Source organism: Corythoichthys intestinalis, chromosome 21 (genome assembly GCF_030265065.1).
Source record: "Corythoichthys intestinalis isolate RoL2023-P3 chromosome 21, ASM3026506v1, whole genome shotgun sequence".
NCBI lineage: Eukaryota > Metazoa > Chordata > Actinopteri > Syngnathiformes > Syngnathidae > Corythoichthys > Corythoichthys intestinalis.
The window spans coordinates 15,821,238-15,962,501 of record NC_080415.1 but is presented as its reverse complement, the minus strand read 5'-3'; the positions used below and the strand labels follow the sequence as shown (position 1 = coordinate 15,962,501).

General features: G+C 39.7%; 2 protein-coding genes across 14 annotated transcripts; one reads left to right on the top strand and one right to left on the bottom strand.

Moving 5' to 3' along the window:
* The first annotated feature begins 8,376 nt into the window (after nucleotides 1-8,376).
* On the top strand, nucleotides 8,377-52,793 carry LOC130909799 (neurotrypsin-like). The gene is made up of 14 exons (XM_057826657.1): nucleotides 8,377-8,633; nucleotides 21,687-21,729; nucleotides 30,217-30,459; nucleotides 35,460-35,598; nucleotides 35,682-35,860; nucleotides 35,936-36,083; nucleotides 37,989-38,167; nucleotides 41,696-41,837; nucleotides 43,014-43,234; nucleotides 43,312-43,453; nucleotides 43,545-43,835; nucleotides 44,774-44,896; nucleotides 47,839-48,104; nucleotides 49,795-52,793. The coding sequence occupies exons 1-14, from the start codon at nucleotides 8,556-8,558 to the stop codon at nucleotides 50,163-50,165; spliced, it is 2,565 nt and encodes an 854-aa protein (XP_057682640.1). The 5' UTR covers nucleotides 8,377-8,555; the 3' UTR covers nucleotides 50,166-52,793.
* A 19,077-nt stretch (nucleotides 52,794-71,870) lies between these two features.
* LOC130909155 (calcium/calmodulin-dependent protein kinase type II subunit gamma) lies at nucleotides 71,871-139,407 on the bottom strand. 13 transcript variants are annotated; one of them, XM_057825284.1, is made up of 23 exons: nucleotides 139,159-139,407; nucleotides 130,653-130,747; nucleotides 118,446-118,505; nucleotides 112,729-112,783; nucleotides 112,546-112,611; nucleotides 111,507-111,579; nucleotides 110,307-110,409; nucleotides 105,450-105,533; nucleotides 103,677-103,771; nucleotides 103,184-103,306; nucleotides 102,956-103,039; nucleotides 99,704-99,746; nucleotides 98,936-98,998; nucleotides 91,452-91,492; nucleotides 90,866-90,949; nucleotides 87,550-87,594; nucleotides 87,414-87,459; nucleotides 87,162-87,242; nucleotides 82,912-83,055; nucleotides 81,014-81,089; nucleotides 80,843-80,937; nucleotides 77,693-77,929; nucleotides 71,871-72,674 (listed from the first exon to the last, which is right to left on the bottom strand). In XM_057825284.1, the coding sequence occupies exons 1-22, from the start codon at nucleotides 139,221-139,223 to the stop codon at nucleotides 77,697-77,699; spliced, it is 1,854 nt and encodes a 617-aa protein (XP_057681267.1). In that variant the 5' UTR covers nucleotides 139,224-139,407; the 3' UTR covers nucleotides 71,871-72,674; nucleotides 77,693-77,696. The 13 variants fall into 13 exon arrangements, with proteins under 13 accessions (XP_057681267.1, XP_057681271.1, XP_057681268.1 ...); XM_057825288.1 differs by lacking the exon at nucleotides 90,866-90,949; XM_057825285.1 differs by lacking the exon at nucleotides 98,936-98,998.
* Between the last annotated feature and the right edge of the window lie 1,857 nt (nucleotides 139,408-141,264).

The following is a 141,264-nucleotide window of genomic DNA, read 5'->3' as shown; positions in this document are numbered from 1 at the left end:
TGTTCGGTGCATCTTTAGAGTGCACTAAGGCAATTTGTCCACAGGAGGACGCTGCTTCAACAATAAACAAAATGTGTACAGTACACAGTGATAGTAGGTGACTCTACTCGCAATACAGCACTGTATTTTACTTTTCCGGATGCTACAGCCCCATTAAAGAAAGATTGAATAATTATTATTTTCCCTCAAACTAATTCATCAACTACATAATCCTAAGATGATGACATGAAATTTCATTTATTTTATTTTACAACCAGTGAATGAAAACATGTCTGTTTGATTTTATGCTAATGTTCAAGATAATGCTAGAACGAATACAACAATAATACAATACAATACAATACAATGCAATACAATAAATAAAATAATAATTTGTAGGATATGTTTGTACTATGAAATTGCAATTTAGAATTTGGTGTAAGGAGGTCAAATGTCACAGCGTTAAGGAATTGTGGGATAAATTGATAACGGATTAGCCTATTTAACTCAAATTTGCTGGGCAGATGATATGATAGGAAGAGAAGGGGTCAACGATCAAAGGTCGCAAATATGGTGGGGCTTTTGGCTGCTTAGGTCTGCTATCTCAGAGTGCACCTAAAGTATATGGTGGAAAACACAGACAAGAATGAAAAAGCAGTTTCTGCTCTTGCACTCCTCTTTAAAAGAAACTGCTGTATTTTAAGCCAAAACAACTGTTGTGTTTGATAGAATAATATGTCTATATGCTGCCATAGCAGATTCATGGCACATTAAGCCCCCAAACTATTTTTCATTTGTCCGTTTTACTCTGAAAACTCCCGTTTACAGACATTGCACAACCGCTTTTGTGTCGACCCAGCCATAACATGAAACATTCATAACATGAAATTATATTTATTATTCAAAATGTCTGCCATTTTTAGCTCAGAATCATTAATTGGTGTCTAATACTTAGTTTAAAAAAAAAAACGACTTTAAAAAAATATTCACTCACATACAGTATTTTAGACTTTTAAACAAAATTACGTCACAATGAAAAAAATGGTGTCTGTAAAAAAAGTCACGGATATCTACCTCATAACTATCGCTTAATTGTATTTTTTTTTGTTACTGTCGCATTTTCCCTGATATGTTAGATGATAATCGATCCAAACAAAGAAAAATTGGGGAAAAAAAAGTTTAAAAGGGTAAATATTTGAAAAAGAACATCTCGACCACTCCTTGTTGTCTGCGATTTCTGCATCGCAACCCTTGTTATATTACCATGTTTCACCCATAAAATTTCCCCCCCCCAAAAAACAGCTGTGTCTTGACACTCAGTGATACATGCTACATGGAGTTGTTAGATCAAAACAAGGTAAGTACACGATAATATCTCGTTAAATTCATGGTGTCTGTAATTCTGCTCTCACGTGCTCTCGCCTCCAGATAGGGTTTTGCTGTTTAAAAAACATTAAAAAAACAAAAGCCTTCCTGTTCAAAATTTTTCTTCCTCCTGGAAATTGAGATTTTAAGATATTCAATGATGTATCACACATGCATATCGGACAATTTTGAAATTTGGCCAAATTGGGTGTCTCAGAGCGGAACTTGAAGTTGAACTTGAGTTTTTTCCGCCATATACTTTTTTTTTTTTTTTAATCTCCAAATAAAACAAATAAATACAAGTATTTATTGATGTTTTTTATCCATTTATTTGTTCTTTTATTTGTATGTTCTATTTTAATTGATTTTTAAAAAACTGTTTCTTGCTGATTTTAATGTCACTTTTGTGTATACTTTTACAGTATTTGTGTTTTTATTTATTTTTGTTTTCAAATTGTATTTTGCTGGTTTTAAAGACATGTAAAGCACTTTCAATTACCTTGCGTTGAATTGTGCTACACAAATAAATTTGCCTTGCCCTGGCTAATTAAACTAGTTGACTGAAAGTCAACTCAAGTCAATTTAAAGGACTTGTTTTAAGAGAGACATTAACCCTTCCATACAATATTTATTAATGTACCCTTCCGGGGCACTCATTGCTTGTCACCTCTTCTTCCATCTGTGCTTTCCAACACATGAGAGAAGATACAACAGAGAGGAGAGTGAACATTCACTGTGGGGAGTCACAAAAGAACATCTCTGATCCGCAAAGGTTTTTAGTTTGGATTTGTTTTAAAGGATAATCAGCAAAGTCATCGCCAAACCCGATTTATTTGATGTGTGAGTGAATGTCATCTGAAGCCTGTTCAAGAGAGAGGAAGTCAGATAACCGCAAGGGAAGGAAATTGAAACATCACAGAGCACGGAGGGAGGCCTTGTGTGAAGGTGTCACAATGTGTGTTAACTGTAACCCGCCATACACCCACATACACAGCACACACTTCTCACAGACATTCAAGATAATGTCAGAATGTGCCGCGTCGTCGTGTCGGTTGCTGTGGCAACGCAGCATCAGGGACGGGGAGCATGTAATGGGATTGGCGATAAAAAGGCTCCTGGCGACAACTTTAGCACTAATACATCATTGTGTGTGCAATAATCTAGTTTTTTAAAAATACATCTATATTGTTTTCCGGTCGATATTTTACAGGCTCAGTCTGAGGGGAGGCTGGCTTGTTTCCATGGCAACCGGCCTCTTTTTTGGAGGGGCTTTGACGTAAAACAAAGAGACATAAAAGCAGATGCGAACAAACCTACTATGTACCGACTGTACTTTGTATATTTTTACTCCTCAACGGTGCAAAATCACTAGTCACATATTTGACTGAGGCACATGACAGGTAAAAACTTTACACATGAAACGATGTAAAACAGCACTTGACTCAGAAAACTCAAGTAGGAAGCTAGGCAAACCGTTTTTTGGAGAAAAAAATAATGGTAGGTCATGTGTTTTTCGTAAGAAGGTTGGTAAGGAGGAAACTTTGAAACTTAAAAGAAAAAGGTTTAATCCCCCACCCTGGAGCGAGTGGGTACAAGTAAAATGTGTGAAGTGGAAGAGTTAAGTTAATCTCACAGCTCGAAGGCATCGCAGCATGCAGGAAGAAAAGATAAGAGAAAAAAACAACACAGAACAAAGATGTCATCCTGTGAATATGGATTCAACTGTGACTTTGACCTAAGAGGCACCTGAATGAAGCAACAACCATTGGAAGGATAGAATTCAACTTAAAGGACAAATCAAGGACACTTGATCTTAGTTGTTTTTAACTGTTTAATGGCTTATTATCATGTTAAAAGACACACAACCTGCCATTGATACCACCTTTCTGATATGAGCACAATCCATTCCACGACCAAGCTTGCAACGTAAATGTGCTCCTATCATGAATTGATTTTCTCTATAAGAAATAACTGAATTCCAGTACCAGTGAAGCCTCCGTGTTATCCCTAAATAATAATTCAAGGCATAATTTTTAGGGCCCAATACAGTGATCCCTCGCGCTTCAAACTTCGTGCCCTAACAAAAAAAAAAAAAAAATGCAGATTTTATAAAACTGTCCAGATCCGATCACTAGTCTCTCACTCTCTCCCCTGCTGCTTTTCTTGGTCAGGCAGTGCACTGAAGTTGCTTATTCAAGTTAACGATGATTGACAGACGGTAAGGTTTGGTCTTGCCACAGATGCTTGGAAGCAGAAACTTCAAAGCGCTGCATGCGTCAATCATCATTTAACTTGTTAAACAGTTGCTATGGCAACTCATTGTGTGTAAGTGAGCAGCTTGAGCGGATTTGAGTGGACACACTCAATGAAGCATTTAATAAAGACAATCACTTTTCTACTTTATTCTTGTTTAAAAATAATTCGGTGGGACAGTGACATGTTTAAATTTGAAGTGCTTAACAACCATTTATTAAAATATACTGTATATATATATATATATATATATATATATATATTTTTTAGGGCTGTCAAACGATTAAAAATTTTAATCGAGTTAATCACAGCTTAAAAATTAATCGTAATTAATCGCAATTCAAACCATCTATAAAATATGCTATATTTTTCTGTAAATTATTGTTGGAATGAAAAGATAAGACACAAGACGGTTATATACATTCAACATACTGTACATAAGTACTGTATTTGTTTATTATAGCAATAAATCAACAAGATGGCATTAACATTAACATTCTGTTAAAGCGATCCATGTATAGAAAGACTTTTAGTTCTTAAAACATAAATGTTAGTAGAAGTTATAGAAATTTTATATTAAAACCCCTCTTAATGTTTTCGTTTTAATAAAATTTGTAAAATTTTCAATCAAAAAATAAACTAGTAGCTCGCCATTGTTGATGTCAATAATGACACATTGCTCATGGTGCAATGTGGTAAAATCAGTCACACCCAAGCGCCAGCAGAGGGCGAAAAAAACCCACACAAAAAAACCCACAAGTAACAAGTGGCCATAGCACTCAGCTGTCATTTTAATCTGTTTGAGCGGTGCATGTGCGTTAATTGCGTCAAATATTTTAACGTGATTCATTTAAAAAATTAATTACCACCCGTTAACGCAATAATTTTGACAGCCCTAATATATATACATAAATGTTTTTTTTTTTGTAAATAATATTTTGGGGAAAAAAGGACAAAACATGTCTTACTGTATATGTATCTCTTTCCAATGCTAATTCTGAGTAAATAAATTGAAGACACACAATTTTTTTTTTTTTTTTTGGAGTGGAGGTGTTACTTCATGGTTTTTCACTTATCGCAGTGGGTTCTGGTCCACATTAATCGTGAACAACGAGCGATCACTGTAATCTGAAAAAGAGAATAAACGTATATAAGCAATGTACAAGGGCACGTCAGAAATTATCTGCACATTGTTCTGTTGCGCACGTTTGTTTTAGTTTTTTCACAAATGTTTTAACACGTCATGTTATTTTCATTTGATAAAGATCGACGCTCCACTCATGGGTGCTAGATGTCACTCAAAGCAGTGGGTGCTGAGGATCCTTTTTTTTAGTTTTTTCCATCCAAAAACAGAGGTTTTGTCATGCTCACCCATTACTTCCACAAGGTATGCAGAATGGCAGTACACACGCAATGTTTATAGTTTACGTACTACTCCTAGGCTACTATAAAGACAGTGTTCTATTTCACCTACAGTGTGTGTTGGAGTTTTTGTATTGGAAATAAAAGCACCCATGTATTATAATGCAAATCCCCACAGCTAGACGGCACAATGACACACGAACACATTTGAAAAATAAAAGGTCCAATAAGCCTTTGTTTAACACTACCTTTTCAGAACACTAAAATAATTTAACATTAATATTCAACACCGCTCTGCACTGAGACAGCTCATCAGCAACAACAAACAATAATATGGCTACAATGCAAGCATGTCCTACAGTCCCTGACAAAAGTCTTGTCACTTATCCATTTTGTAGAAACAATTGCTAATAACCTGACTTTTAATTATTCAATTGGTTTCAGAAATGGCTCATATGAAATCTAAGACCCTCCCAAATGATGTTGAATGTACAAAAATATATTTCTTTCACTGAAAAAAGATGTATCATTTAATGAAGACATAAAGGTCAAATTTTGGCAAGACAAAAGTTTTGTCGCCTACAGAAAGTAGTGTGAAAATTGAACAAAAAATTAATCAACAAATCATAGCTGCCTCTTACATTCCTAACCATAAAAAGGGACAAATTCTGCAGCAGGATGGTGCTCCATCGCATACTTCAATCTCTACCTCAAAGTTCCTCAAGGCAAAGAAGATCAAGATCCTCCAGGACTGGCCCAGCCCAGTCACCAGGCATGAACAGGATGAAAGAGAAAGCATGGAAGACGAAACCCAAGAATTTTGATGAACTCTGGGAGGCATGCAACACTGCTGTCTTTGATGTTCCTGATGACTTCATCAATAAATTGTATGAATCCTTGCCGAACCACATGGATGGAGTCCTTCAAGCCCATGGAAGTCATACAAAATGTTAAATTTGGATCTCACAGCACCACTACTTAATTCGCTTATGTTATGTAACATATTTTTGTATTTGAAGTATATTTTTTGTTCAATTTTCACACTACTTTCTGTAGGCGACAAAACTTTTGTCTTGCCAAAATTTGACCTTTATGTCTTCATTAAATGATAAATCTTTTTTCAATTAAACAATATATTTGTACATTCAACATTATTTGGGAGGGTCTTAGTTTTCATATGAGCCATTTCTGAAACCAATTGAATAATTAAAAGTCAGGTTATCAGCAATTGTTTCTACAAAATGGACAAGACTTTTGTCAGGGACTGCACATGTCCTTTTTGAAGACACCAAAGGTATATTTCCTTTCTGGACTCCACGGTTGAAATCTGCAGCAAACTTTTCCTCGCTGGGCACGATGATAGAACTACCATCATAATCACATTCATTTCAATCTTGAATTGAATTTTATACAATTTTGCTGTTTTTGTAAAAATTGCTAATTCGTTTTTGCGCCATGCTAACGCCTCCTCTATCAAAAGTTAATGTTTCTGTTCCAGTGGCACCTTATTCAACGTGGCCTAGTAGCAAGTAGTGGTGACCATGTTATTAACACACAAAAAAACCATATATATTTAATCCGCAGAGTTAAATACGCTGTGTTTCAATATGTTCTAGTTATTGTTAAAATCAACCCAAAAAAACTTCTAACAAGACACTCTCCCAACAACAGGGGGTGCTGCAGCATCCTCAGCACCCCACTTCCCGCACTACTGGCTCCACTAGCACAATGCAACAGAGATGAACAACGTACTGTGGTCACAAAAGTTCACAAAAGACTCTTAGCTTAATATGGAAACAGTGCACTATCGAAAAGGTATATGAGTGGATTGAGAAGTTTAAAAGTGGCCGGACAAGAGTGAAGCATGCAGAAGGAGCAAGACGTTCATCAACCTCCACGAGAGAAGAGAAGACTGAGCCAGCTCAACAAATGATATTGGCAAGGTGATGCAATACCAAGCGGGAGATCGACAGACAGGCAGATTGGTGCAGCTTCTGCAGCTATGCGGACTCTGCACCGGTTCATAGTGGTGAAGAAGGAGCTGAGCCAAAAGGCGAAGCGCTCGATTTACCAGTCGATCTACGTTTCTACCCTCACCTATGGTCACAAGCTGTGGGCCGTAACCGAAAAAACAAGATCAAGGATACAAGTGGCCGAAATGAGTTTCCTCCGTAGGATGTCCGGGCTCTCCCGTAGGACTCAGTGTCGAGCCGCTACTCCTTCGCGTTGAGAGGAACTAGTTGAGGTAGCTCGGGCATCTGGTTCGGATGCTTCCTGGATGCCTCCCTGGACGCCCCCGGGACAACCCAGGACACTCTGGAGACACCATGTCTCTCGGCTAGCCTGGGATTGCCTTGGGATCCCGCCGGAGGAGCTGGTTGAAGTGGCTGGGGAGAGGGAAGTCTCAGCTGCTGCCCCCGCGACCTGGCCCTGGATTAAGCGGCAGATGGATGGATGGATGAATGGATGGAAGGATGGCGCAATACAACTGATGAGTTAGCACCTTGAACAAGTGCATTAGAATGGGTGGAGATTATGTAGAAAAATTATGTATTTTTTTTTACGTTTGTGTTTTCCCAAATAAATAAAAACAAAAAAAGTGCGGATAATATTTGACTTGCCCTCGTACATACACGTGCACTTACCAAAAGGGCTGAATTCTGGCGATGTAACAAAAGTGCAAGCCAGCCGAGCAGGAGGAAACGCGAACGGGCGGCCATAAATAAGAAAGGAAACGATAGCATAACATGAATAAAACATTTTTGTTGTAAGTAAACTGGGGGACATGGTTAATGTTCACTTGCAAGCACAAATGATTCGGATGCACTTTGATACAAAATTTTATCACCCGAGACGACGTGGATGAGCAGCAGGTTGGCAGATTGGGGATTCTGTTAATTCAAGATGGTCCACCAGTCTTGATACATGTTAGAAAAAGAACTTTTCAGCACTTCTCGTCAAGAACAACAATAGTTTTTTCCAGAAAAGCATAAGCCCAGTACTTAAAAAACAACAACACAAAATAAATAACCCCTCCAAAAAGTGCCATTTTTAGGCTGTGTCGAAACTAGTATAAGAGAACTCTTCTTGGACAGTGAGGGATGGGAAATCTCAACACACATCAGGATTCCCAGCACGGCCGCAAAATGGGGAAAAAAAAGGCAGTTTCACAGATGGTCGATTTTTGTCATTTTTGTAATTCATGACCTACTGAGAAATGCAACAAAGGTCTCCTATTCACCTTCCCTCAACTCTCCCACTTGAGCTTAATGCATGCAAATATATTCCTTTTAATAAATTATGTTTTTATACATTTTAGCCCCCCCTAAACCTCATGTACACACAAAGAGAGAGTCAGAGAGAGGTGGTGTTGTTGGGGGGAGCTTTCTGCAGAGCTCAACACAATTCCCCTCCAGATTGGATGTGTGTATGCGTGCGTGTGTGTGCTCTTCCATCCCCTTCTTGTGCCGCACCCTCTGCTCAGTTTAGACCTCTCTTCAAGCAGCCCCCCCACCCTCATCATCCCCATCACAACCATCATCCCCATCCGGACGTAACGCCACTTGTCTAAGGAACGCACAGCAGGGAGGGAAAAGATGTCTCCGAGCGGCCGTCGGTTCTTGTGCCTGATCGGGACCGCCTGCCTGGGGCTGCCCTTGCTGGTGCGCGCGCAGGTACCATCATTTACTCTTATATCGACACGTATGCATATACAATATGTTTAATTGAGGATGACAATGAGAAAGATGCCGCTTTTGTTACAAATTGTGAGGAAAAGAGACCAACATGCTTGTACGTATATTAAAATGATTACAATGTATATATTTCCTCCTTGTTTGTATGCACATATTTTTCTTAGTCTTTCTGAAGGGAAAATGTCTATTTTCTTCCATATTTCTATCCATATTCTTAAGCTTTCTTGCATGGTTTTTATTTTTAACACTGTATCCCCCCCCCCCAAAATCTACATTAAGAACATGTTTGTCCATACAGCCTTTATGGCAATTTGTTAGTGTCACTGTTTTCTGTTTCTTAATTAGTGCTGTTGATTTCTTTAGATTTCTCAAAAAACATAATGTTCATTTTCTTCTATTATTGAATGCTTGATGTTACTTTGCTTAAATATTTTGAAGCATACCCTGACGCCTGTTCCTGTGTCTTAATGCATGTTGTCTGTATTCCTATATTTCTTTAGGTTAATTTCTTCACCTTTTTTAAAATCATATTTTTAAAGCAAGCCGTCTTTTTTCTTTTGGTTTTGAATGCATGCTGTCTTTTTTTTATTTCTCAATGCATACTGTCTATTTTGTAGTAGTCTTGGACGATGACATTTTAGACAAGATGTTGGTAGTTTGAAAAAGGGCGGTTCACACTGCTATGGTAGTGAAACATTCACCACCAATGACAAGGGCACCTGCCATCTCATTTAACTCTTTCAGGAAGAGTGGTCACTACAGTGGTCAGCTATTGAAAAAAATTAAAAAGGCCTCTTTTTATAAAGCAAGTGACTATTTATCATCTCCAGCAGGGCCGAGAACGAAAAGTGGTATTTGCCATGTGGCAAAATAGATTTTGCCATGTGGCATTTTTTGCCATTTGGCTTTTTTTTTTTTTTTTTTTTTTTTTTTTACCAAGTGGCAAAATGGACTTTGCCATATGGAATTTTTTTGCCATGTGGCAAAAGTGAATATGCCATGTGGCATTTCTTTTGCCATGTGGCATTATTTTGCCATGTGGCAAAAATGATTTTTCCATGTAGCAAAATGTATTTTGATATGTGGCATTTTTGTTTTTTGGGTATGTGGCAAAATGGATGCGCTGTAATGTAAAGTGTATGGTCAAAAATCACAACCACACGTTTATCTGCCATTCAAAATGAATGGAAAATTTGGACGTTCACAGCCGTCAATGGCATAGCCTGACTTGGGTGCCAGTTGAATGTCAATGCGGTGTAATGGTAAGTGTATGGTCAAAAATCACAGCCACACGTTTTTTCTGCCATTTAATATTAATGGAAAATTTGGACGTGCATAACCGTCAGTGGCATAGCCTTACTTGGGTGCCAGGTAAATGTCAATATGCTCTAATGGTAAGTGTATAGTCAAAAATCATTGCCACACGTTTAAAATGAATGGAAAATTTGGACGTGCATAGCCGTCAATGGCATGGACTTGCAGGGCCTGCAAAAATAGCATATACCCCTCCAAAAATGCCACATACCAAAAAGAAAAAAATATGCCACAAACAAAAATCCATTTTGCCTCATACCAATAAGAAATGCCACATGGCAAAATCAAATTTGCCGCATGGCAAAAGCAATTTTGCTACATGGCAAAAAAAATGCCACATGGCAAAATCAATTTTGCCACATGGCAAAAAAATGCCACATGCCAAAAAAATTTCAAGGCAAAATCCATTTTGCCACATGGCAAAAAAAAAAAAAAAAAAAAAAAATGCCACATGGCAAAATCCATTTTGCCACATGGCAAATACCACTTCTGGTTCTCGCTGTCTTTCCTTTTTATAGCAATTAAAATGATATTGCAATTATTATTTTTTGGAATTATTAATTATTATTGTAGTTTTTATATTTGTTTCTAATTACAAATAGATTTATAAATGAAAGAAATGCAACCAAAAATTACAATTATGAAATTAAAATTAATAAAAACAGAAATACACACTTTTTTTTCATAGTAGTTAGCTCATTGCATGCTATCGATGGCAATAAACGTCCAATTCATTTAAATTAGGAAGATTGGCTGAGAATGCTCACGTGTCAGTGCTATTGACAGCGCTAGACGTCCAATCCATTTTGACTGGGAGGGGGTGAATGAACGTGCCCCCTGCCAGTCAAAATGGATTGGCAAAGGCAGCCAGTGAGTTAAATGAGTGCCCCGTGAAGCAGGAGTGTCACTAGACCTAATACAATACTGGGGCACAGTGGGCACTGTTTTTTAGCACTTATTTATCATAAAAAGTTGGAAATAGTGGTTTAACTTATATATAATTTAACGAAAATACGCGTTTCTGTAAAAAAAAAAAAAAAAAAAAAAAAAAAAAAATCCATCAGTATGCAAAATAAATTAGGACATTCCTTGTTGATAGTCAATTCACCTCTGCTCATGCTCATCAACTTCAATGTCCCTTTCACCGCTTCCTCTGCTGCTTTACCGGTGCGTTGTCTGGACACAAGAGAATATATCACTGTAACTGTTCTGCAATTACTGGTAGGTTGTGACCTAAAGGAGATGTATGTTGCCTAGGTGGATTACCTAGCTTACCTCTCTCATTCCTCCTTGCTTTTTTATCCTTGCTGCAGGCAAATAACTTTCTAATATCCATTTGCAAGAGTAATGCTGTTTGAATCAAATAGAAATAAAAAATAAGACATCTTGTTACAGATTACAGTGACTGTAGTAACAAATGAAATGCTTGTCTAACAGCTGGAAATTATGATGAGTACACAAACAAAATTGTTCAAGGTTATATCCCAAAAATTCATACGGCCTTATTCGATTAATTTTGCTCATATAATCAAATAGCAATAAATAGCATCAGTATTGAGACAGTTCAAATACCACATCATATCAACACAATATTAGACAAATCTCTTGAGTGAGAGCCTCTCACTCAAATCGCATTTAATTGCCATTGTATTCATAGCCAGTTAGCTAAAAGACGGCAGCTAATCTGCAATTTAAATTTGCGACCAGAGTAGTTTACTGCAGGTAACTGCTTGATACGCAAAGAGTTAATTTGAACCATTTAAATTCACAATTCATGGGAATAGGCGACCTAGCAAACATCAACGATGGGCAGTTTATCTGGCACTAACCTATAAAGCAGGTGGGAAGATTCAATTTGCACCTTCGACTGTATGATTGGCAGTTTGGCACACGCACTGTAATATTGATGCTGCATTCATTTGTTGTTAGAGTAATAGAAAAAAATTAATCTATATTACATGGTGTCTATAAAAAGCACCAAACAGCTACTCAATTTGTGATGACTTGTACTGTATCTCCTGATACACAAGAACACAGCATCTCTCCCTAAGGTTCTTTGCAGAAGTATCAACTCATTTGCCTATCACAGCCAAAGTTATTTGCAAAAATTAACATATTAAGGAGTACAGGTGGGAACCTCTTGGTACCTCAAGATACGATATGATTTCCGATACAAAGCTCTCGATGATTATAATCTCATGATATGGCAATACAGCGATTATTGATACATTGGTCAGGAAATTATCCTAGGATATTCTACATAATAACTAATACACAGAAAATAAGCTCTCTTCATCCTTCTGCTGTAAATCTATCACTGGTAGACAGCCAATCCATTTAAACTGAGAGGGTGGCAGCAAATTAACCCCTCCGACTTCAAACAGGCCCCTCCCAGCTCTATAGCCATCAGTGGCAGCCAATGAATGCCAGGCAACACGGTAATTTTGGGCCATTTCAGGTCATATATGGGACACTTACTGTTGATTTTGGGGCATTTTGTGGTCACTTCCTGTTGATTTGGGGTTACAGAACAGGAAGTGAGCTGGGAATCTCACAAAGGAATAGGCAGTGACTCAAACTCAACAAGAAGTTTCCTGTAAATGCCCTAAAATGAACAGAAAGTGACCTGTAAATGACCTGAAAATCGGAACGAGTGACTGTAAATGCTCTGGTTTCAATGAACGTTCATTCGCCGTTCCCAGTCTTAATGGATTGGACGCCAAACGCCGTCAATGGCAGCCATTGAGTTAATTAACTGAAACACTATTATGGTGGAAGATTTTGGTAGCAACGTCTTGTTGTTGTTTTTTTAAACATTGACACCTATTTAAAACGATATCTGGATTCTTGGCATGAGCGTAATCATGAAAGATCAACATTTCAATATTTTGTCAGACCCCGATGAAGAAGCCATGTACAGATTGTGTATAGTTAGTGAACAGAGTAATGTGACCATATTAAACAGGCACATTCTGTAGAATATGCTATGTAGACTTAAAACTAAAAGTATTTTATTTATTTATTTGTTAACTGGTGAAATTAACAGAAATTTTCGCACGATTAGGCGCGTCTGACTATAAGCCGCCACCTACCAAATTTGACAAGAAAACAGCATTTATTCTAGATTAGCCGTACTGGACTATATGCCGCAGCTGTCCTCACTGTATTATGGGATATTTACACCGAAAGATATTAACCGGTAACTCTTTATTTGACAGCGGCATCATACGACTGTCATAAGACCAAATAAACCACCATGAAGCTTTGAACTAACTGGCCTCAATGCTTCAAGAAACTTCATTTGCCCAGTCAGACAGTCAACCTCTGCTGCCACCTGGTGTGAACACTGTTGCTGTCCAACTTGCCCCCTAGCATGCATTGCAGCACTATATTTGTAAATAACAATCAAAATTCATGTTCTGTGCTAATTCATTCTTCAGTTACTGTTCCAGTTGTTTCATTAATTGCTAACTATGGTATTTGGTAACACTTTATTTGACATTGGTGCCATAACACTGTAATTAGACAGTCATAATTATAACATGACACCAAGGGCGTAGGTTTGCATTGGGACGGTAGGGACATAACACTACCAACTTTTCAGGATGCTCAAATTATCCTCACCAACTTTTAAGCAACCTTATTTGCATTATAGAATAATTTCAATTATATAGGTCATTTAGATTGTTTTCCTATACAAGGATAGAATTGACCATGCCATTATTAAGTGAATTACAGTACTTTCATTATGTTCAGACTTACATTGACCCCTTTTCACTCTCTGAATGTGCCAGTCCGTTGTTTCCCTAAAACGCACGTTTGATTGGCTGATGACTTGAACCCCCCCCCCCCCCCCCCCACACACACACACAAACACGCATTCACAGCCCGACAGAAATATAACATGCCGCCTCCCCTGCCCCATTTGAAGACGAGGGATATTAGAGGGTTTTTTCCGCCAGGAGCAGCCACTGTAAGTAATGCAAAAAGACATCAATGTTGTGGAGGTGGGGAACACACCACTAATTTTGCTACTGCTACAGTGCTTCAAGTCAGTTTTACTCAAGTAGATTTCTTGAAATAAGAAAAATAGCTAGTTGAAAATAAGCTTAACAGACTTATTTTAAGCAAAAATCTTAGAAGAAAAACTTTCATTCATTCATTCATTTTCCGTGCCGCTTTTCCTCACGAGGGTCGCGGAGGTGCTGGAGCCTATCCCAGCTAACTACGGGCAGTAGGCAGGGTACACCCTGAACTGGTTGCCAGCCAATCGCAGGGCACAAGGAGACATGCAACCATTCACGCACACACTCATACCTACGGTCAATTTAGAGTGTTCAATCAGCCTACCATACATGTTTTTGGGATGTGGGAGGAAACCGGAGTTCTCGGAGAAAACCCACGCAGGCACGGGGAGAACATGCAACCTCCACACAGGAAGGCCGGAGCCCTGGATTGAACCCTTAATCTCAGAACTAAAGAAAATTTGTATGTCAGAAATGTTCTTAATTCGAGAATATTGCTCAAAAAATTATTTGAAAGCAGTTTTTTCTTGATTTAGGTGATTAATGACCAACTTTTAGATCTATGGGCTCAATACGAACAATTTACTTGAAGTAAGTGGAAGAATCTGACGCATTCATCTGTTAACTAGCCTTTAACACTCAAAACAAGATGGGAAAAATTATTTGACAAGATTTAAACAAAAACTTACAGATTAAGACGTTATAAATTTCCAATGTGAAAGTTAGTAGAGGTCACAGATTCACTTTGCATTAAGCCTACCAATTAATTAGGTTCATATTGGTGAGAAGTGTTGCCCTGACCCCCATTCACTAAATATGTTTGGTCTTACTAATGTCTCGTCCCCAGCAAAAAGTGTACATGCAGGTGATGCTGTTATATCGTCCCTACCAGTATTGAGACGAAACTTTTTCTTAATGCATTGCCAAAATGTATATGATCGGGAAAAATTATCGGGAATGATTTGAATTGAATCGGGAGCCAAAAAAAAAGCAATCGGATCGGGAAATATCGGGATCGGCAGATACTCAAACTAACTGGACTGTAAACCGCAGGATTCAAAACGAAGGAAAAAAATACCGGCTTATAGTCCAAAAATGACAGTATATGGGGACACTGCGGATCAATACTGGGGCACGTGCCCCAGTGAAATTTGTCTAGCGACGCCCATGCTGTGAAGGTTCAAAAACAAACAAACAGAGAAAAAAAATCACACTTTGTAATGTAATTTATAATATAAAATAATTGTAATATTAAGGGATTTTATTTGAAAACGCCTTTCAGAACACTCAAGGTCGCTTTACGAAAAAATAATATTGGCAAACGCACAGAACAAAAGCAAGATCAAGTAACAGGAAATTAAGAAGACGGAGCAGAATAAAGGTCAACCTGTGTATGATAATTCAAACAGGGGGGATGGGGTGTTGATTTATGAATGAAAAAGGCCTCCACATTGTCTAATTGATTTATTTATATTATATGCTATTCGTATTTTCTTGATTTTTTTTTTTAACTGAATGTATCTTGCCTCTGCGTCTTCACACTTGAGTTCAAATGCACAATACCCGTTCAGTCAGTGGAGGCAATATTACCGAGATCCCCCCTCGTCGACCCCATCAGTGTGATTTGTCACAGCGCTCGTTCCACAGCCCGTCTCAGCAGGTCGGGTACCAGGTGGTGAACGAGTAACGACACAAGCCAGCTACAGATAGTCACCCTGTGGCTGCGAAATGTTTGACTTTGCTTGAGACCACATCAAGAAATGATCAGGGGATGAGTTCAGCGGAAAATAACATTCATTTTTCATTTTGCCGCTCATGTTGAACATGTGTATGCGAGTGTGTGTTTGTTGAATCATTAGCCGAGAATAGGCAGTAAGGTTTTAATGAAATGCAGCAAATAGAAGACAGGGTTGGTACGGTTCCACGTTGATGCTAATGAGAAGAAGAGCAGAACAACACTGGGAAATTTCTTCTGCAAATCAGCACACGTCAGATGATTAGACTTTTTCCAATCCACTTACATGCTTCCACTCTTTCATGTCTGTCTGCTTAGAAACAGTAGTTTAAAATTTAATTTGAATGTACTTTTTATTAGTTTAATCAAAATTTTCATGAATACAAAAATAACAGAAACTTAATGAAAAATATACACTTTTAAAATATTCTTTATTTATAGGGAATATAAACATTTCATGAATTAACTTGAATCTAAATTGAATTTTGAATTATTACTGTTCAGTGGTGTTTTTGGCAGCCATTTTAATTTTCGTCTTAGTCTTTTGGACGAAAATACTTATTATAAGGAATCTGACCTTTTAGCCAGCGCTGGCGCAGATCCAACAACCCGGGCCGGCGAGATCCGACAACCCAGCCAAAAGGCCCCTTGTACTGACTCCATTTGGAAAGCTGAAAAAAGGCTTCGAAACACAAGTTGACAATCTATTCTGAGTCGACAGCAATCGTACAGCACAGAGGGACCCAGGCGAGGATCCAAGGTCACCATATCACAAGTCCACAAAATGTTCCCGAGAAACAAATGACTATGCTTAGTTAAACATTCAGTCTTTTGAAGGCACTCGTGGGGCGGGCCGTGGGCAGGAAGAAGGGTGTATTTGGGCGTTGTTTAGCATTGTCGTCTGTTTGTGGATTGGACAGAAGGATTCGGGAGTTACTGTTGTCAGGGCAACGAGGGTTGTGGATTTTGCCACCTCAGCGTCAAAGGGGCTCTTGGAGTTGTTGGAATTCGCCCCCCCCCGGCCAAGCCGCACGGAAAACGGCAACAGCTGAACGAAGTGGTTCTCCGCTGCTTAACGCTTCCGTGCACCAACCGGAAAGGCGGATATTCTGCGCGTTCACTCCCTGTGTTGACCCTTTGTACTGACTCCATGTTCCAAAAGTTTGAAGAAGACTCCCCGAAAGCAGGTTGACAATTTATTCGTCGACAATGGTCAAAAAAAAAGGCAAAAACAGACGACGGAGGGACAGTTCTGGATCCAAAACAAGGCTACATAGAAAATGTTTCTGAGCAGCAAATCTGAGTTATCTCAGTGTCCAGTGTTTTTTAAGTCCGTGGTGGAGTAGGGCCGGGCCGAAGGTGTGTTCCTATTCCTAAACAAAAGTAGTTATCTGCAACATGGAAGTATTTGCATGGTTGAGCACCAACGTGTTATTCCACAACAGCCGGGACCATCCCTCTGTGGCCGGTTTTGGGCGGTTAGGTTCGTGCGTCGATGGGACGTGGTTGCCACAGCGACCGACGCTGGTCGTGACGTCCCAAGCGCCCGCTATCAACTTTGTTATCCGGGCTGGCTCTGCTTGTTTTGGGACAAAGCACTTTGTCCTTGGAGTTTGCCGGGAGAACTGATTGCAAGAGTTGGTGCATCAATCTTGCTTGTGACGCACACGTTGTGCTTCTATGATAAGATGGCGTTGTGTATCTATTCTGCTTCTTTTCATTAAACTATGGTGTGCTATTTATTATATATTAGGTGTGTGTTAAAATAGTACAGTCCTACAGTAAATCTGAGAAATGATACTATTTCCTGATTAATTATATTACGTGTGTTAGAGTAATGCAAACAGTTAGACGGTGCCTACGAGAAATGGTACCATTTTTTCATTTCCCCCTCATGAGCCCCGATAAGGTGACTCACTTTACTTTGTCCAAGGGCATGGAGTGAAATCTGCCTAAACTATAGTTAGATGAATGTGTTAGACTAATGCAAACAATTATATGAATGTGTTCAAGAATGGTACCTATTCCCTTCAGAGTCTTGTGTTATCAGTTGGGTCTCGGGTGTTCTCCGGTCTTCCTTGTGTTGGGACATGGCGTCCCGCCATTTGTTCTGGACTGTCCGGGAGAATTGATTGCGAGAGTTGGGTTGCAGACGTGGGCTTGTCAGCATCAATCTTGCTCAGTAAGTTGCATTACGTACACGTTGGGCTTCTGTGATAAGAAGGCGTCATGTATCTCCTATGCCCTATATTCTGCTTGTTTTCCTTAAACTAAAGTATTAGTGGTTTTTATTTTATATTGGGTGTGTTAGAGTAATACAAACAGTCAAGCAGCAAATACGAGAAACTATACTATTCCCTGATTGATTATATTAAGTGTGTTAGAATAATGCAAACAGTTTGACGGTGCCTTTGAGAAAAGGTACTGTATAGTCATATTTTAGTCATTTTAAAACGTGTACGACTTCATCAAGTTTTAGTCAACCAAAACTTGGACAAATTTCATCTAGTTTTCGTCGACAATTCTCAAAATTTTTTTGTCTATAAACTTCAAAAGTTTTAGTCCATGAATAAATAAATACACAAAAGGTTTCCAACAATTTCGAATGAACTTGACAGTCGAGCACATAACTGTAGAGTCTACTAGGACATCACCATTTTCATGATGATAATACACACTCAGCGGGAAGACATCACATTATTTGCAATTAATTAAACTCACCTGGACGCCACGTACTGTATGTAAGATATTTCCAAGAGTTTAAGAAGACACCGAGTCACAGCACTAAATGCTAATGCTAACACAAACGCTACGCTAACCCTACAAGTTCACTCAGCACAGACCTTTAAAGGCTAAAGCATCATGGCATAGCCAAGATAAGAAAACAAAACTTACCAAGCAGCACCTGTGGGGTGGGGGGGCGCAGCACATCACATGAGTGACACGACCAATCACTGCTAAATGCGTTCTAACTTCACATACAATAAGAAAATATCACGCATTGTGAATTTATGATGGAAGATATGGTGAATTTTCATCTCGTTTTCATGTTGTCAGATGACAACTGGCATCCATCTCGTTATGTTTTAGTCCCCCAAGACACGTTTTCAGCGCGTCGTCATGAAAAAATGTTCCATGACGAAATATTTTCATTATCGTCATCGTTGACGAAAACAATACTGTTACTTTTATTTTTAATTTAAAAAAAAAAAACAATTAAATTTTTTTTTTTTTTAATTTGGAGGATTTTTTATTTAAATTTTGAATTGAAATGAATTATTATTTTGGGTGTGAGTACTTTATCAAATTGTAACTTATTTACTTTTAAGGCAGAATGTGCCAAAATATTAAATAATAATAATTTAACTAATTGCAAAAAAATCCTTGATTTTATTTAAATTAGATTTTTGAATTTTATTTTAAAGGTAGAATTAATTGTAAACAACTGAATGAAGGGTAATTTATTTTTTGAATTACGTATGTAACTTCATTTTAACTTCGCGTTAGATTAATGAATTTAATTATTTTAATAGTAACGAATAATCTAATGCAGTAGTTGTTTCGATGAATTTACAATTGATTTACAGCCACAGAAAAATTGTGAAGTGAGGCTATATTTAAAATAAAAATAAAAAAGTACAATATTTATATTAGTAAATCTTAAATTTCTATTTAATTTTCTTTATTTTATAACTTATTTGATCAACATATGTGCAGCTGATCCTGAATCAGGTGCATGCCTACATGTATGTTTGTGTGTGTGTGCGTGTGTGGGTAGCAGGTGCAAGCACATCACAGTACATTAGCTTCGGAAAGGAGGCGTGTGATTGATATGATTGGAGACATGGCCATCCGTATTTTCACCAGCACAGGTCGCATGTTCCTGATTTAATGCTATTAGGACAGTGCTGGTATGCGTGTGTGTGTATACAGTATATTGGATTGAAAGGACATGTTATCTCTGGTCTTTGCAATATGATGCATAAAATATTTATTTGTAACCCATTTGCTGCCACTGATGGAGATAGCGGTTCAATCTATTTTGACTGGAAGGGTTGGCAGCGATGAAACATAGGTAAGGTTAGGATATTCATTCAAAAATATCAAGCTATATTGCTTTTGTATTAAAATGCTGGGCAGGAATTGATGCACTTTAATCAGTTTTTAAGATGGAAATCTTTTTCGCCCTTTCGTGGCTCATTGGCTGCCATTGACGGCGCTAGAAGTTCAACCCCTTTTGATGGAGAAGGCCGAATGAACACTTTTTCCCATTTGCATTGAGCATTCATAGCCAGTCTTTCTGGTTTAAATGTATTGGACGGACACCTATCACGCCGTCAATGGCAGCCAATGATTTAAATACTGTGGGGAAAAAAATTCTTCTGCCACACTAAATAGTGGAGCACTTGTATCGTTCAGCATTATTATTATTATTATTATTACCGAGACTATGTCTAATGATGCAGGCAGCCAGCTCCTTTGCTATGGTGTGGGTTTTTTTGCACTGAGCAAATTGGTACGCCACCATATATGCAGAGGTGGGTGGTAACTCGTTACATATACTCAGTTACATTTACTTGAGTAACTTTTTGAGAAAAATGTATTTCCTTAGTTTCACCAAGCAAAACTTTTTACATTTACTTGAGTAGATTTGTGAAGAAGAAACACTATTCTTACGTTGCTACTTTGGGCTACACTAAAGTTGTTACATTTTTCGTCTTTATTCTACATATTGACTTTACCTTTGCCAGAGATGCTGTCTCAGTTTCACTAATGAGACGTCACAACAATAACCACATGACCCTATTATACCAATCAGAGGTAACAATGTTTTCTCTCCATGAGAGGATACTCATGCTCTTTGTACAGTTGATGTTTCGTAGTATTAATCTGTCTGGATTCAGTAATTTTTGTGTCATGGTTTTTGCCTAATTTGGTCATGTAATTAGTTATAGTACAGTATAATAATAACAGTTCATATAGATGAAGTTGTGCTGAGATAAAAAATATAACATTATTTAAAAAAAAAAAAAAAAATTGACGTTGTAAGCAGTTGTAATTAGTTGACTTCTTTTCAACAAATACTTTTTTACTTGTATCTGAGTAAATTTTTGGATGACTACTTGTACTTAAGTGATATTATTTAGAAGTAACACTTTTACTTGAGTAAAATTTTTGGCCACTTTACCCACCTCACGCTAACAGTGCTCGCTGCTTTGCTAATGTAGCACTCACAAAGCGTGACGATTTTTTGCAATATTCGGCACGTTTTCGCTGAAAAAATTCAAGCGGCTTATCAATGTGATTGGGGTCTAATGTTTTTAATTGCCATCTTAATTGATTTGGCTTCATGCTGCCTGCTGCCAACAATTTTTGACAAAGTATACATACCAGTCTTTCCTTGTCTCCCACTGTATTAAAAGTGAAGCTAAATGCTACGTACGCTTTGTCATATTTCCTCATCTTAGCTTTCAGGAGACTTCATATATCTTGCTCTTTGCTGTGTTTTCTCGTTTGGTGCAAAAATGCTTCGCACACTCCAAAAATGACAACACCACTGCCACCCACTGACTGGATGTACAGTTACACGATATTCTACTACGGCAAAAAAAAGTGTGTTCACCTATGTCAGATGCGTGTCCCCTCTGGCACTGCTTTGCGAACTTAGGTGGGTGCTGTGGGTGAATTTCCACTTGCTCACCCCCCCCCGCCCCCCCCCCACACACACACACACCAGGCGATCGTCTTGAGGTGTCCGTGAATAATTGTTCACTAGTACACCCCCTGAATCGGATGATCCACTCAAGGGGTCCCATTTATGCTCATCGCACCTGGGCCCTGTTCAAATTTGTTCCGCCACTGTGCCGGCAATATTTAATGATATTTTCAAAATTCAGGGCTATAGTATAACCTATGTTTTATTCATTCTAATTTGTTGCTATTTTTGTGTGTGTGCAGGTGGTTGCTGACGACACGTATTTAAACGAGGTGCAGAACTCAGGTAAGTGAGCGTCCACATCCCATGATGCTCTCCGTTTTGTCCATTCACTCTTTCCCCGCCGCCATTTTCCTATTTTTTCATTGTTACAACGTGAGAAAGATTGTCTTCCTTCTTCTCTTCAAGCTGGAAGCCTTCCACCAGTTTTTAATTTCTTTCTTCCCTCGGAGAGGGCGAAGGGGGGGTATGATGGGGGTAGGGCGAGGAGCTCATAAACGCTTTCACACGCAGTTTCGTTGTACACCTGCAGCTATTCGCCAGTGCAGCTGTTAATACACATTAGGTTTGTTTGTGGGGGATTTGGTGTAAAGACCCCCAAATAAAATGCACCCCCAACCTAAATACTCACTCTTAGTACAGCAAGTGCAGAGCGTGTCAAATGTGCTTTGTGGCGGAGAAATGGATTATACGAGCAGGGAGGCTGAGCGTTCCCATGGCGATGAGGAGAGGGCCGTTGTCGGGGCGATGATGGAAAGCCAGAGTTTTGGCAGCGGGTGTGTTTGGTAGAATGGGGGAGGTGGGAGAAAAATCGGTTATTTATGTTAAATCATTTTTAAGAGTCAGTGGGATTTACCTTTAGAAAACAATACACATTATATAAAAATACGGTACATTTTTATTTTTTAGGCTGTAATAAAGTATAAAAAATATAAACAGAAAATTGTAATACAATACTTTTTAGAATTTGTATGATTTCATTTAAACATTACACTGTAATTAATATATTTTTAAGTATCATGTTTTAACTAGGGCTGTCAAACGATTAAAATTTTTAATCGAGTTAATTACAGCTTAAAAATTAAATTAAAAATTAATTCATCGTAATTAATCGCAATTCAAACCATCTATAAAATATGCCATATTTTTCTGTAAATTATTGTTGGAATGGAAAGATAAGACAAGACGGATATATACATTCAACATACGGTACATAAGTACTGTATTTGTTTATTATAAAAATAAATCAACAAGATGGCATTAACATTATTAACATTCTCTTAAAGCGATCCATGGATAGAAAGACTTGTAGTTCTTAAAAGATAAATGTTAGTACAAGTTATAGAAATTTTATATTAAAACCCCTCTTAATGTTTTTGTTTTATTAAAATTTGTAAAATTTTCAATCACAAAAATAAACTAGTAGCTCGCCATTGTTGATGTCAATAATTACACCATGCTCACTCATTGTGCTTGAACCCATAAAATCATTTGGACCCAAGCGCCAGCAGAGGGCGCCAAACACCAAAAAACAAGTAACAAGTGGACATTACACTGCTGTCATTTTTAATCTCTTTGAGCGGGGCATGTGCGTTAATTGCGTCAAATATTTTAACGTGATTAATTTAAAAAATTAATTAACGCCCGGTACCGTGATAATTTTGACAGCCCTAGTTTTAACCCCCCCCCTTTTTTTTTTTTAACCCTTGCTAGGCACTCAGTGAACTCATTTGCCATTGACGGCACTACACATCCAATCCATTTTGACTGGGAGAATGTTCATTGGCCCCTCCCAGTCAAAATTGATTGGACGTCTATTGTCATCAATCACATGCAATGAGTCAAATACTGTATGTATTTATGGTAGGTATGTAGTTTATAGTTTATGGATAATCTAATACATTCTATAAGAATTTTGAAAGTAGTTGTGCTCTTTGAGCCTCACGGTGAAAAATCTTTTTAGTGGGAGCGTTAAACTCAGACCATGTTAGGGAGCGTATCACTTTTTGGTGGAGTATTTAGAATTTTTTTTTAGATAAATTGAAAATGTGTTACACCTAGGGCTGTCAAACGATTTAAATTTTTAATCGAGTTAATTACAGCTTAAAAATTAACTAATCGTAATTAATCGCAATTCAAACCATCTATAAAATATGCCATATTTTTCTGTAAATTATTGTTGGAATGGAAAGATAAGACACAAGACGAATATTTACATTCAACATACGGTACATAAGGACTATTTGTTTATTATACCAATAAATCAACAAGATGGCATTAACATTATTAACATTCTCTTAAAGCGATCCATGGATAGAAAGACTTGTAGTTCTTAAAAGATAAATGTTAGTACAAGTTATAATAATTTTTATATTAAAACCCCCCTCAATGTTTTTGTTTTAATAAAATTTGTAAAATTTTCAATCAAAAAATAAACTAGTAGCTCGCCATTATTGATGTCAATAATTACACAATGCTCATGTGGTGCTGAAACCCACAAAATCAGTCGCACCCAAGCGCCAGCAGAGGGCGACAAAACACAGAAAAACACAAGTAACAAGTGGACATTACACTGTGCTGTCATTTTAATCTGTTTAAGCGGGGCATGTGCGTTAAATGTGTCAAATATTTTAACGTGATTAATTTTGACAGCCCTAGTTACACCATATGATATTACAGTATTATAAATGAAGTTCAAATAAAGATTTGTACAGATTTGTGCAGAGAGTGACAGATAATGTCTCAATTTAAAGAAAAGAGCAGCATGTTTTGATAGTTTACTGGTGAGATCATTAATATGTTTTTTTTTTTTTTCTTCAATTTAAGGTATTCATCATTACGAATCCCCCGGAATTTGCAGAGCCGACTCTTTCAATTGCCACGTTTACATGGAGCCAAATATTCCAATTACAATCAGAATATTTGTTCAAACCAAATAAATGTGTTCCATATAAACACCTCAGACGGAATGAACAGGCCCAAACTGAATGGAATTTCATTCTGATTCACAGGGGTGGAATATTCCTTTTCCCAAACCGATTAGAAGTAAAATTATATCATGTAAACAGGGAAGCGGAATGGTGTCTGGTTGCGTTCTTTCTGCACATGCTCCGTACTGACGTGGTGACGTCACTTTGTGACGTAAGTAACGTCACTTGCAACATGGCTTCCAAGCACAGCGCACCTAATTGGAGTCCAGCGGAAAGATTGTATTTAATTCAAACTTTAAAAGAATTGAATATAATTGCTCGCTTAAACGGGCGTAAAACGAGGAACAGTGAACTATTTAAAAAAGTTCGCGAGAGGTTACACGAAGCCGGAATAGACCGGAGCGTTGACCAGATTAGAAACCGGTGGAAAACCGGCTACTACAAGGCAAAAGAGCAAAACAGCAGAAGCGGATACGACCCCACAAACACAACAAGTGGGTTAAAGTTAAAACAGCAGCACTCCGACGATCGATCTCCATGTTTTGCAACGTGACGCTTTGTTTTGATTAATCTGCGCATGTCAGACGGCAGTTGTCAAACGTCCTTTCGGAATAAAGGCAGTCACATGTAAACGCTGGATTGGAATACATGAAGTGACATGTAAACAGCTGATCTGAAATTTCCATTCGGAATGATTTGAATCGGTATGAATAAAAGTCAGCATGTAAACGTGGCTAATGTTTTCTCTGTTAATTTTAGGGCAGATTTTTCTTGACATGACAAAAAAAATAATTACTTGCTCTATAAAGGGTTAAAGCTCTTTAAATTTCAACTTTTGAATAGCTGTCCAATGTAGTGACCACTGTCCCTGAAAGAGTTCATTTCGCACTAGAAAAGTGCCCAAGCACTCCAGGCACACACACAAAAGAAGTCAAATTTCCATTATGTGTGCCCTTTAACATCTGCTTTTTCGATTTTAAAGTTGCATTCACAACGTACTTTGCTAATGGAATACTGTGAGATGAATTAGTAATACAGTACAAGAAGCGTGCCCACTGATATGCAAACTGACGTAAGGGACACTAACAGCTGCTGCTGCCTTTCCAAATCACAAGTTCAGTACTTGTCCTCACTACGACAACAAGCAGTAAGAAAGCCTTCACCTTTTGTGAAGTTGTTCACCAAATACTCATTAACTTTTCACCTCCAAACGATTCTTTGTCTCCTCCTGTTTGTGCATCGTCTATTGAGCTTTGCTTTTGGTTTTTCTTTGCTGGCTTCCCTTCTGTGCTTCTTCTTATCTTTGTGTGTGTGTGTGTGTGTGTGTGTGTGTGTGTGCGTTTGAGAAAGCGATAAGACTGCCTCTGGTTAGTGAAGCGTGTCCTCCATTAATCACAGTTTAGCTGCAGTTTGGCCTCAGAACATCAACAAGAAAACTGCAAGAAACACCAAACGCAATGTCGCATATCGCATATCACATCCAAAAGCGGACCTGCTCAGCCACAGATAACTAATAATTTGTTGTTTTGAAAAGAAAAATGCAAGGCTTTGACTAGTGTTGGGGCTTATTTGAAACCAATTGGTGTTCTTTTCAATAGTTCTATCATATTTCATTCGTCTATGTGTTCTTTAATCTCAGTTTTTTCCTATTCCAGAATAAAAGAGATATTTAGTTAGTCACTATTACTCAAGGCCGTAGGTTTGGTCTCAACATTGGTAGGGACAATATAACAGCATAACCTACATGTACACTTTTTGCTCGGGATGGGACATTAATAAGACCAAACAGATTGGGTGAACCGGGGTCAGGGCTACATTTCTCATGAATATGAACCTAATTAATTGATATGCTAAATTAGTGGTATTCATTACGCTGATTACTGCAACGCTAGTGTGGGTAGCTCGCGGCATCCCAATTTTTTTTCATATACAGTGGGGGAAATAAGTATTTAGTCAACCACCAATTGTGCAAGTTCTCCTACTTGAAAAGATTAGCGATGCCTGTAATTGTCAACATGGGTAAACCTCAACCATGAGAGACAGAATGTGGAAAAAAAACAGAAAATCACATTGTTTGATTTTTAAAGAATTTATTTCCAAATTAGGTTAGAAAATAAGTATTTGGTCACCTACAAACAAGCAAGATTTCTGGCTGTCAAAGAGGTCTAACTTCTTCTAACGAGGTCTAACGAGGCTCCACTCGTTACCTGTATTAATGGCACCTGTTTTAACTCATTATCGGTATAAAAGACACCTGTCCACAATCTCCGTCAGTCACACTCCAAATTCCACTATGGCCAAGACCAAAGAGCTGTCAAAGGACACCAGAGACAAAATTGTAGACCTGCACCAGGCTGGGAAGACTGAATCTGCAATAAGTAAAACGCTTGGTGTAAAGAAATCAACTGTGGGGGCAATTATTAGAAAATGGAAGACGTACAAGACCACTGATAATCTCCCTCGATCTGGGGCTCCATGCAAGATCTCACCCCGTGGCATCACAATGATAACAAGAACAGTGAGCAAAAATCCCAGAACCATACGGGGGGACCTAGTGAATGACCTACAGAGAGCTGGGACCACAGTAACAAAGGCTACTATCAGTAACACAATGCGCCACCAGGGACTCAAATCCTGCACTGCCAGACGTGTCCCCCTGCTGAAGAAAGTACACGTCCAGGCCCGTCTGCGGTTCGCTAGAGAGCATTTGGATGATCCAGAAGAGGACTGGGAGAATGTGTTATGGTCAGATGAAACCAAAATAGAACTTTTTGGTAGAAACACAGGTTCTCGTGTTTGGAGGAGAAAGAATACTGAATTGCAGCCGACGAACACCATACCCACTGTGAAGCATGGGGGTGGAAACATCATGCTTTGGGGCTGTTTTTCTGCAAAGGGACCAGGACGACTAATCTGTCTAAAGGAAAGAATGAATGGGGCCATGTATAAGGAGATTTTGAGTGAAAATCTCCTTCTATCAGCAAGGGCATTGAAGATGAGACGTGGCTGGGTCTTTCAGCATGACAATGATCCCAAACACACAGCCAGGGCAACAAAGGAGTGGCTTCGTAAAAAGCATTTCATGGTCCTGGAGTGGCCTGGCCAGTCTCCAGATCTCAACCCCATAGAAAATCTGCGGAGGGAGTTGAAAGTCCGTGTTGCCCAACGACAGCCCCAAAACATCACTGCTCTAGAGGAGATCTGCATGGAGGAATGGGCCAAAATACCAGCAACAGTTTGTGAAAAGCTTGTGAGGAGTTACAGAAAACGTTTGGCCTCCGTTATTGCCAACAAAGGGTACATAACAAAGTATTGAGATGAATTTTTGGTATTGACCAAATACTTATTTTCCATCATGATTTGCAAATAAATTCTTTAAAAATCAAACAATGTGACTTTTTTTTTTTTTTCTCACATTCTGTCTCTCGTGGTTGAGGTTTACCCATGTGACAATTACAGGCCTCTCTAATATTTTCAAGTGGGAGAACTTGCACAATTAGTGATTGACTGAATACTTATTTTCCCCACTGTACATGGTTAATTATGATTATATTTTGTGCGTGTTGTGTTGTGTGAGCAACATATGAGGTTATGCAGCTCCCGCCTCTGTTTTTCAGGTTCTATAGTTTTCAGCAGAGTTCACTACATTTCTCACACTTTAATAAATGTCAACAGTAGAAAAACCAGAGGGACATTTCTCTGTAAGCAGCTTTTTTCTCAAGTTTTGCAGGTTAGCAAATTCACACAGTTTAATGTTATGCTAACTCTGATGCAGGTCAGACATCCAATAGCAAAATTTTTAGTGTGTTCCCCACCTACACTACATTGACGTCTTTTTACATTACTTACAGTGGCTGCTGCTGCCGACCGAAAAAAGCAACAATTTATAATCTACCTCCTCTTTGAAGGGGGCGGCATGTTGTCGATATGTATTTCTGTCAGAGTGTGCCTGCATTTGTGTGTGTGTGTTGGGGGTGGGTAAAGTCATCAACTAATCAAAAGTGCGTCTGAGGGGGTGAAAATGGACCGGCGCATTCAGCAACTGAAAAGGGGTGAATGTAAGGGGCTGTTTACATGGTGATGCTCTGAGAATACGAAAAATTTCAAATTTGCATTTATATGGGCCCGTCTCCATTCGAACAATGTCGCAATTCTGCATGAAAATGATGTAGTATTCATGCCACGCCTAATGTGACGTGTACGAGTGCTGACATTACCGGCGCGATCTCGCGCTGTGGGAGCCTTTTTGGGCAGTTTACATGGCGACTCTGCGACACAAAGACGCAATGACTGTGTTGTGGAGTGGCCTCGCATGCATATGGTGTCGGCAAAGATGAAAAATTCTGAGTCCTGCCTCCAAAGTGGAAGAATTTGATTGCGGGGGACTGAAGGGGGCTTACTCCGCATGCATATCAAAGGCTCCCGCAGCGCGACACCGCACCGATAACATCAGCACTCGTACACGTGACATTGGGCGTGTGCAGCGGTGCTACTAAACATTAAAACCAGCAAATATGGCGGAAAGTCGGCTTTAATTTACTGTTTTAATAATATTTTTAAATGAAATATGTTGAATGTTTCCATTTTTGTGCCTTTTTGAACAAAAGAAAAATGCCATCGCTTCGAGTGGGCGGGCATATTTTTTTCCGTGCTGAGGAACTTTGGTGGGGTCAAAGTGCATCATTCGCTGTTGCCTTGTAAATCTGCAATGCCCCCCAGGGCCTGGCATGAATGCTACATCATTTTCATGCGGAATTGTGACATTGTCCGAATGGAGACGGGCCCATATAAATGCAAATTTGAAATTTTTCGTATTCTCGGAGAGTCACCATGTAAACGGCCCCTTTGATATGCATGCGGAGGAAGCCCCCCTCAATCCCCCGCAATCGAATTCTTCCTTTTTGGAGGCAGGATTCAGAATTTTTCGTCTTCGCCGACACCATATGCACGCGAGGCCACTCCGCAACACAGTCATTGTGTCTTCGTGTCGCAGAGTCGCCATGTAAACTGCCCCTACATTTGAACATAATGAAAATAATTCACTAAATAATGATAGGGTCGATTCTATCCTTACAACATATGGGAAGACTAAGTTATCTGTATAACTGAACTCATTCACACACAATCACAATCAATCACAGGGTGATTCAAAAAGGATGTCCTGAAACCATTGCTGTATATTTAAAAAAAAAAATAACTAGCTCGACTCCAGTATTGTATGTAACTTTTTTTATTTCATGCTTTACAATTGCAACATCAAAACATCAAGCCGATATGACTTTTAATTTATCAAAATTACTTACTTGTTAAAAAGACTTTAAATTCTTATTAAATTATTAATTTTAATTAATTTAATTAATCAATTAATTTAATTAATAATACAGTATATTTCAATGATTTAAAAATGAATACATGCGTGATGATTTTGGCATATTCTTTACTAATCACCCTGTATAATGCATATAAGGTTGCTTAAAGGTTGGCGGGGACAATTTGACCATCCTGAAAAGTTGGTAGTGTTATGTCCTACCGTCCCTATGCAAACCTACGCCCTTGCTATTATTACTGGTTGAAAAATGAGGAATACCGGTAACCCTTGACCTGCTTTAACCGTAATCTACAGAAAAGCACAAACAAATCAATATCTGGTTATTTAGCCTTGGCTACTTCAGTGATCTTTGTTTGGTGGAGTGAATTTAAACAGCAGGTGAAAAAAATGGCAGAAGGTTTAAATAAATTTGGTGGGTGGTTGTGACTGGTAGAAAAAGAAAAATGATGGTTAAAAACACAGGATAAAAAAATTTCCTGAGATGTAATCGAGCTCTCCTCCTTTTTCTGGCAGTGCCTCTGTCCTGCTCCGAGGGTTTCACCGAGCTGGGCTACTACAATGGCACAGTGTCCCAGACAGACTCCGGCGCCCCTTGCCTCAAGTGGACCGAGTTTCCGGACTATGTGGTGCAGTACCCGGGGCGCGGGCTGGGCGAGCACAACTTCTGCAGGAACCCGGACCGCGAGTCCAACCCGTGGTGCTTTTTCCGGCAAAACTCTGGTGCCATTGGTTGGGCCTACTGCGACTGTCATCAAGGTATGAGCGCAACAACTTTTTACTCTTTTTACTTGTTGGGCAATTTAAGTCCGTGTGCCCAATCACTGATGAGTGGTTTAAAGCTGCCCTCCCCACTATAAAACACACACATGGTAAGAATTGTCTTGATGAGAAGCATTGTCTGATGTGCATCATGGCTCAGTCAGAAGAGCTGTCTGAAGACCTGTGATCAAGGATTGTTGATTTGTGTAAAACTGGGAAAGGATACAAAACCATCTCTAAAAGTCTGGATGTTCATCAATCGACAGTCAGAGTAGTTGTCTACAAACGGAGAGAGTTTGGCACAGTTGTTTCTCTCCGAAGGAGTGTCCGTCCACCAAAGATGATGCCAAGAGTTCAGCGCAGAATACTCAGAGAGGTAAAAAAAAAAAAAGAACCCTAGAGTGTCTGTTAAAGACCTATAGAAATCACTGGCACAGTCCAATATCTCTGTGCAGTGTGCATATATCAACTATATATAAAACTATGGCCAAGAATGATGTTCACGGAGGACTCAACGGAGGATGTCAATGCTGTCTAAAAAAACATTGTTGCTCATTTAATGTTGGCAAAAAGGCACTTGGACACCCTAGAGAAGTATAAATATTTTGTGGACTGATGAAACCAAAGCTGAATGGTTTGGGAGTAACACACAACGTCATGTGTGGAGGAAAAATAGAACAGCTCACCAACATTAACACTCCATCCTCACCGTGACGCATGTTGGAGGGAGTATCGTGTTTGGGGCTGTTTTGCTACCTCAGGGCCTGGACAACTTACAATAAATTAATGGAAGAATGAATTCAAAAATTTATCAGGATGTTTTTCAGGAAAACCTGAGGCCGTCTGTCAGACAGTTGAAGCTAAAAAGAGGATGGATGGATGCTATAACAAGACAATGAACCAAAACACAGAAGTAAATCAACTTCCAAATGGTTTCAGAAGAACAAAATACACATTCAGGACTGGCCAAGTCAAAATCCAGACTTGAACCCCACTGAGATGCTGTGGCATGACCTAAAGACAGCGATTCATGCCAAACATCCCAGGAATCTGACTGAACTACAGCAGTTTTATGAGAAGAATGGGCCAAGATTAGTCCTGATGGATGTGCCAGACTGATCTGCAGCTACAGGAAGCGTCTGGTTGAAGTTATAGCTGCCAAAGAGGGGGCCACAAAATATCAAATGTGATGGTTCACTTACCGTATTGGCCTGAATATAAGACGGCCCTGAATATAAGATGACCCCCTCTTTTTCAAGACTCAAGTTAGAAAAAAGACTTTTTGAACACCAAATTAATTTTTATACAAAAAATAATTAAAGTACATCTGAAACAAATGATTATAACAATATATTTGAGAGAAAAAGCATGTTATTTTGCCTCATTCCAATCTTAATATCTGAACATTTAAATAGGTAAACTGAAGTGCAATCACATTCGTAAATGAATGGCTTCTGGTTTTTGAAATTTAAATAAACCAATCTATTGTGATACAACAACAAAATAGCAATAACTGCATTCACCATTAAAGTGAAGTCTAACTGTAACTGTAGTCTTGAAACAAATCTGAATAAGGAAAAACATTGCAATAAAGTGATGCAAACTGGTTAAACTTGACAGTAGCTGAGATCAGCCATGACCAGTGTTGTTAACATTACTGAAAAAAAGTAATTAATTATAGTTACAAATTACTTCTCCCAAAAAGTAACTGCGTTAGTAACTCAATTACCTGAATGTAAGAGTAATTAGTTACTTGGCAAAGTAATTGGTGATAATTACTTTTTTTTTTTCCTCAAAAAAACAAAAAAAACAAACAAACAAACAAACAAAAAAACATTGGCCACACTATGTGAAGTTTTTTGTGAAGGTTTTTGGTACAAGTGGCACGAGCCCAATTCTTTACCCTAATTTACCCTGAATCAACTTTTAAAAGTTTGTAACCCTTACTTTCCGTTGCTGTGAGGCTGTGGGTCAATCGGGTTACAGTTTAATTGTAGTGGTGCCTTTACTGCGTCTTCTCTACTAAAATAATGACCGACACGGCAGGACAGTCTTAACTCTGCGTCTTTATTCTCGCAGCGAGGCGCCAGGAACTCTCGTGTTACACTTAAACACGTCCTGTAACAACACAACCTAGGAGGAACTAATATTCAACTAGGAACAAAAATTATACAACATAAAATATTAAATATGAATGAACAAAGCATCACATTCAAAAATATTAATGCATAATAAAATAAATGATAGCCTATATAAATAAAATACATTGGAAATGAGCCAAAACACCAATAATGAAATTATAATAATAATGCACAATTCCTGCTTACGGCGGCACGGTGGCTGAATGGTTACCACGTCTGCCTCACAGTTCTGAGATCAAGGGTTCAATCCCGGGCTTCGGCCTTCCTGTGTGGAGTTTGCATGTTCTCCCCGTGCCTGCGTGGGTTTCCTCCGGGAACTCCGGTTTCCTCCCACATCCCAAAAACATGCATGGTAGGCTGATTGAACACTCTAAATTGTCCGTAGGTATGAGTGTGTGCGTGAGTGGTTGTATGTCTCCTTGTGCCCTGCGATTGGCTGGCAACCAGTTCAGGGTGTCCCCTGCCTACTGCCCGTAGTTAGCTGGGATAGGCTCCGGCACCTCCGCGACCCTTGTGAGGAATAAGCGGCATGGAAGTAGAGCTGAAACGAGTACTCGAGCAACTCGAGTAACTCGAGTTTAAAAACTGATCCGAGTAATTTTATTCACCTCGAGTAATCGTTTATTTTGACAGCTCTAAGCATCACGTTTTGCTCGGACTACTTTTAATGCGGGACAACGCGCTTTCACGTGCGGAGAGGAAGAAGGAAAAAAAAAAAAAAAACTTACTGCAGCTGACAGCCGCCACAAACGACGCCGACGTTGCCAAATACTAGCCCGCACGATGCTACGTTGGTAACAGCTAGCGTCTGATGCGTCTCATAAAGATCACATGTATGTTGAACTAGATGCGCAATGACAGACTCGGCCGCGTCTGGGCAGCGTTATTAAACAGCCGCCATCTTAAAGCAGTACAGCGCTAAGCGCTAGTAAAGAGCGCTAAGCGTTAATAAATAAGATTAACGTTACTGTCGCTACTAGCTCACGTAAAGTTAGCCCTGCGGAGGGCTAGGTTTCAATTAATTATGACCACTGTCGATGCGTGGCTAACGTGTCTTACATACAGGCTTTAACATAACATAGCATTGTGGAGTGATGAGGGTGTAAAATAAAAACTTTATCATGCTAACTATCAATTTTAGCTCAGTAGTCATTGCTGGATAAAACACCAAGTAGCACTGGTCCCTAATGTGCTCCAGTACAGCCTGTATCATACATTTATTTTGAACACTGCAAAAACTCAAAATTCTATCAGGACTTACAGTTTAGACTAACTTAAAACTTAACTAGAACTTAAAAATGGCTTGACACAAAGAGAAATTCAATTGAAACACGTGGGAAAAAATCCTAACTTTTAAGTGATGTGTGTTATCAAGCGTAACGGCATTTTTAGGTAATATATAAATATATAATTTAAAAAAAAAATAAGATCTAAAAGTTTTTTGAGTGAAAGCAGTGAATTAGTTTTTTTTTTTTTTTTTTAATTCTAGCTACATCTGAGATGCAATTGTTGGCTGTTTTCAACAATATACATCGAAAATAAAGACATTGATTGACTGAAAATGGTTCAAGATTAGATGAAATGTCTTGTTTTCTCATGTATATTTATAATTGCTCTTCACCTAAAAATATATTTGTTTTTATCCGATTACTCGATTAATCGATAGAATTTTCAGTCGATTACTCGATTACTAAAATATTCGATAGCTGCAGCCCTACATGGAAGATGAATGAATGAATGAATGAATTCCTGCTTACAAGTTATTAAAATTGCTCCCGTTATTGCATTAGTTCCCTTCTCTCTACCTTCGACATATGAAAGTTTTAAAACTGTGTCATCATTTAAAGATAGATTCAAGTCAAGATTTTGCCGATTTAGAAGTATTTTCGATAAAAAGTTACTTAGGTTCGCTAGGAAGGTTCTCTACAACAGAGCCGTCCTAAAAAGTCTACTGCTTTAAGATGGCGGCTGTTTACTAACGCATCTAGTGCCGTGTCTGTCATTTTGCATCTAGTTATATCTATATACAGTATATGTGATATCTACCATGTCTACCATATCTACCATAACATGTGGGCGTAGTTTGTAGGCTATCGGCTACAACATGTATTATTGGAGCTACATAGCATCGCGTTTGCTCGGCGTCACAACTTTCTTGCCTCCTCCCCACTCCTGCTCTGCGCTGTCGTCTCGGTGAGTCTGTCTCCCTCAGACTTTTCGACCAATATAATAACGCATAGTAACGCATGCCTTTCCGTCCTCAGTAACGGTAACGGCGTTGCCAAGATGAGAAAAGTAATTAATTAGACTACCCACTACTGAAAAAACTAACGCCGTTAGTAACGCCTTTATATTTTAACGCCGTTATTAACAACACTGGTCATGACAGAACATCGCTTCAATGATTTCTGGCGCCATCTAGCGTTGTGAATGGGTATAACATCTAGACCGCGAATATAAAACGACACCAACTTTTTCAATCTTATTTCAAAGCAAAAAACACCGTCTTATATTTGGGCCAATACGGTACTTATTTTTCCCCCTTATGTCATTGTTTGCATACTATCCTCATTAAAATTGGAAAACCTATAAATGTTTGGGTGGTTTTAGTTAAAGCAGACACAGTGTTTTCCATCTGTGTGAATTTGACAAATATCAGATCACATTTGATGGTGATTTTATGCAGAAATGCGAGAAATTCCAAAAGGTTCAGATACTTTTTCATATCACTGTATATTTCAATGATTGTATATATTCCTGTTACTCATAATTTCTCTTATTTGTTTGTCCCTCTTATGTCCAGCATTAGAAGACACAGGTTAAAATTTTCTACCATTTTTTTCAATTGTCTGCCAGGTGCCGCTCGACTGGTTGGCGGCTCCTCGTCCAACAGTGGGCATGTTGAAGTCTACCTGAACGGCCAATGGGGGGCGGTGTGCGACTCTCACTGGACTGACCGGGATGCCAGTGTGGTCTGCAGGCAGATGGGCCTCAGGTGAGCAGCCGGAGATGCTCTGGTCACATATCATTAACGTCTAGGACATCAGACTCACCGGGTCGTATTCTTTGCTTGGACAGCGACATCGGCACGGCAATGCGACACTCCCAACTCGCCTCGGGGTCTGGCCTCTTCCATTTTGAGCGTCTGGGTTGCCGTGGCGACGAGAAGAGCCTGAGCGGCTGCAGGAGCAGGACGTTCGTCACGGGGGATTGTAACCATGGAAATGAGGCTGAAGTCCTGTGTGCTCCTCCTGAAGGTCGGGAGAAACAATTAAGCAAGGGAATTGTTTTGTGCTATATTTAACGCGTCGTTTACTCTGCCCCCGTATCAGGTAGCGGACCCCCGCTACGACTGGTCGGAGGGGAGGAAGACTTTGAAGGCCGGGTGGAGGTCTTCCACGCAGGAAGGTGGGGCTCTGTATGCGATGACCAATGGGACGACAGAGATGCAGAGGTGGTCTGCAGGCAGCTGGGCTTCAGGTAGATCCTAATAAACATGATGACGGACAATATATACAAAAGGGCTGTCAAACAATTACAATTTTTAATCGAGTTAATCACAGCTTGAAAATTAATTAATCGGAATTAATCGCAATTCAAACCATCTGTAAAATATGCCATATTTTTCTCTAAATTATTGTTGGAATGGAAAGATAAGACACAAGACAGACATAAACATTCAACATACTGTACATAAGTACTGCATTTGTTTATTGTAACAATAAATCCACAAGATGGCATTAACATTATTAACATTCTTTTTGGTAAAGGGATCCACGGATAGAAAGATTTGTAGTTCTTAAAAGATAAATTTGAGTACAAGTTATAGTAATTTTATATTAGACCCCTCTTAATGTTTTCGTTTTAATGAAATTTGTAAAATTTTCAATCCAAAAATAAACTAATAGCTCGCCATTGTTGACATTGCCGAGCGGGACGTCACATGGGCTCCCTGCCGTTCTTCCACAGTGTCTTTACGTAAGGTAGTGATTGAAATACACCACAAGGTGTCAATGAAGAGTTTTAAAATAATTAGAGATCCAGCCAAGGCAAAGTCTGAGTAAGTTTTACGTGTATTTTGCATAGCTATTTTGATTGGGAATGCCAGTTCTCTTTGCATCTTTTTGTGAACATTATTTTTTTGAGAGTTAGGAATATTATTTTTGTTTTGCTTTCACTAAATGATACTGTAGCGACTTAACTATTCCGCCCAAATGCATGATGGGAAGTTGGGCAACCATGGCTGTCAGTGGTGGCTGCAAATGGTATATGTTCTGCGTTGTGTTCAACAAAGTATGTTAAGAAAAAGATCGTCTCCTGTCATTCTTCCCTACTTCGCTCGCCAACACACATATGTTTATTGTGAAAGAGCTGTAAAAGCTGATGTCAATAAAAGGCGCGGTCCAATGAACGCCTGCGTCCACTCGCATTTCTCTGCCTTTTCGCTCTCAATTTGCTAAAATGACATAATTGTAAACTGTTTGAGGCAATGCATGAGCGGATCATTTCCTGCATGCGTTAAATGCGTCAAATATTTTAACGTGATTAATTACAAAAATTACCGTATTGGCCTGAATATAAGACGGTGCATTGAAATAACACTGAAAAAGAGGGGGTCGTCTTATATTCGCGGTCTAGATATTATAACCATTCACGACGCTAGATGGCGCCAGATATCATTAGAGCGATGTTCTGTCATGAGAGAGCTCAGCTCCTCTCCCCATTCACCACACGAGATGGCGCCACATATCATTGAAGCGATGTTCTGTCATGACAGATCTCAGCTACTCTTAAATTTAACCAGTTTGCATTATTTTATTGCAATGTTTTTCCTTATTCAGATTTGTTTGAAGACTACAGTTACAGTTAGACTTCACTTTGATGGTTAATGCAGTTATTGCTACAGTATTTTGTTGTTTTATCACAATAGATTGGTTTATTTACATTTCAAAACCCAGACGCCATTCATTTACAAATGGGATTGCACTTTAGTTTACCTATTTAAATGTTCAGATAGTAAGATTTGAATGAGGCGCAATAACATGCTTTTTTTCTCTGAAATATATTGTTATAATCATTTGTTTCGGATATACTGTAATTATTTTCTGTATAAAAATTAATTTGGGGTTCAAAAAGTTTTTTCAAACTTGACTCCTGAAAAAGAAGGGGTCGTCTTATAATCAGGGCCGTCTTATATTCGGGTCAATACGGTAATTACCGCCCGTTAATGCGATAAATTTGACAGCACTAATATACAGTACAGCTTTAATTCAACCCAACGAATATTTACATTATCGAGAGTCCTGGAATATTTGTGTCATTGACTTAGACTATATGACCTAAAATTTGATAGTAAGTAAATATTTATTGTGCCTATGTTTTTAGTGGGGTGGCCAAGGCATGGTCGTGGGCTCACTTCGGTCAGGGTTCCGGTCCCATCCTGCTGGACGCCGTCAAGTGTACGGGAAACGAACTGTTCTTGGACCAGTGCCCACACGGACACTGGGAACAGCACAACTGCGATCACATGGAGGACGCCGGTGTCTCCTGCAGCCCTTACACAGGCACAAAACACACACGCACAGTTGCACACACACGATATACAGAGGGCTTGAAAAGTTCTATTTATATCCTTCTCACATCAATAAATCATTACAAAGCGGGAAAGAGCGGCGTTGATGGACTGCTAACTAACGAACAATGCAAACACTTTTAGAGAGTATGTTAAAAAAAATTAATCTTGAAATGTAAAAACCAAAATGGAAGAATAATAAAAAGCTTGGTATTAAAGAACAGAATGAAATAAGTCTAGTTCTTAATACCTGCACAAAATGCAAAAAAATACATCAGCAAAAAATATATACAAATAATGAATTACATCATTTAAAATATGATAAAATAAGAAGCAATAGAGAAAAAAAAGTCAGTAGCGGTGTTTTTTTTGGCAGACCTTTTAATTTTTGCCTTGGATGATATAATACTTATTAGTCTTAGCATACCTGTCAACTCGAGGCCGTTGGCAATCTTACAAATAGTTGTGTATGCCCTTACAAATTGGTGACTAATCTTACAACGTTTTATATAGCGTGCAATATGAAACAAAAATAGAATTCAATTTTTAAAATAATAGGAATTTATTGGTAATATTGTCACATATAACCTGGTGCAATCAAAGAACAATCAATATCTTCAGCTATATCATGATTACTAAAATTTAGCAGTGACTTTTGTTATAATTGTATGTAGCACTTTGGCAATTTCTATCATGTCTTTTGATGGCTGCACTTCAGCTCGCAATTCAGTTTGACTTGAAGGTAGTTCGTTAGTGCGTCCAATTATAAATTAAAAAGGTCAATTGATAAAATGAATTTACTGATGCAATCTTTGAGTCAGGGAACATTTCTTTTGCTAATTCTGAGATGTGATCAGTAATACTTACAGGCAAATTGTGTTCGGCAACAAATTGGCAGAATAAAATCCCCGCTTTCGTCACTTTTCATTCTGCAGACTGCATCTTTATGACCAGTGTTATTAATTAATTAATTACAGTTACAAATTACTTCTCCCAAAAAGTAATTGAGTTAGTAACTCAGTTACATGAATGTAAAAGTAATTAGTTCCTTGGCAAAGTAACTGGTGTTACCTTTCATGTTTTGTTTTTTTTTTTTGCTTTAAAAAAAACAACAATAACTTTTACTATGTTTGGACACTGTTAAAGTTTTTGGATTAGTTCCCTTCTGTCTACTTTCGACATGTGAAAGTTTTAAAACTGTTTCATCATTTAAAGATAGATTCAAGTCAAGATTTTTGCGATTTAGGAGTATTTTAGATACAATTTTACTTAGGTTTGCTGGGAAGGTTCAATACAACAGAGCCTTTCTGAGAAGTCTACTGCTTTAAGATGGCGGTTGTTTACCAACGCCGGCAAGTGTATCATTTCACATCTAGTTCATATACATGTGATATCTAGCGTAGCATCATGTGGGCGTAGTCAGGTATTATTGGAGCCACCTAGCCTAGCATCGCGTTTGCAACAGCGTCACAACTCCCTCTTTCCCACTCCTGCTCTTCTCTCTCCGTGTCTCTGACTTTTCTCGCGTCATTTAACCAACGTAGTAATGCATAGTAACACACATTGTCTCGTTGCCGAAACGGTGACAAAATCTGAACGGAGAAAAAAAAACACCTAATGCGCAAAAAACGTACAGATTTTGAAGGTACGGCATACTCATTTAAAAATCAGTGCTCACTTGTACAAATTGCGCCGAAACCGTACAACTTGGTATGGTCTTAGTCATATTTTAGTCATCTCAAAATGTGTTTGTCTTCGTCAAGTTTTTGTTGATGAAAATTCAGGACTAATTTTGTTTAATTTTAGTCAACGTTTACTAAAAATGTTTTTTTTGTCTGTTAATTAAAAAAAAAAAAAAAAACCTCAAAAAAATTTTTTAAAAAAGTTTCCAACTATTTCGAATGAACATTTACAGAAAAGCACATATTGTAGTGTCTATTTACAAGGACAATGCAACAGTGGTATAAAAAAGTATCTGAACCTTTTGGAATTTCTCGCATTTCTGCATAAAATCACCATCAGATGTGATCTGATATTTGTCAAAATCACACAGATGGAAAAAACAGTGTCTTCTTTAACTGAAAACACTCAAATGTTTATAGGTTTTCATATGTTAATGAGGATAGTATTCAAACAATGGCAGATGAGTGAAAATAAGTACCGTAAGTGTCGGTGATAATTCACACTGAGCAGGAAAACAGTACATTATTTTCAATTAATTTTACCCACCTCATAGGCGGAGTTTGACTTTTGTGGCATCCTTTTTGACTGAATATTCCAGGCAGGAATATTTATCATAATACGTTGAAAATGAAGGTTTTTTTTTTTTTGTTGCACATCATTTTTTAGGGGAATTCTTAATCAGGCTGCTTAGGACAGCTATGCTTTTGGACCAAGATTGGTGTCCATTGAATATGGTACGCCCAGTGGTGGTTCTGTTGTACAATTAGCATCTTTAGTGGGGAAAACTGAAACTCCGCTCACCTGGCGGTGCTCTCGGCATTTCATGGTCCACATCTTCAATACTTGCTTCTCACTCAGTAGCTGTTGTCACTTTTTAAAGTTTAGGTTTGAAAAAAAAACTACGTCATTATCCATCTTGCCTCTTCTGTCCTCAGGTAGTTTTGGCTAAGTAGAGCAAATGGCCCCTCTAAGCTGCTAGTCACATGATCTGTTCGAAAACTTATGTTGACCAATTATAAAAATATATTTTTTTGTATATTTCATTCATTGTTGTTGTTCCTTTTATTGCTTTGCAACTTTTATATACAACATTTTACCGGCAAAGTCTTAATTTTAATCCATATACACTGTATAGGAAAGTCAATTACATGCAATGACATATTTCGGCCACCGGGGGGGGGGGGTATTCCCCCGGCCCCGCCTTAATCTCAGCGTATGCCTGGATGCCACGAACTGTAACAAAAAAAAATTGCCCGAGAGTTTAAGAGGACGCTTGCCGTTAGGCTTAGCCTATAATACTAACACGAATGCTATGCTAATGCTCAAAGTTACATTTAGTGTGTGATGATCATTAGCCACAGACTTTAAGGCTTAAGCAACATTGCATATTCTGTCTGGCCAAGAAAACAAATCTTACCGTGTGTGCAAGCCTGCATGGAGACTGGAGACTGGTGAGTCGGCAAGGGAGCAGGGGCGGGGTGCAGCATATCAGACATTGTGAACATGTGACGGAACTATTGCGCATTTTCGCATCGTCAGACAAAAACTGGCATTTGTCTCGTTATGTTTTAGTCTCCCAAAACACGTTTTTAGCTCATTATTGTTTCGCCAAGTGTTCGTTGACCAAAAACTTTCTTGGTCGTCATCATTGTCGAAAACAACACTGGTCAATGCTAAACTAGTAGTATCCCACGATAAAAATATAGAAAAAAGTAATGATGAATTACAAAATAAGTACAATTAACCATGTTCAATAACTAATTGAATTGTAGTACAGAATTAGTAAATTATATATTAAATGAAGGCAGTATCACAATATAAAGCTTGATGCTTTTAGACGGCGTGGTGCGTCTGGTGGCAGGCGACAGCCCCTGGGAGGGCCGAGTAGAAGTGCTCCACAATGGCGACTGGGGGACGGTGTGTGATGACCGCTGGACACAGCAGCATGCCCAGGTGGTGTGTGGACAGCTGGGATACAGGTACATATATGCAAATATATTTGACAACATACTGTAAATTTATGTCTGTATAGGTCAGCAGGTAAGAAAACTCAAGTGAGTTTTTCAGCATTAAGCCAGGGATAGTTTACACAGAAAAAATGCGACTGTAAATTCTTCCATGATAAACTGGAAACAAGGGGTCCCCGTATATGGCGGAAAACACTCAGGTGACTTGAAGTTCGCTCTGAGACACCCAATTTGGCCAAATTTCAAAATTGTCTGATATGCATGTGTGATACATCATTGAAAAGCTTAAAATCTCAATTTTCTGGGGGAAGAAAATTTTTGGACAGGAGGGCATTTAAAAAAAATATATATATATTTTTTAAACAGCAAAACCCTATCTGGAAGTGAGACCACGCGAGAGCAGAATTACAGACGCCATGACTTTAACGAGATATTATTGCGTACTTACCTTGTTTCGATTCAAAAACTCCGTGTCGCATGTATCACTGAGTGTCAAGACACATCTGTGAATGGCCACAGCTGGATTTTTGGGGGATTTTAAGGGTGAAAAATGGTAATATATCAATTGCGCGATGCAGAAATCGCAGACATCAAGGAGTGGTCGAGATTTAATTTTTCATATATTTAACTGTTTTTTTCTTCCTCAATTTTTCTTTGTTTGAATCGATTATTTATCGTCTAACATATCGAGGAAAATGCGACAGTAACAAAAAAATACAATTTAGCGATAGTTATGAGGTAGATATCCGTGACCTTTTTACAGACGCAATTGTTTTCATTGTGACGTCATTTGTTTTAAAGTTTAAAATATGTGTGTGAATAATTTTTTAAAGTCGTTTTTTTTTTTTTTTTAATACAAAATATTAGACATTAATTAATGATTCTAAGCTAAAAATGACTGACATTTTGAATAATAAATATAATTACCTTGTTTTAATGGCTGGGTTGAAACAAAAACGGTTGCGCGACGTCTGTAAACGGGGGTTTCCAGGGTAAAATGGGCATATTAAAAATGTTTTCGGAGGCTTAATGCGCCATGAATCTGCTATGGCAGCATATAGACATATTGTTCTATCAGACACAACAGTTGTTTTGGCTTATAATACAGCATTTTCTTTTAAAGAGGAGTGCAAGAGCAGAAACTGCTTTTTCAGTCTTGTCTGTGTTTTCCGCCATATACATTTCAAGGGGGCACGCCGAAGTTGTGTCAGACGGGATGTTCGGCGAGGGCGTCGGTTTGATTCTGCTGGACGATGTCCACTGCGATGGCTCTGAGGCGTCCCTGCTGGACTGCCGCCACGGCATCTGGGGGCGCACAGATTGCTCCCACGCAGAGGACGTCGGCGTGCGTTGCAGAGGGCGCCCTGAAGAAGAGACTAACCAAGTGCCTGTCGTGGCGCCGGCCACAGGTGAGGGCGGGGTTTAGGTTGAACACCTGCCAGCAGGTGAGGACAGGTGTTCATGTTGAACACACTCGAATTACCAGGCCCGCTGCTGCGTCTCGCTGGAGGCTTCAGCAGGAATGAGGGGCGCGTGGAGGTCTACCTCTACGGAGACTGGGGGACGATCTGTGACGTGGGGTGGAACGACCTCAACGCTGCCGTGGTGTGCAGGCAGCTAGGACACAGGTGATGAGCGACACAGCGGGGAAGAACTTGGGAAGCTGACTTCCGATTTGAATGTCAAAAGCTAATAATGGAAGTTGTTTTCTGTCCCTAGGGGTGGAGCGCTGGCGGCCGGGGGCTTTGGGCAGGGCAAAGGCCCGGTCCACCTGGACCAAGTGAGGTGCACCGGAAAGGAAGAGTTCTTGGGCGAGTGTCCATCGCTGGGCCTGAATGACCACGGGTGCAGGCGTGGGCAAGTGGCCGGGGTCAAGTGTGAGGTCTCAGCTACCTCGACGCATTACGCGACAGATACAGTTCGTCACGAAGAGGCCACCTGCGGGGTGAGGAAGCTCCACGAGGAGGGTGACAAGACCAAGGGCCATGAAGGAGCTGGTAACAAGCTCAGGTGAGTGACGAGTACAAATAGCTCAAATAATAAATCATATGTGGTGGTGCTATTCCACTCATCATCTGTAGGTGGTAGTATTGTATGGTTTGTGAATTTTTTATATTTACTTTTTTTTCTTTTAACTAATGACTATCTGGCGGACCATATAATTGAGCCGACGTTGCAGTGGCCTGTAAAAGGCTTGACCTGCAACTTGCAATCTCTAAAAAAAAAAAGAAATAACATACATAAGGCCAGCAAACTAAATTAAATCTAAAATACCTGTATTTTAAAAAAGTCAACATCAAAATGATTAGTTTTATCCTTTAGGAGATATATATGTAATCATAAAAACGGAATAAAAAAGGAGATAAGCTAAAAATTTTAAATCAAAAGATAATTGAAACATTAAAAATAATAAACTTGGAGCGATAAAATAATGGAAAATTAAAAAAAACTACAGAAAATTTTTTATAAATGGATATATTGGAAAATAATAGAAACTAGTGGCAATAATGCAAAAAAATGGAATTACTACACAATTTATAAAAGAGTAAAATTAATACAATAAACGACAAAAGAAATCTTTTTATTTTTTTGATTCAATGGATTAAATTTGCAAATATAAATCTCAGTTAAAATACGATTAAATTAAAAAGTAAAACGAAATAATAAAACGGACGCCCCCTGGTGGCAATAATCTAGATAACTCTAGCGTCTGAATCCAAATAAAATATTCCATATGTAAATAATAATACTAAAAAGAAAAAAAAGCACCAAAAGATGCAACTTCTGATCATTTAATTCAATTTCATTTAAAGATGTAGAAAATTGTTTTGAAAACACATCCAGAATAGAAGCAGGAAAAAAAAAAAAACTAAAACAACATAACAACACATGATCATATTTTTGACCTGATCATTTTTTATGAACACTGAGCCAACCTTTTGTTGCAGGACCGCTTGGCCTTGGCAAGCATCCGTATGGCTTCAGTCCCAAAGTCAAGATGGCGGGCCTCTCTGCAGTGCCACTCTAATTGCTTCCTGCTGGGCACTCACATCTGCCACCTGTTTTGCCAGGTAACACCAAACACAATTTTTTTTTTTACTGGAAATCAAGGGCACAGGTTTGCATAGAGACGGTAGGGACATAACATTACCAACATTTCAGGATGCTCAAATTGTCCCCACCAACTTTTAAGCCACCTTATCTGCATTTTATAATGACTTCAGTTATATAGGTAATTTAGACCATCTTACTATATGTTGTAAGGATAGAATTGACCCCACCATTATTTGGTGAATTATTTTTATTATGTTCAGACTTACATTTACCCCTTTTCCATTTTTCCCCCTCAAACGCACATTTGATTGTCTGATGACTTGTCACACACACACACGCACTAACAGCCCCGACAGAAATAAAGGGTGGGGCAAAGCAATTTGCTTATTTAAATTTGGCGAACAGCAAGGACACCCCAAAACGATGACGCGGTGAGACAATCTGTTTTGAGAGCTTTACCGAAGGTCTGCCTGCAAACGCGCATCTGCTCTTAGGTTGTCTGATTGTTCTGTGAGACGAATCCTCCATGAAGAATTGAAATTTAATCCCTACAAATTAGTTTCTTGTGTAGGAACTTAATCCATGCGATTTTATTGCTCGTGAAAATGCATGTGGGGCACTTTGGGAGGCCAGGTTTATTTTTCTTTACATCACCCATTTCACTGAAGTTGTTTACCTATGAAACAATCAACTGCCGACAAGGAACACCACCACGGGTGGCAATATTGAAATTTCTACGGAATGCACGTTGCGTTGTGATGATTGAGCGACCGCTTGAAAAAAAATGCCAGAGAAAGCGCGTTCCAACTTCGTCCACTACATGATGCTCACTGGGGGTCATGAAAAATAAACACGAAATAAATAATGCACGTTAAGAACCAAACTTTAAGCCCCACCCTCTCAAATAAGTCAATCTCTACATCCTCAGAGCAAGCATTGCTTCAGGGTGCCAAATTTAAATAAGCAAGTTGCTCTGCCCCACCCTGTACAACATGTTGACAACATGCAACTTCCTCCGCCCCCTTTTAAGAGGAGGGATATTAGAAGTATTTTTTCGGCCAGCAGCAGCCACTGTGAGTAATGTAGAAAGACGTCAATGTTGTGGAGGTGGGGAACACACCACTAAATTTGCTACTGAAAGTCCGACTTGCATCAGAGTTAGCATCATATTAAACTGTGTTAATTTGCTAAACTGCAAAACTCAAGTAGGAATCTGCTCAGAGAGAAGTGTCCTCTTGAATGTTTTCTACTGTCAACATTAATTAAACTATAAGAAATGAAGTGAAACGAGGTTTCCAACCTTTCTCCCTAATTTTCATTTTTATTTTATTTATTTGGTCTTAAAACAGCCCAAAGGAGCTTTCATTTTTTGTTGAGTTTGGCTGTGCCTGTGGACAAAAGCTGTAGTGCTTTACCTGAATGAAGGCTCCATTTTCATTAGTTTTGTCATTCTCTAAGAAGCTTTTTCAGTTAAATTTAATTTCTTGATTAAGACAGACAGTGTGGAGTGGTCTTACGACAAATATTTAGTTTTTGCATTCCTTGATAGTTAAGAGATTAACAAGCTCGTATTTATTGTGTATGTTATTTTAATTTATGATCAAATATTGCAATTTAAATTTGCTAATAAATTCCGGACATTTATTTTCAAAGTTCTCAAAATGTTTCTTTATTTGTTCTTGAAAACAAAGGTTTGAATAGAACGGTGTATCACCTGAACCAAGACATAAAAAAGTTAGTATAAGTCAATACAGATTTATTTTGCATTGATCATTTAGCCCAGTACTTCTCAAATAGTTGGGCGCAGAGATGCAGGGGGCGGCGCATGTGATCTTGGGGAACATACATTTTTACCCTACTAGAATAAATTGTAATTGCACATCCACTCAGTGGGTGGCAGTGTCGCTCTCATTTTCAGCGTGTGCACAATATTTTTTAACCAAACAAGAGCACACTGCAAAGAGCACTGGAGATATGAAAAGCTAAGACAAGGCAATATAACGAAGGGTATGTAGCATTTGGCTTTTGGCTTTGACTTTTAGTACAGTGGGAAACGAGGAAAGGCCAGTCTGTTTACTTTGTCTAAAAATGTTTGCAGCGGACAGCACGAAATATTTTTTTCAGCCAAAACGTGCCGAATATTGCCAAAAATCCCCCCGCTTTGTCAGTGTTACATCACTAAACCAGCGAGCACTGTCACCATCATATAAGGTGGCATAACCAGTTGCTCAGTGCAAAATAACCCCACACCATAAGAAAGGAGCTGATACCGCCTGCAGCAAAAATAAAAACTGTCCCTCTGTCCAATAACATTGTCGATTTTGTTCGATTATTTTTTTTGTTTTTTTCGGTCTAACTGTTTGGCATATTGTCCTCGTGAGTTAATGTTGCTGATCACTTTGAATTTATTATTATTTATTGATTTTATTAAATTTTATTTTTCAGTATCAGTCAAAAAAATGTATCCTTAGTTTATTTTTACGGTATGGATTTTTTTTTTTTTTTTCCACTTTTGTAAGTTGATGTATATTATTTTTTTCTTTAATATTAAAAGGAACACATTGTTATGCAGAGGTGTACTTATAATAATAAGAATTTTATATACAAATGATACTACAGTATATTTACAGTGGCGGCAGAGAGTTGGGGGGGGGGGCGGAACGCTTACGTCTTCCTGGGGGGTTGGGGAGTGGGGGGGGGATAACAGAAAATAATTGAGAAGCACTGATTTAGCCTATCATTTTATAGGTTCATATTTGTGAGAAATGTAGCCCTGATCCCCGTTCACCCAATCTGTTTGGTTTTATTAATGTCCTGACCCCAGCAAAAAGTGTACATGCAAGTTATTTTGTTATTTCATCCCTATCAATTTTGAGACCAAACCTTCGCCCTTGCTGGAAATTCCAGAAACAGAATAGTTTAACTTTTTGTCATCTTCCCGTTTCTCTACCTCCATCAGGTATGGAACAGAGCCTTCCAGATATGTCGTGCGAGTTGGGGCTTCAGAGCGGACCCTGAGCCCAGAGCGTGTGGTGGTCCACAAGAAGTTCAAAGGTCAAAGCGGAGGTCATGATATAGCTTTGGTCAAGCTACCAGGCGCCCAGAAGGGTCACTGCTTCACCTTTGACCCCCACGTCAACGCTGCTTGCCTGCCTGACGACGACCACCACAGCAGCATGCCGGCGGCCTGCGTCGTCATGGTGACCACGCGCTGGAGCGCACCGGGTGGGTTCAAGCTAACATTTGCTTTTCCTTAGCTCTAACATTAACTGATTGACAGCGATAGACGTCCAAATGAATGGACGTCTACAAGTGATAAATTCACAGCAAAAGGATGAAAAGAAGTCATGATTGGACGTCTATCAGCGGCAATAACCCAATGAGTTAATAATACAGTGGTATGAAAAAGTATCTGAATCTTTTGGAATTTCTCACATTTCTGCATAAAATCACCATCAAATGTGATCCGATCCTTGTCAAAATCACACAGATGAGAATACAGTGTCTGCTTTAACTAAAACCACCCAAACATTTATAGGTTTTCATATTTTATTGAGGATAGCATTCAAACAATGACAGAAGGGGGGGGGGGGGGGGGATAAGTAAGTCAAGCCTCTGCCTAAGGAGATTTAAAGATGAATTGAAACCAATTCTTACCAAACATTTTTAGTCAGGTGTGTGCCCAATTACTAATGAGTGGTTTAAAGCTGCCCTGCCCACTATAAAACACACACCTGATAAGAAGAAATGTCTTGATGAGAAGCATTGTCTTATGTGCATCGTGGCTCTGTCAAAAGAGCTGTCTGAAGACCTGCAATCAAGGATTGTTGATTTGTATATAGCTGGGAAACTGATACAAAACAATCTCTAAAAGTTTGGATGTTCATCAATCGACAGTCAGAGAAGTTGTCTACAAATGGAGCACTGTTGCTTCTCTCCCAAGGAATGGCCGTCCACCAAAGATGACGCCAAGAGTTCAGCGCAGAATACTCATTGAGGTAAAAAAGAACCCTAGAGTGTCTGCTAAAGACTTACAGAAATCACTGGCACAGTCCAATATGTCTTTGCACACATCAACTGTATGTAAAAATATGGCCAAAAATGGTGTTCATGGGAGGACTCCACGGAGGAAGCCATCGCTGTCTAAAAAATACATTGTTGCACGTTTCATGTTCGCAAAAAGGCACTTGGACACTCCACAGAAGTTTTGGCAAAATATTTTGTGGACTGATGAAACCAAAGCTGCATTGTTTGGGAGTAACACACAACGTCATGTGTGGAGGAAAAATGGAACAGCTCACCAACATCAACACCTCATCCCCACTGTAGAGCATGGAGGAAGGAGCATTATGATTTAGGGCTGTTTTGCGGCCTCAGGGCCTGGGCAACTTGCAATCATAAATGGAAGAATGAATTCAAATGTTTTTCAGGATGTTTTGCAGGAAAACCTGAGGCCATCACTTAGACAGTTGAAGCTAAAATGGATGCTACAAGAAGACAATGATCCAAAACACAGAAGTAAATCAATTTCAGAAGAACAAAATGCACGTTCTGGAGTCGCCAAGTCAAAGTTCAGACTTGAACCCTATTGAGATGCTGTGGCATGATCTAGGGACAGCGATTTATGCCAGACATCCCAGGAATCTGACTGAACTACAGCAGTTTTGTGGAGAAGAATGGGCCAAGATTAATCCTGATCGATGTGCAAGACTGATCTGTATAAATGTTTGGGTGGTTTTAGTTAAAGCAGACACTTTTTTTTTTAATCTGTGCCATTTTGACAAAGATAAGATCACATTTGATGGTGATTTTATGCAGAAATGTGAGAAATTCCAAAAGGTTCACATACTTTTTCATACCACTGTAACTGAAATTATGTTTATATCTGGTGCTACTGATGGCAATTCTATCCTAGACTCTGTCCTGGCGTCGTGGGTTCCCGTCATGTCTTCGTGGCAATGCAAGAAACGTCACGGCGACAGCTTCTCCAGCCACGGCACCGTTTGCGCCGGAAGCCCCCCAGACACCAGCGCCGATTGTCGCGGCAACTCTGGCGGAGGCCTACTTTGTCAGGGCGAAGATGGCCAGTGGGCGCTAGCAGGAGTGGTGGCCGGAATCTATGGCTGTGCAGACCCCTCCTCACCGGCACTATACACCCGTGTCAGCCGCTTCCGTAGCTGGATCGACGACGTCACCCGGGCAGATTCCCAAAATGGCCGACGAGCAGAGGAAACAAATGACATCGGACAACACGCGCACATAAAGCACACGCAGGTGGCGGTTTGATCGAGGCCCAATTGTCTTACCGCCTGTGCCATGGGGACCACCGGAGAAAATGTTAACTCTAATCGGTGGATGCCTTCCTTCCCAACCAGAGGCCGAACAAAGATGGCCGATCAGCATGTGCTTTCACATCTTAAATTCTATTGAGTTACTCGGCTGGGTGCACCATAACAACAACAATTAGCATCAGCGCTAACTGCTAATTAATGTACAGCAGATAATCATGCAACGACATCAAGAAAAAAAGGGCTTTTCTGTTGCAGGCTCATCATGGATGACTGCACCACAACAATACCGACCGCACCATTATTTCTAAACAAAGAAATCCATCTATCTGTTCATTTTTTATGGTGTTATACTCATCAAGGTTGCAAATTAGCTGAGGTCAAATCAAGTTGACTTTTTGGGGGAGAGGAAGGGGCACTACTAGGACCTGGTGACCAATCGCAGAGCATATTACATTATGTTGTTCTGGAGGAACCCTGTGATGACTGATAATGCAGCGTTAGGGGCAAAACACACACGATGGCGAAATGTGAAAGTCATCGCTGTTGACAGGGGCGCTGGAAGTCACTCACAGCAGGGGGCGGGCTGAGGATATTTTTTATAGTGCTTCCCATCTAAAAACAACCGTTTCAGTCCAATATTTTCATGCTCGCACGTTTTCTCCATTAAAATGCGTGCACAATGGCACTACACAAGCATGCTGGAAAGCTTACGTACTACTAGGCTACTACATAGACAGCGTTCTATTTCATCTACCGCGTGAGTTTTTGTATTGGAAATAAAAGCACTTGTGTATTGCACACGAACACATTTGAAAACTAATAGGTCCAATAAGCCTCAGTTTAACACCACCTTCTCACAACACTAAAATAAATTGCACACTAGTATCCAACAGCGCTCTGCACGGCGGCAGATCAACAGCAACAACAAAAAATAGTATGGCTACAATGCAAGCATATCTTACCTAATTGAGGACACAAAAAGTAGATTGAACCATCATCAGAATCATCTAAATTTTCTTCCTCGACTGTTTTCGAAAATTTTGCTGTTTTTGTACAGAAAAAAAAAAGCCAATTCGTTTTTGCGCCATATTAACGCATCCTCTGTCAACAGTTAACTTTTACAACAGCGCCATATTCAACGTGACCCAGTCGCAAGCAAGTTGTCAAGGTAGTGGCCATGTTATCGGAAAAAAAAAAAAAAAAAAAACTTTTTCCAACATATACATTTAATACCCCAAGTTAAATACTAATGTTTTATTTGTTTATTACTGTACTGGCCCGGATATAAGACGGTGTTTTTTGCATTTAAATAAGATTGAAAAAGAGGGGGTCGTTTTATATTCGCGGTCGAGACATTATACCCATTCACAAAGCTAGATGACGCCAGATATCGTTAAAGCAATGTTCTGTTATGACAGATTTCAGCTACTCTCTCCATTCACGACGCTAGATGGCGCCAGATATCATTGAAGCGATGTTCTGTCATGACAGATCTCAGCTACTACTTTAACTAGTTTGCATTATTTTATTGCAATGTTTTTCCTTATTCAGATGTTTCATAACTACAGTTACAGTTAGACTTCACTTTGATGGTTGATGCAGTTATTGCAATTTTGGTATTTTATCACAATAGATTGGCTTCTGGTTTTTGAAATGTAAATAAACCATTCATTTACTAAAGTGATTGCACTTTAGTTTACATATTCAAATGTTCAGATATTCAGATTTGAATGAGTAAAAATAACATGCTTTTTCTCTCAAATATATTTTTATAATCATTAGTTTCAGATGTAACGTAATTATTTTCTGGATAGAAATTAATTTGGTGTTCAAAAAGTCTTTTTTCAAATTTGAGTCTTGAAAAATAGGGGGTCGTCTTATAATCAGGGCCGTCTTATATTCGGGGCAAAATAACATAATTTTTAACAAAAACAACAACAACAACAAAAAAGAATCTACCAAAACAGTTTTTCCTCCCCAACACTAGGGGGTGCTGCATCACCCTCAGTACCCTACTTCCCGTACCACTGGCTGTTTGAGCTGAAAGCCAACACACAGGGAGCGATGCAACTGCAGCAGCAAGCGACAGGGACTCGAATCGCCTGTGCGTCATCGCTCTTCTCTGATTGGCTGTGAATTTGCAGGGCATTTTAAAGCCAACAACTTTCCATACTGCTGGTTTTTATTAATGTCCTGGAAATCATACCGAGATCTATCATAAAGTATGTGCTGTTCGCACACTGGTAAAATGATACGCTCCTCCATGTTGACGAAGTGTTTTTTTTCTGTACAGACAAGAGGTAAAATCTCTGGATTTCACATTGTGAAAACACAGAAAATATACAAGTCATGACATCAGTGAGAACAAAAGCTACATTAGGACTCATTTTTGCATTGTTTTTGGTCTTGTACATTTAAATATTCATCAAAATAGCTGCCATCGACGGCGCTGACTGGATAGGACCTCCATCGCCGCCAATGGCAGCCTGTGAATTAATAGCAGCATGCCGTTTCTCTAAATCCTTATCATGGCAACTGTCACCGTTGCAGAGCTTAAATAAAACCTGAAAAGTTGTGCGGGTTGAGGTTTAAAAAAAAAAAAAAAAAAAAAAGACACCGAACATCTTACATTCCAAATAAGACAAACTCAAAATTAATGTTGACAGGTTTTATTTTTAATTAAATCTACAATTATAGATCAAAACAGGCTTTTGACAGTATTGTAGTAAGAAACCATATATATAATGCTGACAAAGTGTGGCGTGTGGATATGAATTTCCGGGTTAGCCAGTGTCCTTGTAGGTAGTTTGTCGATTAATGAATCCGTTGTTGATTGGTTGTAGTACCAGGCAACAGCGACAGAAATAGAACCAATTCTCATTTTCTTATATCGCGTCGCCGGTCTGCGTGTGCATGTATACGTGCACCAGGGCGAAATTTCACATTTTTCGCCTCGTCGCGCTCATTCCATGGAAAATGTATTGGACCCGAGCGACGTCGCCTCCAGTGTGTTTTGCCCCTTAATCCTCAGATTTCAACCCCACCGAGAATGCATTTTACCATCTGAAGAGTTTCATCCTCAGTCCAGGTCATAAAACCCCCTCTCCACACAAAGTCAACTGCAATAGCAAAACATTACCTGCTACACAAATGAGGCTAATCCCTACAGAAAATTAGTGTTGCATTGATACTAGTATCGGTATTAGAACCAATATGGCACTAAAGTGACATCAGTTTCAGGGAGTATTAAAAAATAACACCCAATGGTGCGCAATATGTACTCTTTAAGATTTAGTTTAGAAACTCCGGTCGCCCTACCCAAGATGAATGCCAGCCACGCATGTCACCGTACAAAAAGGAGCACTTTTCACCCTTCCATGACGATGATAGACGTCCTATCGTCCTTCTGTTGTGAATTTAAATGAGTTTATCACTAGTATACGTCTAACCCAGGGGTCGGCAACCTTTAACAGAGCCATTTTGACTCCAGAAAAGACATCACTGGAGATGCACATACTGTTCGTATAGACAGTTGAAATAATTGCATCAGCACCATTTCATATATACATATATATATACAGTGCCTTGCAAAAGTATTCGGCCCCCTTGAACCTTGCAACCTTTCGCCACATTTCAGGCTTCAAACATAAAGAAATAAAATTTTAATTTTTTGTCAAGAATCAACAACAAGTGGGACACAATCGTGAAGGGGAACAAAATTTATTGGATAATTTAAACTTTTTTAACAAATAAAAAACTGAAAAGTGGGGCGTGCAATATTATTCGGCCCCCTTGCGTTAATACTTTGTAGTGCCACCTTTTGCTCCAATTACAGCTGCAAGTCGCTTGGGGTATGTTTCTATCAGTTTTGCACATCGAGAGACTGACATTCTTGCCCATTCTTCCTTGCAAAACAGCTCGAGCTCAGTGAGGTTGGATGGAGAGTGTTTGTGAACAGCAGTCTTCAGCTCTTTCCACAGATTCTCGATTGGATTCAGGTCTGGACTTTGATTTGGCCATTCTAACACCTGGATACGTTTATTTTTGAACCATTCCATTGTAGATTTGGCTTTTATGTTTTGGATCATTGTCCTGTTGGAAGATAAATCTCCGTCCCAGTCTCAGGTCTTGTGCAGATACCAACAGGTTTTCTTCCAGAATGTTCCTGTATTTGGCTGCATCCATCTTCCCGTCAATTTTAACCATCTTCCCTGTCCCTGCTGAAGAAAAGCAGGCCCAAACCATGATGCTGCCACCACCATGTTTGACAGTGGGGATGGTGTGTTCAGGGTGATGAGCTGTGTTGCTTTTACGCGAAACATATTGTTTTGCATTGTGGCCAAAAAGTTCAATTTTGGTTTCATCTGACCAGAGCACCTTCTTCCACATGTTTGGTGTGTCTCTCAGGTGGCTTGTGGCAAACTTTAAACGAGACTTTTTATGGATATCTTTGAGAAATGGCTTTCTTCTTGCCACTCTTCCATAAAGGCCAGATTTGTGCAGTGTACAACTGATTTTTGTGCTATGGACAGACTCTCCCACCTCAGCTGTAGATCTCTGCAGTTCATCCAGAGTGATCATGGGCCTCTTGGCTGCATCTCTGATCAGTTTTCTCCTTGTTTGAGAAGAAAGTTTGGAAGGACGGCCGGGTCTTGGTAGATTTGCAGTGGTCTGATGCTCCTTCCATTTCAATATGATGGCTTGCACAGTGCTCCTTAAGATGTTTAAAGCTTGGGAAATCTTTTTGTATCCAAATCCGGCTTTAAACTTCTCCACAACAGTATCTCGGACCTGCCTGGTGTGTTCCTTGGTTTTCATAATGCTCTCTGCACTTTAAACAGAACCCTGAGACTATCACAGAGCAGGTGCATTTATACGGAGACTTGATTACACACAGGTGGATTCTATTTATCATCATCGGTCATTTAGGACAACATTGGATCATTCAGAGATCCTCACTGAACTTCTGGAGTGAGTTTGCTGCACTGAAAGTAAAGGGGCCGAATAATATTGCACGCCCCACTTTTCAGTTTTTTATTTGTTAAAAAAGTTTAAATTATCCAATAAATGTTGTTCCACTTCACGATTGTGTCCCACTTGTTGTTGATTCTTGACAAAAAAATTAAATTTCATATTTTTACGTCTGAAGCCTGAAATGTGGCGAAAGGTTGCAAGATTCAAGGGGGCCGAATACTTTTGCAAGGCACTGTATATGTATTCTTTGTTGCATATTTGACTACTTTTAGTCAGCTTATTGCCTGTGAATGGGTGCACCTTCTGAGTTGTAACCTTGACTTTACATAGTTGGTGAATTCATGAGCTACATGAGTGAACTACGCAAGGTCGGGATTCCTATTCGGCAAGCCCACAAGTCAGTGTGTGAGGGTACATCTTCCTAGTGGCAACCGTAACACATGAATTCATACGCGAGTGTTGTGTTAACAAACACGCAAAACAGTGTGCCTGTCCTGGTCTGCCTACTAGAAGGAAGTTCTTCGTACTTAAATCTCGTGACAGAATGAATTTGGAACAAAAAATTCATTCAATATGATATTGAGCCGCATCAGAGGGTTCAAAGAGCCGCATGTGGCTCCAGAGCAATAGGTTGCAGACCCCTGGTCCAAACCATCTGACATGGACGGGTGGCAGCCTTCCCCCTTCAAATGGAATACACGTCCAGCGCCATCAGCGGCAGCCTGCAAGTTAAGCAGTAGGAGACCAAGCTATCATAACTATGACTTTACATCCAAGTGAGCATGTATTAATTTAGTACAGTGGTACCTCTACTTATTAATTGGTTCTGGAAGTAGTTTCGTAACTTGAGAATTCTGTAAGTAGAAATGCGTTTTCCATGTAGATATCCTAATCTGTTCCAAGACCCCACAAAATTCAGACATCAAATCATGTGACAAATACATGTTACGATTAGATTATTGCACAATAAACATAAATCAGAGTTGTGCATAATGTAATAAACCAAAAATAGAGAAAAGAATAAAAGTTAATGCACTTATGTAAAGCTGTCCGAACACAAAGGGCGAATGAAGAGAACGCTGGGATACACACAGTAGAGGTCCCTCTTAGCCAACTGGATTCCAGGAATGCTAGGCAATAGCCATTGGCAGAGCAGCTATAACAGGGGTCGGGAACCTTTTTGGCTGAGAGAGCCATGAACACCACATATTTCTTAATATAATTCCGTAGGAGCCATACAATATGTTTAAAAACTAAAAATACAAGTAATGTGTGCATTTTGTGCAATTTCAACACTTTTAAAGTACAATAAGTAAGAACTAATAACATAGTTATGCTGTTGCTAATCAATGATGAGTATTTCTTACCATTAATGGGACTTCTAGTACTGCATGGTTTTGCCGATGGCTTTGTAGTCTGGTTGATACTTGCAGGCGTTGAGAAACACGGAGCACCATCAGGGCACACCGAAACAAGTTTATCCATCTGTTGATTTTTTGCCTTTACCGAACTCAGTGAAGGACTTGAATAAATCCTCCCCTCTTGCTGTCCCTTTCATAGTCAAAACCTTGCAATCACGCTGAACTGCGATAAATAGCTTACGGCTGTTGACTCATCCAAAGCGAGAGAAAAAAGCGGTGCCTCATTTATGTTCTAATGTCCTGCTGGAAAGTAGAATACTCCTTGTCTTTTTTTCTTTTTGCCATCTTCTCAAAAGGGTTTCTAAAATTAGATGACGCGGAAAACGAAACTGAAAAGGAGGAAAGTTTTTTTTCCTGATCTCACGCACACATCGGCCGCTATTTTCGACAGCAAAATACGCCAACCCCACTTGAACAGTGTCTCTGCCTCATCTGCGTTGCCTATGCGATTGATAGATAGATAGATAAATAGATAGATAGACACAACGACATGTACGTTTGCCACTTTCCCACTAAAATGACTGTGAACCGGCTTTCTAGTCGCCGGTTGTAGTATATGGACTACGTGTCCCATGATCACCCTGGGCTCACACAGTCAATGGTATGGGACTTGGGGGGATCTAACGTAGCACATCCAGGTTGCTATTTGATGATATCTCGTGCGAAGTGTGGGAGTGTTGTCAGAGCATTAAAAAAGTTAACATACGCCGGTCTGCTCATTACTGCACAACACCAGCGTATAACCGGTGACCGTCACCGTTTTGTGCAATGGAGTATAACCAGTGTTGATAACCTTACTTTAAAAAAGTAATTAATTACAGTTACAAATGACTTTTCCCCAAAAGTAATTGTGTTAGTAATTCAGTTACCTGAATGTAAGAGCAATTAGTTACTTGGCAAAGTAACTGGTGATCATTTTCATGTTTTTTTTTTCGTTTTTTTTCTAAAAACAAAAACAAAAAAAAAGCAGGTCACACAACGTAAAGTTTAAAGGGTTTTTGGGACAATTGGCCCTAGCCCAATTCTTTACCCTAAACTTAACTAGACACAGGGGTACTGCGGATATTGCAATAACTAAATAGAAACCTTTGCTATGTGTGGAAGTCATTTAATGCTGTGAATCAACCGTTAAAGTTGTTAAATTGTTCCCGTTATTGCATTAGTTCCCTTCTGTCTACTTTCGACTAGGGCTGTCAAACGATTAAAATTTTTAATCGAGTAAACCACAGCTTAAAAATTAATAAATCGTAATTAATCGCAATTCCAACCATTTATAAAATATGCCATATTTTTCTGTAAATTATTGTTGGGATGGAAAGATAAGACACAAGACAAATATATATACATTCAACATACTGTACATAAGTACTGTATTTGTTTATTATAACAATAAATCAACAAAATGGCATTAACATTATGAACATTCTGTAAAGCGATCCATGGATAGAAAGACTTGTAGTTCTTAAAAGTACAAGTTATAAATATTATATTAAAACCCCTCTTAATATTTCGTTTTAATAAAATTTGTAAAATTTTCAATCAAAAAATAAACTAGTAGCTCGCCATTGTTGATGTCAATAATAATTACACAATGCTCGTGCTGAAACCCATAAAATCAGTCGCACCCAAGCGCCAGCAGAGGGCGACAAAACACCAAAAACACAAGTAACAATTTGACATGAGACTGCTGTCGTTTTAATCTGTTTGAGCGGGGCATGTGCGTTAAATGCGTCAAATATTTTAATGTGATTAAATTTAAAAATTAATTACTGCCCGTTAACGCGATAATTTTGACAGCCCTACTTTGGACATGTGTAACTTTTAAAACTGTTTCATCATTTAAAGATAGATTTCAGTTAAGTTTTGCCGATTTAGGAGCATTTTAGATAAAAAGTTACTTAGGTTCATTAGGAAGGTTCTCTACAACAGAGCCTTCCTGAGGAGTCTACTGCTTTAAGATGGCGGCTGTTTACTAACGCATCTAGTTTTTTATACATGTTTCAATGCCACAGTTTGTCATTTGCATCTAGTTCTGTATATATGCGATATCCACCGTAGCATCATGTGGGCGTAGTTTGTAGGCTACAGTCAGGTATTATTGGAGCCACCTAGCATAGTAGCATCGTGTTTGCAACGGCGTCACACTCCCTTGCCTCCTCCCCACTCCTGCACTGCTCTCCCGTCTCCGTGGGTCCGTCTTGCTCAGATTTTTCTCGCGTCAGTCAACCAACATTGTAACGCACGCCTTTCCCGCCTCAGTAACGGTATCGGCGTTGCCAAGATGAGAAAAGTAATTAATTAGATTACTCACTACTGAAGAAAATAACACCGTAAGGAATGCCGTTATATTCTAACGCCGTTATTAACAAGACTGAGTATAACGACACTTAAAAAAAAAAAAAAAATCCCGACCCCTGAGCTATAAGTATGCGACTTTTAGTAAACTCTGGGAGCTGCGAGTACCAGCCATTCTGTATATTTGTCTTTCGAATCCAGAAATTTCTTTCGTAGCAATAGGCAATATTTTCTCGTGGAGCCATGTCTTAACCTGAAAATTCTGCATGTACAGACGTTCCTAAGTAGAGGTACCACTGTACCAGTATTGAAAGAAAATGCCGCCCCCCCCCCCCCCCCACAAAAAAAGGTGGTATCGGTACAGTATCAGGAGCCAAAAATTGGTATCGGTGCAACACTAAAGACAATGATTGGACACCCCTTCTGAAGGTGTACGCAACATTGTGGCCGTTGACACCCACTAATTAAGGCTCGAATAACTGCAGTACTTGTGACTGATATAGTCATTAGAATATATTACTTGATCATTATTTATTCATCTATTATTTCTCCATTAACAAGAAATGAGAATTAAGACTGCAGCATTTTAGATTTATGAATGACAAACATTTGGCTTTGCCTCACTTACCTTTAAAATAGCAGGTCCGAAAAATAATTCATGAATATTACAATAGTTCTCAAATGAAATACTGGTACGGTCCTCCAGTGCATAGAATCCGACTAAAAGCCATTGAAAGTCTGGTTCTGCTGGTGCACATAGAGTAGAATTCAAGCGTGTATGTGTGGACTTTAAACATCTCAATGACAGTTTTGTTTGTGACCACTAGATAGCGCCATCGCCCTGTTTTCCTTTTTTCCCCCTTTAGTTCCTATCCTGTGTATTGTAATTGTTTGGACTTTGTGCTTCGTTGTCTTGTGACTCAATGTGTCCTCCAACATCTTGTCACTGGGGAAGAACATGCTTGTGGACATAATCAACATCAATGCAGCTTGCATCAACAGGTCAACTGTGACATTCTGCTCGTGACTCTGTACATAATAAAGCTTCCTACAGCAGAGCTGATAAGGACATTCTGCTCTGCAGTGTACATATAATCAACATTAGTGTCCATCAATTCAAATTGTGTTGAAATCAACATCATTAACACATTGATGTTCATCTATTGCCATCAGTGGAAGTGAATAAGTGGAAAACAACCAGCATTTCTGCACGTTTGAAATTCAAGCTTCCAACAATTTAAAACAAAAGTTTTGTTTTGATTTTTATGGCGATTACAAAATTGCAATCGGTATTTTTTTTCTCTCTCTAGCAAGTCAAGTTTCTTCCTTCACAGGTTACCTACTTACTACGTATGTTGTTAATTCTTGCCCATAAGCCATATCCTTTGCAAAACCTTAAGTATTAAATAAACATTGCATTCATGCCCGTTTGTCATTTTTATTGTATGTTGATATTTGAAGAGTTATGGTAAATGGAGAGTACTTATATAGCACATTTATCTACATTGTTACAATGCCCAAAGCGCTTTACATTAGCACACATTCACCCTTTCACTCACCAGTGGCGCCTCCAGAAATTTTTCATAAGAGTGGCCAGATGGGGCCACTTAAAATCTTGGGGTGGCCAAAACTAAAAGCCATAATTTCAGGTTTTCATTATATTATTGCAGTGAAAAGGTCAGGGGAAAACTATCAAAGATTTAAGGACACGACTACTGATACATTTTGGTGTCTTGTGTAATATGTGATGTTACTAATGATTTAATGCGCATAGTCCATAACTGTCCAGTCAACATTTAGAGTTCCACAACAATTCTGTTTTATTGTGTTATGTATATATTAGGCATAAGGTGTACATTTAACTATAAACGATTACAATTTTTTAATCGAGTTAATTGCAGCTTAAAAAATTAATTAATCGTAATTAATCGCAATTCTAACCATCTCTAAAATATGCCATATTTTTCAGTAAATGATTGTTGGAATGGAAAGATAAGACAGATATATACATTCAACATACTGTACATAAGTACTGTATTTGTTTATTATAACAATCAATCCACAAGATGGCATTAACATTATTAGCATTCTTTCTGTGAAAGGGATCAACAGATAGAAAGACTTGTAATTCTTAAAGGATAAATGTGAGTTTGTATATTGTGACTAAATATTGCCATCTAGTGTATTTGTTTAACTTTCAGTAAATGATACTGTAGCGACTTAACTGTTCTTCCCAAATGGATGATGGGAAGCTGTGCAACAATGACTGTGTGTGGTGGCTGCAAATGCTGTATCTTCTCTGCGTTGGGTACACTACAGGGTGTTAAGGAAAAAGATCAATTCCTGTCATTCTTCACCACGTCGCTTCCCACAATATTTATAGTTGCTGTAGGAGATGACAAAGCTTTTGCCAATTAAAAGCACGGCCCCAATGAATGCTTGTCCACTCCACTCACTTGACACTGCCTCTTATCTCTGTATGTAAGTAATGTAAGCGCCATTATAGGCTGTTTGTGGCAATGCGTGAATGAGTCGTAACGCGAATGCGTTAATTGCGATAAATATTTTCAAGTGATTAAAAAAAAAAAAAAATACCGCCCTTTAACGCAATATATTTGACAGCCCTACATTTAACAAAACAAAATAAAGCCATTCATTTGGGATGAAATGCATAACTGATGCTACAACAATCTAACGATATACTGGCAAGCGGGGTGGCCAACCAATTTATAGGGGTGGCCGTGGCCACCCCTGGCCACCCCCTGGTGGCGCCACTGTCACTCACACAATCATACACCAATGGTGCTGCTGCCATGCAAGGCGCTGCCAACCCATTGGGGGCAAATTAAATGTTCAGTGCCTTGCCCAAGGGCACTTTGACATTGGGCAGTCGTAGCCGGGAATCGAACCGCTGACCCTTCAGTCCCAGAACAACTCGAGCTACCAACTGCGCCATGTATAAAACATGAACATATGTTAGAATATTTTTATTTATTTATTTAAAGAAAACTGGGACCCTATAGTTCAAAAACTTGATGTGATGAGAAGAATTGAGATTAGTTTTGGATTCAACACCAGTGGCAGTTCTGGCATTTTTCTGAAACTGGCCAAGAAGGGGCCACATGTAACCCTTGGGGTCCATGTGTCGCTGCCATCTTTGTTCCGTTTGTTTTTAAATTAATACAGAAATCCCTCGCCAATTTGCATTCAGTTATTCGTGGTTTTAAAATGTATTAAAAAAATAATGAGTTGTTTCATTTTGAGGCGCGAGAGACAATATTTCGCAGCAAAACATACTGTACATGACTTAGGGGCTTTGCACATATCCACGGGCATTTGCCTGAGGTGCGCGATTGGTTTGTAGTGCGAGATTGACAAATGAAAATACCAATGAACACCACAAAATCGCCTACTATGACAGACATGACTGACAATAAGAGTGAATTTATTCCGAGAGCTAATTGGATGCGCACATCCAGCATTTTACCTTGTTTTATCTTAGGCAGGGATTTCAACAACAAGTCCTCAAGGCACATTTTTGGCGGGTCTTTTCAGCATTTTTGCAAGCTTTGAGAGCACCCAAATCCCACTACAAAACCTTGAAAACATTCGGGGTAATTTTAACTTTTTCTTTTAACCCGAAAAAAATAAGGTACTCTATCCTGCCAAACACCTTCGGGACATTTTACCCACTTTTAGATCACCCAAAGGGCGCCACAAACCTCCAATACCACCTGGCGAAATTTCAAACAACTTTTACCCGCAAATGGAGTACCGCCAAACACCTCCTCGACCGCCGACGGGATATTAGGCTTTAATTTTCTTCATTTTACCAGATTTCACAGCACCCAAAGCTGGCTATAAGCCTCCAACACAAGGGCGTAGGTTTGGTCTCAACATTGGTAGGGACGATAAACTGTAACAGCATAACCTGGATGTACACTTTTTGCTGGTGATGGGACATTAATAAGACCAAAACAGATTATTGAACGTGGTCAGGTCAGGGCTACATTTCTCATGAATATGAACCTAATTGATAGGCTAAATGATCAATGCAAAATAAATCTCCATTGACTTATACTAACTTTCATGTGTATAATGGTTCTGGTGATTCAACATTCGATTCAAACCTTTGTTTCCAAAAATTACTAAAGAAACATTTTGAAGCTATCCAGGGACATAGACTTCATAACAATAGTGACGGGTCACATCCGTCATACACTGCGCCACGTCTTCAAGTAGGGGGCCTGCCCTTATCAAGAGGAGTTCTCAAACACACACACATGCAGCAATCTAATGCCATATTTAGGTTGAAAAAAATACAAAAGCTGTACCGCATACAAACAGGAAGGATCGTCTCAGGAGTGATTTGTTCGAGGATTCAAGGTAATCATTATATTTTTCGTACCATGCATGCATTTTGAAACGTGAAAAAAAAAAAAAAATCAATGGGAGAAATTACTATGGCATTGGCGTCATGGTTTGCAATATTTACATAAAATAAATGCTAACTGCATCTTTTTTTGCTTTTAACCTAGAGCGTAGACCGTTTTACCTCCATATCTATAAAGAATTCAGGCATTTAAGCATTTATTCACAAGAATTTTCAAAGGAAAAAGCTCTTTGTGTTTATAAGGCGACGCTACAGTGGCTTAAAGACTAGCATCACATTCAACATATTTACGTAAAATAAATGCTAACTGCCCGGTTCTTTGCTCTTTTAACAAAGAATCGAGACTGTTTTACGTCCACATCTATAAAGAATTCACAGATTTGAACATTTATTCACAAGAATTTCCAACGAAAAAAGGTCTGTGGTGATAAGGCGGCGCTACAGTGGCTCAAAGACTAGCAGCAAATTCGATATATTTACGTAAAATAAATACAAACTGCCACTTTTTTGGGGGGGGTCTTTTAACCAAGATAGAGACTGTTTTACATCCATATCTATAAAGAATTAATAGATTTAAGCATTTATTCACAAGAGTTTTCAACATTAAAAGCTTTCTGTGCTCTTCTGTGTTTCCACTCGGTCAGCTTTGATGGAGATAGGCTCCCTATTAATTGGCCCCGCGCCCCGTCAATATCATTATGACGTCTATGCCAGGGAGGTATTAAAAAATGGGTCCAATTCTGGGTGACACTGGAGCACCCCTAGACTATTGTAATATTAGTGATTGGGGGAAAAAATGATGAAAAAAATTCTGACACATCCAAGGACCGATCTACATCTGAGGCATACTATCAAGACTTGACCCAAACTACTCTCATGTGTGATTTTATTTCAGATTTTTTTTTCATGTCAGTGTCCCTCTGAAGTGGACCCATTCTTGGGACTTGCAATTTGAAGCCACCGCATTGCATTACGCTAATGCACATAATGCAAACCTGTTCCAAATGAGGGACAGCAAGCTTGACTTCGTTGTTCCTTGTGGAGGCAGGCTTGACCGTAGTAGTTTTGAAAGTTTGCAAGTTCACACAGATTAATGCTATGCTAACTCTGATGCGGGTCAGTGGGAAAATTAGTGGTGTACCCCCCCCCCCCCCCCACAACATTGACATCTTTTTACATTACTTACAGTGGCTTGTGTTGGACGAAACACCTAATATCCCTCCTCTTCGAAGGGGCTGGAGGAGGCGGCATGTTGTATTTCTGTCGGCAGGGTTGTGCGAGTGTGCGTCTGTGTGGCGGGAGGAGTGGGTGGGGCTCAAGTCATCAGCCAATCAAACTTGCATTTGAGGGGAAAAATGGACAGGCACATTAAGCAAGTAAAAAAAGGATAAATGTACTGTAAATCTGAACATGATGAAAATAATTCACTTAATAATGGTAAAATTTGGGAAGATAAGCTATACTACCCATAAAACTGAACTCATCATATAATGCAAATAAGGTGGCTTAAAAGTTAGTGGGGACAATTTGAGCATCCTGAAAGGTTGGTCGTGTTATGTCCCTACCGTCCCTATGCGCCAACATCTCGAGGGGAATTAATTCTTTTTTTTTTTTTTAGCCGCAAATGAAGAATCATATCCTCGCTACGTGCTCGTGAGTGGACCGCCACAACATCTAGGGGTGTGCCAAGTTTCCCCCACACATCTTAGAGTGACTGCATAAGGACAGTAATTAAAGTACACGCACACTCACATGCACCGACAGATTCATGTTGACAACATGCCGCCTCTCCCGCCCTCTTCAAAGAGGAAAGAAAAGGGTTTTTTTCAGCCAGCAGCAGCCACTGTAAGTAGTGTAAAAAGACGTCAATCTTGTGGAGGTGGGGGGAAACACCACTAATTTTACTACTGAAAGTCCAATCTGCATCAGAGGTAGCATAATATTAAACTGTGTGAACTTGCTAACCTGCAAAACTACTGCAATCAGGCCAGCCTCCGCAAGGAAAAACGAAGTCAAGCTAGCCGTCCCTCATTTGGATCATATTTTGCATTATGTTAAGAGTGCAAGTCCCTTTATATCCATCCAAGAATGGGTTCACTTCAGGAGGACACTGACATGAACATGACCTGATATTACAAAATAAATCTGTGAAATGAAATCACACATCAGAATTTCATGAGAGTACTTTGGTTCGAGTTTTGGGGGTCTAATATTCCTCAGATGTAGGACAGCCCTCGGCAATCTCAGATTTTTTTTTTTTTTTACCCAAATCACTTTTACATTACAATACTTTAGTATGAGTCTAGGGGTGCTCCAGTGCTTCAATCTATTTGGTCTTATTCATGTCCCGTCCCCAGCAAAAAACTGTATATGCAGGTTATGCTGTTATATTGTCCCTACCAATGTTGAGACCAAACCTATGCCCATGCAGTAAATATATTTAAATAATAAGTACTTTACCGTACATGTGAAGTATACAATATGTAATAAATACTGTTTATTTCCATCTTTTTAACAAAAAAAAAAAAAAAACATTCCGATGCGGTTGCAAATCCTACTTAGCGGTTTTTCACGTTTCTGGTCCCCATTAACAGCAAAAAATGGGGGATTACTATAAGTATATTATCCTGCATGTAGCGGTAAAAACATTCTTGCTTGACAAAGTCAAGCAAAAATAAACCAGTAAAGTTTGTAATAGTTTATATTTAATCACAACTAAGGATATAATACATGGAACAATAATTTTAATCACTTTTTTGAAAAGCTGTTTTGAACACGAAAAGCAGTATTAACATTTAACATACGGTACTCTAAAACCAACATTATCTCATTCCCTTTCACTTCAGAAAAGAAGGGTTCGTCGATTGCTGTGCTTTCTGCTAAAATGGGAACAGGGGCACTTCATGGGACATTCAAATTAGAGGTGGGGCCAGTGTCCCTTTGGCCCCACCCCTAAAACAGCCATTGTTCAACACCCCAAAATTGGTCAAACACAGCTGTCCAACCTAACTCGATTTACATTTTGTTCCGTAATGTAATTTAGAATGAAAAGCTAAGCTATTTATGCTCGATGAACTGCACTTTCCTGGTTCTCCCGTCAACGCAGAGCGACCTTTCCCTGACTGGAGTTCATAGCGTGCTAACCAGAGCGCGTCCCTGCAGACTTCTTTGACTTTGTTCGTCTTTGAGAAAGAAGCGCCAGTGCTCATTAATCACGGCCGCCAGATGAACCGCAGGGCGCTGTCCTACATCCTGTGGACCGACGTCATAAATAACACCTTTTTCAAAAATAAGACATCCGCATTACTCAAGATCCGAGAAGGGAAGTGACGAGTGCGAACAAACTGTTGAGTGGTCGAGGCCTTGTGGGGGTAATTACCGGGATTAGTAGGGTTTAACAGGATGACAGACAAGTATGGAGGCCAAATTAGACAGGGGCAAGTGTAACCTCTGTCAGGGATGTCTGAGAAGCAGCCATTTTTTAGTGTCTAACGACAGGACTTTGGTGTCAGGCGTCTTGATTTAAATAGAAAGCACGGTAAATATACAATTTTTAAAGGGATCCACCGATAGAAAGACTTGTGGTTCTTAAAAGATAAACGTTATTATGAGTTAAAATAATGTGATATTGAAACCCCTCTTGATGTTTCCGTTTTTATACAATTTGTAAAATTAGCATTAACTAGTAGGTCGCCATTGCTGTTGACGTCGCATGGCGATGACGTCACATGGTTACGCTGACGGGCTTCTAGAGTATGACTCAAGCAACATAAAACATGTCATCTGTTCAATCTTTTCATTTTGAACCCGAGAGAACAATTAATGAGCATGACAGCATTGTCGATATTTCACGATACGAGCAGCAAAAGCAAAATTAACAGGAAAGACGGGATGAGACGAGAGTGGGGGGGGGGGGAATGGCGCTCTGCCAAAATGTGCTACACCAGCGAAACGTGCAACAAGAGGGCGAATTTGACACCCAAAGAACAACCGTACTACCAGCTTGTTTTGTTTAGATGCGTACAGACAGAACATACTAAAGATGCCTTAAGCAAATACTTAAACGTAGTAATATCAAATATGGGTGGTTTAAATATGCTACGTGACTAATGTGGTCAACAGATCAACAATCTGCGTTAAAGCTAGCACATGAAAACACAATACTCAAAAATATGAGAGGGAAATACATGCAAAAAGTATTTTAAGGCAATGAAAAGGTAATAGAAGACAAAAAAACCCACAATTAGCAAGTACTCGCCGCTTTTAACGGATGAGCACGTGTTGGACGTCTCGCCACATAGAAGGAATTGCAGAAACCAGGTAGTAGTCGTTGAGTGACAGTGACAAACTACGTTGCACACTTAAAACATGGTGCCCTCCGAAAGTCAAAACATGTAGTAAATATTATAGATTTTTTAATCAATGCCAATTTTTCATGTTTTTCTAAAAACATTCTAGTAAAAGAGAACAATTGTGGCTTATTAGAGCCTCCAAGTCTGAGTCGAAGGTTCCTTTTAAAAAATAAGGTGGTTATGGTGCTTCACCGTTTTGAGTGGGCTTGGGTTTTGTTAGTCCAGGTACATTTTTTGCAAGTGGTTATTCAACTGCAAAACTGATAATCATGTTAACAGGGTAATAACATGGTAGAAACATGGTAATAAGCAATATTTGGAAACAAAATGACAATATTTAAATTCATTGGCTGCCAATGACTGTAATAGACGAACCAGATCTGTTTTAAAAATGAACTGCTTTTACATTGACTACATAGGAATTTAGGCAATTAGGCAATTTAGGTATAGTCCCCAGATTACGAACGAGTTCCGTTACTACGCTGGCGACGTAACTCGAATTTCCCCGCAAGTCGGACTTAACCCTTAAAGTACCCTAAAAAAAACTATCCAAAAAGTCCAAAAGCATTACATTTTGTTTAATGATGGAGGATACACTGCCCTCTGGTGGCAGCTTTGGGTCTGGCTGGACTGTCGCCTTGCATGACTCCGACGTCTTTCATGGATAAAGGATAGCTGCGCTTTGGTTTTGTACACATCAGGCTGTAAGTTGTTTCAGTTAATATATGTTTGTGTATGCAATTTTAATTAGGTTTAGAGCTACAGTTTGTGGAGTTACGTATGAGTGATTTTTCTATGAGAATTGCAAATACGTTAGCATTCGTTGCATTTAAGCTAGCGGACTTCTGTTAGGCAAATTAGGATAATTTAATCTTCTAAATTTAAATATTGATCAGATTAGATTGACGTTTGAACAATTGTTTTGTGTCAAGTATTTTATTGCGCGTCATTTTGAACAAAAGTGTACATATATGTGGTACAGCTTTACAAATTGTCAAAAGTGAAGGACGGAAAAAGCTTCAAAAAGCACAATTGGCATGTTTGCTGTCTGTAAAGCTGGACAACTTCACGTTTAGTGAGGACAGAACACGTCAAATTAATAAAGTAAAAAAAATTAAATACTGTGAGGTACAATAAGTATTGTTTATGAGACTGGAAAAAAAAAGGCTGGGGACAAAATGGTTGACAAGGCTCTGGTGTCAGAAAGAGTACGTCGTAACCTGGGGACTACCTGTATTACAATGTAGAACACTGAAAATGTAAGGAACTATCAACAAACCTCCTACTTTTGTAACTTTTAACAAATTACCTCAATGGAAAATAGATGTCCAATCCATTTTAACTGGGAAAGGTTGGGAGCAAATGATCATGCTACTGTGAAAGTAAGTTTATTCTTAAAAAGCACCTCCTATGAAGTTGGACCCCACCAGATGCAACTTTATAGAAAATTTGGGTCATCCATTTGTGCTAGATTTGTGCTGAAATTTTTTTCATTTGTGCCGATAATATTCTTTTAAAGGTTAATCTGAGGCCAAACAGCCCCCTATTTTAAACAAAAATGACTACAAATAGTGTCAATCGTTCGTCCTGCAAAAATTTATTAGTGCTGCTATCGTTTTTGAAATATTGACAATTCCTCTAAAGGTCAATCTGAGGTCATCCAGCCCCCCAATTTTGATTAAAAATGGCGAAAAATAGCATACACAAACGATTGACATGATTTTAATATAAATTTGCATCTGATGTGGTAGGGGGCAACTTCACAGAGGTTTAAAAAGCTTGTCTGCTTTTCAGATTTAAATAGGGCTTGAGTAATGAGTCCTGAAAACAAATTTTAATAGTAATGTGTTGGGATTTCAAAATGTTTTTCCATTTAATTAGTGCATTGGCAAAATGGAAATAGCCATGTGGCTTTTTTTTTTTTTTTTGCCATGTGAAAATTGATAATGCCATGTAGCATTTTTTTGCCATGTCGCAAAATTATTTTTGCCATGTGGCTTTTTCTTTTGACGTGACAAAATTGATTTCGCCACGTGACATTTTTTTTTGCCATGTGGCAGAATGGATTTGCTATGTGGCCGTTTTTTGCCATGTGGCATAATTTATTTAGGCATTTTTTGGGTATGTGGCAAAATGGATTTTGGTTTGTCACAGCCACACGTTTTTGTGCCTTTTAATAAGAATGGAAAATTTGGACGTGCATATATGTAAATGGCACAGCTCGACCTGGGTGCCAGTGGAATATCAATGCGCTGTAATGGTAAGTGGATGGCCAAAAATCACAGCCACGTTTCTCTGCCATTTAAGATGAATGGAAAATTTGGACGTGCATAGCCGTCAATGGCATGGACGTGCATGGCCAGCAAAAAATGCCCCCCCAAAAAAGCAACATGGTAAAATCCATTTTTGCCACTTGGCAAAAAAAAAAAAAAAAAAAAAAAAAAAAAATGCCACATGGCAAAAGAATGCCTCATGGCAAATACAACTTTTGGTACTCGTTGTCTCTCATAGGAGGCGCAAATGAGTTGGGCGGAACTGGAGCGAGGTGCTGAAATAGTATTTTTATTAAATACTTTCAAGATCCAAGTCTGAATAATAACAAAGCTAAGGATGAAGACCAACTAACACTCAGACAAACACCTTATAGTCGTCAATTCAAATGATTGTTATTTCATTGTACATCATGATCATGCAAAAAAAACTCCAGCGTCCGCGTGAAGGCTGGGTAAGGTAAGGGAAGGTAAAAGGTGGTTGAGGGAGGAAAGGGGAGAAAACAAGCGCAGCCCAAATATCATACCATAAACAACGCGGGGGGAAAAACATCAAGGGCCTCATACCAAGCGACGGCTCCGGAATCCATTTATTCCCCTTGGATTTGATTTTTTTCCTCTTTTTGAATCATAAAAAAACAAAAAAAAAAAGTTCATTTTTCATTTCACCTAGTCAACATTCGAGATGGAGGAAATCTCAAAAGATGCAAGTATCGTCATCGTCATAATATTAACACTAGTAGAGCTCCATCCTCATTCAGGTAGGTACATGGTAGAAATGCGTAACTGAAACATGCATAATAATAACTAGTGCTCCTGCTCTTTTTCTCTCGTTTAGAGACCCCCCCCCCTCCCACCCAATCCCTCCTGACTTGAGCAGGCACAATTCTTTTTATAACCACCAGAGGGCGGATTCGAGGTCACAATCGTAATCAAATCCGTGCACTTGTGCGTGTGTGTGTGTGTGTCGCGTTCTCTCCCTCGCCTCACATCCTGCGGGTCACGTGCAGAACTCCAACTTGGCAACTCGTCAAATTACCCCAAATAAACAAAAAAAAAGACCCCCCCAAAAAATTCTGACGGGAAAAAACGGTTGTGACATCAAGACGTCAATCACAACATAGACGTTGGGTGCAGACAACATAACTTCACACATCTGAGGTTCACGCAACATGAGGCCGTGCAGACCGCACAATATTGTTGAGTGGTGTAAATCACACAATTTGTAAAACCTGTGCGAATCAAACAACATTGTGCGGTGGTGCAGATTACGCAACAAAATGAGGTTTTTGGGGCTGTCTAGATTACACAACAAAGTGGGGTCTTTGCAGCTCAAACAACATTATGAATGGGAGTGCACATCACAAAAATAGTGGTGTGGGTTCAGATCACAATCCACAGAGGTGTTTTGGTTCACACAACATAAAACGGGCAAGTGCAGGTCACCCCAAAAAAAATTAACCAAAAAAAAAAATAGTGAGCGGGTGGTGATCACAACATATCCAGAGGTGGGGATGGGTACAAATCACACAAGATTGTGGGGCGGATATGTAACACAGCACAAGGCGTGCATGTGATATGACGTTTAAAAAGTGAAGCCCAGAAAATAAACTTAATTGTAACCTGGAAACTCCTGAAGGAACAGTTGAGGTGCACAGGATGCATGTACATATAATACACGTTTCTACATACAGCTATACACGCACTGTTTTTACACAGTGAGAAGGAACAAACGAGACCCCGACAAGGCAAAGGGGGGCGGGGGGGGGATGGACGGGAAGGTAAAGGGCGGGCAAACATGCAAAGGCCTTACACGAGGCAGCCCCCCCTCTCAGTGACGCCCGGTACCTACCACGCCCTTCTTCTGAATACGGACAAGACAGGACAGGACGTGCGCAGGAAACATTTTTTTAAACTCACGATAAAAATCCCTATTTTTCATTTTTTTCCCTTCTAAAAAGCGCTTTTTAAAAAGTAGCCGGTGGGAGTGGGAAAAAAAAAAAAAAAAAAAAAAAAAAACAGAAGGAAAAACCAAAAATAAAGAGAAAAGGCTCGTCACAGGACGCTAAAAACACAACACAAGCTGAAATCAGAGTTTTCCCAAAGAGTCAGGAGAGAAAACGGGCACACTCAACTAAAACACGTAAAAAGCCTAAAGTTCTACACTTTGGTGCTTCATGATATCAAGTTCGTCGTCACCCGCTCGGACTCGTCCGCACGCTTCCCCCCGATTTTCTCTTTTTCTCTCTTTGCGTGAACTCGCGGGTCACGAGCGCTTTTCGTGCCGCGACAAAAGCCAACATCTGCGCTCTTCCATTATCACACAGACAAGATAAATGCTTGCTGGGGTTTTGGTGGTTTTCTGGAACATCTAAGTCATAATTTACACAGTATATTCATAACTCATACTCATAAACTGTCACAAGTGTAAGTCGCATCCTCCCCCGCGACGCCTCATCCGGCCGCCGAGGGGAGGTGCGAGAGGGCAAAGACGCGCCCTCCGCGATCAGGCAGGCGCCAAGATGCATGCATCACATCCCACGTGGGGGGAGGGGGCGGCGGCGGCGGCGGCGGGCGGCAGGGGGGGCCGGGCGTTGTCTTGTGCTCGGCCGGCGCCCCCCGGCGGGGTCAAAGGAGAGACGGGGTTGGTTGGTGGTCGTGGACGGGGACGCCGTCTGGCCCGGCCGGGCTCCTGGCGCTAGCCGATCCACGCGGGGGGGACGGGCCCCCGAAATACACTCGCCGGAAAAAAACTGCCCCCCAAAACACCTCCACCAGCAGTGTGGAGGCTCAGGACCACTGAGAGAAGAAACACCACAAGGATGTCAAGTCACTTTGGGGTCTTCCAAATGAAAAACAGTGCTGGCCAAAAGTATTTGCACCCCTGCAATTCTGTTAGATAATGCTCAATTTCTCCCAGAAAACGATTGCAATTACAAATGCTTTGGTATTAATATCTTCATTTATTTTGCTTGCAATGAAAAAACACAAAAGAGAACGGAGAAAAAAAAAACATGACATCATTATCATTTCACACAAAACTCCAAAAATGGGCCAGACAAAAGTATTGGCATCCTTTGAAAAATAATGTGATGCTTCTCTAATTTGTTTAATTAACAGCACCGGTGACTTACCTGTGGCAAATAACAGGTGGTGGCAATAACTAAATCACACTTGCAGCTAGTTAAAATGGATTAAAGTTGACCCAACCTCTGTTCTGTGTCCTTGTGTGGACAACATTGAGCATGGAGAAAAGAAAGAAGAGGACTTGAGAAGCAAAATTGTGAGGAAGCATGGGCAATCTCAAGGATACATCTCCAAAGACTTGAATGTTTCTGTGTCTACCGTGCGCAATGTCATCAATAGGTGTAAAGCCCATGGCACTGTGGCTAACCTCCCTAGATGTGGACGGAAAAGAAAAACTGACGTGAGATTTCAACTATTTTGATTGTGCGGATGGTGGATAAAGAACCTCGACTAACATCCAAACATGCTCAAGCTGTCCTTCCTGCAGTCTGAGGGTACAACAGTGTCAACCCGTACTATCCGTCAGCGACTGAATGAAAAGGGACTCTATGGTAGGATACCCATGAAGACCCCACTTCTTACCCAGAGACATAAAAAAGCCAGGTGGGAGTTTGCCAAAACTTACCGGAGAAAGCCAAAAACGTTTTGGAAGAATGTTCTCTGGTCAGAAGAGACAAAAGTAGAGCTTTTGGGAAAAGGCATCAACATAAGAGTTTAACAGGGAAAAAAACGAGGCCTTCAAAGAAAAGAACACTGTCCCCACAGTCAAACATGGTGAGGTTCCCTGATGTTTTGGGGTTGCTTTGCTTCCTCTGGCACTGGACTGCTTGACTGTGTGCATGGTATTATAAAGTCTGAGGGCTACCAACAATTTTTGCAGCATACTGTAGGGCCCAGTGTGAGAAAGCTGGTTTTCCCTCAGAGTTCATGGATCTTCCAGCAGGACAATGACCCATAACACACTTCAAAAAGCACTAGAAAATGGTTTGAGAGAAAGCAATGGAGACTTCTAAGGTAGCCAGCAATGAGTCCAGACCTGAATCCCATAGAACACCTGTGGAGAGATCTGAAAATGGCAGTTTGGAGAAGGCACCCTTCAAATCTCAGAGACCTGGAGCAGTTGGCCAAAGAAGAATGGTCTAAAATTCCAGCAGAGCATTGTAAGAAACTCATTGGTGGATACCGGAAGCGGTTGTTCTGAGTTATTTTGTCTAAAGGTTGTTCTATCAAGTAACTGAAGGTGCAAATACTTTTGTCCACCCTGAATTTTGTGCAAAATGATAATGATTATCTTTTTTTTTTTCATTGTCTTTCGTGTTTTTTCATTGCAAGATAAATTAAGATATTACTACCAAAGCATTTTTAATTGCAATCATTTTCTGAGAGAAATTGAGCATTATCTGACAGAATTACAGGGGTGCCAATACTTTGGGCTAGCAGTGTATCCACTGAGTGTTAGTGTTTAAAATAGGGGTGTCAAACACATCCACCATTCTGTCTGCAAATTGTGTCTGCCATGATTCACTGACTAATGAATTATGAATCGAAAACTAATCAGTCAAATAATCAGTCAATACTCTCCATTATCAGATGGCTATGAAAGTTTCTATTAGCATACTTAAGTACTATGAGCGAGTCTTTCACATAAGTCATTTATAGTTTTATACTACCTCTGTGAAATTGCCCCCCCCCATCAGACGCAAATTTATATAAAAATGATGTCAATCGCTTGTGCTACGTTTGTGCTATAAAAAGTTTCCTTTGTGCTGCTATTGTTTTTGAGATATTTACAATTACTTTAAAGGCCAATCTGAGGTCAACCAGACTCTCATTTTGAATAAAAATGGCTAAAAATGGTGTCAATTGTTTATGCTTCGTTTGTCCTGTAAAAATTTCTTCTATCTTTTTTAAATACAGCAGTACCTCTACATACGAAGTTAATTCTTTCCAGGACCTTGTTTGTAAGTTGAAATGGTCGTATGTCGAGCAGGATTTACCCATAAAAAACATTATAATTCCATTTATTCGTTCCACAGCCTGAAAACCTACACTAATCCTTGATAAATGCTGTTGGTACTATTGCAAATAGAATTTACACAGAGCAAAACAAATAACTTATGAATAAAAATCGGAATAATAATGTAAAAATAGTAGTAATAATAATAAAACCTGTAATAATGTAACGAATCGGGTTCTAATGTGGCGGATGTACTTTGCGTGTACCTGAATGCACCGCGTCGCTGACTTGACAGAATGAGAGAGGACTTTTTACCTTTACTTTTCATGTTTAGCTGCGGCGGACAGTAGGCATGTTGTGTTGCAGAACTTCTGAAATAAATGATTAAAAACCTGATGAAACAGGCGATTTTTGGGCATGTTACCACAATAAGGATGAGGACCGTCGAAATCGTAGACATTCTACGGCCGTATTGTCAAGCCAGTTCATGGACGCGCACACCACGCTCATATTTTTCTATCATTTTCGCCTTCATTTCAATAGTAAACCTCAACTTTTTCGTTTTTTTTTCACCACCTTCACAAACATTCTTGAAACCTATCTTGATTTCTCTCACAAGAAAATCCGCTGTGCATACTTCTTGCGGGAAAACAAACTGCAGTGCTGTCATAGATCGTCGTATTTCGAGCATGTCGTCGGATGTAGAAACAAATGGCGAGTCAAATTTTACGTCTGACGTCGAAAAGATCATCTGTCGAAGTGATTGAATGTCGAGGTATCACTGTATTAAGATATTAATTTCGAGTGATGACGCAGCATTTATTGAAAAATGGATCCAAATGGTGCCATTTGTTTATGCTACGTTTGTGCTGTAAAAAAAAAAAAAAAAAAAAACATTTGTGCCGATATTTAATTTCGAATGATGACGTCACTCGCAGCTTTTCCGTATCCAACTTTAAACAACAGAGGGATGTCCCAACAACTAGCACAAATGTGGCACAAACAAACGACATTACTTCGGGTCCATTTTGCAGTAAATGGGGCGGCTTAAGATATTAATATCGAGTGATGACGTGACTCGCAGCCCCCATTTACTGCAAAATGGACCCGATCGTTTGTGCTACGTTTGCCCTAGTAGTTGGAACACCCTTCTATTACTTAAAGAGTTGGTACGCTCCATCAGCCGTGACGGATTGATGTCATCACTCAAAATTAATATCTCAATATCTATTAAATGCTAGCACCATAAACTAAAATTTTGACAAGACAAACATGCACAAACGAATGGCACTATTGTGGTTCTCTAACGTGAAAGATGGGGGCCTGCGTGATGTCATGACTCGAAATTATTATCTCAATTTTCAAAAGCGAAAGCACAAACAAAACTTTATATAAATTTGCGTCTGATAGGTGGCCAACTTCACAGAGGTATTCATACTCGGTGTTGTCGGTCTTTAAAACCAGGATTAGTTTTATTCAGGGTTTCTACTCAGGGTTTTAAACATGACTACGAGTTATAGACAAGTTTCCGAGGGACTTCCGCTTTACCTCCGTATGTCTGCTAGCAACTTCTGTTTTAGAATTTCTCCATCCAAAACAAATATGGATGGAAATACCGCATCAATCTGTCCATCACGACAGGGAAGGACAACATGTTCATGAAGGCAGATGTGGAACCAAGCTCGTGCCACCACAAAGACCGGGTGCTTTTGTAGCCATGTTCCCGTTGTGTTATGGATGGTACGTTCTTCCTATCCCTGCATTTTCATGTGACCGGTGCTCAAAAAATACTAAAGCTAAAATCTTGCGCATGAAACGACTTGTTGCCTTTGATATTATTATTATGATGATTGTAATTATGAGGGTCTTTAATAGTATTTACTACAACTACCTAGAGGCGGCCGAGAGGCTAGGACAGACGGTGGCTTGCCTCGCTGCGGACAGTCAGCTCGATCCCGAGATCCAACTACAAGCTTTTTAACTGCAGCAACTTTAAGATATGCTATTGGAGCTGGAATTACCGAGGACAGCGGGAGAAAGTCCGTCTGTAGGCCGCCAAGGGTCTGCGGAATGTCGGGTAAAAGTTTGACCAGGCTCTCAAGCTGCTCCGGAGCTCTGCTGTCTGATATCACATTCTCGTATGCTATTTTTTCTAATAAGTTTATAAATTGTGATTTATTGACCTGTTTTGCACATGCACCAACCGTTAAAACCAATAAATATAATTATGTTATCCAAATGTTTTATTGCGATAAATATCTGTAATAAAAAAGGACATATTATTTTTGTTTATATGTACATACCTTGTAGTATTTCCCTGTAACAACAAAATCCGTGTCAGCCCTTCTGCATTCAGCAAATGTATTATAATTTGTAATTTCAACCTGATTTTGGTCGCTCAAGTGGCCGACTTATCATTCTATACCTCACGTCAACACAGGCTGACAGGTTGTTATAATTTTGTTCACAAATGATCAACGAAGTGATAAGAACAATCATCTACGTCTCATCTACGTCGTGCTGAATCCACTTTTGGAGATTCCGTGGGTTCCTCTGGCTTGATTTTGCAGTTTTAATTTGTCCACACACTGCTTACTTTAACCACAATTCATGTCATTCTTTCAAAACCGACGGTTCGGAGCAGACATTTTCCAAGATGTATTTCGCTCAGGAAACTTGTCTATAAGAAGGGTTTCTAGCCAAGGTTAGGCTTTGAAAGACGAGTTAATCTTTCAAACGAGGCTTAGAGTTTCAGAGTTTGTTGTCATTTTTGGGGACAACACATGTTTTGACATGAAACGTGTGGTGTATTGTTGGGTTCCACTTGATGTACCTGATCACTGTAGTGGCGCGGCGGGCGCTCCCGAGCAGTGGAAGTGAACGTTGAGCCACTTGCCGTCGCGGCGGTGCCAAACGCGGGTTTCCTCCGATTGGCTGGAGCGCGGGCGGCCGCCGGAGTCTACGAACTGCGTGAGGCGAATGTACGCGATGCATGCCGCGTCCTCGCCGATCAGGTGCACGTGCGGGTTGAGCAGGGTTGTGTGCACCGGCTTGTTGTTCTTGCTCAGCACTGCGTGAGCCGGGACAGAAGGGATCGAATACACGGCGGGGTGGTTAGTGTCGCTCCCGAGAGAAGCGCAGCGCCAATAAACAAGGACGGACCTCCGACAAGGGTGAACAAAGTAGGGTTACAACTAGTCGGGGATTAGGTTTTCAAAGTAGGGTTAAATGCAGGATTAGGGGTTCAAAGTAGGCTTTCAAGACGTTGTTAGAGTTTCAAAGTAAGGTTCAAGTCTGGGTTAGTGTTTCTAATTAGGTTTTTTTAGTTCGTGTTTGAGCTCAAAGCTTGAACGAGTGTTTCCAGCCTGGGCTACTGTATTTAAATTAGGGTTTCAAACCAAGGTTACGTTGGGAAACAAGGAACTAAAAACAGAATTTCAAATGGGTTTGAAGTTTGCGTTAGCTTGTCAAACAAGGGATGAGGGATAGACAATCAGAATCTCAAATCGGTATAAACACTTTAAAAGAAGGGTCTTAAAAGCTATAAGTAGCAGTGGTGTTTTCGCCAACAATGACAAGACGATTAACAGACGAAAATGTGACATTGTTTCTGTCATATGTTCACAATGCGCAACATTTTCATATTGCACGTCAGCTTGCATCGTGGCAGTGTTTGGGTTGCGTCGCTCATGTGATATGTGCTGTGCCTCTTCCTTCTCACCGGAGTTTAGTACGAGTCCCAAACTAGGCTGCGCTCCATCTTGCTTGTTTGGAAACACGATAAGATTTGTTTTCTTATCTTGGCAAGAGAAAAATATGCAATGTTGCTTTAGCCTTTAAATGTCTGTGCTGAGTGATCATCAGATCCTAAATGTAATTCTAGAATTAGCGTAGGATTCGCTTTCACATTAGAATGGCAAGCGTCCTCTTAAAACACTGGCCAGTCTAAACAGAGCCACTTGGCTTTTCTGGTCAGTAAGAGGATGTTAAACGGACAACTTTTTACATACAGTTCATGTCTACGAGGTAGGTTTAATTGAAAGGCTACTGCTTTTCCTGCTGAGTGTGTAATATCATCAAAACGTTTGCGTTGTCGTTGTAGATGCTACAATATGTGCTCGTCTGTCTATGTTCATTTGAAATAGTTGGAAACCTTGATTTTCGGACGACAAGTTTGAATTTTAATTTTACAGACGAAAACATTTGGAGAAACTGTTGTAGATATATAGTTCCATTTATTCACTTGAACCAAAGACTTCATAATATCTTGATGGGACATGGGGTGCAGGGCCGGTTAATAGGGGGCCTATCTCAGTCAAAGCAGACTGAGTGGAAACAAAGAGAGCTTTTTACGTTGAAAATTCTTGTGAATAAATGCTTAAATCCCTGAATTCTTTATAGATATGGACGTAAAAGTCTTGATTCTTTGTTAAAAAACAAACAAGCAAAAAAAAAAACGGGCAGTTAGCATTTATTTTACGTAAATGTCGAATGTGCTGCTCGTCTTGAAGCCACTGTATCGCCGCCTTATCACCACAAAGAGCTTTTTACGTTGAAAATTCTTGTGAATTAATGCGTAAATCCCAGAATTGTTTAGGATATGGATGTAAAACAGCCTTGATTCTTTGTTAAAAGAGCAAATAACGGTCCAGTTAGCATTTATTTTACGTAAATATGTTGAATGTGCTGCTGGTCTTAAAGCCACTGTGGCGCCGCCTTATCACCATAAAGAGCTTTTTTAAAAATCCTTGTGAATAAATGCTTAAAACCCTAAATTCTTCATAGATATGAACGTAAAACAGTCTCGATTCTTGGTTAAAAGCAAAAAAACCGGGCAGTTAGTATTTATTTTACGTAAATATTGCGAATTATGACGCCAATGCCATAGCGGTTAATTTCTCCCATTGAATTTTTTCGCAACGTTTCAAAATGCATGCATGAAACGAAAAATATAATAATTACCTTGAATTCTCAAACAAATCTCTCCTGAGACAATCCTTCCTGTTTGTATGTGGTACATCTTTTGTACTTGTTCAACCTAAATCCAGCGTTTGATAGCTGCAGGTGTTGAATAACTGCAATCGACTTCGAATATTGAAGCGCAGTGTGGGACGGCCCCCTACTTGAAGGTGTGGCGCAGTGTCTGGGGAATGCACCCCGTCAATATAATTATGAAGTCTATGATTGAACATATATCTGTTCATCTCACATTGTTGCATATAATTATTCTTTGTCCTCGTGACTATGTTTATCTACAGTACTGGTTGCGTACAAAGACTTTTTCCTTCCATTGTTTTGTCTAGGTATGGGCCGGCACTATGGTGCCGCCTGGGTTTTTCTACTGTTACGGCAAATATATACTGTATGATTTTGAAGGTCGAGGCACTTCTGCTCGAGACATCTTAGTGGAATGTCCTGGCTAGCCAGCATTTTTCTCAAGTTTCCATAATAAATCTATATATCTTCGGTAATTATTGTTCTCTTTTAGTTCCTGAATTGTGTGTCGTCATCTCCTGTTCATTAAGAGACTAAAACAACCTGTAAAAAGGGGAGGGGGGAAACGACCCCCCCCTTCAAAGTCGACTAAAACTAAACGAAATTTGTAAAAGATTTCGTCCGACTAAAACAAAAACATTTTGAAAAGACTAAAATATGACCAAGATTAATAAGTATATTTGTCCAAAAGATAAAAAAATAAAAGGGCTGCCAAAAACAACACTGAAGAGTAGGATGAAAAACTAGTGTTTTTGGGTTAGGGTTTCTGAATAGGGTTTTTATTTTAGATTAGCATTCCAGAACGGTGTGGTTTCAAAGAAGGGTTTGAAAGATACTGGTATAAGCATTAAAATGAGTGTAACCATTTCAAATTAGGCTTTCTAAGGCATATAGTGTTAAAGTGTTTGAATCTAGGGTTTGGATTTTAAGTCTCAAATCAATGCCTCTAGCCATGGTTCCAGTTTTAAATTGTGCTGTTTGCACTTACAGTTTTCAAAGTAGAACTTGTGAAAGTCCATGCCCTCAACCAGGTTGCCCAAAGCCTCAGGTTCGAAGGAAGTGAGCCCAGGATCGCAAATCCTCCTGCACGGAAACGACGACCGTCATGAGAATGGAGAGCGGCGAAGTAAAGCATCAAAATGCGTAGTCAGTCACTCACGTGTAGGCTTCAAAGTCGCCGTTGTTAATGGCTTCAATGAGCTGCTCGGTGATCTTGATGATCTCCTGTTTGCGGGCTGAGGATGTGGCACACAGAAGAGGTTACAAATGCCAACAAGCGATAACAAATGCTATCAAGGTCCAACTCTTTGCTCCTTGTTACAAATAACAAGTGAGCGAGTCAAGCATCAACAAGCGACACCTCTGAACACTCTTTGTAATATCCATCTGGTGATCGTCAGCAGGCCTCCAACAGCCAGAGAGCAACATTGACAGGGGCACTGGAGTGAGTATGGACACAACTATTTGAACATTCCTCTTTGGCCATGTTCACACCACAGCTGCAAGTGACCCAAATTGGATATTTCTGCCTCTCACTGGCTCCAGTGAGATTCTGTAATGACGCTCTGAATAGGCCATGTCACATGGAATCTGATATTTACAAATCCGATTTAGGCCACTTTCATATGTGGTTAAATTTACTGTAGTCTGAACAGTGTACGTAGGGAGTCCTCCGAGGTGAGGTTCATGCTGTAGGTCTTAATATACCATTCCGATGTTTTGGCATGCCCGTTCAGACTTTGTCCATTGAGCCCGATCAAGTATTACGCATGCACACTAATTCGCAGTCCGACACGTACTGAGGAAACTGATCAACATGCACAGAAGCATCAAAACAATTGATTACTTATGGTGGCTCTACGTCGCTCTAGTGCTATCATGTATTGATTTCCAAAAAGTGGACACAAAGACATAAATAATGCCCATTAAGTCTGATATTCAAAGTTTATATGGATCTCGCCTATTTAAGCAATATTGAAATATTGCTTATTTGGCACACAGAAAGAAAACAGAGCATTCTCAGGCTCATCCTTTTATTATTTCATTTTTTATTGTTTGTTTTTTTATGACTGTGGCCAAGCCCACCTACTGTTTGAAAACTGAGTAGAAGCTAAGCGCTAATGCTAATTTACAGCTCCATCGCTGCAGTTCTCCGTGCCTCTCACTCTTTGCGGACGTGATTGCTGCATGAATTCCGATTTGGTAGACTTGACAGTTCAGATCGCAGCCACGTTCTTGAAAAATGTGGCCCAGATTGGATTTTAACCACATACAAAAGTGACCTAGATCGAATAGGAATGGTCCACTTTTATGCGACCTGTCCCATTCAGACAGTCAAGTTAATGCCTCACTCGAGTCAGAAAAACAATATCGGATTTGTGCATTAAGACCTGCGGGTATGAGCCTAGCCTAAGTGTGTCACTTCAGAGCTTTTATGTACAGAAAATGAAAATGTCGGTCTGAACAGCCGTACAAAAGACAAAAAAAAAAATCTGATTTATGCATAGGGTCTGTGTATGTAGCAATAATTAGACGTTGGACAGGAAAAATCCCCGGTTCCACAAAAACACTAAATGTATTGTTTCGAACAATTGCATGCTTAAAACTTCATGGGGCCAGTTTTAGGAAGGTTACTGAGGTTCTTGAAATAAGTCTTCCAGTCATGTATTCAGGCAATTTAGAGGTGTGAATTTGGGTTTGGATCCAGGTTTTAAATGAGATATTTCAAGACAGTATTACTGGTAGATGATCAAACAAGGGTTAGGCCTTGAAAGCACGGTTTCAAGCAAGTGTGAGGATTGCAAAGCATAGTTTTAAAGTAGGCTCCTACCCGTACGTTAGTTTCAAGCCTGGGTTAGGTTTTAACAGTAGAATTTTCGATCCAGCTTGAATGTTTATATGAAGGTTTCCTAGTACAGTTTTGCTTGAACTGTTCATGATGCTATTGTTAACCAGTCATTTCAAAGCAGAAAGTCGCGAGCGACACTGTAGCCAGCAGGAAGTGGATTAATAATGGCAGGTAAGCAGGTGGTTATTTAGTGTCTGATGTGCTCTTACTCTGCTTAACGTTGCATTTAGCAGCGGCAGAGTTGTTGCCCCCTACAGGAGCAGCGGTGTTGGCGGCGGCGGGCGGACAGGACTGATCACAGTCGCCATTACCCGAGCTGTTCCAAGCCATGCGCTTTACATCATGCGGTGGTACTGAAACATACAACGGATGGTCAACACACACACATGCAAGAGGATGAACACTGATGAAAAATTATGAAAACAATCGTTATGAAAATCTCATGCAGTTAAAGCAAACCAGGATTTGTTAGAAACAAGCAGGCATGAAGGAAAGTCAGTATTTCTTTCCATTTTCAATTGGTAATCGAAAATCAAAATGAGGAAAAAGTGGCTGATTCATTTTTTTTTTGTTTTGAAAAATTGAATTGAAAGTCAAGACATGATTAAAACCCCAATAACAGTCACTTTATTTTAATTTTCAATTGTCAATTGAAAGAACAATGTTGCACAGATTTAGGATGGCAAGATGGAGGCTGGTAGTGAGATGAGAGTAGCTCTGATTATGATGCTGGGCAAATCATGTAACTGCTGGCCCCACGCACTCCGCTCTTAATGCTTGTGACAACAAAACGGCGTCCTCTAAGGAGAGAGGACAGAAGGTAGAGCTGCCCGCGGGCAAATGGGAACCTTGTTGGGGGAGGGCTATTTTTTGGTGCAGGTGTTTCTGAGAAAAGGGGGAAAGATGAACATGGAGCTCTCAGAGTGCAAAAGACTGAGTCACACTCGCACGACAACAATACGTAAAACAATTTAGTCAATCGGAAAAACATTTCTGGAAAACAATCATTACAAATTGAGGGAGAATTTGATTCAACGTTGTAGGCACTGCATTTCCTTTCACTCAAGTACACTATGTAGTTTATAAATAATGCAGACTACTAATTAATTTCTATTCAACTCTAAATTGTGAATTTAAGAGTCAATGGATGTTTGCCGATAAGTGCCCTGATTAAATGGCAATCAGTCCTGGGTGTACCAAGCCTCTTGCCCAAAGTCAGCTAAGAGAGGCTCCAGCTCCATTAAACATACTGTAGCTAAAGGATGGCAGTTAAGACAGACATGAAGCATGCCTAACAACAAGTTAACAACTAGACAAACCTACAATGTAGCTATCTGAAAAAGTATTATATCAAATAATTATTTTTAAACATAAAAACAACAGAATCAGAGAGGGAGAACGTGAAAAGGGTGTGAGAAGGTTTCTGGAGCACGTGAGTGCAAGGGCAGCAAGGATGTTGTCCAGCTGGAGCTGTCACATTAGGAACAAGAGGGGGAAAATGCAGTGATCCCACAAAACACAACACGCACTCAAAACTCACACGCACACTTCAGGGTTCCCACAGTGGCCTTGGTGGCTCTTCCATTGCATTAATTGCTTTGTGTTATGAGTGTATGCCACAGCTGAGTGTACTCAGTAGTCTAGAGGGCCTCAACACAAGTTAGGGTCTTAACATTCAGTATTATTTTTTTTTTTAAATATGATTTTGAAGCAGCTAACAGTTGGTCAAAATGACATTTGATGGCACGATTTGGGAACACGCTGACACTGTCGCAGTGGATCGGGCCTCAGTTGGAAGATCCAATTACTTATACTCAATGCAAAGAACAAGCAGCATCACACATGCAAGGGGAAGTAGTATGAGCTATTAAAGTCAAACTGTACATTTTGGCTTAATCAAATTCAAACAATTAAGTCAGCATGCCAACTAAATTAGGTAAGCGTTTTGAAATTAGTCCTTGTTATCCAAATCATGGATTGTCAGTAGGCATGTGCCGGTTACTGGTTTCAAGGAATACCGTGGTATGAAAACGTCTAGGTTTCAAAACTACTAAAATTTTCCATCATACCGTAGTTACGGTATTAGCTACTTTTGAGGTCCCAAAACTGTAGCGAGAAATCCGTGGCTTGGAACGCCAGTGCTGTCAGTGAGACACCTCAGCTTTTTCCCCCGCTCAAAAATAGACAAAGTCGCTAGTATGGGAGTACTTCGGCTACCAAAAAGAAACAGACGGCCGCGGCTCAGAGGAGGAAAGACAGCTGACGTGACGGTAACACCTCCAACATGATTTCAAATTTACGTGATCATCATCATCCGTCATTTTACACAAAATTTAAGGGAAATAAACACTGTCATTTACATTTCCCACCAGCTACAAGAATTCACTCAAGCTGGTTTAATGTGTCTAGCAATGGTAAAACAAATACTATAACGTAAGCTTGTTAACGAGGCAGATAATGTGGCTAGTTACCATGCCAAGACAGCTAACTAGTTTCCTCTCTACCATTAGCCTACTTTTGTAAAGTCTTCCGCCATTGTAAATATCTGCCAATTTACAAATTTGTGGGGGAAAAAAAAAAAATCCTGTTCAATTGAAAACAGTATTTTTTGTTTATTTTTAACCCATACATCTTAAAATAACACATTTTAGAGCTATAATTGTAAAACCATGATACCTCAAAACCACGGTATGTTTGCTTAAGGTTATCATACTGTCAAAATCTAATACTGGCACATGCCTAACTGTCAGACTACTCAGGTTTTCTTAAACAATTTTATTCATGTTGTACAAAGTTTCAGAACGCATGATGATGTTGAAATCATGAAAGGTGCTCATTTTTCAAGGTTTTTAATGGCACCTCAATCTTATATTAGCAGATAACGCTAAAAAATTGTGTGAAATTAGGGCTGCAGCTATCGATTATTTAAGTAATCAATAAATCAATCAATTACTTCGAATAATCGAGTAATCGGATTAGGAACATTAAATACGTAGCAGAATACATTTTTGGAAATGTGAAACAAAAGCTTGCTAAGACTGCACTTTCAAAAGAGCATTAAATGCAAATACAAAATAAGATTCCAGAGTTGTTGTTTTTTTTCCCCAAAAAGAATTGCACTTGCATTACACAAGAGCAATAAATGCATTTTAAAATAAAAATACCTGAGCTTAGTCTCAAACAGTATTAAAAAAATAAACGAGGATCAAAGTACAACAAAGGGACAATTTGCTAACTTGCAAAGCAAAAGTCCGCTCGCTTAAATGCTATGAACTGCTAACGTTTTTTTTTCCCACAATGCTCTTAACAAATCGTTGAAACATACATATTCCCACAAAAAGCTGCAAAATATACCTGTAGTCTAAATTACGAACACATCAATTATATTAGCTTAATCAAAAACGTACAACCTTATGTTGGTCTTAACAGGGAACAGCTAGATCCAGCCATGTTAAATGACATACAGTATGTCATTTACTGCTCACGCTAGAGCGCACTCTAATGCATAAAATTCAATGCAAACACTTTCAAAACAAACCATTACAACGCCACCAATTAAACGAATCCCCGAAGCAGCAAAATTTGATTCAAAACTTTTTTTCCTAATCAAATTACTCGAGTTAATCGATTCATCATTGCAGCACTATATCCAATAGAGGTTGGATTTCAATTGCGTGGTTCAAGTGACAATTCTGATTCCCCCCCCCCCCCTAAGATTACAGACAATTGGGCTATGAGTGATGGCAGAAGAATATGAAAAAAACATGTAATATGATATCTTGAAAGAAGAAAATGTTGACCAAATCTGAAATGGATCAGATATTAGTCAATGAGAGTGCAGTTTAAATGCACAGATCACATATATACACTGTAGATACACACTTTTAACTGCAATAATTTAACCAAAAAAAAAAAAGGTGTGAATACATGCCAAAGGTATTTGTCTATAGATGTTGCATACAAAAATGTTACATTTAGGATTGGACTTCGGCAATGGTATTGCCCTGTAGGTATTGAAGTGTGATTTGGGCATCCCTGCATGTGGACTATAAATGTGTTTTGTCAGTGAAGAGAGAGAAAATATTTGATGCCGGAACTAAACCAGAATTGGACACTACGACCTGCAGTACAAATTTCAATTTTACATTTTAAATAAATAAAAAAAGGCCAAATTAGGTTTGCGTTTTGGTTGATAATACAAGCACCTTGAAGTATTTCATCCCAAAATTCAAAGTCCTTTAAGTCTTGGCAGCCTAAGTATAAAATGTATGGCGCCAAAAGCAGTGGGAACCCTCAACACAACAGCTTGGCGGGTCAGAGTGAGGGTGTAACACATCACTGCTGGTGACCAGAGGAAGCTGAGGTGGGAGTTTGGGGGAGGAAGTGAGTGTTGGGAGATTTCGGGATTTGGATAAATTGTTAGCTTCACCGCAAAGCTTCCCGTTCAAACAAAACTTACTGGCAGGTGAGCTTTGAGGTGAGGGCAGAAGTGGGGGCATCTCCTCGGTGGCGCTGCACAGACTCAGCGCTGAACTGTCCGCTAGAATGCACACACACAGGTGCATACACGCAATTCACCCAGACGCACAACACGTACAAATAAACAGTCAAGAGCTCTTCTTCACACACCTGTCGTCTATAATAACCACGCCTTGTTGGATGGGAGAGGAAATAAAAAAGTCAAAAAAGGAAATAGGGTTACATTGCCTACCTTTCATTTCTTCCTCATCATTTGTGGCATTGCTCTCAGTTGACCCCTGCAACAACATAAAAGGTACAAGCATTACAGCAACTGGTCACAGGTGAGAGAAGCGGCTGTTTACTCCACATGCACGCACACATCTCACCTTGACGCCATCGGGAGGGTTGTGCACCACTGTGCTTTGGGATTCCTGCCACGCAAAAGCAAAACAGTCATTTGGGCCACTACTAACAACTAGACATGTGCCGATTACCGATTTCAAGGTATACCGTGGTATGAAAACTTCAAGGTTTCAAAACCGCAAAAATTGTCCGTCATACGGACATCGTTAAGTATTACCGATTTTTTTTATGTCCCAAAAATGCATGGAGAAATCCCTGGCTTAGAGCTGCGAGGCTCAACCCTCCCCCGCGGTTGTTGCTCAGTGTCAGTGAGTCAGCTGTGCGACACGATGGCTGGAGGAGGTGAAACTCCTGAACTTTTTCCCCCATCGAAGAAAATGAAATCGCTGGTATGGGAATACTTCGGCTCCAGAAAAGTTACAGACGGTCACGGCTTAGAGGAGGAGGGCCAACCGACGTGTAAAACATGTTTGCGGAAGGTGGCTGCCGAGGAGGCAATACCTCCAATATGATTTCACATTTATACAAAATTAAAGGTGAGTGAACACTGTCATGAACGTTTCCCACCAGCTAAGTGAGTTAACTCCCAACATGTTTAGTGTGTCTAGCGGTGGTAAAACATGTGTTTTTTTTCTCTCAACTGAGTTGCGATAGAGTGTGTGTATAACATGATACAAGTCATAGACACGTGCTTTTTATGGAAAATGTTCAATGGATTTTATTTTTATTTTTTTTAAAACCCAGATATCTCAAAGTAACACATTTTTTAACTGTAATTTCAATACCGTAATACCGTGAAACCGTGATATTTTGGCTTACGATTATCATACCGTCAGAATATCATACCGGCACATGCCTACTCACAACTCATGATACATTTCCACCAAGCTGCTCAGTCCAGTGAAGATGCACCAAATTTATCCGTCACACAACAATTTTTGGCAATAAAATGTAAAGATTAATACAGACTACTAATAGTAGGAGCCCAAATGTATGACAAAAGTTGCAATTCCGTACAAACTTTCATTTTACAGTTCTTGTTTTACACGCCCTAAATGAAACTAAATGAAGCTGTAAACTTATCTGCACTGAATACTTTAAAATACAAGTGACTTGACAATTTTTTGAGAATAGAGCTGCCGTTCAGACAATTTTTTGCTTGGAAGGAGGAACAAATAACAAATTAGCACTGTATGGTTTCCGACCGAGCTGAACAGTTTGGTCTAAATGTACCTCTTAAGTCAATAATTCACAGGTTAATCAGGACTCCACTAAACCTGAAGATTTCAGGCTTTTCCTACCAACCTCCCCACTCTGGTTGATGATCAGACCAGATTGGGCATTATGTAAGCAACAATTTGTGCTAGATATCCAAAAATCACAACATGCCACAACCACGAAGAAAAAGAACGGTCAGGTTTTGCAGGTTACTGAAAGGAGGAATGCAAGGTAAAGGATTGGTGAGGCGGAAGTTATGATAGGCAGTGTGTTTTTTATGTCTATACAACAAAATACAATACTGATTTGGCTAGCATTCTGTAGCAAAAATCAAGAGGAAGTTGAACCCAGGCTATAGTTGTGTGCTGACACGTCATTTAGGAGATCATGCCCATTTGACATCTAAAGGAGGTGAACATGTGCATCCTGACATTTAAATGTCGTCAGCATCCCCTAAATGAAGAAAAATGGATGGGTCATAAATGCTCTTCTTCCACACAAGTTGAAAATATACCAGCATACATCCCAAAATCTTAACAGAGAGGCTTCCCAGAGGAGTTGGAGCCACTGTTATCAATACCTTTGCTCAAACCGTGTACAGATACAAAAGTCTTAGGCCATCATTAGATTTGCTGAAGTAATATTTTTGTCACTCAAGGGAACTACAGGCCTATGCGGAATGTTGCCTGGCCAAGAGTAGCCTCAGGACTGACACGAATGCTAACCACCTCGCTTCCAAATTCCGGTTCCCCCATCCCACACCATCCCTCTTCCAATTGCCCATTGGTGGCGCTCCAGAGCAAACGCATAGGCCTAGTCGGAATGTTGCCCAGTGAAAGGTTGCCTCAAGTTGGACACACATGCTTACTAATTACCATATTTTCACGACCATAAGGCGCACCTAAATGTAAAAAAAATCCGCAAAATGCACAGTGCGCCTGCTTATGTGTGTGGTGAGCCTATTATGTGGACTGAGTACCAAAATTTATCTGTCTGACTGAGACAGACTTTTTGAAAAGGCAGATATGAGTGAGTGCCAATTGAGAACCTTAAAGGCTTCCGCTTTACCTGGTATAATTCAATAATCGGAATTTGGATATTTGTGAACCGTTCTCGAATCTTCCACGGCTGAATCGCGAATAATCTAAGAATCGGAAATTTCGCACGCCTCTAGTAAACACAGTCATGAATGTTTTCCACCAGCTAAGAGTTAACTCCAGCATGTTTAGTGTGTCTTGTGTTGGTAAAACGCGCGTTTTTTTCTCTCTGGCAACTGTGTGTTAAGACAGTGTGTGTACAATGTAAACATGATATGAGTCATACACACATGCTTTTTATGGAAAATAATTCAATTATTTTTGTTCTGATGGTAATGTTGAGCTGTGGGTTTAAGCTCACCCAAAGGACTGCATTTATTTGAATTTTATTTAGAATATTTTGTTATTTTTATTTTTTTAATTTTAACTTAACATACTTATCTTCCAATTTGCTCATGTTTTGAAAAAAATCCTGGTCAATGGAAAAAGTTTTTGTTTTAAATCTAGATTCTCATTTTAGAGCAGTAATTGCAATACCGTGATATTTTGGCTTAAGGTCACCATTTGTCAGAATATCATACCGGCACATCCCTAGTACCTTCCAATTCATATTTTCCCACACACTGTGCTAATTAGTGTGGAGGACTAGAAGAAAACGGCTAGTCTTCGGCATGGTACCCACTGAAGAGTGCCATGTTGGACATACCCTGACAGAGTCCCCTCTAACATCTGGTCCCCCCCACCCCCGCTCACTATATTTGCCGGTGCCTGCTCAAGATTAAAGTGACCTTCCCTTGCACTACACTTTCATTCATTACATACCTCGTTACACTTGACTGCTGTGAAAAAGCGCACTAAAAAAAGATAGCTAGTGGTGGCCTAAGACTTTTCTATATTTTGACTTCAGGAAACACACGTGGACCTCTGTAAGGGAGTCTATGAAGGGGTGCAACACCTGCTGAATGGCGGATGAACAAGGACAACAAGCAGTCACAACACAAGGACCATGGCGCTACAAACAGCTACCGGGGGAGTTAAGGGAGTGTAAAATGCAAGGACCAACACTGCGGCGGGCCTACTGTACCATCTGAGCGTTGGTCGCCATGTTGGTGTCTTTCAGGGCATTGATGGCACTCACTATACTGTTCTTACTGTTGTTGGTGGAAGGCTGGGGCAAGAATGCAAACACTCAGAGTGAACACACAGATTAGAATCATACGCCTTTTAGGAAATGGGGCTAATGTAAGTCAAGGTTCACAAGCTGTTGAGAGCTAACAGGGCAAATGAGAGGGTGAGTGCCACAGAATGGCCTTTAGATCATCCTTTTTACTGCCTCAATAACTCTCTATGCCTCTACCACTTAACTGCGCAGAGACCCCAGGGGCAGGAGGAGGAAGAAACTTAGGTAGGAGGAGGGAATGACGCTTAATACCAGACTGATTTCTTGGAAAAGAGAACAGTGAAAAGAACAAAAAAAAAAAACATCTTGAAAAGAGCAAGGACTGATACAGAGGGAATGGAACAAAAGAAATGCTGTCTCATGACATGAAACATTTGTCGAAAGAGTTCACTTTCAACGATTGGACTTGGAAAACAGGAGATCAAATTCTCAAATCAGTGATAAAATATACTTTTAAAGAGGGGTGAAAAAAACGATGTGACGATCTTACCTTAGCAGAGTCAGATTTCTTGTTGAGTAAACTTTTGCATGCTGCGAAGAGAAGGAGAAAAGGGGAGAAGAGGAGGATAGAAAGGGAGAGAAATGGGCAGAAAATTGAGTTTCACACTTGGAAATTAACTGAACGGTTGACTGACAGACCAAAAGTTCAAAGGCACCAAACATAGGAATGATGTCACCTAGATGAATCATAAAAAAGAAGTTGACCATGTTGGGTTTTTTTCCCCTCCCGGTTGTTCAGTTGGCTAACCTCTGCTAAACCCATTCCCATCATAATCTATTCATTACCACCTGGGGATACGAGAGGAAACCTGAGCGCAAAGTAAACTTCCTGAATCCATTTCCTGTCTGGAAGGAAGGACCCCAGCACAACTAAAAGGAGAGCCGTGAGCTGGCTTAATGCATAATCATTGATTTCTCTTAAAGGGCCCTGGTCGCTTTTCAATCGACAGTCTTATGACACACAAAAACAATTTTGCATTTCTTACCTTCCAGTGGGAAAAGTGGGGAGGAGGGAGGGGCTCAGACACAGAAGAACACAGAGTTGAAAGGTGGCAAAAAAAGAAGCTGAAAGTCATGCTTTTGTACTTTCAGCTGTCGATAAACAGGCTTTTATGGTTTAAAAAACAAAAACAAAAAACCTTCAACCCTTTCATGCAGCATCCACAGAAAAACATTCCTGATAACCAGCTTCAAGTATCCCGCGATTTCAGTCACTCGAAAGCCATACTCATACGCCCACTAAAGTCACCCCTTTCCTATCGCCACACAGATGAGTCAAGAGTTAAGATGGCGGTGACGAAAGGTGGAAGTGACTGATATAGAGAGCGGTGGAGACGCATTCTGAGAACGTTTGATAAAATACATGGAACCTCTAAATGTCTCATGTCCTGAAAGTAGTGCCCTTTCAGGAAGTTAGCTGGATGGCATTTGATATGACAACAGAAGCTATTAGTCTGTTTTATGAATGGCAACCAGTCGATACTCGATACACAGGTTATGTGTCATCTGCCATCTAGAAGAGCATTGTTTTGCCTGTCACTAAAAGGGTAAAATCCATAATTTGTGGTACTGTACATAATTTTCTGACCAATTGAGTGAAATCTTATCTGAAGATCCCTCACAGTACAATGTGCAATATTGGGAGTCACAGATCTTTATAAGTCAGGTTTGCTTCATCTTTTTTGTGATGTCACTACAGATGGCTACCAATTAGGCTTGTCACGATAAATTTTAGTAGGCGATATTTTGCCTCGTAAATTATTGCGGAAATGCGCTAATATTGTCAATTTTTTTTAACCAATGTAACGTAGAGGTGTGCCATCTTAGGCACCCCACGATTCGATTCGATTACGATTCAGGGCGCTACGATTCGATTATTGGAGGATCACGGTATTGACGATGATCACGATTATCGATGCATCATACATTACTAATTAATAAAGTAACCAAACAAATTTATGTCCATTATTAATGTAAAATATCTTAATGATTCAACAGGAATGATGGAAACATGTCAATACTACAAAAAGCTGCCCTTAAACTGCTTTTTTCTTCTTTTTTTTTTAACAAGCGCAAAAACATTAACCATTTTAAAATCACTACTTATTTCTGAACATGCCATCGCCCATACAACACACAGCTGTCCTTGAAATGCTCTTTTACACAAGAAGGTGCAAAAACATTTACACTGGTGGAATGAATTCCACATTTTCTGGAAACAAGGTGTCTTTAGAAATAAGACCATAACCAATATCCTTTGTTTTCACAGATTTCTGTACTATTTCGCATGTTTGTTGTAACACAGCTGTACTTAATCCTGGTTTTAAACATTCTGCATCTGGAATAGCTTTTGTACACCACCAAACAACGCACAACTTGACATGAAAATACGTGTTAGCAAGGGCGCTAATTGTCATAGTGCTTAAAGACGCACACGGGACTTAGCAACACACTCGGGATATTTTCTAATTAACACAACTTGAACCTACTGCTGGACAACTGAAAGACAAGGAGCAACGAACTATCTCTTTTGCCCTTTCGCTCTAAAAAATAACTTGTGCACAGAAGCGCGACCGCCAGGTCCCTGCCCGTCTCATACACAAACTTATTTTCAAGTCTTTTTGAAAAGGAGTAAATCTCACGTTTAGTAACCAGCTGCATCTATCTTAACGTTGTGTGTGCATGCGTGCATCCGTTAAATGTGTCCAGGCGTCAGACGTGTCTTGAATTTTGATCTGCCACTAGCGGCTGTCATAAAGTTATTAGGTAAAATCGTCGTTTTTTTTAACATTTATGAATCGTAATCGAATCGTCACGTGTCGAATCACGATACATCTAATAATCGATTTTTTTTGCAAACCCTTAGTAACCAGTGACAATACATCCAAATAAATCAATAAATTGTTATGCTTAAATAAAAAAGCATATTAAACATAAAAAAAAACAAAAACATAACGCGTCTTTGAAAGCTAAGTGCCGAATACGTAATAGGTGAGAAACCCAACGCCATTTTTGTTCTCTGCCAATTAGAGCACACCAAAAGTGTTGAACTGATCCAAAATGACTGTCATCATGTTAGCAAATTAGAAGCCAATTTATTAATTGCCATTCAAAATTTTCATAATGGGTGTCATTTTAAAGCTATTTAAAATGTTCACCACAGGAAGTATTTTCGATAAGCCACTAACCGTAAGCTTTACATGCAGAAACAAACAAACAAAAACAAAAAATTCAATGGTCTTCAATTTTCGTCATGGACGTGGTGTCAGTAAAAGATTTTCCTTTTTTTCCGCATTGTTTGCAAATGCTGTAAACTAGCGAGTTTTCATGTTTGTGTCACTTTTCAACCACAAGTTTGTGTTTTGGAGAAGACTGCCCATGTTTTATAGCAGGCTAAAGTGGTTAGTACATCGTCTTATTTCCATTAACCTATATTTAGCAATGCTAATGGCTTCAATGTTTAATATAAATGTGTTTCCTTATTTTGTAGGTCTGAACTTCAGTTCTACGATGTGTTGATGGCAAATAATCATCTGTGAAAGGAACTGGTGTCTCCTATGCAATTAACACACATGTATGCTGAGTGCACGCAGCACAAGCAAACACAGCCATAAATGTATGCACAAGGCGATAAATCACAGCCAGCAAACTTAAATCTTACCGACCTCATTTTTATGTACCTTGCGATAAATTGACTTATTGCATATCGCGAAAGGCTTACTACCTATTTTCGCAAAGTGGAAAAACGAGATGCACGTCTCATAATAATAATATTTTAAATAAATAAACTAATGGATGGGTCTGAGGAGACACCTCCCAGTCACGTAATAGATGTTAACTTCTTTTAAAACACTTTGGAGACAAAACATTATTCCTTGTGACAGAATATTGCTCGTACCTATTATAAAGATGTGAAGCTATAAAAGGGAAATTACATTTACATGATTTGTTTGATAAAATTTGGATTGTGTTCGAGTTTAGAGGTTCCACTGTACTTATAACATGTCATGCGAGGGGCAGCAAGGCAAAACATCCTGCATGAAACACAATACACACTTGTGGCATTCAGGCTAAATACTAAAAGGCAATAATACAGTACACACTTGTGGCATTAAGGCTAAATACTAAAGGCAACATGATGCTCAAGCTGTCACACCCTTGGCTACGGTTTTAAACAAGTGTTGCAAGGAAGCAGTTAACAGTATCAATGATATTGCAGTCATGATACCATCCGCGGGGAAGGAAATACAAGAGCTAAACAATGGAAGAGAGCTGATGTCATACTTTATATATGGAGGAGGAGGAGGAAAAAAAACTTACAAAACAGGCAACTTGGTCCAGGGAGCCCGCAAACCTTTAAAGGGCTCCACAGCTGACAATCAAACCTTCACAAGCACCCGCCAGAATCTCAACGCACCACTCAGACATTCCCAAAGCCACACCTGCCTCCCTCTTGACATGTTTTAATCCGCCTCCGTATGCAGTCTGACTCCCACACAGTGTAGAGCAAAGCAGACCCTCCAGCGTGGTATCGAAAAGGAATGGAAAACCCGCTCTGCTCTACACTGTCTTACGCTAAATTCTAATGGAGCCACCATCGGAATCGCCGACCTTCAGCGCACAGTCCCACCCCGACGGATGAGAGCCATCTGATTTTATTACTTGCCAGCTCAATGGAATCCATGCCATTGTGTACCCCACGTCAGGCAGGAGTAGGGCTGAACGATTTATTTAGTCAAGCATATAGTATTGCCATATCATAAACACCGATTTCTACCGCTGTTACTAGCCAGGCTAAACAACGATCCTTACAAACTGAAGTTCTAACACAGGGATTCTCAAACTTTCAACAACCCCTTTACCTGCGAAGAACATATTCCAAGGACCTAGGAATGGGCAATCTGAGTTCCCAAAAGATTTTATTCGTCTTATCCAGTGTTTTCGTCAACGATAACGAAAGCATTTCGTCAACGGACATTTTTTTCATGACAATGACGCGCAAAAAACGTCTATTGAAGACTATAGCATAACGAGATGGATGCTAGGTGTCGTCTGACACGAAAATCAGATGAAAATTTGGCATCGTTTCAGTCATAAATTCACAATGTGTGATATTTTCTTATCGTATGTGTAGTTAGAACGCATTTAGCAGCGTATAAGAGTGTTAATAACGGCGTTGGAGTATAACAGCTTTCCTAACAGCGTTTTTGTCAGTAGTGAGTAATCTAATTAAATACTTTTCCCATCTTTGCAACACTGTTACAGTTACTTAGGATGTAAAGGGTAGCGTTGCCACGTTACTTCACACAGCTCACAACTCTCTGGGAGAGAAGAGCGGAACGAAGGAGGAGGAGGGAAGAGGGTCGTGACACCGTTGCAAACGCGATGATGATTGGCTTTGAGCATTAGCATAGCATTCGCTCTAGCACTACCATTTAGCGTGGCGAGCGTCATAAACTTTCGGGCAACATTTTTTAAAATTTTTTTAACACAGTTCATGGCGTCCAGGTGAGTACAATTAATTGAAAATAATGTACTGTTTTCCCACTGTGCATTATCATCACCAAGTTGGTGTTGTCCTTGTAGATGCTACAAAAAAAATTTTTTTTATTTTTTTTTAATTACCAAAAGTAGTCACCTGCCCTCAACTTTTCTTGAATGACGTATCCATGAACCTTTTGTGATGTTTTTAATCAAAACAACTAGAGCATAGACAGGTGAGGCAGGAGATTCAGATTAAAAAGTATATCTATATACTAGTATATGTATTCGTGGTGTGAGGATACATACAAGTCAGCGGGCTCAGTACAACAGAGAAAAAAACAAACAAACAAAAAAGCCTTTTTCCTCACAGGATTTTAAAGTCATTTTACAGTTACGCTGATATAGTTGAAATTTAAAAATAAAAAGCGTGACCTACGTGTTTTTTTGTTTTTTTAAAAAATAAAAATCAGTTCAATTCAATCAGTTAATATAAACATTTTTGGATGTGAAAGATGTTCCAGAATTTATAATGTAATAACGTGTGGAAAATGAAAAGTAACGCCAGTTACTTTGCTGAGTAAGTAATTACTCTTACAATGACATAACAGAGTTACTAACTCAATTAGGATATGGGAGAAGTAATTTGTAACTAACTAATAACTTTTTTAAAGTAAGAGTAACAACACTGGTCTTTCCCCCCCCTTTTTTTTTAAAATTTTGTTTTTACTAATCAGTTTGTATCTGCACATGAACAATTAAATATGACACAGCTGAACATGATCAATCAAGAACTTTTTGCCAAGTTAAAAGTTAACCTTTTCTGGTATGGTCGTCACCACAGTGGACAAGCTTAAAAAAAATTTATCTCGATTGCTCATCCTCAATATCACAGTTGAGGTGAAGTCTATATCAGCTGACTTTTGGTGACAATCAGAATTGCGTAGCAGTTGTGCTAACCACTACAACACTGTCCTGCCTCAGCCTCACACTAAAGGTGAAAATGAAAACTCAAATTTACATCCGCCTAACCACTGGTATTATATTTATACTAAACACTGTTCATTAGCCCAACAGCAATACAACTGGAATAAAATGCTACAATGTGATGACCTGAAAACATGCATTGGAAAAACACTGAAACAAATTGTATTTTTTTTCATCATTCAGCCCTAAATTAAAGACGCGTGGCAAGTATTAAAACAGATCACAGAAGGGGGGGGGGGGGGGGGGGGGCGAGAGAATCAAACAGAAGCCCACCTTCCGTATCCACTCTCTTGCCCAGAAACCCCCCGTTCTTTTCCCAACATCCGTATCTTATCCCTCCCCAACAGACCCAGGTCCGACGATGGCAGCACGCCAACCCAGCTCTTGCCGGCCCCCTGCAGTGTCAGTTCCCCGCCCCCAGGATACATCGCCCCTCCTCATCCCCTGCCGCCCCCGAGCCCTTCTTCGCAAGCGTACGCCTGCTCGGAGGGTACCAGGGGGGTCAGCCGGAGGTCGGGATTGACCTTGTTGGATGTGGCGACATGGCTCGATTTTGGAGATGGAATGGGCATGTTGGAATTTGGATTTGGGCAGGGAGTGGCAGGGGGTGAGGAAGTCGAGGCTGAGTGGAGAGGTGAGGTGTTGATGTGGAAAAAATATGCTTTGCACTAAATCAAATTTAAAAAAACGCGCACAGGGTATCTGCATGTTTAAGAGTCACAATAAATATTATAAGGACCCTATTAAGGCCTCCTACTATTCAAATATGACTTTCGGCCATATGGGCTCAAGTATGTAGCATATAGGTATATTTCAAATTGGAATGTTGCAGAAATGCAGAAACAGCACCAATGTTTGGCAATTTTTAGAAAAACACCTGCTTGCAATTTTATAATCTTTCTATAAGGTACAAAGATGTCTAAAGACTAATTACTAATTTCCTAGTAGAGTCAAAAGTAGTATGTTGAAGTTATACATCTTTAAATATTTGCACACATTTCCTAAGCCATTCATTTCATTGTAAAAAAAATACTAAAATTTACGCATAATTTATACAAATTAAACACATAGAAAAACCTACCTAATTTATAGATGAAAATCATTGTTTAAGTGTAATATTCCTATACTGTTTGTTGAGATGGAAAATCGTGGGTATTTATAAGCAGTAAATTATTATTTTTCTTTTATTTCACTATCCAATCTAAATTAGGCAATATACAAGTTTTTTTTTTTTTTAACTGAAATGAACTTTTCTACACATAATTCTAATTTACTGAAATGCACCGGTACAGAATTAGCTATTTAAACTGCTATATCTCCTATTACGTGATTAGCGGACACCCTTGCTGATGAATTTAATGTGTGTACATGCAGATGTGTTGTCATGAAAATGCCAGCGTAGGGAAGAACCGCATCCACGAGCCCCCACCTCAGGACCATGGACCAAAAAGAAGTGTGTGTGTGAGTGTAGAGAGGAAGTGGATGGGCGTGTCTTCTGGGACGTACCTTCCTGAGCCAGTGAGGCAGTGGAGGAGGCGGCAGCAGCAGAGTTGGTATGCTGCCGGCCCACTATTGGACGAGAAATGCTACAGTTGGGAGGGGCTATGCAAATAACGCTTTCCGATCGCGGGGGGCCTAGGAGGCCACGGGGCGTGCCGTTTAAAGCCCAATTATATCACTGCCGTTCGATACAAGTGGACTGAACTAAAAAAAAAAAAGAATAAATCAATAAAGAGTTGCATCCCGTGGATTCCTAGGCCTCTGGTCGAAATCCTTACCTATGGTATAAACTCCACAAAATTAAACAAAAACCTGGGATCTAGGCCCAAAAACAAGTCACTGTAAGCAGCAGGCTCATAAAAATCCTGAACTTTACGGCACTAACCCCTGCCCCAATAATCTATATGAATATACACTGTATATATGAAAACAGTCTAGGCTATTTTGCAAACATGCAAATACTCCAAAGGCAGCAGAGAAGAGGAACACACACACACGCATACACACTCCCTCACACACACAGAAACACATAGGGAGAAACACATTAGCATGGACAAAGACAAGTGACGGCCACATACAGTCATTAAAACGATATGCCTCATATCGCAATCATGATCAAGTTAGTCCTACTTGTTGCACTAGTATTATTTAAAAAGTAAGTATGTATGTGTGGTAAGGAAGGAGGAAGGGGAGGTGCAGAGGACTCCAGTTCTATCCAACTCTCCTTGCTCTGCATGTGCTGCGTGGGGAGCAGAGGGCGAAGGGCACACCCACCTGAGAAGTTTCTGGACACCAGCATGGTGGTGAGGATGGCTCCCTGCGGGAGGAAGAAGCGAGGGAAAAAAAGAATTTCAAGCGGGCGATTCTTCTATTTCCTAACACTCTGTGTTCTGTTTCTAAATGTGACTTTCAATAGCCTGGGACATCTATTTTCTAACACTTACGTGATGAAAGTGAATAATGCGGATTTATAGGACATATTTTTTGGACACACTGGAATTGTTCAAAGGAGACTTGGCAGCGTAAGAACTTCCAGCTCAGTCAAATCAGGAACTTTGTAATTTGGGGGAAAAAAACAGCTTGTACTGCGCAGCTGAATATGACAATGTGTAAGATACAGTGGTATGAAAAAGTATCTGAAGTATTGGAACTTCTCACACATTTCTGCATAAAATCACCATCAAATGTGACCTGATCTTTGTCAAAATCACATATGAAAAAACAATGTTTGCTTTAACTAAAACCACCCAAACATTTATAGGTTTTCATATTTTAATGAGTATAGTATGCAAACAATGACAGAAGGGAGAAAAATAAGTAAGTGAACCATCACATTTAAAATTTTGTGGTGCCACAGCATCTCAATGGGGTTCAAGTCTGGACTTTGACTTGCCCATTCCAGAAGGTGTATTTTCTTCTTCTTAGAGCATTCTAAAGTTCTAAAGAGATATTAGACTGTGCCAGTGATTTCTATAAGTCTATAGCAGACACTAGGGATGGGAATCGAAATCCGATTCCAATTCGGAAGCGGTTCCTAGTGTTTCGAGGCCTCGACATCACAATGAAAAAGCCTTAACGATCCCTTTAACGAGTCCTGAAGACGCATATTGCGTCGTGACTGTCTTGTTGTCCAAACGCATCAAACTAGCATGGCGCCAAGAACCACCCGCTCCAAAGTTTGCCTACACTTCACCAGGGAAGAGGGTGAAAATGAAAGGTTACGATGGTTTAGCACGAAGCACGAGCATTGCAGCCCTAAACATAACAATGACAGCACATAGGTTCAAACGCTCGAAAGTGTGTCTTCACTTCACGAGTAAAAATTACAACAAAACTACTTGCAATCATTGCAAGGTGGAGATAACTGCATCGGGAGGGAATAGACTGCACTGTCCTCACCGAGACAGCTATACAGCTAGCTAAACTCCGAAATGACGATACAGAAGACGTTGGTATAATTTGCTGAGTTTATTCAACCATCACTTGAAGAGTGAAACTAAAAATAGAAAAGAAACAAATCAATTTCGTCCCCAACAACAAACAGGTTTGCATCAACGTAAATCAGCGATGATTAGCTGCTAATTCAGTCATAACAAAACAATTAGCATGCGCTCGCTAGCATTAGCACATCGTTCAAACCACTACACAACTGGATTTAAGTGTCCGATCGCGAGTGGAAACACACAACAACAACACAAAAGATGATACGTACAGGCGTTGCCTCTGTAGATATTTTACAAGCATTAACAAAGAACGTAGGGTCGTAGCAGTGCTTCCCTCTCTCACTAACTCGCTCACTCGCTTGGATGCGGCATTTCTCCTTTGCGTTTAAGTGCGCTCTTCTTCACGTGAGCGCGTTCTTCGCGTGAGGAAGCGCAAGGGCGCCCCCACTTCAGCGTGAAAGCACCATAAAAACTAAAAGGCATGCATTTCAATATACTGGTAAATAATACACTTTAACAGGGGTCCCCAAACTACGGCCCGCTGGCCGAATACGGCCCGCCCCGACATTTGGTCCAGCCCCCTGAACAATACCAGAAAGCATTTTGAATTTTTTTTTTTTTTTTCTCAATAGTGCTATTTATTTTCTGGCCTTTTTCTGTGAAGAACTCAGAGAGGGTTATTTGGTTATTATCTATTTGATTAATAGTGTTATTATTATTAATTATTATTATATTATATTATTATTTTTATTTTATTTACTTTTGTTCCGTGAAATATCCAGAACGGGTTATTTGATTGTGGCTTTCTGAAAAACGATAATTTTTTACATTTAGGCACTCCTGCAATTGTCACACTTTTTCTGTTACAAACTGACCCCGGCCCCTCATCAGAGAAGGGAAAAGTTATGCGGCCCTCACTGGAAAAAGTTTGGGGACCCCTGCAAGTTTAACACATATTGCTAACGGCAGACCAACGACCTATATGCCAATATATACCAATATTTTTTATTTCTATTAGAAAAATGTTTCAGTAAAATGTTAAACATTCTTGTGCATTTGCCACTTATTGCCACAGTTAATATTGAGGCTTTGGGCCTCTTTTGACCTTGTTGTGAGTTTGTAAGGTTGTGACTTCTGATTAAACAAACTCGATGCCAATCAAAACGTTTGTTCTTCTTTTTCCCCCAAATTAGAATCGATAAGAGAATCGATAAAGAATCGAATCGTTAAGCAATATCGATAATGGAATCGGAATCGTAAAAATCCTATCAATTCCCATCCCTAGCAGACACTAGGGTTTTTTTTTTTTTTTTTTTTTTAAACCTCTGAGTATTCTGTGCTGAATTCTTGGCATCATCTTTGGTGAACGGCCACTCCTTGGGAGAGAAGCAACAGTGCCAAACTCTCTCTATTTGTAGACAACTTCAGACAGCTCTTTTGACCGAGCCATGATGCACATCAGACAATGCTTCTCATTTCTTACCAGGTGTGTGTTTTATAGTAGGCAGGGCAGCTTTAAACTACTCATTAATAATTGGATCACACACCTGACTTAAATCGTTTGGTAAAAATTGGTTTCTATTGCCCTTTGAGTCTCCTTAAGCAGAGGTTTCACTTATTATCCCCCTTCTGTCATTGCTTAAATGCTATCCTCATTTAAATATGATTACCTATAAATGTTTGGGTCGTTTTAGTTAAAGCAGATACTGTATTTTCATCTGTGTGATTTTGAGAAAGATCAGATCACATTTGATAGTGATTTTATGCAGAAATGTGAGAAATTCCAAAAGGTTCAGATACTTTTTCATACCACTGTATATGCACTATAATAGTAAAGCTGAATCAAACAAATTGTGGAAGACACCCCGACTAATGAAGAATATATCCGAACAAAGTGCAAGTTATGTGCAGTAAAGCCTGCACATTTGAAGTTTTTATGCGTACATTGCCCAAGTCTTCCACAATCAGGTTTCGCCATTTATTCACGCCAGAAGGACGTGTTGACATTGGTTTAATCAAATGCAGAAGTGATCTAAAGGAAGCACAAAGAGTGCAATATATAACGTGAAGATTAATTTGGTACCTTGAGTTTTCGGCGAGCATTGAACTTGCGGAGACACTCGACAGTTTCCTGTCTATGCATCATTGAAGCCACTGTGGAGCGGTGCTGCAAGAGAGGAAGGTTTGGGGGGGAATTCACAAGTTTACACATTTGTGAAACTGTTAAAAAGGCCTTAATATAGCAAGAAGTGATTCATGTTACCATTCAGATTCTTCTTATGAATGACTTTGGTGTTTTAGAGCTACTTACGCAGACCCATGGGTGCTTGAGAGCCTGCTCGGCAGTGATTCGCTTGGCCGGGTTGATAGTCAACATCTGGTTGATCAGGTTCTTCGCCTCGGGGGTCACTGTGTCCCACTCAGGGGAGGGGAACTAAAATGAATGGCAAATGTATTCATAAATGGATGATTAAGATTTGTATACTGTGAACCTCTTTTTACAACTTACTAATTAATACACAACCTAAATACAATTGCTTCAAAAAAACAATACAGTTACAACACGAATATACCCATGGAACGCCGTAATTCAAATGTGAAATGTATTTTTCCCCCAAAATTTAAACCACACCAATGCCGAGACACACACACCTCTGCAATGCGTCAGGGAGGCTGATTGGATCAATAGCTTTGGACCAAATCTCAATTGGACACTATTAAACATTCCAAAAACTGCTTAGCAAAGCCCTGCACTGCACCCATGCAACGCCTCCCCAATTTCACACTCATACACATGCACTTACATCGTAGGCCCCGGCTTTGATCTGTTGATAGAGCTTGTGCTGATCTTCGTCCCAGAATGGAGGATATCCAACTAACAATATATAGAGAATAACACCTGACAGAAAACACAAAATCGCAGTTATATGCAGTACCTTCATTTTTTTCAAGACACTTGATCAATAGGGTCCTAAAAGTAGCACAATAAATAATAGACATTTACATGAAAATCGCTTAAAGGGAATGAAGTTGAGAGCTGAAATTCAAAAGAAATGCCTTCATTGGTCACTTTAAAAGTGCATAGGGCCAAGCGGAGGGGGAAGAAGGTGGGGGGGAAAAAAAAAAAAAAAAAACACTATTTTGACTGATGAGCAGGATTATTAATAGATTCCAAAACTCGACAATGTATTCATTCATTTAGTCAAGTACGTGCATGTTAGTGCTCCTCCTCACTAGTGACGCTATCATGCTATACTGATGAATATATATATATATATATATATATATATATATATATATATACACGATCACTTCGAAACACAATCTTTTCGACATCTGACGTAAAATTTGACTCGCCATTTGTTTCTAAATCCGACGACATGCTCAAAATATGATTTCTGACAGCGTCGTAGTTTCTTTGTTTTGCCGAAAGATGGGCGCACTGCAGATTTTCTTGAGAAATCAACACTGGCTCCAAACATATGCGGAGTATAAGAATATTGCTGACACTGCGTTTTGGGGTCATCAACATGTTGTGGCCCCCCCCTGCTCCAAAAGTCAAACTCCACCCATGGTTCCAAAGAAGGTTAGAGCAGGTGGTGAAGAAAGGAAAAAGGTGACGCTCACCATTGAAATGAAGATTAAAATAATGGAAAATATGAGCGTGCTGTGCGCGTCCGTGAACTGGCTCGACTGTCTATGATGTCGAGGGTCCTCCTCTGACCTCCATCTTTATAAGTTAAGGTGACAATTATTATTGTTGAAACATCGCCAAAGAAATCGCCAGCTTCGTCACATTTTTAATAATTTATTTCACAATTTGTGCAACATAACACGCCTACTGCCCGCCGCAGCTCACGCCAACAACAAAACATTAAAAGTGAAAGTAAAATCTCTACCGCACCTTTCTCTCTGTCATGTCAGCCACACGGTGCATTCAGGTACAGCATGCAAAACACGTCCGCCACATTAGAACCCGATTTGTTACCATTTATTAAAGGAATTACGGTGTTATTATACTGTGTCATTGTTCCGATTTTATTTATAATTTACTTGTTTTTGCTATGTGTAACTGCCATTTGTATTAGTACCAGCATTATTTATTAAGGATTTAGTGTAGGTTTTCGGGCTGTGGAACGAATTAATGGAATTACAATGTATTCTAATAGAAAAGTCCTGATCGACATACGACTATTTCGACTTACAAACAAGGTCCTGGAACGAATTAACTTCGTATGTAGAGGTACCACTGTGTCTCACAAAATGGCAAGTCAACAATTATCGATGCATGGGTCAGGATTCACCCCTCCCACTCAATATGAATTGGACGTCTACTGCCGTCAAAGGCAGCCAATGAGGTAACACACTATTCTAGTGGAAAATGTTTAAATCAGCCAGTTGGTTCCTTTGTTAAACAGTGACATTTTTTAAAAATGATGCAGTATATCGATTCTTGGGAGCATATCGATAACCTATTGGGATTCAAAGAATAGTGATATATTACCAGATAGATATATTAGTACACTCTTACCCATCACTGCAAAATTAAAAGCTATTACTCATAGAGGAGGACTCACCACAAGCCCATATGTCCACAGGTTTGCCATACGGGTCCTTCCGAAGGACTTCTGGAGACAAATAGCCAGGCGTGCCCGCAAAGCCTGCACGACAAGGGGGGAAAAAAAGGACACAATTAAGCAGTATAGTTATATTGCTTATCAAGGCTATTTTACTTCACTTATGTGAGGAGGGTTGGCTGTGGGGGGAGGTTCGGACCCAGCTGACCCTCTCGGAATCGAATGTAAGGCCAGATTATGACGGCAAGGAGTCAAGCAATGCCCGTTAATCATCTGGCCTGTGCTTAAAAGTCAGCCAAATGCTCGTCACTCGGCTCCAAGCCAAGACACAGTGAACTAAGTATGAACTGGAGTGTGTAAGTGTGAAGAAATAAACGTACGCACCAGTTTGCTTTGGTTTTGATGAAATTTGCAGCATGCAACAAGGCCACAAGGGCCCTCATCTGTTTTAAACTCAATTAAAAAAAATCCATATAACTTTATTTTCTTTTTTAAAATCGTGGACGTTAGATTATAGCAACAGATTTCCTAGGGAGAGTTGCTGGAGACCTTTGGCACCAATGACGTTGTAAATCATTTTGTTGATACTCCCTGTGACATTTTATTTCTCAAGAACAGCAATAATGTTCTTGGGTCAATTTGACCCGGGGCATCTACAGTGAGGAAAATAATTATTTGAACACCCTGCGATATTGCAAGTTCTTCCACTTAGAAACGATGAGTGGATTTGAAATTTTCTTGGTAGGTGCTTGTCCACCGTGAGGGACAATCTAAAGAAAAAAAATCCAGAAATCACAGTGTATGATTTTTTTTTACAATTTATTTGTATAATACTGCTGCAAATGAGTATTTGAACACCTGCCTATTAGCAAGAACTGTGAGCCTCAAAGACCTGTTAGTCACCTTTAAAAAGTCCAACAAATAAGTGGAATGGAAGAATTTTTTTGAGTGACTTTTTGACCTGTTTGAGGTGGTTAGCTGCATATAAACACCTTAACACCCCATACAATCAGGAAGACTCCGAATTCTTAACATGGTTAAGACCAAAGACCTGTCCAAAGACACCAGACACATAATTTTAGACCTCTACAAAGCTGGACAGGGTCACATGAAAATTGCCAAGCAGCTTGGTGATACAAGATCCACTGTTGGAGCAATTATTAGAAAATGGAAGAAGCTACATATGACTGTCAATCTCCCTCGGACAGGAGCTCCATGCAAGATCTACCCTCGTAAGGTCTCAATGATCTAAGAATGGTGAGGAATCGGTCAAGAACTACACAGGAATAGCTGGTCAATGAACTGAAAGGAGCTGGGACCACGATTTCCAAGGTTACTGTTGGTAATACACTAAAACTTTATGGTTTAAATTTATGTATGGCGCGGAAGGTTCCTCTGCTTAAACCAGCACATGTCCAGGCCCGTTTTAAGTTTGCCAATGACCATGATGCAGAGGAGTCATGGGGGAAAGTAATATGGTCATATGAGATCAAAATGGAACTCTTAATTCCACTCATAGTGTTTGGAAGAAGAAGAATGATGAGTACCATCCCAAGAACACCATCCCTACTGTGAAGCATGGGGGTGGCATCATTCTTTGGGGGTGTTTTTCTGCATATGTGGCTAGACGACTGCGCAGTATCAAGGAGAGGATGACCAGGGCCATGTATTGTGAGATTTTGGGGACTTACCTCCCTCAGTCAGAGCATTGAAAATGGGTAGTGACTGAGTCTTCCAACATGACAGTGGCCCTGAAGCAGACAGCCAGAATAACCAAGGAGTGGCTTCGTAAAAATATCAAGGTTCTGGAGGGGCTTAGCCAGTCTCCAGACCTAAACCCAATAGAAAATCTTTGGAGGAAGCTCAAAATCAGTTTTTTTCATTAAAAGCCAGAAACCTGATTGATCTAGAGAAGATCTGTGTGGAGCAGTAGTGCAAAATCCCTGCTGCAGTCTGCAAACCTGGTGAAAAGTTACAGGAAACGTTTGACCTCTGTAATTGTGATCAAAGGCTACTGTACCAAATATTAACATGGAATTTCTCAGGTGTTCAGATACTTATTTGCAACAGTACAAATAAACAAAAAAAATCATACATTGTAATTTCAGATTTTTTTTTTTTTTAAGATCGTCTCTCACAGTGGACAAGAACCCATCATGAAAATTTCAAACCCGCCCGTGATTTCTACGAGGGAGAACTTGCAAAATCGCAGGACGTTCAAATACTTATTTTCCTCACTGTACTCATGCCATTAGGTAAGTTTCATTGAAAACACGTGAAATGAAGCATATAAGGCTAATTTTCATGCCCAGAAAGCTACTTTAAATTGTTGTTTCTTTTCCCTTTAAAATGGATCAATTCCACTTGCAACATAGGTTGGTTAAACAAACCTATACCTTATCAGATGACCTACATTTTAAATTCTTGATGACTCAGCAATCTTTCAAATGTGGTGATAATTCAGTGTACGCAAATGTTTCTGATTAGACATATTGAGAATTTATTTTCTTTATTAGCTGCTTGTAAAAAAAAGTCAAACTATGAAAAAGGGGCAAACATTAAACTCAAGTCAAAATTTAGCTTGGCTGCGTAACTTTCTTATAGGATAGGAAGTTGCCTGATTCAGGGTTAAGATCAGGGGATGCTGTTTTCTGTCAAACAAGAGCATGCCAAACTGAGCATTGTTACTTCTCGAGGAATAAATCCTGAGCACATTAACATACGAGTTAGGGCTGCACAATATATCGTTTGACTATTGCCATCGTGATGTGCGCATGCGCAATAGTCCTATCGCTGGATGTGCGATTATTATTATTATTTCTTGAACACGTAAACTTTTGGTTTGCTTCATAAAAGCAGTGCGTGTGCTGAAACATGGCTTCCCTGTATCCCTTTTATATACAGCAATCTTGATTTTTAAAATGAATATGATAAACTGTTTAAACAATATACAATAAAGAAAAAAATTAGGAATACAAGGATAAATGAGGAAAAAAATGGGGGAGACCTAGGAAAAACAATCTAAAAAATTACTGTAGGGCTGCAGCTATCAATTATTTAAGTAATCAATTAATCTTTCAATTAGTTTGAATAATCAAGTAATCTGATTAGGAACATAACTATGCAGAATTGCAATATAATTTCACAAGAGCAATACATGCATTTAAAAAAAACAATCAAATACCTGAGCTTAGCCTTAAACGGTATAAAAACGGTTAATGAGGATAGAAGTACAACAAAAGAACAATTGGTTACCTTGCATAGCAAAAGTCCACTAGCTTAAATGTTTTAAAATTCTATTTTCTTTTTTACAATACTCTTAACAAATCGTTCAAACACACATTCCTACATAAAATCCTAACTATATCACTAAACTAAACTACAAACCAATCATATTAAGTCAAACAAAAACTTAAAAACCTTATGTTGGTCTCAACAGGGAATAGCTGGATCCAGCCATTAATAATTAAATTAATTCTCGAAGACGCAAAATTTGATTCAAAGCTTTTTTTTTCCCTAATCTAATTACTCGAGTTAATTAATCGGTTCAGTACTAAATTACTGAATGCAATACACCAATACAAAACATGGTGAGGCACCTAACGATTCGATTATGATTCAAAGGCTACGATTCGATTATAAATTGTTTCTGGACACCCCCCCAGCTTTTAATGTTTCGTACAATGGTTTCAAAATTGTACAAAAATCCTCTTAGGCTGAAACAAACTACTATTTCTGTAACAAGTTAACAGTTGAAAACAGTAAATAAAATACTCTAGTCCCCATTCTGTGTCAGCAGCTTTAAACTACATTCCATTAATTTGTTGTGAATCAACCATTAAAGTTGATAAAATTGCTCCCGTTATTCCACAATTTCCCTTGTCTACTTTCGTCATGTGAAAGTTTTAAAACTGTTTAATCTTATAAAGATAGATTCAAGTCAAGATTTTGCCGATTCAGGAGTATTTTAGATAAAAAGTTAATTAGGTTTGTTACAACAGAGCCTTCCAGAGAAGTCTACTGCTTTAAGATGGCGGCTGTTTACTAACGCTGGCAAGTCTGTCATTTTGCATCTGTTTCTCTATGTGCTAACGCCGCTGAGTCTGTCATTTGCATCTAGTTCTATGTACATATGATATCTGCCGTAGCATTATGTGGCTGTAGTTTGTAGCAACTGGGCGTTGTTTGTAACTGCTGTCGACCGCAGTCAGGTATTTTTTTTATTTTTTATCTAGTGGCATGAGTTGAACATATTTACTCTCGGTCTGTTCTTCATTGCGTCCCGAAGACCGCGCTGACTGTGTTTTAGTTTCGCTTGACCTGGCATAGTTAAATAATTGGAATTTGGATGTTTCTGAATCGTTCTCCAATCTTCCACGGCCGAATCGCGAATAATCTAAGAATCTGAAATTTCTCACGCCTTTAAATGGCGAGTCAACCAAAGTCTTCCCAAACAGAGCTATTCAAGTCATCTGGTGAAAATTCTTCTCGTTTTAATACTGCAATATTTTGTATATAAATCGACCCTCAAAAAGTCGCAATGTAGGTTTTTTTCCCCCAATATCGTTCAGCCCTAATATGAGTACCATATATTTTCATGAATTTATATACACACGTCAATTAAATAGACCCCATTTTCAGAATTTATTCAGTCCAATACAATGCAAAAGTGTGTTTACTTTGATGTTTTGAATACTTGGCAAGCTTTAAAAATAAAAATCATCCACCATTATAAGCACTGCCTAGAATCAGCGATTAGTAACCGCAAATGTTTTTGTTCTCCTTAGAAGGAAAAATAGATTAGCCAATGAGTTGATGAACAAAAATAAAACATGAGTGACGTTTGTGTTTTCTCACCGAACCAAGCCTGCTGGTCTCCCTGCACCTCAATAGCAAGACCAAAATCTGCCAGCTTAACTGCAGCGCCCTTCATTTTACTGGCCAACAACAGGTTCTCAGGCTGTGGAACACAGACAGACACACGCACACATGGTGAGCAGAATGCAGGACAGAAGATAAAGACCGTGAGAGACGGCGAGTGACAGCCTCTCTCTGCTGAAGCCGTTTTTCAGAAATATTTCATGTATTGCATGTCACTCTTACGTGCAGTACTTGTGTATACATGTGTGTTTGTAGGGGGTGGCAAAGGTGTGAGAGCGATGGCAGGGAGAAGGGGGTGGGCATGAGCGGCAAGTGCGGACGAGTGGGTTGAGAATCTCCACAGCAGCAACAGAAGCACCTTATATGGACGTGAGCCCGTCGCCATAGAAACCACCGGGGAGTTATTTAGGCAGCGCCGCAGACGGCATGCTAAATGGAAAGTGTACTTAGCAGGAGGCGGCGAGTGTGGCGGCGCTCTAAATGGCCGTTGTTTGGGCAGGAGGACATAAAGGGGCCTGCGGTAAAAGCCTACTCAGGATAAAAGGCCAACAAATCAGATGAACAGAGCGCGTCGAGATAATAGTACTATGCTCCAACAAGGGGAGGAAAAAGTGACTTTTTCCCCCACCAATCTACATGAAAGTATTGTTTTTATTACTATGGTATCCTTATTTGAGACCACATTGTCATCATCACCACAAAGTAGGTTGAAGGCAAAATAGGAGCCGTTTAAGTCAATCAGCACACTCGTGAGTTAAGCCCCGCCCCCCTCCCTCGCTCGCTCGCTCGCTCCGCGGGTGGCATGATGTCACACGAGTTGTCCTAGCAACTTCAGGGGTTCATCCATATCTCCACCACCCACCCACATCAGTAAAATGCATGTGCGCGTGAGAGTCCTTGTTTTTTCCTTGCCATAGGTGACACACAAACGCTGGTCACGTGGCCATGACTCATCATCTGTAAGAACAAATATGGAGGATGAACCAGCGGATGTGAGAGGGAAGCAGAAAATGCAGGACGCAAAAAAAAAAAAAAAGCCATAGAAAGCGAGCGATGGTGCAACCGGGAGCCATCTGTGTGTTGCCATGGCCACGAGCAGAGGTGTGTGTGCGTGTGTGTGTATATATGTGTGTGCGTGTCAGAGTGCGGTTGTCACGGAAACGGGCAACCACTCACCTTGAGGTCTCTGTGCACAATATCATGCTGGTGGATATGATTGACACTCTCCAAGATCTGACTAATGCAATGACTGTGGGGGGAGGAAAAAAGGCAAAGATAGACATGTCAGATGCTATCACCAAAAAAAAAAAAAAAAAGCCTGCTTATAACACGGATGCATTACATTGCATTTGTTTCCTATTACTAGATAATAAAGAAACTAATGAAGGGGAATCTTGCACTCACACACTGTGGGCGCGATGCAACATAATGGGCTGCTACATTAATGGCGGCAGTAATGCGCATGAAATCATGTCCAAACACAGGAAGAAAGAGTGCACTCTGCACTAAGTTGCATAACGAGCCTTTAGCAAACAAGGCGTTCTCCCTCGGAGACATAACACAGGCGCTGCAGTTTAAACAATCGATACTCCAGGAGCGTGTGTAGGAAAACATCTTAATAATGGCGGCGTCCGTGCAAGCTGTCATTATTCCTCCGTCCCTTGTATGAATTTTCACACTCGTCAAGTGACCGTGCTGTCTCTTGCTTTAAAAAAAAAAATTGTTCACTCCGGCCAGCGGCCCCGTCCACCTTATTATGACTGTCCTACTCAGTGTGCAGTGTCAGGCCTCGTCGAGTCTCATTGCTCCAGGCTCATGTTCGTGTCACGTCTCTGCAAAAGGTTAGCATCGGCAAGGTCGCTGGAGAAGTGTGGCTGAGGCCTAATTCGAATGTAAAACAGTGTGGGAGGGGGTTTCAATGTCTCTTAAACCCCCCTGTTGTGCTGGAAGACACAAAGTGCACTAATCTGGTTGTCTGACCAACTCTCTAAGCTTTGCACCACCCTGACAGCGCAAGAGGAAACTTTAAGAAGCAAGCTAAATGTCAAGGAATACGGCAGCAAAATGCAGAAGATATTCAGGGTGACTGCCACGTGCAAGCGAGGGGCCTCGGAAACGCCTCATTTGTCATCGTGAACGTCAGCGTCGGATTTATAAGCACTATAAAACAGAAGCGGGCATGAAATATAAATGACGCCATTGATGAAACGCGTACCTGGCGTCGGCCTCGCTGTAGTACTCTCTGGCTACGATGTCTTCAAAAAGCTCCCCTCCTGTCACCCTAGGGGGAAAGGTTAGCAGGGAAAGAGCGAGCTTAGCATACACAAACAAGCCATAGTCACGCACATGGACAAAATGTCAACGTGTGTGCGTGTGTGTGTATTCACAATATACTCACAGGTCAAAGACAAGGTAATGAAAGCCCTCTTCTGAAATACTGTCATGCAGTCGCACTGAAAGACAAGGAGGGAGATGGCATGTTCACACGTGTGGATTAGTACACATTGCACTTTATAAGTTATAACATACAATTTCTACATAATTTAAACATCTTTCATCGAAATGATTTTTCAGAGTACTCGGGAGACTTAGTTGTCCATTGAGACATGTTGGATCTCTACATGCGCCTTGTGATTGAGTGGTGACCAAGGGTGTATGTAGCTTCCTTTGCCAAAAGTCATTTAGTGTGGGCTCCAACTCAACCACTATCGAAGTCCGTTTTTCGGCCCTTCAACTCCACTGGCGGGTAAGAACGCATTCTCTATAGAGTTTAAGTCAGAAGATTGACTCAGTGTTTATTCCTCTTCTTTTTCCCATTGAATTCATTTGTTACCGTAATTTCCCGAATATAACACGCACTTTTTACCCCCCAAAATCAACTTGTAAAATCATGGTGCGCATTATAAACGGGTACATGGATGGAGACAGAAATATATACGAACAGATTTTTTTTTTTTTTTTTTTTATTGACACGGCCAAGTTGTGTTGAAGAAACGTATGCGGCGATCCGTTACCGACCATTACGGTACGTGACGTCACCATTTTGTTTTGGCAATACTTCACTCTGATCGGCCGAATGATTTCGTTTGTGTTAAATTCAGCTTTTTTACTCTTCATAAAGCACAGAATTTAGTCTCTTGACCTCATTCGAGTCAACGTTTATTGCAGCTCCGCAACTCGGACCATGACAAACGTAACAACAGACTTCCTGCGTGTGTCCGTCAACTATATCTCTCCCTTCGGAAACTCAAACCCAAATAACAATAGTTCCTATTGTTACTGTCGTGTCGACAGCGAAGAGCTCTCTCGTATTTCCGACTTACGTTCTCACTTTCATTTTACCGTATCAATCCATGGAAGAAACATTTATTCATCATGATGAAACGAGCAAGTTATACAGCAGCCTTTAAAAGAAAAGTCACATCTGTTTTGTTTTCTCCTAGATTCTGGTAAGTTGGAGAAGTTGTCAAATCATATTATTACCGTAAATATTGTCAGTTTATGGTAATGTTTTGAACTACCAATATGCTATGCTTGTGCTGTGTTTCACCAGTCAGTAAAATGACATTTCTGTATCTGTACATGAGCTCTGTTTTCTTTTATTCTTCTAACCATTGGTGCTAAAATTAGGGTGCGCGTTATAAACGGGTACAATAATTTCCCCTAGATTTTACAAGTAAATTTGGGGTGCGCATTATACACGGGTGTGCCTTATATTCGGGAAGTTACGGTATTTTGTCAGTGTATTTTGAGTTATTACACTTGAGCCTTTTTCACACTCCCGGTAAATTGACGTGTAAGGTGACGCAGGTTTTACGCGTGTCATGGCTTTCAGACTTGGGAATGTCCCCAGAATTACCCGGGTTGGACACTTTCAGAGTTGTCCTGTGTTGGCGACTCGACGCTCTCCGTGCGGGGAGAGCAGCTGGCACTATTTTATAACCCGGACGTTGCGTCTTTTTTGGACAACATCAGCAACAAAATAAACTACAGTGGTACCTCTACATACGAATTTAATTCGTTCCAGGACCTTGTTTGTAAGTCGAAATGGTCGTATGTCGAGCAGGATTTTCCCATAGGAATACATTATAATTCCATTAATTCGTTCCAAAGCCTAAAAACATACACTAAATTCTTAATAAATACTGCTGGCACTGTTACAAATGGCAATTAAACATAGAAAAACAAATAAGTTATAAATAAATAATTCAGAATAATATAATAATAATAAGAATAATTAATAATTATTCCTGTAAATAATGTAACGAATCGGATTCTAATATGGCGGACACTTTTTACTGTCCCTGAACGCACCGCGAAGCTGACGTCTCAGTGAGATAGGTCGGTGCGGTAGAGATAATACTTTCGTTTTCTTGAGAGCAGTCAACTGCTTAAGACAATGGGCGTTTTGTGTTGGATAAGTTCTTAAATAGATGATAAAAACGTGACGAAGCTGGCGATTTCCTTGGCAATGTTACCACAATAATAATTGTCACCTTAACTTATAAATAGTGGCGAACGGTGGTCGGAAGAGGACCATGGAGCTGTATTGTTGAGCCAGTTCAGGGACGCGCACCCCAAGCTCATATTTTTCTATAACTTGCATCTTCATTTCAAAGGTAAGCATCATTTTTTTTCCTTGTTTCTCCAACTGTATCAACTTTTTTTGAAAACTGTTGATTTCTCACACAAGAAAATCCACCGTGCGTTCGTTTGCAGCGCTGTCATGTCGTCGTATTTCGAGCAACTCGTCGGATGTAGAAACAAATGGCGGCTCAAATTTTACGTCGGATGTCGAAAAGATCGTGTGTCGAAGTGATCGTATGTAGAGGTACCACTGTATATATTTTCAAAGATGGACAATTGACTGTCTGATCCTCGGCTCTATGGTCCATTAGCAATTAATTAATTAATATCGTTATGTTTCAAGTTTAATTTAGCCATTTCCAGTTTCCCATGTTGATAATTGCAATGTTTGTATGTCTTTTCGTCCGACTGCAAAGAAATAGGAAATGACGACCAGCCCGCCACAGTATTTATGTAAGCAGTTTTTGCGCTGTGACATAGGAATTCAACAGCTGCTTTCACACATGTCGTGTCCCGGGTAAGTCCCGGACGTTATACTAGGACTCAGGAGTTTTCCCTCCTCCAGCCATCGTGTAGCACAGTTGACTCACTGACACCGAGCAATAACCGGTGTTGGAGGGTTGAGCCTTGCAGCTGTAAGCGAGGGATTTCTCCATGCATTTTTGACATAAAAAATAGCTAATACCTTATGGTATGACAGAATTTTTTTCTGCAGTTTTGAAACCTTGACGTTTTTATACCTCGGTATACCTTGAAACCGGTAATCGGCACATGTCTATTTCACACATAAGGGCTACCCTTTTAAATCCAGGGAATTAACCGGTGTTCATGTATGTGTGAAAGGGGCTTTGGTTTACTGTATACTGCCTCCTTTGGCGGCGATGTAACATCGTTGCAATGTATGCCGCACAGGTTTAAAGTTGTGGGTTCAAATTTCAAGCTTTGTTGTGTGGAGGTTGCATGTTTACACTTGGCTCTCGCGGGATACGTTTGGGGACTCAACAAGTGCTGTAGGGTAGAAAATGGATGGATTTAATATTCCATTGTTCCTCATGGGTGCACTACTAAAATAAAAAGTGGCTTTTACACAGTTTTTTTGCTTTCTCAAAAATGGCCGTTAGCTATTGAGTACTTCTTTAATATGACAGCACAGCTGGCGGTTAAGTGGCCAACCGACCACCATTTCGTTCCAACTCTTGACACACTGTCAAGTTGATGGGAGGCTGCATCCTGATGATGCATGATAAAACTGGGCAATTTTCCCTTAAAGGGACGCCTGCACAGTGTGTAAAAGAGTCAGGAAGAGGGCTCATGACCAAGTATGAACGAACCAGAACATCAGGAGCACCTGAAATCCACTGAAAATGCTGAGGAAAAACTTATCTTGGATAAGAGAAATACTTGCTTGTATGTGTAAAACCCCTTCGGCCATCAAACAAGAAGATGCCATAGAGAGAGAGGGGAACATTTTGAGGAATTTGACATTTGTTGGTCCAAGTGAATTCATCACAAAAAGGCTAGACCATTGTAGGCTGTCATGATAACATCTTAAACCATTTAATCTTTTTTTATTTTGCGGTTTCGATGTTTCAAAGACACTGCTCATGCGGCTTACACCAATATGGCTGCAAACACAGAGAAGCAAGTGTTGCCAACTCGATCAGATCTCAACATTTAGCAACTTCTCCCATCCCTGTAGGGCCTTATTTTCAAAGACACACAGGTAGCATTCATACTTCAAGGTAGCCGTACAGTGCAGTAATTACTTCTCAGCCGCAAATATTTGGGTTCATGTGTACAACTCTACATGGGAAATCACCCGGAGAGCTTGAAGTGCTGCAGCATTATAATTATTCTCACATATATGGATGATGGATGGAATAGTACGAGAATAAGTTGTATTATTACATCGGGCTAATGTACCTATATAAGAAGCTACATACATGACGAAGTGCTTTGCCGCTCCATTAAAATCAAAAATTGGTTTTACAAATAAGAAAATCATTATTTTGTCTCTTCTACATCAAATTATTATCAATAAAATAATTTATACTAATGCTTCGTCATAGCTGCCAGCTAAGATACACATATGGAAAGTGCGTAGCTAGTCACAGCTACCTTACCCCTACGTAATATTTACGACTTTTTCTTGCTTTCTCATATTTATGCGTTTAAGCTTCATCTACACCCAGTGAACGTGTGTTCTTCACTGCAGGAGACACTATCTGTCCAGAATGCTCACACTTACTGCCTAATAAGGCAGATATGATCATTTTCCTCAACAAAAACTTTCTGATTTTATACTGTACCGGCTGCTAATCTGGACTGGGTTTTACGAGTTGTTTTTGTTTGTTTGATATTCTGTACCGTGTAAGCCCATTAGTGGGAGTTCAAAAACATGTCGAAATGCCTGTAGCATAAGACACTCTAAAACAGGCAAAAGAATATGTGTAAATGTTTTGTCCGTGAGCTTTTGAAAAATAAACATCTTTGTGAAAGTGCACTAATGTGGAAAGACACGTCATCATATTCAAGTTCAAAGACTTATACCGTTATTTACTGTATATACAAGTTAAAAACAGTCCTGTGAAAAAATCATAGTTAATTGAAAGTTCATATAATTAAAAAATATATATATATATATATAATAATAATTGAGACGAAATTAAAAACTATGCAATTTTTTGACCCTACCTATTAAAAGAACCGGAATCGAAATGTGGAATCCAAACCGTTCAAATTCAAACGATGCCCAACCCTACATATTGACTAGTTGAGCTTTGCAGTTTGATGGTTCATCTAATTATGTTAAATTGTTAAAGGAGCAAACAAGACCTCGTACAGATCCCACATGAAAAATGGTTTAAAATATTTCAATTTACACTTTCACTCAGTGCTTAGCTACAATGTCATGCTAATTCCCATTGCAGACAAATTGCCAGATCAGGGTCTATGACTGTTCGGACCTCAACTGGTGTGAACTCTACACAGTGATAAAGTGACATGCAGCCATCAGACAGCCAACCCGAGTCACAGTAGATGCTTCGTGTCAGCACGTCAAGGCTTATCGTTACATTATGTTAAAAAAAAAAGAAAAAAAACACAATATCACTTGTGTAATATGGCCAAGTAGGATGGCTGGCCCTGCGGCGAGAAACCAGAGCGACTGCTCATTCCTTCTACTCCTCCATCTTCTCGCTCCTTCCTCCATCTGTCTCCTTCTCCTCGCTTGCGTCTCTCCATCTGTCCCTTTCTTGTGCCCTCTTTTGTCCAAACTTTCAACAGAGCCCGTGCCAAAATGTGTCAAAACCAAGAGAAAGAGTGAAAATCCATAGAGCGAGGGTGATAAACAGCAAAGGAGGACAAAAGAAGTGGGACATGAGGAAGTGAGCAACTATGGCGAGAAAGGTGTCATTGATTTTGTCATTTCCTCTTTCCTTGCCCTTTTAACATCTCCATTAGAGGCGAGTCTTCTATTCTGCGTGCTAATCATCGACACGGCGTCAATCCCCAGTGGGTCAAACTCACCAATGTTGGGGTGTTTAAGCAGCCGGCAGATGCGAGCCTCACGTTCCAGTTTCTGGTGGTCTGAGGAGAGATGAGATTCTAATTAGTTAAGGTTTTAGTTGACAGAATTAGTAACAGACACATAGTAAGGGAGAGCTTATCCAAAAGGAATAACAGTGGTACCTCAACATACGATCCTTTCGACATACGATGTAAAATTTGACCCGTCATTTGACACGCTCAAAATACGACGATTTATTTATTTTCATTCACAGATGAACCCTTACCCTGGATTAAACGACATTATATGGATACAATATGGTCATGGTGAGTCAACCAGTTTTCCTAAACAGTTTTAGTTTTAATATTACAATACATCGCAAACCCCCAAAAAGAAGCAATGTCGGTTTCTTCCAGTATCATTCAGCTCTAGTATGAATCTGTGTACCGTGTTTTTCGGACTATAAGTCGCACCTGAGTACAAGTCGCACCAGCCCAAAAATGCGCAATGAAGAGGGGGGAAAAAAACCACCGCACCGGAGTATAAGTCGTATTCTTGGGGGAAATTTACTTGATAAAATCCAACACATAGAGCAGATACGTCATCTTGAAAGGCAATTTAAAATAAAAATACAATAGAGAACATCATGCTGAATAAGTGTACAGCATGATAATGTTACATGATGCATGAACAACGAAATGCGAACGTGGCCGGTATGTTAACGTAACATAGCTATTAAGAGTTATTCAGATAACTATAGCATAAAGAACATACTAAAAAGTTTACCAAACCATAAGTGTCACTCCAAAACACCAAAATAACTTGTGAAATGATATAATAATGCGATAATAATTGCACACATAAGTCGCTCCAGAGTAAGTCGCACCCCCAGCCAAACTATGGAAAAAAAACTGTCACTTGTAGTCCGAAAAATGCGGTAATTCTGTAAATTCTTTCACGAAAATGCTAAAAAACATAGTATGTTCAGATCCCCTATAAATATCAGCTTGCAATTTGTTATTCTTATCCGCCAAAAAAGTTCATTCGGGGTACAATATTCCACGTGACATATTACTTCTGATATGTTTCACGTGTACAATGGCAAATATTGTGACTAATTAATAATGCAATTATGCAGCTGAGGAGCCACATTAACCTGGGAAAAGGTGCACTGAAGCAGAGGTTTGCATGCGTTTTCTTATTGAAGGTAATTTAACGCTAAGTGGAAATTAATGAGGGTGTTTGCTGCACCAGTGTCACATTCCGGTGAGGATTATTGCTGCGTTTGCACTTTCAGAAATGGGAGGCGCGCACACACAGACTTATGGATTTTATGGAATCCTGTACTTTATGTATGAACAAGAGTACGGTTCAGTCAATCCCTGCTGATTTCAGTGTGGGGAAACGGATGATACAGGAAAAGGTCCAGATACCTTTTAGCAGTGGTGCCACTACCGAGCATGCATTTGTTATGTACGTTTTGTCAAAGGGTAGATGTTGAATAAGTTGTCCGTGAAATTCAAGTTCATAAACCACAGTAATTGACTCAATATCAGCACAGCTTTTGAGTAAAAAGTTTATGGGCTAAACCTCAGCTTGTCACATCTGAAAGTTCAGCTGAAAAATAGATATTAAGTAGTCCATGAGTAGAAAATTGAGAACATTTGTGCATCACTTAGTCAGAAAAGCAATTAGAGGGCTAACAGGACATTAGTAACTAGTATTTTTCCAGCAACATGCACAAAGGTTTACACGCGTCTACTACAATTCTTTGAAATGAAATCATGCGGTAGACCACGAATTTGAAATGATAAAGACATAAAAATACCAATTTAACTATTATATTGGCGAGTGTAAACATTTTTAATCTATAGAGGACTGTCACACTGTACTCTGCGAGATTTTTTTTTAACTGCCCTGTCCGTGACGGCTTGAGATGATACCACTAAACCATGTACTGTAGCTACGGGTCAGAGGTGGCCAGGGGTAACCGGATCTGGTATGAGTCAGTGTAGGCGTGTGCATGTTGTACGCTGCAGCTAAATGCGACCCAAGGCCACCGCACGCAAATATTTGCCTTCATTACTTCACCACTGAAATTTTGGCATGCCGCTGCTGATCACCTGGACCGGCTACGGAAACAGCATATTCAAACGGGCACAATAAAAGTGTGTTATGATGGAAAACAAACAAACAAAAAAACAAAAGCCTTCCTTCCTCCAAGTCTACACACACTACAGCTGTCATGTGGCTTCTTTGTTTCGCTTCATCCAACCTGTTGCTACGTCGGAGAGCTTTTAAAGCTGCAGTCTGCTATTTTGGAGCTCTATCTCTTTTTTTTGTCTTTCTCCCCGCAAGGTGTAGATTTCCAGAGATGGAGGGAGAGACCTGAAGCGCCGCCTAATTACGTTGCTGACGCAGGCCGCCGAGACAGAGCGAGAAGGTGGGAGGATTACATGCGGCGTCCATTTGCTCAAAGAGGATCACAAGCAACCCTATGTGTGTGCGTCTGCCCCGCATGGTGCAGTGTCACTGCAGCACTCACTAATTCATTCAATCTCCCCCATTTGTTGATGTGTGCGTGCGTTTTCGTTTGTGTGCGTAAGAAGAGGGGCAAAGTGAGGGATGGAGGGTAATTACACTCGCACTTCCTGCTGCTCTCTAATTGGCCATCTGCGTTGCCAGGGGGGCGGGCCCCACGGCCATCTTACATCACAGACAATCTGAGGGGCCCGATGAGCTACTTTTGGGCTAAAATTTTGTTAGAGTGGGAACCGGGAGTAAACTAATAATACGTGAAATGGTGACCATAATTTGTAGAGCTATTTCTCAGCAGTATTACACTTTGTGTAGGATAACACCCTTTATGACCAAAAGATTGAGCAGGATTAAATTTTCGGTCATGCATGCAATTGAGAAAGTGAAATTACACACACAAAAATAAATGAAAAAATATTACAAAGGGTTTTTGTTTTGTTTTGTTTTTTTAAACTTTATTTTAGTAGAAATCGTATGTAACACACAAATATATAAAATGACTTATTCCCTCACATATTGTAAATCTATAATTTAACAAATTATTTTGTACTTTTTTCTAGACTTACTACGCGTTTCCTGAAATATCAATACATTGTTGTAAATAAAAATAATATAAAATGAAAAAAGATAACTTTATTATTATTACCGGTATTATAAAATGCTCCACTGCATATTTATTTATTTCTGAAAACAATTCTTCCCTACATTATGTATACTCATAGAATAATTTCAATTTAGTAAAATCATGCCTTTATTCTTAGAAAATAACGCATTACAGTATTTTTTTCATGGTTTAAGTGTGTTATAGTTATGGCTGACCATAGGGCTGACTTTGAAATAGTCAAATTGAAATTAAAAAAAAAAAAAAAAAAAAATTGTATTTAGTATTACCAATTTCCACATAATGCAGGTTTATCATAATTCTCACTTTTTCAAAAATTTTTTATTCTACAGTTACTTGATTCTTGCTATTACGGATAAACTTAATATTACTATTTCATAAGTATATATATATATATATATATATATATATATATATATATACACACGCTGTATAAGGGCTGTCAAAAATATCGCATTAACGGCGGTTATCAATTTTTAAAAATTAATCACGTTAAAATAATTGACACAATTAACGCACATGCCCCGCTCAGATTAAAACGACAGTACAGTGTAATGTCCGCTTGTTACTTGTTTTTTTTGTGTTTAGCGTCCTCTGCTGGCGCTTGGGTCCAACTAATTTTATGGGTTAGTACCATGAGTGAGCATGGTGTAATTATTGACATCAACAATGGCGAGCTACTAGTTTATTTTTTGATTGAAAATTTTACAAATTTTAATAAAATGAAAACATAAAGAGGGGTTTTAATATAAAATTTCTATAACTTGTACTAACATTTATCTTTTAAGAACTACAAGTCTTTCTATCCATGGATCACTTTAAGAGAATGTTAATAATGTTAATGCCATCTTGTTGATTTATTGTTATAATAAACTAATACAGTACTTATGTACCATATGTTGAATGAATATATCCGTCTTGTGTCTTATCTTTCCATTCCAACAATAACTTACAGGAAAAATATGGCATATTTTATAGACTATTTGAATTGCAATTAATTACGATGAATTAATTTTTAAGCTGTAATTAACTCGATTAAAAATTTTAATTGTTTGACAGCCCTAATATATATACATTATATCTTACTTAGTATTAACTCTTCTCCTAAACATTTTGTTTTTCCAGTCACAAAGTTTACATACAGAATATATCACAACAAGATTAGCAAATGAAATATCCTCAATGATCCTTGACACGTGGACTTGTTCAACAAACCCAGAACTAACATGGAAGCATACAGCATAACTCAATTTTTGCAACGCCTAATCGTTTATATTTGGGATTTTATCTGTGACCCTCATGAGGATGAGCATAACCAATAACGGATGGCTGGATTTAAAAGGTGCATGAAACATGCAAGTGATGCCCCTCCCAGTCTTAAAGTTACCTCCTGAATGCCTTCAGTCAGGAAGCTCTCACAGAAAAGTAGTGAGAGAAAACTCGAGTCCCTAACAGCACTTCCTTTCTTGTTTCCGTCCTTTCCATTTGCTTCATTGCCCCCCTCCCACCCGTCCCCCTCCCTCTCGCCTCGCCTCAGATTACTGCAGTGTTTACCAGAGCTTTGCGAGACTTACCCACCAGGCCACGCGTGAGGTCACACTCACCCCATCAGGCTAAGAAAAAAAAAAAAAAACTTCCTTGTCAAATCCTCATCCAGCGCCTGCTTGAGAGTCACTACTAGTACATGATGTGTTTGCCATAGTGAGTGTAGGTGCATGTCACTGCAGTGGCACACACTGCACTGCTATGTGTAAGTGCGTTTCTCTAGACTTTATCCTGCTTCTCCTTGATGTTGTCCCACTGGGACGAGCCAATGATCTACCTTTCTCAGCCATTTTCTCTAGACAAAATATTAGGCACACTAGCACTATTGAATGAGAGCAAAGATATTTAATGAATATAAAAAGCAATCAATGGCCTATATTAAAACAGTTTTAGGGTGCACTGCATTATAAGGTGCTGTAGTAGTAGAAGTAGTGGTTGTGTTATGCCTCCATTAGATAGAGCAGCGCTAAAGGGAATGCCATGCCATGACTAACCAATATTGATCCATATATAAGGTAGGGGTGTGAAAATATATCAAAAAGGTGATATATCATGATACTTTGTAGCTCAAAAGATTAGATATTCTCCCACCAAGAATCAAAATATTGTTTGAAAAAGGTGTCACTGATTAAAAAAAATAAAATAAAAAAAGGAACCAACAGGTTGCTACCAAAATCTTCCATTAGAATAGCGTCTACGTTAGCTCACTGGCCGCTATTGACGGTGCTAGACATCCAATTCATTTTGACTGGATTGGACACCTCACGCTGTCAATGGAACTGAAATCTCTTGCGTCTTGTGGGCATTTACAGGTCACTTCCTGCTGAATTTAGGGCATTTACAGGTGACTTCCTGCTGATTTTGTGTCACTTCCTGGTCATTTGGGGACATTCTCGAGTCATTTCATTTTCTGTAACCCAAAATCAACAGGAAGTGACCTGTAAATGCCCCAAAACCAACAGGAACTGAAAGAAAATCAACAGTAAATAACGTGAAATGCCCCAAAATGAACTCATTGCCTGCCACTGACGGCCATAGACATCCAATCTGTTTGAAGCGGGAGGCGTGGCAACGAATGAACGAGTGATTGAAATTGAAGGCTTTTAGCTGCGCCTTATAGTGTGGAAAATACGGTGGTACGTTTATGGATCAAACCGCTGGCATCTTAATCTTAACTGAAACTAGCCTTAGCGTTCGCAGACAAATTCAGCAACCAACAACAATAATATATACTGGTGTCAACAATAATCGATGCGGCGATGCATCCCGATGCGGGCCATGGACGATGCGATTCGATGCGGGCAACAAGCCGAATCGATTCAGCACATATTAAAATATATAAGTCCGTTCAAAAATCTTCCAGTGATGCAATGGATTTGGTTTCACCATTTGTATTATTATTCTCATGTTTACCTGTAGAGGGAGCTATTGTACAAGCAATGCAGGGGGGATGAGGAACTAAAATTGGCTTCCTCACGGGAGTAACGTCACAGACATGCGCAATTGCGCAGTGGCACTCAAAGCAGAGATAAGACATAATAACAATGGCTAAAGCGGAGAAAGAGGAAGCGCGAAAGATTATTGACGCACCAAAGACATTGAAAGCAGGCATATGGAGACATTTTGGCTTCTATGAGGTTGGTGGGAAACTTGACCAAACTTATGCGGTGTTTAAAAAATGAAAGGCTGCTAGTGTGTGTAAAAAAAAAAAAAGAAAGAAAAAGAAAGAAAGCCCTGGTCTCATTCAAAGCACTAATTAAATGCTGTGATGTTTTTTTATTATTTTTATATATATTACTATTTTCATTTGACTACAACCAGGAATGACACAAGAGCCTATAAAAAGGTGTTTAATGTCTGACCGCTTGTGTTGCCTCATGATTCACGAAAAATATGCTTTGTTTAGCATTTTAATGCATCCCAGGCTTTAATGCATCGTGATGCATTGCCGAATCGAACCGAATCGAATCGTGGCCCTCTTAATCGAATCGAATCGAATCGTGGCCCTCCGAATCGTAATCGAATCGAATCGTGAGGGCAGTGCCGATGCACACCTCTAATAATATATACTCCACTTCATATGTTAAACTTATTTTTATCCACCCATTGGCTCTCATAGTTCAGAGCATGTCAAAGTTAACTTGTACTGCTTGGTCAAACCAGTCTGCAAATTAAGCGGGAATTAGTTTACAAAGGAACCATCAAGTTAGAGACTGCGCCGAGCCCTCTAGCAACTATTCTTCCCAAAAGTGACTTGGGAATTTATTCTCCTGCCAAGAAAAATACATGAGTGCAATCACTTTTTTTTTGTGCGTGACAAGTCAGAAGCCCAAAATAACCCACTCATGGTGTAACTTGCACCTTCAGAATAGTACAGTAAAGGAGACCTCAACGATTTCACAAACTACTACCCCTTAACACTTTAATAGCATTTCATAAACTTACCGTACTAACATCTTTAAACATTTCTTGAGCCTTTAAAAATACATTACCGCACTGTACATAAATGCTTAGGTCGAAACAAACACTTAGTCTTGTCATAGCAATGTGTGTGGTCGCTGTCTTTCACTCTCCACTTTGGGTGGCGAATTCTAAAGACAAGAGCGTTTGACTTTTGATAGCTTTTGTACCAGCTTGCCGCTAAGTATTGTAGTTAACTAGCCTCTTGCCAGTGCTGGTATTCCAACAGTTGATGGATAGATGTTAATACAGTATCCATTTAATTCACATGATAGATGATGTGTACATGATATATACTGCTGGATGGGAATGCGCTGGCAAGCCAACATGTTCAAAGTAAATCATTTCGGACCTTGTTTAAGACAGAAAATAACAAGTAGCATTACCGAAACAACAACTTTATTCTTAACCATTAGCTCGTCTATGATGTTTCACAGCTTATGTATAGAGAATTCAAACGAGAATGCAAAGAGAATTCATGAGACGAAATTCTCTGGTTTGGCTAAAAATTTGTGTTTAAATATCAGCCATTTAACTGACTTTTGTTAAATAAGTCTGTTTTAAAGTACAGTAATACCTCTACATACAAATTTAATTCGTTCCAGGACCTGGGTTAGAAGTCGAAATGGTCATATGTCGAACGGGATTGTTTCATAAAACATTATAATTTATTCCACAGCCCAAAAATGTACGCTAAATCTTTCATAAATACTGAAGGTTCAATTACAAATACAGTGGTATGAAAAAGTATCTGAACCTTTTGGAATTTCTCACAATTCTGCATAAAATTACCATAAAATGTGATCTGATCTTTGTCAAAATCACACAGATGAAAAAACAGTGTCTGCTTTAACTAAAACCACCCAAACATTTATAGGTTTTCATATTTTAATGAGGATAGAATGCAAACAATGACAGAAGGCGGAAAAACAAGTACGTGAACCATCACATTTAATATTTTGTGTCCCCCTTTTTGGCAGCAATAAATTGAATCTGACGCCCTGTAGCTGCAGGTCAGTCTGGCACATCGTTCAGGACTAATCTTGGCCCATTATTCTCTACAAAACTGCTGTAGTTCAGTCAGATTCCTGGGGTGTCTGGTATAAACCGCTGTCTTTAGGTTATGCGACAGCATCTCAATAAGGTTTCAAGTTTGGACTATGACTTGGCGACCCCAGAACGTGTATATTCTTCTGAAATCATTCTTAAATTGATTTACTTCTGTGTCATTGTCTTGTTGCAGCATCCTTCCTCTTTTTAGCTTCTACTGTCAAAGAGACTGCCTCAGGTTTTCCTGCAAAACATCCTGATAAACCTTTGAATTCATTCTTCCGTTAATGATTGCAAGTTCTCCTGGCCCTGAGGCAGCAAAACAGCCCCATATCATGATGCTCCCTCCACCATGCCTCACAGTGGGGATGAGGTCTTGATGCTCGTGAGCTGCTCCATTTTTCCTCCACACATGACGTTGTGCGTTACTCCCAAACAATTCAATTTTGGTTTCATCAATCCACAAAATATTTTGCCAAAACTTGTGGAGTGTCCAAGTGCCTTTGTGTGAACATTAACCAAGCAACAATGTTTTTTAGACAGCAGTGGCTTCCTCCGTGGAGTCCTCACATGAACGCCATTCTTGGCCATAGTTTTACATATAGTTGATGTGTGAGATATTGGACCGTGCCAGTGATTTCTGTAAGTCTTTAGCAGACACACTAGGGTTCTTTTTTACCTCTCTGGGTATTCTGGGCTGAACTCTTGCCGTCATCTTTGGTGGACGGCCACTCCTTAGGAGAGAAGCAACAGTGCCAAACTCTCTCCATTTGTATACAACTTCTCTGACTGTCGATTGCTGAACATCCAGACTTTTAGAGATGGGTTTTGTACCCTTTCCCAGCTTTATACAAATCAACAATCCTTGATTGCAGGTCTTCAGACAGCTTTTTTGACAGAGCCACGATGCATATCAGACAATGTTTCTCATCAAGACATTTCTTGTTACGAGGTGTGTTTTATAGTGGGCAGGCCAGCTTCAAACTGCTCATCAGTGATTGGGCACACACCTGACTTCAATTGTATGGTAAAAATTGGTTTCAATTGCTTTTTAAGTCTCCTTAGGCAGAGGGTTCACTTACTCATTTTTGCCCCCTTCTGTCAATGTTTGCATGCTATCCTCACTAAAATATGAAAACATAAATGTTTGGGTGGTTTTGGTTAAAGCAGACACTTTTTTCATGTGTGTGATTTTGACAAAGCTCAGCTCACATTTGATGGTGATTTTATGCAGAAATGTAAGAAATTCCAAAAGGTTTACTTTTCATACCACTGTACTAATTACACATAGCAAACAAATAAATTATAAACACATATTGGGATGATGATAATATAAACCTAATAATCTAATGAATTGGGTTCTAATGTGGTGTTTGTGTTTTGCATGCTGTTCCTGAAAAGACTGACGAGCGAGTGAGAGGTACGAAAGACTTTCACTTTTCATGTTGTTGGCGTTGGCTGCGGCGTACAGTAGCCGTGTTGTGTTCTGAAGTTCTGAAATAAATGATTAAAAACCTGATGAAGCTGGCGACTTCCTTGCCGATGTTACAATAATAATTGTCACCTTAACTTATAAGACTGGCAAACGGAGCACTGCTGTCTGATATGACATTCTCGCATGCTATTTTTCCAATAATTTGATAAATTTTGATTTATTAACCTTTTGCGCACATGCACCAATCGTTTTGAATAAAACAAGAAATGGAATCATGTTGTCCAAATGTTTTACTGCGATCAATACCTGCAATTTAAAAAAAAAAAAAAAAAGACATACAATTTTTTTTATATGTATACAACTTGCAGTATTTCCTCAAAAGAACAAAATCCGTGTTTGCCCTTCTGCATTCGACAAATGGAATATAATTTGTAATTTCGTGAGGAAAAGCGGCATGGAAAATGAATGAATGAATGAACATCATTTTGGTCACTCAGGTGGCCGGCGTATCAATCTATACCTCACATCAACACAGCCTGACAGGTTGCTATAATTTTGTCCACAAATGATCAAGGAAGTGATAAGAACAATCATCCAATCTCATCTACGTCTCATCTACATCGTGCTGAATCCATTTTTAAGAGATTCCGTCGGTTCCTCTGGCTTGATTTCGCAGTTGTAAGTTCGTCAACACACTGCTAACTTCAACCGCAACTCATGAGGTTTTTTCAAAAACGGAAGTTCGAGGCAGACATTGTCCAAGATGGCGCCGCCCATATTTCGCTCAGGAAACTCGTCTATATTTAGCACACTAGAAGGAGCCAATACGAATAATAATGCATGAAATGCTATATATAGTATGGACCATAAACCACAAAAACTAATTTTCTCGTGTGTTTTGAAAAGCTGCTGTACTTATGTTCTACTGCTGATTAATAAAGATCTGAAAAAGGTAGAATAAATCTTTTTTTCATTGAAAGAAGGGCGAATATTTTTCCATAGGGTAGAATCAATCTATAGATAATCATTGAACACACTATGTTGACAATGAAAACTTTCAGGCTAGCAGTGAATGATTTACACAATAATATTTCAAAGTTTTGTGTTGTTTGGTTAGAACAGATTAATGGCATTTCAATACATAACAATTGGGACAAAAGCTTTGCATATTCAGTTTTTGGAGTCAAGAGTCGGTCCTATAGAAATTATAATCATCTCTTCATTACATAGGGGATCACTGCTGTTGTTGTCCCAATTTATGTTATGTTTTTATTGGAAACTTGACCCGAGGTATGCACTTCGATTTTGCTTTTATTATACAACCATATCACCCAACTGTATACCAAGATGGCTGATGCTGGATAGCGGTAATGGAACAATAACAGTCGCGACGCATTCGCAGATGCATGCTATATTAGTGTTACTTCACGCACACATACACAAGCACATATAAACACACATGCAGACAAATGCCATCAGACGACAACAGGGCAAATGGGGAGGCGCCTATGGAATCTGTGGGGTCTTAGAGCTTGACGAGATACATTTAGCATAAGTGGATTAGCCTCAATCCCCCTTTTACGACAAGACAAGAGAGAGGCCACGAGGAAGACTGCTAAAAGACGGACTTGACGAGAACAAAGGGAGACGAGTGTATGTGTGTTAATGTCAGCGAGGAGCCTAATTGGGTGGTGGTGGTGTTGAAAAAAGGAAGGCAATTAGATTTGTGAAGCCAGGGGAGGTTCCACACAAGTTCGCGTCACACTTACAACATGGCAGCAACAGCAAGCGTGTGTGCGCATGTGTGTGTGTGCGGGCACGTGGGCGTGGAGCTGCGCGGCGATGCGGCGGCATATAAAATTCAGGCCCCGAGAGCTGCAGTGTTACGCGAAGACGCCACGGCAACAATTACATTGATTCACATCCTGCCCCTCCGCTGCTACCGCTGCGGTTTTTATTTCATCCCTGCAAGCCTAACGGCACTGTCGCTGCTGCCCCCCCACCAAACTCACCCCACCCCTCTTGAAAATTTGGATCAATTGACGGCACAGAGAATTTCCGGAGACACGGAGACATTTAATATGGCCTGGAAAAAAAAAAAAAAAAAAACAGGAAAGCTGATCACAAGGCTTTATGATTGAATTGGATATCGCCTCAGCCATTGGAATTTTGGCCGCAGCATGGAAGAGACAAAACAAAAAAAAAAAAACGTGCTGGGCTTATACATGCGGCACTCACCGGACACGTCTTTAGGTACACTGGCACCACTTTAATGGCATTAAATGCAAGAGCTTATGTCTGTTTAGTAACAATGTGTTGATAATAAGGCAAATAAGCCTAATCAAAACGGCTTGTGTGAAATGCAGTGCAGTCAAAATGCCGAATGTTGAACAACACAGTAAAAAAAAAAAAAAAAAAACATTTAAAAGGAGTCCAAATCCAAGGACTTTGCAATGCAGATTTGTCGGACATAAAATGCACCTTGAATTCCAAGTATCCCAATTAACAATTGTTGTTTAGTTATTGTTAAAAGTTCAAGGTGGGTCGATTTTTTTTTGTGTGTGTCTGTTAGCATACCTCGTGCAGAAAGCTTCTTGGTGTTGATGATCTTGGCGGCGTATTCCTGCCCGGAAGATTTCTTGACACATCGGCGCACCACTGAAAAAGCTCCCCTACAAATATGAGACCAAAGTCAGCACTTTAAAGCTCATTTCCATAGACATAGAGAAAACTCCAGAACCCCAGAAACTGAAATTAAAAGGTCCAAGAATGTTTTGAATCAAATGCAAACCTAACTGAAATACAAAGACTCATCATAGACTTCATAATATATTGTTGGGACACGGGGCCGATTAATAGGGGGGCTAGCTCCAGTAACTGCTGACCAAGTGTAAACACAAACAAAGAGTTTTTTACGTTGAAAATTCTTGTGAATAAATGCTTAAATCCCTGAATTCTTTATAGATATGGACGTAAAACAGTCTCGATTCATGGTTAAAAGCAAAAAAAGGGCAGATAGCATTTATTTTACATAAATATAGCGAATTATGATGCCAATGCTGTAGCGGTTAATTTCTCCCGCTGATTTTTTTCACAACGTTTCAAAATACATGCATGGTACGAAAGATATAATAATTAGCTTGAACCCTCAAACAAATCACTTATTATGAAGTCTATGGACTCATTAAAAAAAAATATATATATATAAATTGGAGGATGAAATGCAGCTTTCAAGTGTCAAAAAGTTGTTTGGAATTGGAAATGTCATTGCAGTGACTAGGAACATTGGGTGGACCATTAAGTATTGGGACTATTGTCTAGGTTAGTATATACTGTGGCGGCCAAAAGAACCTGTTAAAAGTAGTAGTAGTAGTACTTTTGAGAGGTCCAGGAACCAATCAATAGAGGGCTTTGCATCAAGCTCCACTCATCAGGTGATGGTAATGCCACTAGGGGTGTGACAAAATATCGAAATGGTGATATGTAGTGATATTCTGCATCCCAAACGGTGATCGAGACGCTCATGCCAAGAATCGAGATATCGTTTTGAAAAGGTGCCAATCATGAGAAGACAAAAAAAGAACCAACAAATTGCTACTGAAATCTTACACCATAATAGTGTCTCAGTTAACTCTGTGGCTGCCATTGACGGCGCTCGACGCCCAATCCATTAAGACTGGGAAGGGCGAACGAAAGAGCATTCACAGTCATTCATTCCGATTTTTGGGGCATTTACAGGTGGTTCCCTTGTTGAGTTTGAGTCACTGTTATTTGGAGATTTTTTTTGGAGATTCCAGGGTCACTCCCTGTTCTGTAACCCAAAATCAACATGAAGTGCCACAGAATCAACACAAAGTGACTGAAAGTCAACAGGTCACGACCTGAAATTGCCCAAAATTACCTCGTTGCCTGGCATTGGCTGCCACTGACGACCATAGAAGTGGGAGGGTCCAGTTTGAAGTGGGAGGGGTTCATTCACTGCCACCCCCCAGTTCAAATGGATTAGAAGTCTACTAGTGATAAACTTACAGCAGAAGGATGAAGAGAGCCTGTTTTTCTGTGTATTAGTTGTTTTGAAGAATGATTTCCTGACCAATGTACACTACAGTGTATCACAAAAGTGAGTACACCGCTCGCATTTCTGCAGATATTTAAGTATATCTTTTCATGGGACAACACTGACAAAATGACACTTTGACGCAATGAAAAATAATCTGTGTGCAGCTTATATAATACAGTTAATTTATTTTCCCCTCAAAATAACTCAAAATATAGCCATTAATATCTAAACCCCTGGCAACAAAAGTGAGCACACCCCCATAGAAACCATGTACATCGCTAAATGTCCAAATTGAGTACTGCTTGTCATTTTCTCATCAAAATGTCATGTGACTCGTTACAGGAGTGCTGTCAGCATTACTGCAGAGATTGAGATGGGGGGGTCAGCCTGTTAGTGCTCAGACCATACGCCCCACTCTACATCAAATTGGTGTGCATGGCTGTCACCCCAGGAGGAGGCCTCTTCTGAAGACTGTACACAAGAAAGCCCGCCCGTCTCATCAGACCATAGGACATGGCTCCAGTAATCCATGTGCTTTGTTGACATGTCTTCAGCAAACTGTTTGCGGGCTTTCTTGTGTATAAGCTGCACACAGACTATTCATTGACTTTTCATTCAGACTTTTCATAGTGTCAAAGTGTCATTTTGTCAGTGTTGTCCCATGAAAAGATATACTGTAATTTTCGGACTATAAGCTGCTACTTTTTTCCTTTATTTTGACTCCTGCGGCTTATAGTCCAGTGCGGCTTATTTGTTTATTTATTTCGATTAATAGGTAACACTATTTGACAGCACCGTCATAAGACTATCATAATTATGACATGACACTATCATGGGCATTACTGAATGCTTATGGCAGATGTCATTAAGTGTCATCCGGAAAATTATGTCACTAACTCCATTTATGTCCGGCTCTTTTACATACATTCAAAAGTGAGATAATTTGCCTGATAACACTAAATGACATCTGTTATAAGCATTCATTAATGCTCATGATAGTGCCATGTCATAATTGTCATTGTCTAATGACAGTCTTATGGCACCACAGTCCAACAAAGTGTTACAAAGTACCATAACTAGCAATTAATGAAACAACTGGAACAGTCACTGAAGAAATAATCGGCACAGAACATGAATTTTGATTATTTACATCTGTAGCGCTGCAATGCATACTAGGAGGCATGTTGGACAAAGACAGTGTCGGCAGCAGAGGCTGACTGTTTCCCCCAAGGGAGCAGGGATGGCCAAATGAAGCTTCTTGAAGCAATGACGCTTTGCAGCCAATTGGTTCAGAGCTTCATGGTGGTTCATTTGGTTTTATGACAGTCGTATGATGCTGCTGTCAAATAACGTGTTACCGGTTGATATCTTTTGGTGTAAATATCCCATAATACAGTGAGAACCGCTGCAGCTTATAGTCCAGAGCGGCTTATCTATGAACAAATATCATTTTCGGGCCAAATTTGGTGGGTTGCGTCTTATAGACAGGTGAGCCTTATAGTGCGAAAATTACGGTTCTTAAATATCTGCAGAAATGCGAGGGGTGTACTCACTTTTGTGATACATTGTATCAATATTTGTTGTATCGCCATATCGTGAGATCATCGTTATCGTGAGCTTTGTATCGCAAATCGTATCGTGAGGTGCTAAGAGGTTCCTACTCCTAATTGAGACTTGATATAATGCCTCAAAATAGCACGAGTCAGGCATTTTACAGTGCATTTGTACTGCAAGAACTTCACTTCAGAACAAAGATTTTGAGAAATAATCCTCACTTTCACGAGAAAAGTTTCTGCATGTTCAAGTTTGAACATGTGGAAGAAGGCTCCGAGTGCTCCTGACACATACTTTAAAGACTTCACCCACGCATTCACCTGTAAAATTTGAAACCAGAGTTTAACAGCATCCCATGCCTGGCCTATTGTCTAAGTTTTGTTTTGGGGTAATAAACGGGGCCAAAATAAGACCCTGTTAGAGGAAGCTGGACTTTCTCAATGAGTCTGGAAACCTTTGGAGTAGGACATTGAGTACCAGGAATTTAACAGGAGATAGGAATTCCAAGAAGGCTGTATGAAAATCCCAACTAAAATCTTAAATCTTGCTCTGCTGAAATATATTGGGAACAATGGAAGTCCACTGAGTGAGGTACATTGAGTACCAGGAATCACAACAAGGGATCAACGTCTTTGGATCATTGGAACTCATGTCCAGATGTAGACCCCAAATAATTTACCTGGGCTAAAAGAATTTTTTGGGCGATTGTAAGGCATGTAGCTCTGCTTTATAGGTACCAAAACCAAGGTACCTTGGTGGAAGGATGCCATAAAGATGATGGTTTACAATTCTTCACCTACTAAACAATTTTCCTGTTAGAGGTGCTTGTTGACTCTTCTTTGACAAACTATGCTTAAATATTCTTGAGCTGTATGTAATACTAAATCAGGGCCAAAATGTGATCCATGCTCAGATACGAGGTACCTTTTCGAGAAGTGTAAGGAGGGTATCTTCAGTTCCAGTAATTACAATTATACCAAGAACCTATCAAGACCTTGTCTAAATTTAGGCTTACAGCAGGGTCAAGAAAAAACCAAGAAGGTATTATGTAGTATCTTGAAGTAAGGATACCAAAGACTAGATATTCTTCAACAACAAGAAAATAATGACTCCTGCTTGTAGTTGCTAGGGTCAAAGTCAGAACCCCATCCTCAACGTAAGCCAACTACCACCCACAACAAGCAACATTGTTCAAGTTTTATTCTGGGGTAAAAACTTATACTTGTTGGAGACATGGAAACCTCAACAATGAGGTAACTTTTTAGGTAGTATTTTTAAAGGTCCAGGAACCAATCAACAAATAGCACTACATCCAACTCAAGAGACAAGTTCAGTGTATTTGTGTTGTCTGGATTTTTTTGTTCTAAAAAACCCTACAGGAAGAATTTTTTAAACCAATGAAGTATGGCATCTGTCACTTTCAGAAAATACACATAAATTACCTAGAACACAAGGACAAATTTACCAAGGTAATTTATCATGGCCAAAGGAAGACTCTTGGTCACTGCCCTTCATCATCTGCCACCATGGTGGAGTCTCAACTAGTGTTGCACTGATCCCGATATTAGTAATGGTACAGATACAGCATTAAATTACATCATCGGTATGAGTAGGTACTACGCAATAATGGGCCGAGGCTGCATAATATGTACTTTTCAAGATCTACATGCCAAATGCTGGTCACTATACCAAAAATGGCCAGCAGCAATCCGAACCCACCATTATAAAAGGAGTGCTTGTCGCCCTTCCAAAGATAATGGACGTCCTATCATGAGGTGTCCAATCATCCTTCTGCTGTAAATGTAAATGAGTATCACTCGTAGACATGCAATCCATTTGAAAATGGAGGGCGGCAGCAAATTAACGTTTGTTCATTCAAAGCTAACCCTACCACTTTAAATGGATTAAACGTCAAGTGGCGTCAGTGACAATGAGTTAAACAGTGTCTGATCAAGCAATGATAGCGATTACAATGGTACCTCTACATATGAAGTTAATTCGTTCCAGGACCTTGTTTGTAAGTCGAAATGGCCGTATGTCAAGCAGGTTTTTCCCATAAGAATACATTATAATTCGACTAATTCGTTCCACAGCCCAAAAACCTGCACTCAATCCTTAATAAATACTATTAGTACTATTGCATATAGCAAGTACACAGAGAAAAACAAATAAATTATAAAAATCGGAATGATAATGTAATAAAAGTAACAATTATAATAATACCTGTAATAATGTAAAAAAAAAACACGTGGCTGACCTGACAGAGAGAGAGGTTTTTACTTTCACTTATCATGTTCTGTTGTTGGCGTCAGCTGCGGCGGACAGTAGGCGTGTTGTGTTGCACAAGTTCTGAAATAAATGATTAAAAACCTGACGAAGCTGGCGGTTTCTTTGGCGATGTTACAATAATAATAATTGTCACCCCAACTTATAAAGACTGACGAATGGAGGTCGCGGAAGGACTGTTGAGATCGTAGACATTCTATGGCCGTATTGTTGAGCCAGTTCACGGACGCGCAAACCACGCTCATATTTCTCTATAATTTCCATCTTCATTTCAATGGTAAGTGTCACCTTTTTCAATTATTTCACCACCTGAACTAACATTCTTGAAACCCATGTTGATTTCTCTCTCAAGAAAATCTGCCGTTCATCCGTCTTGCGGGTAAACGAAGAAATTGCGGCACTGTCATAAATCGTCGTATTTTGAGCATGTTGTCGGACGTAGAAAGAAATGGCGAGTCAAATTTTAAGTCGGATGTCGAAAAGATCGTGTGTCGAAGTGATCGTATGTCGAGGAACCACTGTACTTCATATTCAAGTGAGTATGCAGTAATTTTCTATTATTAACATAACATATATATGGCGGAAAACACAGACAAGACTGAAAAAGCAGTTTCTGCTCTTGCACCCCTCTTTAAAATAAACTGCTAAATTTTAAGCCAAAAGAGCTGTTGTGTTTGATAGAACAATATGTCTATGCGCTGCAATAGCAGATTCATGGCACAGTAAGCCCCCGAACTATTTTTAATTTGTCCGTTTTACCCTGGAAACTCCCAATTACAGACGTCGCGCAACCGCTTTTGTTTCAACCCAGCCATAAAAAGAAGGTAATTAATTATATTTATTATTCAAAATGTCATTTTTAGCTTTGAATCATTAATTGATGTCTAATATTTCGTTTAAAAAAAAAAAAAAAAACGACTTTAAAAAATTATTCACTCAACTTTTAAACAAATTAAATCACAATGAAAAAAATGGTGTCTGTAAAAAAGTCACGGATATCTACCTCATAACTACTGCTCAATTGTATCTTTGTTACCGTCGCATTTTCTCCGATATGTTAGATTATAAATATTCGTTCCACACAAAGAAAAATTGAAAAAAAAAAAAAAAAACGTTTAAAAGGGTAAATATATGAAAAAGAAAATCTTGGCCACTCCTTACTTAATGTCTGCGATTTCTGCATGGCGACCCCGGTTATATTACCATGTTTCACCCGTAAAATCCCCCAAAAATCCAGCTGTGGCCATTCAGAGATGTGTCTTGACACTCAGTGATACATGCTACATGGAATTTTTGGATTGAAACAAGGTAAATGCGCGATAATATCTCGTTAAAGTCATGGCGTCTGTAATTCTGCTCTCGCGTGCTCTCACCTGCGGATAAGGTTTTGCTGTTTAATTTTTAAATTTTTTTTTTTAAATGCCCTCCTGTTCAAAATGTTTCTTCCCCCAGAAAATTGAGATTTTAAGCTTTCCAAATGATGTACCACACACGCATATCGGACAATTTTGAAATTTGGACAAATTGGGGGTCTCAGAGCGGAACTTCAAATCACCTGAGTGTTTTCCGCCATATATATTTTTTAAACATGGTATCGGCATTGGCCAATACCACATAGCCAGGTGTTGGATTCAGTATCAGGAGCCCCAAAAAATTGTAAAGCTGCAACACACGTCTCAACCCTCATTCTGAACTCAACTCCTGCTAAAAGGGCTCTCGTCGACTTGACGCAAGAATTCAGCCACTCCGCACCGCTGCGGTGAACTGAACCAGACCTCTCAGTGGAAACATGACCTAATATCCGGTCAGGTCATGAACTACACAACCCCACAACCAAATAGTTTTGACTAATCTTCGACAGACACGCAACTACAATGTTCCAGATGGAATTACATTTGTCACAATCACACAGGCAGCGGTTTATTCTACACAAGGTACCAGATAGTACATTTCACAGTCTACCACAATGCTCTTCTGCGCCATCATTTTCCAGAAGACCATCACCTCCTGCGCAAGCACTCTGTTAGAATGGGTGGGGGCTCCTGGCGACCTGTCACTCCATGAGAGCGTCCGCCAGTGCCGCCGCACTCAGCTCCCCACCACCAGCACTCTCCTCTCGCTTTCAATTATTTAGCAGCAAACGAGAGGTGACGGCTGACAAGAGGCTCCACGTAAAGTGACTTGACATTAATGACCGATGGCGGAAAATATGCATTAGGGGTGGGGGGAGAAAGGGGGAAAAAAATTAAAAGATAGGAGTGAGTGGTCAGCGTTGATGGAGAGTCAATATTCGACATCTTTATTAAAGGCAAGGCTGATGCTGCGTTTAGTAGGCTTGGGGGTGGTGATGATGATGATGAGGAGGAGGCTGATGATGAAACAGCAGCGGTTGTGATGTCGTCATCAAAATACCGAGGAAAAGCACGTCACTGCCTCGTAACGTGCGCGCGGTTATTGGGGAATGAAAATGTGAGCCACCACGAGGCGTTCACGGGCCGAGCCAGGGGGTGAGCAGCTGGTGCGTGGGGCGTTACGGCGCAAACATTAATAAAAGCGGCCGGGACCGCATGACTTCCTCATTAGGTGATCCAGGGCTATGTAACGTTACTCAACACGGGAGCACAAATCATCTGCAGCTGCTCAACGGGGGTGGGCGGGTGGTTGTGGGGGGTGGGAGGCGAAAAAAAAAAAAACAGAAGAAGCGGTTGGCCTTGCGAGTACAGCCTCCGGACGAGGGAGCCCGTGCGGAGCTGTCAAGAAGACGCCGTGGGCCAGGGGTGGTGGTGTAGTGGGGTGGGGGGGGAATGTCAGCGGCAGAAGGGGGCTCTGCGAGGGCACAAAATGGTGGTTGGGTTGAAGTTCAGGAATTATTCGGAGAGTTAAAAAATAAAACGCCCAATTGACGTGCGGCTAAACGGCTAGTAGAGCACCGAGATAGCTCAGCGAGGCTGGTGGCCGAACACAAGCACTCTCGAGCGGCTAGCCCTTAGCTGCTTCCATAAGCGAGAGCAAGCGCTCTCGATAGTGAGATATGTGCAAAGTCCTTATCAAAGCAACTCGAAAAGGTTAGCCAGCAGACCGGGCAGCTTTGCGATAAAGTGAGGCGAGGTTGTTGCGGGGGTGGGGAACTGGAAGAGAAAGAAACACGGTGCGTTTTTTTGTGTATGTGTGTGCGCCGCTTACTTCCCAAGCTCCTCGTACAGCTGGTACTCGTCAGTGAACCGGGTGGACGTAGCGGTGGTCGCCATGGTTGGTGCCGTGAGGGGCGAGCCCGAGCCTCGGGGGAAGGGGGGTACGACGGCGGCTGGCTCTCCGTACGGGGGTCCGATCGAGAGGTGCGTAGCCTAGCCTTCCGACACAAGCGAAGTGACAGGCAGGCAAGTCTGAAGAGCAGAGCCGAGCACACGCACACGCGGAAAGGGAGGGGCTGGCGAGAGGAGGAGTGACGGATGTGGCGCGTGCGAGTGAGTGGAGTGGAGCGGAGGAGTTCTCGCGAGATGTAGTGAAAGAAATCACACACACACACCCCTCGAAAAAAAAAACGTTCGGGTCCATGTGAGCGGGTTTTTAATTATATTATTATTTTTAAAAAAAAATACAACCCCCCCCCCCAGCATTTTTAATGTTGTAATAAATGCTGATAATAGACTGTTTCACCTCATGTTACCACACCACAAATACACTGCTGGCCAAAAGTATTGGCACCCCTGCAATTCTGTCAGAGAATGCTCAATTTCTCCCAGAAAATGATTGCAATTACAAATGCTCTGCGAGTAGTATCTTCATTTATTTTGCTTGCAATAAAAAAAAAAAAACACAAAAGAGGATGGGGGGAAAAAATTAAATCATTATCATTTCACACAAAACTGGGCCAGACAAAAGTATTGGCACCCTTTGAAAAAGCATGTGATACATCTCTAATTTGTGTAATTAACAGCACCAGTTACCAGTGTTGTTAATCTTACTGAAAAAAAGTAATTAATTATAGTTACAAATTACTTCTCCCAAAATGTAATCGCGTTAGTAACTCAATTACATGAATGTAAGAGTAATCAGTTACTTGGCAAAGTAATTGGTGATAATTACTTTTTTTTTTTTCCTCAAAAAAAAAAAAAAAAAAAAAAAACATTGGCCACACTATGTGAAGTTTTTTGTGAAGGTTTTTGGTACAATTGGCCCGAGCCCAATTCTTTACCCTAATTTACCCTTTACCCTGAATCAACTGTTAAAAGTTGTTAAAATTGCTCCCATTATTGCATTAGTTCCCTTCTCTCTACTTCCGACATATGAAAGTTTTAAAACTGTTTCATCATTTAAAGATAGATTCAAGTCAAGATTTTGCCGATTTAGAAGTATTTTAGATAAAGTTACTTGGGTTCGCTAGGAAGGTTCTCTACAACAGAGCCGTCCTAAAAAGTCTACTGCTTTAAGATGGCGGCTGACTAGTAACGCATTTAGTGCCATGTCTGTCATTTTGCATCTAGTTATATCTATATACAGTACATGTGATATCTACCATGTCTACCATATCTACCATAACATGCGGGCGTAGTTTGTAGGCTATCGGCTACAACATGTATTATTGGAGCTACCTAGCATCGCGTTTGCTCGGCGTCACAACTTTCTTGCCTCCACTCCTGCTCTGCCCTGTCGTCTCGGTGAGTCCGTCTCCCTCTGACTTTTCGACCAATATAGTAACGCATAGTAATGCATGCCTTTCCGTCCTCAGTAACGGTAACGGCGTTGCCAAGATGAGAAAAGTAATTAATTAGATTACCCACTACTGAAAAAAACAACGCCGTTAGTAACGCCGTTATATTGTAACGCCGTTATTAACAACACTGCCGGTTACTTACCTGTGGCACATAACAGGTGGTGGCAATAACTAAATCATACTTGCAACCAGTTAAAATGGATTAAAGTTGACTGAACCTCTGTCCTGTGTCCTTGTGTGAACCACATTGAGCAGGGTGAAAAGGAAGAATACAAAAGATCTGAGGACTTGAGAAGAAATTGTGAGGAAACATGGGCAGTCTCAAGGTTACAAGTCTGTCTGCAAAGACCTGAATGTTGCTGTATCTGCTGTCCGCAGTGTCATCAATAAGTGTAAAGTCCATGGCACTGTGGCTAACCTCCCTAGATGTGGATGGAAAAGAAAAATTGATGAAAGATTTCAACGAAAGATTGTGCAGATGGTGGATAAAGAACCTCGACTAACATCCAAACAAGTTCAACCCTTCCTGCACTTCGAGGGTACAACAGTGTCAACCCGTACCATCCATCGGTGTC

Excerpts from the sequence above, each read along its gene's own strand:
- LOC130909799 (XM_057826657.1), top strand. The coding sequence starts at position 8,556 with ATGTCTCCGAGCGGCCGTCGGTTCTTGTGCCTGATCGGGACCGCCTGC. Across the intron at positions 8,634-21,686 it reads CCTTGCTGGTGCGCGCGCAG|GTGGTTGCTGACGACACGTA; the intron begins GTACCATCATTT and ends GTGTGTGTGCAG. Across the intron at positions 43,235-43,311 it reads TGTCGTGGCGCCGGCCACAG|GCCCGCTGCTGCGTCTCGCT; the intron begins GTGAGGGCGGGG and ends TCGAATTACCAG.
- LOC130909155 (XM_057825284.1), bottom strand. The coding sequence starts at position 139,223 with ATGGCGACCACCGCTACGTCCACCCGGTTCACTGACGAGTACCAGCTG. Across the intron at positions 130,748-139,158 it reads CTGTACGAGGAGCTTGGGAA|GGGAGCTTTTTCAGTGGTGC; the intron begins GTAAGCGGCGCA and ends TCATATTTGTAG. Across the intron at positions 80,938-81,013 it reads GGCGACTTTGAAGCCTACAC|GAGGATTTGCGATCCTGGGC; the intron begins GTGAGTGACTGA and ends GTTTCCGTGCAG.